This window comes from Trichomycterus rosablanca, chromosome 6 (assembly GCF_030014385.1).
Source record: "Trichomycterus rosablanca isolate fTriRos1 chromosome 6, fTriRos1.hap1, whole genome shotgun sequence".
In the NCBI taxonomy this organism is placed as follows: domain Eukaryota; kingdom Metazoa; phylum Chordata; class Actinopteri; order Siluriformes; family Trichomycteridae; genus Trichomycterus; species Trichomycterus rosablanca.
In genome coordinates this window covers 37,723,904-37,868,082 of record NC_085993.1, presented here as the reverse complement: position 1 = coordinate 37,868,082, position 144,179 = coordinate 37,723,904, and the positions used below count along the sequence as shown (strand labels likewise).

Sequence of the window (144,179 nt, the reverse complement as noted above, 5' to 3'; positions counted from 1 at the left end):
TCTTAGTTTGATGATTTTTGTTAGAACCATTACATAAATATTATTACGTTGATTTATTATTATTGATTTTTTGGGTGGGGTGGAGGGTGGTGTTTTCTAAACAAATGGAAAAAATTCCACTCAGCATTAGGTGACAGCTCCTCTTCCCAACATAGTTATGCATATTGATACAGGTGCAGTCAAACTAGGTCTATTTATATGGGCACAAAGAAATTAGCTACAGTCACTCATACTGGTGCTTTAGTACTTACACAAAATATACACTATATAGCCAAAAATGCACTATACAGTGTATTTACACTATATACACACACTATATATACACTATACAGAAAAATACACTATACAGACACTTTCTGCACAGGCACCTCGGGTCATTGCACAGTGTTTGAAGACCCCACCCACATAGTCCGGTCATTTTCCCACCCACACTGCCAACTGTACCCACTAGATGGCGCCCAGCCGACCAGTAGCAGAGGCAAGATTCGAACCGGGGTGTTCAGAATTTCGCCGCTGATGTGCTAGCGGAATATCCCGCTGCACCACCTGGGCACCCCTGGACAGTGGTGTAACTAGGAGCTCATGGGCCCCAGTGCAAAAAAAAAATGTTTGGGCCCCCTCAACAAATTTCATTTTATATATATATATATATGAAACACTTAAGACTGCCTAGCTCCAGCACCTGAACTACCTATTGGGTTCAATGTTGTGGCCATACGGAGAGTCTTATATACAAAACTAACTGCAGAACGTCCGACTGCACATGTATAAACCGGGTGCTGCATTCTGATTGGCTGAGCTGAATGTCACTCACATATCACCGCTAATATATTGTAATATAATAATAATGACCTGGCGAGTGCTGCCAATGGGGGGGCAGTGCGGTGGAGGGCCCCCTCCCGCCATGGGCTCCAGTGCGGCTGCCCCCCCTGTAGTTACACCCCTGCCACTGGAGCTCTTTTGCTGGATCCAGAGTCAGTGAGTTAGTAGGATTTTAACGTCATGTTTTACACACTGTGGTTACATCCATGACAGGATAGGTAATTACTGGTTACTTTAATGTCAAACACAGTCATGGACAATTTTGTATCTCCAATTAACCTGGAGTGTGAGATTAATCTTTGGAGTGTGAGAGGAAACCGGAGCTCCCAGAAAAAACCCACCATGCCGCCCGTCTACTTCATATATAACTTTGTTAAAAATTCTGTGCGCATTAATGTCAGATCCCTTTGATTTAGTTCACCAGTCAAATAAAAATATTATTATAATAACTATAGTATAGTTTATCTGTATGAATAAAATGTTTCACACAACATAGTTAAACAAATGGAATACACATTTTCAGTCTTTTTTTACCCTTTTGCTTTGTTTTTTTATATTTAAAATAATGAAATGAACCAGATGGGGAAACATCACTAAAATATACTGTTACCCACTGTTTTTTTACACTACTACTACTACCTATTCACAGAGCTACCATACCCCCTGACATTGATTAGATGAAATACAAAATATATGTACGAAAACCCACACCTACAAACCAATGAGAACCACATGTCAGGTGTAGATTCCATTCACGCATCAACTCAAACCAGATCCAGACCTAATATCCATTTATAATGCAATGTTTGAACACACATGGAATCCAACTGTTGGACTAACAGACATGACACTGTTACCCAACACGTTTTAGAGGTGCTTGAACCGTCCAACAACACGATTAACTATTAGTCATGGCAGTCTTGGGATTTTATAGATTTTTGTCTAATATAAATGATTGTAGATTATGTAGCATATTCTATAATGTCATATAACTATTGTTGCAATTTTTCATTAGTGATCATAAATTATTTGTATCCACCAGGGTTTTCCATGTGTCGATTTGGGTTTCCTCCAGGTTCTCCAGTTTTCTCCCACAAATCCAATGAAATGCAGTCTGGCCAACTGGAGTTAAAACTGCCCCAAGTGCAAGAGTGTGTTTGCCTTGTAATAGATTAGTGACCTATCTCAGGTGTTTTCTGCCTTTTGCCCAATATATCCATAGTGACCATAGCCAAGAAAAAGCAGTGGTAGTTGTAGCATAGTGGTTAAGGTACTGGACTAGTAACTGAAAGGTCACTGGTTCAAGCCCCACCACTGCCAGGTAGCCACCGTTTGGCCCATGAGCAAGGCCCTTAACCCTGGATTGCTTAGACAATATGCTGTCACAGCACTCACTGTAAGACACTTTGGATAAAAGCGTCTGCTAAATGCAAAAAATTTAAATGGTAAAATAAACAATGAATGAACAAACAATGCTAGCTGCTACTTATTATAGGCAGTCATTCCCTCCTGTATTTTCAGTTACGCTGGGTGCACAACAGGAGTCTGTTTGCTTATTACACCATGCGTTGTTTACGGTGCATATGTTATAATACGCTCTTTACATCTAATTAAGCAGCATTACTGACATCATCCATATGCTGTTCAACCCATTAGCTGTAAACATAAGGCATGCTTTACTGTGAATAATTTTGAATAAAGGCATCCTGCTATCATCATTGTGATGTTATGAAGTAAAAGCTTACATATGTAGACAGGATCAATAAGAGATCTGAATTTAGTTGTATTCTTTTATTGCAACTAGTTTTATCTGCACTGTGTATATTGAATTGTCTTGCACCCTGGTCCTGGAGAACCATTGTTTCATTTCAATATCTACTTGTATATTAATAAAATGATAAAACCTCTCAAACTCTTCTAGCAATAAATGAAAAGTGCAGATCTCCAAATAACTAAATGAATGAGTCAGTGCCATGTTGCTTAACAAAATAGCACTAGCTTCTGAATCCTAACCTTTCTTCTACATAAAATCACATAGTACCTTCTAAAACGTTTTTTTTTGTACTATAAATTATTAGCTTAGGACTGATAGTTACATTTAACATGACAAATGCAGTACAATTATATCCAACTTTATTTAAATAGACACAAAACAGGCAAGGCCAAAGCAGATACAGAACAGGGAACAAGGTTAACACTCAACACATACTGTGAACTACAAGAGGATACAATATCAAGATGGATGAAGGCTAATGGCTAGTATGCGAACACTTAAATGCTATCTAATTCATGGAAACCTTTAGAATAAAACCCTAAACAAGAAATACTAAATCCTGAACTAGAGCTAAGCGCTAATGAGAACATGGAGGCAAGAAACCATGAGGAATACAAAAAGACAAAGAGAAGGACAAGGACTGGAACAAGGACAGAACTGGGGCCAAAATAACACAGACTAAAGTTAACCAGCAATAAGAAACTTGGATATTTATGCCAGGCTGGAACATGGCACATGGACATCAGGGTGATACTAGAGCCAGGCTGTGACAAGGAAATAGATCTTAAGTTCAGGCTAGAACAAGGTACATAGACTAAGGCTAACTATGACAAAGAACATAGATCTCAGGGTCAGGTTACAAATAAGGATGATTGCTATGCTATGCTATGCTATGCTATGTTATGCTATGTTATGCTATGCTATGCTATGCTATGCTATGCTATGCTATGCTATGCTATGCTATGCTATGCTATGCTATTTACACCTAATTTACTCCAAAGCTCTAAATCTGAGCAGGGGGTGCATGGGTAACTTATATGCAAGACAATGAATACACAACAAGGAACAGGTGATCACAATGAAGGTGAGGGCAAATCAACAGGCAGGGGCGGAGACAAGGAAGGCATGGCTCATCAGCAATAAACAAAAGTCCATGTGCTCTGGGAGCCAGGCAAGGTTGGAACTGTAACAAGAATTTAGTGATGAAAAACCAGTCTTTAATAAATTGCAATGAATGCAATGTCAATGTGACACTAATGCCAAAAACAGCTAATTATTCTACATAAAATCATAGTTGTTCTACATTTGGCTGCTTACACTTACCCACGCTAAAGCTAAAAGACTGTGTCTGACAGCAAACTGCATATTATATAGTAAATAAGTCCTAAAGACTATTTTCATGTAATTTGAAAAAGAGGCAAAACAGCTGCACATTTCAAGCACACTCCAGTTAGGTGGGTTGGCAGGTAGATGTTTGTAGCTGCCATCAATGAATCAAAAGGAAAAAAAAGCATCTGCTGTAAAATTAGCATATTAAAGCATGATTGAAGTGATTACATAGACAACAAAAATGCAGCAGGATGGACAAGATGGGCCACATTTTATTTCTCAGCACAGTTCAACAGCTGTAGTCAACCCTAATGACTAACATGGAATTAAGAGGCAATGCAACATGCATGTAAAACATATAAACATGAAAATATCACCATTTTGGTTAAAGAAATGATGAAAATTTCTTAAGACTTTTGACTAAACTGTATATCTAAATAACTATGGTGTTTTAAATTACTTGTCTTGATATCTTTGAGATATTTTCTAAGAATAGTCATTCTATTTAAATAAATAATAAACAGTACAATCTCCATACTGTATATCTAAGCCAAAAGTACAGACTTGCATGTCCCAACACTTTTACATTTTACTCTGTGGTCATGTCTCATTCATATTTAACTTATACAGCTCCTGCCAATGCATGCTGTTTCAGTGACAGCTCAAGGTTCCTGATATTCTACCGCACAAAGTATTATAAAGAAGCATTAATGTTACAATTATTGTCTAATTATCGTCTGTTGTTTTGCTCAGATACAGTCTTTCTAACAAATCTAAGGTTTAATGTTTTAAATCACATTTAATTAATGTAATTAAATGGATTTGTCTAAGCAGATATGATTTTAACGTCATGTTTTACACACTTTGGTTACATTCATGACAGAAACTGTAGTTACTCGTTAAACAAGATTCATCAGTTCATGTCCATGGGGGGGCGGGGGTGCTGGAGCCTATCCCAGCTTTTCAATGGGCGCAAGGCACACAGTAACACCCTTTTAGGGCAATTCAGTGTCTCCAGTTAACCTGACTGCATGTTTTTGGACTGTGGGAGGAAACCGGAGCTCCCGGAGGAAACCCACGCAGACACGGGGAGAACATGCAAACTCCGCACAGAAAGGACCCAGACCGCCCTATCTGGGGATCGAACCCAGGACCTTCTTGCTGTGAGGCGACAGTGCCACCATGTAGTTGTTCCGATATAGCACTCTTTAAGTGCATTAACCATAGGTGTGAAAGCAAGTTCACTATAGTGCACTGTGGCATATTAAATATTAGTATACTTGAGTCTACTTTTTTTTACCAGGGAGTAGTGATTAAATCTACCTTTTTACCTTTTTTAAATTTAGTCTTAATTAGGAAGTAATTTAGTCATAGGTTATGTTGTTTCATGCCCCATTAGTATCCCCCAGTCACACCAGGTTTTTGTAAGCAAAGATCTGCATGCAAAGTGTCATTTATATCAGTGGGAGTAGTTAGTAGGTAGTGTTCTGTGTGAGAGACCATCAACAAACCCCCAATAAATAAAACTTTGTGGCAAATTGTCAAAGGGTCCTGGCATTGATTTAACAAATATATGTACACGTAACTGACCAGTCTGGGTGAACTGGACCCACTGCAACCCTAAATACGATAAAACAGTGGTAAAACAGACAATGAATGAATGAGTATATGAAAGTACAAGTGACTGTAAAGGAATACAGACAATTTTGTTATTGGTGACTCCAGTTTAATAAATCTAGATGAGGCATTGTAATCCCAGAAGAGACATTTAGCAGACCCCTTTATTCAAAGCGACTTACATTATAGTATACAGTCTGAGCAACTGAGGTTTAAGGGCCTTGCTCAAGGACCCAACAGCATCAACCTGGCAGAAGTGGGGCTTGAAACAGTGACCTTTTGATTACTAGTCCAGTACCTTAACCACTAGGCTACAGCTTGCCCATACAGAGACCACTTCAAACTAAATGCAAACCTCATTTCCATTACATATTACATGTCCTTTTATTGCAATTTACAGTTTTGTAGATTTTATACAATATAAATATATGCAGAGAGCATTGTTAGACATCTTTCCGTGTGTCCTGAGGAACCCATGGATTGAGGGGTAGTGTGAGGGAGTTAAAAAAAAAAAAAAAAAACTAAAGGGTGAATTGCAGTGTAGGAGGAGGATCATATACAGAGTTCATAAGGAAACTCCTCCACCACAAAAAGAAAAAGAGAGAGAGATAGAGAGAGAGAGAGAGCATTCTCAGCTGATCTCTTAGAGGCAGCAAGAATCAGATCGGCTGCATGAGGATCTCGCTGGTGAGTAAAGCTTTAAAATATGATACAATATTTTTGCTTGCTTGACATTCCTGAGACAATCTTGAGGAAATCTGCTGTGCTGGCACTCAGGCCGTCCTGAACTTAGTTACATCAGATGCAGTGTGTGCATGCTGCCTGCAGATTCCTCCAGTTATTCCTGCTGCTTCCTCTCTGTGAGGACGTGGCTTGTTCTCTACTTTTTTTTTTTTCCCTTCAGATTAACATCTGGATTTGATTAATCTCTCTCCTGCAGGTCTAAGTAGGAGACTGTACTAACTATGCTAAATAGTAGAAGTTTTAAAATGCAGCCAAAAAACTGAAAAAGTTCCAGATTTAGGGTAGATTAAAACTAACAGTAGCATAAAAACTTATTATTATTTATATTAGTATCAGGCAATATTTTACAGCTTTGCACACAAATACTCACAAACCAAAATACAACCCTAAATGCACACACCCACATAGACACACACACACACACATACATACATATACACATACACACATACATACACACATTCATACATATAGTACATACAGGTTAAATGCTTACATAAGGAGCATTTCATGCCATGACAGTCTAATTTGAGTGTGTTCATGTAATTAAACAGGATTGACTGTGGTCATTGTCACCAATGTCCCAGCTGTATTCAGTCTGTATTCAGTTCAAGAAATTAGGAGGTTATGCAATAAAGTAAACTTTCTACCTTAGCAATTACAATCCCAAAGCAGAAAATGTTGGAAACAGTATAAAAAATGCAATTGAAATAAAAATGCAGTGTTCCTTACATTTACTTTGACTTTTATTTCATTACAGACAGGATGAACCTGAGATATTTCATGTTTTGTCTGGTCAACGTCATTTCATTTGTTAATTTACATCCATTCCTGCATTTCACAACTGCAACAAATTCCAAAGAAGTTAAGATGGTAAAGAATTTACCACACTGTAATCTTGCCATTCCTTCTTACAACACTTAAAAGATGTTTTGGCACCGAGGAGACCAAGTGATTTAGTGTATCAGCTTTTATTTTGTCCCATTCTTCCTGCAAACACGTCTTAGGGTGTGCAACAGTACTGGGTTATAGTTGCCACATTTTCCGTTTAAAAATTCTCCACGCATTCTTTACTGGGGACAGGTCAGGACTGCAGGCAGGCCAGTTCAGTATCTTTACCCTTTGTAATGTGTGCAGCATGTGGTTTTGCATTGTCTTGTTGAAAAATGCATGGACGTCCCTGGAAAAGATGACGTCTTGAAGGCAGCATATGTTGCTCTAAGATCTCAATGTACTTTTCTGCATTAATGCTGCCATCACAGAAGTGTAAATTGTCTTTGCCAAGGGCACTGACACAGCCCCATACCATTACAAATCCTGGCTTTTGGACTTGTTTCTGATAACAGTTTTGATGGTCCTTTTTGATACTGATTCATCTGACCACAACACACATTTCCACTGCATGATGGTCCATCTCAGATGCGTCTAAGGACATGTTTAATATAACTTAAATTTTAAGTGGCATTTGTGCATGTAACTCTGTATTGTAGTGCTTGACAAGGTTTGCCAAAGTAATCCCTCACCCATGTGGTTATATCAGCTATTGATAAATGACGGTTCTTGATGCAGTGCCATCTGTGGAATCAGATCACAGGTTTTCAGCCTAGGCTTGCGTCCCTGCCCTCTACACACTGAAATTCCTCCAGATACCTTGAATAGCTTAATAATATTATGTACTTTAGAGGAAGAAATATACAAATCCCTTTCAATCTTTCTTTGAGGAACACTTTAATAATTTTCTCACGCATTTGTTGACAAACTGGAGATCATCTGGACATCTTTGCTCATCAAAGACTCAGCCTTTCCTGGATGCTGCTTTTGTACCAAACCATGATTACAATCACCTGTTGACATCACCTGTTTGGAATCGCATCATTATTTAGTTTTTTCACCTCATTATTAGCCTTAAATTGCCCCCGTCCCAACTTTTTTTGGAATGTGTTGCAGGCTTGAAATGCAGGAATGGAGGTATATTAATAAATGAAATAAAGTTAAGCAGACAAAACATGAAATATCTTGGGTTCAAACTGTCTGCAATCAAATACAAGTCAAAGTAAATGTAAGGAACACTGCATTTTTATTTTATTTGCATTTTCCATACTGTCCCAACATTTTCTGATTTGGGGTTGTACAAATCCCTTTCATTTTTGCTTTGATTTTAAACAAATCAGTAAAATTCCATGCCTGCACTGACATACGTCTCTTAAAAGTGTATGTAAACATTGGACTATAACTAATGCATGATTAGCTAAATTTGTTGGATTAAAAAGGGCTTATCCAGACAGGTCATTTCCATATGTAGGAAGCTATAAATCATGAAGATTTATCACAGATGAAAATGAACAGACAGAGAGAAATATGGATGGGTTCAAGGATCATAAACGGATGAGTTGCGTGGCACATAAACCTGGATCTCATTATAAAAGCAAAGTCACTGCATTAGTACCAATAAAACAAGCCTGACAAGCTTCCGGCAAAAAAAAAAAAGGAAAAATAAAGGCTGACAGTATATTTTATCATCATAAAGGAATATGCCCAAAATCTGTCACATATGAAAAATATGGGTCTAAGTCCTCTGCTTAACATTCTTATAACTCTGTGAAACACAGCATGTTTCCTTTTTCGCTCATTTTTTTTTTTGCCTACATGTGTTACAGCCACACAGTAACTGAGAACAGACAAGCCAGAAGTGCCGGGAGTGCCAGTAAAACCCCTGGTACAGGTTTAATGATCTGGTAATGTTAAGACTGTGGACTGTGTACAGCATTGTAAATCATTATTAATAGAGTGGAAAAAGAAAAGTATTCAACCACATTTATTTTTGGTATTCAATATACTGTACTTTAGTGCATATATTCACTTTAAACATGTGTTTAAAACATTATAAGACAAAAGAAAGTATTTAAACCCAACACATTAGTAACATTAGGGTAAAAATGTATTTGGCTTTAATTTCCCAAGGTCACGAGAGTTCCTTTAACAGACTCACAATTTTTAAATTCTCTATCATTGTTAAATAGGATTTAGTAACTTAAAGCCCTATCAATTTCATTTTCAAACAGATGAATGTTATGCTTAAAAATATATAATTTACATTTGGGTAATGTATAGGAATGGGTAATGACAATGTCTTGTCCTTTACAAGCAAGATGGGCCGAGGCGGCGCCCAGGTGGCGCAGCGAGATATTCTGCTAGCACACCAGCGCCGAGATTCTGGACTCCTTGGTTCGAAACTCAGCATTGCCACTGGTTGACTGGGCACCATCTTGCAAGCATAATTGGCAGTGCCTGCAGCAGAAACATTTCTGCTAGGGTGGGATGACTGGACTATGTGGGTGGGGTCTTTAAACACTGTGTAAGGACCCTGATTAGCAGATAGACAGGCGACTGTGCAGAATGCATGGGTGAAAAAGGGTGAGCAGCAATATACCCACCTGGACTGCAATCAGGGATTCCTCAGCAGCGGAAGACCAATTGACTACGCTAAATTGGGAGAAAATGGGAAAAATGTATAAATAAAATAGGAAAAAAAAGATGGCCAGAGGCCTGCCACTTTGCCAAAAATGTCTCAGTGAATAATTTAACCGTTTCAGGACAATGTTTATCTACTTATTAGCTCAGCTGTCTTTCCAGTTGATTTTTAACTTCTTGCACATGTGGTTTTAGTTTGCACACTGCAAGCAGCCATGCTTTTTCTGTCGTAATGCCAGCATGCATTTGTCACTGATGATCATAATTTGTATTCTTATGGCTTGCTTGGTAATATGCCACCCATTTTAAATCTCCAACTAGGTATACATCTAGATATAACACTAGCATGACACTATCTGATGAAAAAGCATTTATTTTGCCCAAAGTTTTTGCCAAAAATTCAGCTTATGTGTTTGTCTGCATCAGTGGATCTTAACCAGTGGGGATGCCTCAATGAGCCTAGAGGGGGGTCCCATTGCATTTAATAAAAAAATCAGAAAAAAATCAAGTGATGGGATGGGAAAATCAATAGGCTATTGACATGTGGGAGATCTCTTGTGATGTCAAGTGTAGATCTATTTTATTTTATTATGTTGGGTCTTTAATAAAGGGCAAATATTTGATTTGCCCCCTACAAAAGTGCACAGGTCAACAGACTGCAACTATAAATGATTTTAAATCAGCTGAAGTATACCAAGGTGAGGAAGCTCCATTTACCAAAAATTACATTGCATTACATTAACCAAAATAAAAAAAAATACTTCCCATAAAAATAAGAACACAATACCTTTTGTCATCCTGGCAGAAAGCGTAAGAATAATGTAGAATGACCGCTCAGGTGGTGCAGCAGTAAAAACACACACTAAACACCATAGCTGGGATCTCGAATACATTGTATCTAGTCCCCGCTTTGCCTGCCGGCTGGGCTGAGCAGCCACATGAACAACGATTATTCTGTTGTTCATACAGGGGTGGGATATTAAGCCAGATAGGGACTCTCTCATAACTAATGCAATTATTACCTCTGCTGGCTGACTGATGGCGCCAGCACAGAGACGGGAAAAGAGTGCTGTGAGAGTGTGTCTCTCCATACAGAGTGCTGATCCACATTGCACTCATGAAAGTGTAGGTGACAAAATGCATACGGCTGCTGCCACGTGTCGGAGGGGGCGTGGGTTAGCTTCATTCTCCTCAATCAGAGCAGGGATCAGCATTGGTGGAGAGGAAGCATGACGCAATTGGGGGGAAATGGGAAAAGGGGGAGAAAATGCATAAACAAAACCAAAAAAAAAATAATAATAAAAAAATAAATAAAATATATATATATATATATATATATATATATATATATATATATATATATATATATATGTATAAAATAATATGGTATATATATAAAACGAATAATATAGAATCTGTGTCAAGGGGGTCTCAAAAAATGTTTTTTTAACACAGTGGAGTCTAAGAAAATGTGGTAAATAAAAATAAGCCTACAAAATACCAAAGTATATCTGTAAATTACAAGTGCTAGATGAACATTAACTTAATTTAAAATGCATTTAAAATTTGGTCATACGTTTACTAACATAAAAATGAAATACATTTAAAAAACATACCTCCATATGCACCTGCAGATGTTTTCGAAAAGGTGAAAAAATAGTGCTGTGACAGACAAATGCTGGGGGTGGTGGGGAGGTCTGAAGGAGTGCAGCTCAGTGATAAAATAAAATTGCTGCCAAAAACTACACAACCCTACTAAAATGCTTAGACTCACTCTCTCTCTCTCTCTCTCTCTCTCTCTCTCATTGCTTTGTCTATTGTAGCTGCCAAAAGCCTGACCTCTATTTCTGCCCTTGTCAGCAGACATTACAGTCTGAATTTTATGTTTTCTTTTCTTCCCTGGCCTTTCTCATATCACCAGCACTGACCAGGCATCCTTGGGGCTCATTTAGCATGAGACAACATAGCGTTTTATTACAGGTTTGCTACATTAAACATGGTCACCAAACAAACATTATAATTCTACCTCACGTGGTGTCACTTATTTTCTTCGACACCTGGGCTGGAAATGGGGTTATGAGAGAAATGAATTACTGTAATTACTGTAATAAGAAAATTATACCAACAATTAAAGATGACGAAGTGTAAAGGTGTTGAGGTGCTTTGCTGCATCGTAGACTAAACAACTTGCTGTTATTAAGCTGTATGAATTTAATGTTTTCTGTCTATAAATTGAGGATGAGGCAATGTTCCTGATGTAAACCTAATACGCCCGCTATGGCAACACCTAAAAACCTGTCAACGTGTCTGATTTAAATCATTACTACAAAAAATAAGCTAAATTTCCTTTAAAGACTAATAATTATCAAAATACATTTGCTGCCAAAAAAAGTCAGTTAATAAAGCACAGTTACATTTTCACAAGGATTGCATGTGTGTTGGATGACTTAATAATGATAATAATAAAATTAATTTTACAAAATTAAAAATATAAAAAAATATAAAAATCAGAAAGGGGGCAATAATTTTCCACAGCTCTGTATACAGTGGTACCTTGTAACTCAGCGTCCCCTAAACTCAAAATCTTTGAAATTCAATGCCCTTCATCGAGAAATTTGTACCCTTAAACTCAATGTTTTCCTTAAACTCAATGTTTCCCTCCTGTTTCACTTGTGTTACAGCTTGGAGTTCTGAGAAATTGTAAGAATCAGCTTTTTTTTTCAGTGTTTTTATATAATATTTTTTTTCCCCCCTTTTTCTCCCACTTTAGCGCATCCAATTTCTACCCATCAATCATCCTCTCACTAATGCTAGTCCCTGCTCCTGATTGGGTAGGATGAGGCTGCTCCACGCCCCCTCCGACACGTGCACAGCAATCGAACATCACCTGCACTTGACGAGTGCAGTGCAGTACAGCACTGTGTACGGAGAGCCACACCCTCTATTGCACTCCTTTCCCATCTCCATGCAGGAGCCACCAACCAGCCAGCAGAGGTCGTAATCGCACTAGTTTGAGAGAGTCTCCATCTGGCTAAATCCCGCCCCTATCTGAACAACAGGCCAATCGTTGTTCGCGTGGCCGCTCAGCCTCAGCCGGCAGACAGAGCTAAGATTCGATACGATGTATTCGAGATCTCAGCTCTGGTGAACAGCGTGTGTTTTTACGGCTGCGCTACCTGAGCGGCTTTTATATGATATTTGTGTTATTTTCAGTGTATAAGTGTCAAAAACAACCCCATTATTTTACATTAGCCGAAAATATATGCAAGTCCATGGGACCATGGAACGCATTAACAGGTTTCCCATACATCTTTATGGGAAAAAATACCTTGAAACTTAACACCAGTCCCAGAACCAATTGATGTTGAGTTTCAAGGTACCACTGTAGTATTTTGTATTCACTCTAAAGGCTCAAACATGCCAGCAAAACACCCTCCATAGTAAAACTACTTGACTATCTATCATTTAGCTGTCTATCATAGTTCTCTTGGTGCACTTCATCTTAAAGCACATCTAATTTATGGAACACTTGTCTTTTAGTGGTTCTTGGTTCTGACCACCCTCTTCACATAAGAAAACTCAAACACTGACCTTATACTTAAATAAAACATTAGTCCAGATGATCAAAAATAATCTAAAAATCACGCAAAAGGTCTGTCATACACTAGAGGCTGTTAAAACATTGGTAACATTAGACACAGTCAAGCAAGATAGAAGACCCTGCTTTTATATTGTCACCTTAATGCTCAAGTGAAGAAATTTTACAAGAGAAACTTGATATAAATTGATATAAATCTTGCTTAAGTGTTGACAGAGTCCATTTTTCACTGAACATGCATGTTCCTTACATGCATTAACTTTGAGTCTCTTCATTAGAATTATCGACTGGCTAACAAGAGAACAGATTCTGTACTAAATGTATAACCTCTTTTAAGAGCAATAGTACAAAATGCTGTAACAGGCCACAGTGTGATGCATTAATGGTCCTTTTCTAATAAATACACACTAACCAGCATCTGGTTTAATTATTTTACACATCTCTCATCAACCACAAATGTATAGTTTTCTTTTATATGTGTTTAAGCTTTATTTTAGATTGTTTTAAGTTTTAAGTTCTGTCCATCTCTTTCATTTCTGTTGAACTCACTTCAGGTTTGGTCATGACTGGATTCTGTCTACCCGTGCTGTTGCTGCTGCCCCTGGTGGCCTCAGTCCCCTCCCCTTCTAGGGCACCACCCAAATACTGCCGCAGGTGCTGCGATCCCCTGGACCCGCCGATCACCTCGTCCCCACCTCGCCCTGTGGCCTATCAGGCACCAGAGATTCGAACATACATTAACATGACCATTCTCAAAGGTAAGACTCAGAGAGAATACAAAACTTATTCACTCATTGTCATTATAGTGTTTGGTTAGCCCAATTTATTGATTAATTAAATAATTGATTAATTGGTTGGTTAACTCATGCATTTTCGCCAACTCCTTTATCCTGGTCAGTGTTTAGTCCGGTGTCATCTGGAAAAACTAGATAGTGAAACAGTTTTGCTTTTTGCTAGACAACAGCCCACAGCTCTATCAGACATTTTATCAGAACATCATTCTGTGGTATTTTAGTTGTGGCAATCAAAGCAAAAACAGTAAAACTAAATTATATATTATAATATAGAGTGCCAATTTTAACAAAGGGGGCTGTAATAATCATAACACAATAAATAGAATACATAGCAATACAGGTAGAGAAAAAAGAAGCTACTTAGTTGTCATCAGTCTGTTAATGAAATGCATATCTTTGGTGTTTACGACTGCCAGTTTTATACATTGTACCACAATGGATGGATTTGGTGGTATTGGAAGTTCTTTAATGCCAAGTTTATGGCATAAATACAGTATAAATATATTAAAGAACCAACAAAAAGTGATCTGGCATGAATTCGAACATCACTATGGGCTTAGAACCTGCTGTGCAAGAACAAAACCTCCTATTTAATTAGCAACAACATCATTTGAGCATTTAGATTAGGTTATGTCTTTTCCTAACCCAAAATGATCTCCAATCATCAGAATCATTATATCAAAGCAGCTCACATCACAGAAACTGTCATTGTGGCTTCTCCTGAAAAGCTTTAAACTGCCAGAATAGCTAAGGCTTCAGATGTTCACCACCTGGTTCAGCTTGTCAGTAGATTGCCTATTACATGGAAAGGTGGGCATACAAAGTGTCATGGGGAATCTACATCTTTTTACTGAAGTCCCAATTGGTTCTGTTTTTTTCTTTACACCTGCTCTCTTGGTAAAGTTATGCTATCCCATGGTATCTTTTAACATTTCTATGCTTAAGTAAGTTTGGACAAAGTAAGTGGACACCATACCATAAGACTTTTGGACACCTAATTACAAAACCATGTGCATTCATATGGAGTTGGATTGATCCCCTTTGCAGCTCTAACACTCTTCACCTTGGAAGCTCAACCAGTCTCAACAGGTTCTGTTCCCGCTCTGAATGTTAAACAACCCCAACACCCCTAACCATTAACTTGGTTCTGCTTGTATATAATTCTCTTTGTTCCCAGCAGCTAAGCTTGCACATAGGCTCACATTCTCATGTACACATTATCTCCTCCATATAAACTTAATCCTCCCTGTAATAAACTTGAAGCTGAGTGTCTGTGTTACTGACACACTCAGGTTTTGCAGGGCTCTATAGTAGTAACTGTCACTGGAGTAGAAGATCAGAGCACCGAGATTTCTTTTCTTTACGCTGTTGCTACAACATTGGTAACAATTGCATTATATTACATGGTTGATACCTTTTATACCTTTTAGCAATAGCTGTATATTGTATATCCTGGGGATACAACTCCATGCCAAGATCTTATCATATCTGTCAAAATATACAAAAACATCTTGTTAAGGATAACCAGCTATCCATCTCTGCTCATGTGTCAGCCTAACCCAGCCGTGCAGGTTCTTTCTCTACACAATCTGAAAAAAATCTATTTCACTTCTTGGAAGATACCCAGATTCTTGTCCAGTCTTTTCTCCTCTAAATGCTGGACTATTGCAACTCCCTTTTTGCAGGTCTTCCCATGCCCAACATCAGCCATCTGCAACCCATTGAAAAAGCAGCTGCATGCTTGGTATTTAACCTACTCAAGTGCTGCCACATCACCCACTGCTGTGCTCTGGAGCTGCCTGCATTCATTTTAAAACAATGATGCTTGACGAATAGGTCAGAAACGGTCCATTCCCAACATACCGTAAAGCATTTTTCAAACCCTGTTCTGTGTCTTGCACTCTTCAAGCTTTAGGCTTGGCTTGTGTTGATCCACCCTTTGGGATTGGAGGAAAAGAGGCATAAGAGTTCTGCACTAGCAGGTGGTGATATGTCCTCCAGGAGCTCTGGTTTCCTCCTCCAGTCCAAAAACATGCAGTAGGTTAATTGGAGATACATAATTTGTTACATAGTTTGACATTAACTGATAAGCCTTGTGTAATGAGTAAATATCTGTCCTGTCATGAATGTAACCAAAGTGTGTAAAATATGACACTAAAATCCTACTAAATAAATAAAAGATAATAAGTACTAAAATTTACTGAGGTAATAGTTGAGTCTTCTTTCCAAGGTTGGCAGATAGACCACTGTTCCATATACTTTGTGCTTATAAAAATCATTTATGCTGACTTTATTTATACACAGAAAATACACTGATCAGCCATAACATTAACACCACCTCCTTGTTTCTACACTCACTGTCTATTTTATCAGCTCCACTTACCATACAGACGCACTTTCAGTAGTTCCACAAGTACTGACTGTAGTCCATCTCAGGTATTATTTAGGTGGTGGATCATTCTCAGCACTGCAGTGACAATGATATGGTGGTGGTGTGTTAGTGTGTGTTGGTGCTGGTATGAGTGGATCAGACACAGCAGCACTGCTGGAGTTTTTAAATACCGTGTCCACTCACTGTCCACTGTCCACACAATCGCTCATCTATTGCTGCTGTTTGAGTTGGTCATCTTCTAGACCTTCATCCGTGGTCACAGGACGCCGCCCACGGGGCACTGTTGGCTGGATATTTTTGGTTGGTGGACTATTCTCAGTCCAGCAGTGACAGTGAGGTGTTTAAAAACTCCAGCAGCATTGCTGTGTCTTATCCACTCATACCAGCACAACACACACTAACACACCACCACCATGTCAGTGTCACTGCAGTGCTGAGAATGATCCACCACCCAAAAAATACCTGCTCTGTGGTGGTCATAGGGGGGCCATTGAAGAGCAGCATAAAAGGAGGCTAACAAAGCATGCAGAGAAACAGATTAACTACAGTCAGTAATTGTAATTGTATAGTGCTTCTATATGGTAAGTGGAGCTGATAACATGGACAGTGAGTGTAGAAACAAGGAGGTGGTTTTAATGTTATGGCTGATCGTGTATCTGCTATAGACAGTCAAAAATGTAATAAGTGTTTATTAATTTAAGGGCCATGTCATATACGAAAAGGAAAGTATAGAACACTACATTACCAACAGATTTAGAAAGATCTCTGGCAGAAAAACTATGAAAATAATTGTGGGGGAGTGTTTGTTGACAATTTAAGATTAATTATAATTATTTTAACCCAGATGCAAATCATTTGCTTCTGGTTTAATGCACATATTTACATTACACATCAACCACAGACCATACATGTTCTACCACATTTGACAAATGACAACATAGGACTGTGTTTTTACAAATGTAAATACCTGTCAAATTTAATGTACTGGAAAATATGGCAAAACCAAACTCATCCCAGCAGAGAGGAAACAAAAACTCATCCTGTGAGGCAACAGCAGACTCCAGAGGCGTGCGGTCTTGGCAAGAAACTTGCTTATGTGGCAGTAATCTACAAGTGGCAACATGTGTGTCGTGTATGACTGCATTTGCAGATTAAAGCTCTGAGAGTACTAGGCTTCCCCTCATTTGTCTGTGCTGACTCAGAACCTATTTTTTTTTTTTTTTTGCTGGAGGTGAACTGGAACAGCCGGGAGTGTTAACAATACCAGAGTGTATTTAGATGTCAGTCAGATAAGACTGACAGTGGATGCACTTAAGAAAGTAAAGAGGCCATATCAAGGTCTACAATCTTTACACATGGTAGACACTAGATTTCTTATTTTACTGGCTTCTTACTTATGGTTGAATCTGAACAAGGCTGGTGAGCACCAGTAACCCCAGTAAGATAAAATCACCCATCAAGTCTCCATGTATGGGTATTGTGGTAAGTTACTGTTTATTTGCAAGTGAAAACAATTTGAAACTAGTTAAACCCATACTTTGTTCTGTTCCTACAGGAGATAAAGGAGATCGAGGTGAAAGGGGGACTCCTGGTAAGCCAGGAACAGAAGGCCCTCCAGGCTCCAGAGGTTCCATAGGTCCTAAAGGCAGCAGAGGGCAGGCTGGAGCTCCTGGAGATCCCTGCAAGATACAGCATTCGTCTTTCTCTGTGGGCCGCAAAAAAGCCCTCCACAGCGACGACTACTACCAAGCACTGATCTTCGACACCGTCTTTGTCAACCGGGATGAGCACTTTAACATGTTCAAGGGCAAATTCTATTGCTATGTGCCAGGTGTCTACTTCTTCAACATCAACATTCATACTTGGAACTTCAAGGAGACTTACCTGCACCTGATGCTGAATATGCAGGAGCAGGTGATCTTGTATGCTCAGCCCAGCGATCGGTCCATCATGCAGAGCCAGAGCGTCATGCTGTCTCTGGAGCTCAACGACGAAGTCTGGGTGCGCCTGTTCAAGCGGGAACGTGAAAACGCCATCTACAGCGATGACGTTGACGTGTACATCACTTTTAACGGCTACCTTGTGGCTCCTACTGTGTAGCAAATGCATCACAGGGATGGTTTTCCGATATCCAGAGTGGAAATCGTGGATTAACGTTTCTCTCAGGAAATTTTTTATTAACAGCGGTCTCTGAAGATGAAGAAACAATGCTAAATCTGTTTATTATGTGCATTGAGCTGATGTATTGGTGCTAAACATGGCTAAATTGCAAACAGGTGTACAGTATGTGCCTGTTCTGCTGTCGTTCCTTTAACGCTTTATTATTTTTAATTCAATATAATTTGCTGTGTTACATAGAATCAGTTTGGCTGAAGAGCGGCCTTGTAAGAAACTAGGTCACCTGTGCTGTATCTGAATTTCCAGAGATCCTTACATCCTGATTGGAAAATGATCCTTTATATGTCAGTATTTGGCCTGGTCCATACTTTTTGTTCTTTATGTGTATCTGGAACTAGTCCATTCTGAATAATGGCATGTTTGTTAAGGTTAAGACGTCTGCTGCCAGCTGGATAGGCTCCCACAGAAACATTAACACCAGTTTAGAGTGACAGGAGTAAAGGCTCAGAGAGCCACAGTGCCAGGGCAAACCACAAAGTGAATCCGTCTAATTGGCTGGCTCGAACCAAGTTAGATCTTATTCAGTTACAAAGAATCAAAGCTTTTATAAACACAGAGTCGACAGTACCAACAGGTTGCAATTAAGAAGTCTTTCATATAACAGTTTTGGACTTTCCAACGGTTGCGCCAACTGTTTTTCTAGCTGTAAATACATGTCAGACGTTATGGCTGAAAGTTAACATGCACATACAGTATGTAGAGGTGGAAAGAGTACTAAAATGCTGTACTCAAGTAAAAGTACAATTACTATGATAACTTTTACTTTGATAATATTACTTTAACTACTTTTACTTAAGTACAAGTAAAATGACGTCTAAAAATCTACTCAAGTAAAAAGTAAGCATTTAAAATGTACTCAGAGTAAACGTTACTTAGTTTCTTTTTTTAACAGAAGTAGGGACATAATTTTCCAACAGAAAATGGTTCATAGATCAATTATACAGCAGATTTCACACAGCTCACCAGCCATGCAGTGCATATCAGCAGTTAATGTGTGGATGTAGACAGACTAACATACTGCAACTGCTGTTATCAATTCAAAATAGCATTATTTCTGTTCATCCTTAATAAATCGCTGTTTAACATTAGCATTATTTTATAGCTTGTTGGACTTCACGCTAACTAACTTAGTCCAGGTCAATACTTCCAACTAACATTAGCAATGTCTTAGCAATGGCAGGTGTTGATGTCTTATGGCTAATTTAAGCAACTAAACCACGAATACTACGAATACCAATTTTAACTGCGACTGCAATGGCACAAGTGTTATTTTACTTACCTCTACATGTTTGCGCAGGTTTGATGTCGAGTTTTTATAAGCTGCTTGTTCAGTCTCTCTGGGCAAACACAGCTTACACTGCATAATAAAGCTGTTGCCTTTATTGCAGAGATGTTCACAAGTCACAAAATACGAGTCCGAGTCGAGTCATGAGTCTTTAGGCTTTAGTCAAGTCACGAGTCAATATAAGATACACAAAACATATATTGGAAATGTAGCGTAGATATAAACAAATAATATGTAAGTTCAGATAAAAAACATCAACAGATTAGCGACTGTATTTTGCCGTTTTACTTAGTGCCTTTACTTTCCTAGGTACCAGTTAAAAGCTTACACTGATGTTTTGTTTTCATTGCAAATTACGGCACAGCGGCCAAAATCCAAAACACAGCAAAAAATCCATAATCACTGCTTACCTTACCTTGTTCCAGATGCTATTAAATTTATAACCGTGTGTCCCATTTGGAATATAATCCGTTATTTTGTAAATGTGCTTATAATTAAAAATCTCCCGGTTGTGAAGTAAAACACTAACTCGTTAGAAAGCCAATCAAGCATTTCATTGACACATCATCTGTGTGACGCTGCAAACTAAATACATGCAAATAACAACATTTCTTACTTAAAAATCAGAAGGTCTGATTGGCTGAGAAAGCCAGAGCAGAAAATGACACGATCAGAATGATGTCGGATCATTCATATATATAAAATATATACATACATTTGTCTGTTGCCATCTTTTTGAGATTTTAGCACCAGTTTATGCTCCATCCCAGCATTCACTGGAGCAGTTTTCCAGTTTCCCAGTTTTTTTTTTTTTACTCAGTAACGGATGTTATTTAAAATGTAGCGAATTACAATTCTTAATACAAAAAATACTTAAGTAAAAGTAAAATTACAGGTTGTAAAATCTACTTTAAAAAGTACACAATAAAAATTACTCAATTACAGTAATGCGAGTAAATGTAATTCATTACTTTCCACCTCTGCACATATGTTAGTCCAGTGTAAAAGTAAATAACTCATCATGCCAACAGGGCAGTTTTGAGTAGAAAAAGTGAAACAGCATTGTCTCAGCATTGTCAAGTAAGCAAGTTTTGTCATGAAGCATGTCACATCCAATCAAGTGTAGTGACTATAGAGGACATTTTACTGCATCATTAAAATCTACTTAGAACAGTATTCTCTTAGCAATGTCAGTAATAAAACCCAATTTGTGACCTCACACTAAAATAAAATCTGTCCAGATGGTAGAATATAATCCAAGAACCACCAAAATAAGGTCTGTAGTGAATTAAAACCTGCTGGAACATAAGGACACTGTCTACAGATACAAGCCTTGCATCATCATTGACTAAAAGGCAGAAAAAATCTCTCTGCTCTAGAATTGGCATCTCTGGCAAGTTTGCTGGTAATCAGGTAGACAACAACTGTTTCTGGTGGTACTCTGGTGGAAATAAATCTCCACATTTGATTTAAAACTCTGTTGATTTAAACTGGTGGCACATGAAATGTAATTTTCAGACATTTGCAGCCTATTTTATGGTTACACGGGGATTGCTAAAAATTGGTAGTTTGTTTAAAATTATGCAAAGTGGAGGAAAACTTGCATGCTAAGGCATGAAAATTACAAACCCAAACCAAATAGAATACAAAATAAACACAAAACGCTACAATTTTGCAAATAAACCATCTTAGCGCACTAGTGACAAATCAGCATTGGATTTATCCTGAGCTGCTGATAATGATTGGAGCTGAAGGTAAAAGAGGCCACCTGTCCGTCAGTGAAAGGAAACCCAGCTGGGTTTGAGCTGCTATGTTTATAGAGACCAGAAACAGGAAGCCAGAGCAACTATCTATAATCAGTACCAGAGAACACAAGTAATGAAGGACAGGATCAAGAGTGGTGGTGGGGGCTGAATGGAATCTGTCCAGAAATAAACCACACATACTGCTTTAAAACTAGGTAATAAGACAAAAGCTAGAGTCACAGTCATTATAAACGTTACTAAAAAAATCCAATCTCTGGGTAGACTTACTGGCTATTAATGTCATATTTACCAACCTAAACAGGTAGTTTAGTGAAGTAAAAGCCACTCTTGGCTGGGTTGCTTTATAAAGTTAAAAGTGCTGATATTATTACTGTATAAAGACTTAAACAGAAGATTACATACAGGTCAAAGCAAGAAAACATCTACAAAAAAGCTCAGAGCATTTGGATCTCATTAAATTTGCCCCACAGTATAAAAGTGGTTTTAATGGCACTGAGGGGAACTTCAGTTTTTGCTAGTTTTGGATCAGATTAGTATCTCTTTCTCTCTCTTTCTCTCTGTGTTTAAGACTTACTGTGTTATTTTTCAATTCACGTCTTGCTGGTTTAGCATATTCAGCCTAGATTTCTTCAGAAACATTGACTAATCATTGCTGAGTAACTTCTACTGTCAAACTCAGTATTCTGTGCTACAATAAAATCCAGCATTAGCCATTACATAGTTCTGAAATTATTTTTAAGACCTAAGAATGCTGGAATGTTTGGGAGAAGAAAAAGATTGCAAGGAAAAAGAAGTGCCTTGAAAAAGAATTTTCAAAGTTTCAAAGTCTTTTTGAATATGTTGTTAACTATAATATAGATTTTATAACTAGCCACATTCACTAGGCATTGCCAAGTACACTGATCAACCATAATATTAAAACCAGCTCCTTGTTTTTACACTCACTGTCCATTTTATCATTTTACCATATGGAAGCACTTTGTAGTTCTACAATTACTGACTGCAGTCCATCTGTTTCTCTACATGCTTTGTTAGCCCCCTTTCATGCTGTTCTTCAATGGTCAGGACTCTCACAGGACCCCCACAGAGTAGGTATTATTTGGGTGGTGGATCATTCTCAGCCCTGCAGGGACACTGACATGTTGGTGTGTTAGTGTGTGTTGTGCTGGTATGAGTGGATAAGACACAGCAATGCTGATGGAGTTTTTAAACACCTTACTGTCACTGTTGGAATGAGAATAGTCCACCAATCAAAAATATCCAGCCAACAGCACCCCGTGGGCATCGTCCTGTGACCACTGATGAAGATCTCAAAGATGACCAACTGAGCGGTCATCTCTGACTTTACATCTACAAGGTGAACCAACTAGGTAGGAGTGTCTAATCGAGTGGACAGTGAGTGGACACGGTTTGTAAAAACTCCAGCAGCGCTGCTGTGTCTGATCCACTCATACCAGCACAACACACATTAACACACCACCACCATGTCAGTGTCACTGCAGTGCTGAGAATGATCCACCACCTAAATAATACCTACTCTGTGGTGGTCCTGTGGGGGTACTGACCATTGATGAACAGCATGAAAGAGGGCTAAGTATGCTGAGAAACAGATGGACTACAGTTAGTAATTGTAGAACTACAAAGTGCTTCTTTATGGTAAGTTGAGCTAATAAAATGGACAGTGAGTGTAGAAACAAGGAGCTGGTTTTAATGTTATGGCTGATCAGTGTAACCTCTACTGTCAAACTCACTATTCTGTGCTACAAGAAAATACGTTAGCCGTTACATATACTGTACTATAATATAGCTTTTTATAAATAGCCACATTGACTAGGCATTGCCAAGTAATCTCAGTACTCTGTGCTACAAGAAAATCCAACATTAGCCATTATAAAGTTCTGACATCATTTTAAGACTCAAGGATGCCGGAATGTTTGGGAGAAGAAAAAGATTGCTGGAAATTTTCAAGGCACTAAGGGGCCTTGAATCTTTTGAGGGACTGAATTGTTCAAAAGTCTTTTAGGGAACAAAATATCTCTTGAATATATTCTTAACTACAATGTAGCTTTTTATAACCGGCCACAATCCGCTATTATGGTCACTCCAACTATACTAGGGCACCACCTCTAAGTTCTATTATTAGTTCTATTATTTTCATATAATGGCATACAGTAATTTCCAGCTTAATAGTTGGCCAACCAAAAAGTCTGATTCCTTTGGTACAAACATATACAATTCAAGTGTTTGAACATGTTTCAGGGTTTCTACAAAGGTTAATGTGGAGGAATGACTCAACAGTCGAAAGTTGTACTTGGAGCCTATTGTACAAGAGTTATACATTAGGTTCAAATGAAGCTGGTACTTCCAAATGGTCTTGGGTTTAATATCATGACTATGGTTTCTGTACCATTACCGTAGTCAAATACAATCTGTTCCTGTTTTCGCATCCAATCAAGTCCCTGTAGACTTCAAGGCAGTATTACTTAATGCAAAGCTTGAACTCCTGCACTTTAGACATTTGGAATACTCAGCATTGAAAAAGGCCTAATTTTATCTATTGAAAAATATTTTAAAGAAATACTTTAAAAGACTTATGTGTCAGATGGCTTTATATGGTCACAGAGAGTAATCATAACCACGTATAGACTTTCAGAAAACCCAAAATACATTTATGAAAAAAAGTGTTCCAATCATTCAGTAAAGAAACAGAAGAGTTATACAACGCATGTCCCTTTAAATTGCTTGTACGTACTCGGCCAATGCATGTTTGGTGTACGAAGTGCTTCTTTTCTTTTGAACAGAGGCTATAAGGCTTATGGCACTAATATGTAATAGTAGTCTAACTGAAAAGTACTTTTTTAATGCATTTAGCATGTCCAATTTTCTACCCAATTGCGTTATGCTTCCTCTCTACTGATGCTGACCCCCGCCCTGATTTAGGAGAGCAAACTGACACACTCTGACACGTGAGCAGTAGCTGACTGCATCTTTTCACCTGCACGAGGCGAGTTCATATGCGGATCAGCTCTGTGCACGGAGAGCCACACCCTGATCAATGCATTATTTCTCTACTCTGTGCAGACGCCATCAATCAGCCAGCAAAGGTCGTAATTGCATCAGTTATAAGGTCCCTATCTGGCTCCCTACCCTGCATGAACAACAGCCAAACATTGTTCATGTAGAAGAAGAAGAAGAAGATATACTTTATTTGTCATTTATACGTATACAGATGTACAGTACAATGACATTCTTTCTTCACATATCCCAGCTTGTTTGGAAGCTGGGGGTCAGAGCGCAGGGTCAGCCATCTTACGGCGCCCCTGGAGCAGACAGGGTTAAGGGCCTTGCTCAAGGACCCAACAGTGGCTGCATAGCAGAGCCTGGATTTGAACTGCCAATCTTCCGGTTGATAGCCCAAAGCTCTACCCACTAGGCTACCACTGTCCCAAAGCCACCCAGCCCAAGCCAAATGGCAGAGCTGAGATTCGATACGATGTATAAAAAAATCCCAGCTCTGGTGTGCTAGTGTATTTTACCGCTGTGCCACCTGAGCGGCTGAAAAGTACTTTTTATAATCATAGAAGATCTTGTGAGAAAAGTGAAACTAAATTTTTTTCCATAGGCTTTTAAAGTTCCTGGTATAATTCTGCCCACAAAATTATTAGACTCATCACATCTTAGGCCATATAGTTGATCATAGTATGTTTTAAACCAAAATTTTGCAAGTTTTGGGTAAGATACTTTTGCAGTTTCCTTCAAACACATTTTCCCAGGTTTTTATGATGCTGGTACCTTACATTGGTGCTGACTTATGAGGTGCTACATTCTAGGTTTACCAGCTAAAGTGCACTTTGTATACATGAATAGTAATGACCAATTTTATGTAAATACTTTTGTATGTACCGTGTATGCAATAAATTTAGAACAAAAAAGTGGTTTGAAGTTGTTTTTTTCATTTTTCATTTACTTTTACTGACCACTTTATTCTGCCCAGGGACAAAAACACTGGCATAAGGCAGGAGCATATCCTGGACTTGGTGCCAATCCATTACTGGGTAACACACATTTACTTACTTAAACCTAGGGGCAATTTACATCAGCAAATATACCAACATGCAGGTTACCCATGCAAATGAAATCATTTGCAAACTCCTGACCGTTAATAAAACTAAGAATTAAACCCAAATATCCAAGAACCATGTTGCTCTGTGGCACCCATTCTACCTGGTGCTTCAGCATGCCAATCTTTGATTTAATTCATGCAATAATAATATAAAACAGGAAGTTAGAGGTCTGGCTGTGTATTCCAGCAAGACTCTGGCATATATCTCTCAGTGTCTGCATAATGTGTTCTGTTTTGGCCATAAAAATACTTTATTCCTGGCCAAAACACTTTGGCGTGCAACAGCCTCCCCTGGCGTCCTCCAAACATTCCTCAAGCTCCACTTTAACCCCCGGCATGAGCGTGCAGCCTGGGTCATAATTACAGAGAAAGAGTTGGTTTGGGACTCCACCCTGGCCACTAACGGATGCAGGGAAATAATAAACCATGTCTCCTCTTACACTATAATCAACCTGTACTCCTACATCTCCTCTCCCCAAATTCCTACACCTACCTTACCTTGTATCTGTTTAAAGATGGACTCCAGCGTTTTCTATCCATCAACTGAAGAGTGCAGTTATCATAAATATAAATTTTTTATGATTCCTGTACTGATCACTCAACTTAACAAGTCTGTATAATAAAAATCAGTTTCAATCAGCACAGTCAACACACACACATACGCACATTCGAATCTCAGCTCTGCTACCGGCAAGCCAAGCACCGATATAGACAATGATTGAGGGTGGGAATTTTTATAACTGATGCAAATAGCAGCAGTAGTGTTGGAAGTGAAATGTGATTGAGTATTGAGTATTACAGCTAGACTAAAAAGGAAATTGGAAAATACAGAGATGCAAATGCATCTTTAATTTACACACAAGTATTTTTAAATAGAACTTTTTGGCAGTAGAAATGAATAGGATTGTGTATATGATCCCAGGAACATCATACCCACAGTGGAGTGTGGAAGTGGAGGCATCATAATTCAGGGCTGCTTGTCTGGAAACAGTACTGAGGCATTGCACGTGATTAAAGAAACTGGAGTGGGGCGGCACAGTGGCTCAGTGGGTAGCACTGTCGCCTCACAGCAAGAAGGTCCTGGGTTCGAGCCCCAGGTGGGGCGGTCATGTTCTCCCCATGTCTGTGTGGGTTTCCTCCAAGAGCTCTGGTTTCCTCCCACAGTCAAGTTAATTTGGAGACACTGAATTGCCCTATAGGTGAATGGGTGTGTGTGTATGTGTGTCTGCCCTGCAATGGACTGGCGCCCCATCCAGGGTGTTACTGTGTGCCTTGCACCCATTGAAAAGCTGGGATAGGCTCCAGCACCCCCCCACCCCGACCCTGATTGGATAAGCGGTTAAGTGAGTGAGTGACTGGAATGATATTACTCACCATAGACATATAAAAGCCTTTCTTGCCTACAATGGCTTTGCAACAAAGCATTAATGTTATACTGTATAGTTATAGTCTGCTTTTTATTACATTTAAATTACATACAATATTAAACTTGTTAATGCTTATAAATTCATTTATTTTTGTCTGTTTTATCACAGCTTTATCCTATTAAGGGTTGCGGTGGGTCTGAATAACTGGGCGAAAGGCAGAAAATACCCCAGACAGGTTGCCAATTTATCACACACCAATTGGCACACACTCATATCTAGGATTTTTTTTGTATCTCCAGTTTAACTGACTGGATGTTTTTGGACTGTGGGAGAAAACCCACACAGACACAAGGAAAACATGCAAGCTCCACACAGAAAGGACTCGGACTGGTCCACCTGAGAATCAAACCCAGGACCATCTTGCTGTGAGGCGACGGTGCTACCCACTGACATTTTTTTTTTTTCATTAGGTGTAGGTAAGCGTCATACTGATAATACAGTTACATATCTGGTATAAGTACAGCACTTACATTGACTATTAAACAATAACATTAGCAATAAGATTAACAGTACTACAGAAGTGTTAGCAGATTTAAATGATGAATCATTGGAAATTTCAAGCCCTGTTACTTCCTCATACTTTGTATGCTGCAATGCATCTAGCCATTTCTCCCCTTTTCTCCTTCATCTGTATTTTCTGCACATTCTCATCTCTCCTTGTTCTATTCCTTTTCTCTGTAATTAATCTTTCATTTATTCCTAATCCTCCTTTCCACCCACTTTCCAGCCTCTTTGAATTAATTTTAATTATTTGTGGGTTTATTACGAATGTTTTTAAGCAGGCTGCCTGTTCAGTTTCTGTATTTTCATGAAGTGCAGTATTTTCTCCCAATGACTAGTCTCACCGGTCCAGACTTAACTCTCTAATTTATATTGTTAGGAAAATGATGTGAGAGGTTTTGACTTAAAGGTGGATTAAAGTCTGTTTGAGCAGGACGAATCTCTGTTTAGCTTTTATAAATTAATCTCATAAAGGAGCTTAAATAATGGTAGCAGCTGTAGTGGGCTGTGTCCTATATGTCCTATATCTAGGTACACACAATTCTGCTACATTCTAGGTTTACCAGCCAAAGTGCACTTTGTATACATGAATATTAATGACCAATTTTATGTAAATATTTTTAATGTACTGTGTATGCAATAAATTTAGCACAAAAAAGTGGTTAACAGTGGTTTATTCATTTTTCACTTACTATTACTGACCTCTTTATTCTGCCCAGGGACAACACTGTCGTAAGGCAGGAGCATATCCTGGACATGGTGCCAATCCATTACTTTGGCAACACACATTTACTCACTTACACCTAGGGGCAATTTAGATCAGCAAATACACCAACATGTGAGGCGAAACTAAAGTACACAAAAGTATTCATGCAAATGAAAACATGTGCAAACTGCTCACAGTCAATAAAAGCAAGGATTTGACTTAAAGGTGGATTAAAGTCTGTTTTAGCAGGACACATTTCTGTTTAACTTTTATAATATATTTTATTATATCTCATAAAGGAGCTTGAATAATGGTGGCAGCCGAAGTGAACTGTGTTCCATATGACAATATTTGATAACAAGAGTATGTCTAGGTACACACTCTATAGCAGCACATCTAAAGTGGTTTGGGACACCATGATTCAAGTACAATTTAAGGATCACTCTGGTCTGCATACACAATTTCATGCTGTTTTCATGCTGGATGCCCTTCCTGATGCCACCCTTATATTGATCTGGGCTTCAGACTGACAATCAGGGCAACCCCCCAGACATAACCAATCCTGTCTGTTTAGATTGCCGACTATGGTAAAAGCAATGCTGAGATTCGAACGCTGGATCTCAGCAGTAATGGGTTAGCATATTTTACCACTGCACCATTCAGGCGCCTGCAGTTACAATTCATATGATCCTTTAAAATATAAAAACAGCTGCCTGTGATTTAGCTTTGAAAAAAATAATCTTTGCATAATCATTTTTGGCAAGACAGATGGAAACAGAAATACATACATTACACTCTGTCTGTTTATACACTTACATAAACAGGAAGATTTAAGTATCAGCTCCATCTTGCTCTGTGGTAATCAAATTTAGGAAAAATAAGTGTATCAGTTTTAATGTACATTGTGGGTCATATATAATGACTAAACCCTACAGAAAGAGAAACTTTAAGCATAAACAAAGACTACATTTTTTAACAAGCTTAAATGGCACTAAGAATAGGCTGTACAAATAAAAAATATAAAACAAACAAAGGTATGTGGTATGTAATTCTAAACCTTGTTTTTCTCTAAAAGTGATGGACAATTTGTGAATATATGCCAATATTATATTTGCAAAGATGCCAAAATGCATAGCTGTGGATTTGTGGTTAGTACACAGTGGTGGGGCTCCACCCGAATACTCCGAGCACTGGCTGACCCTACCAGGCCTCAGAACAAAACACCAAAACACCAGCAACTTCAAAAAGGCTATGTATTAAAACTAGAGCTGGGTGGTTCCTGAATCACCCGGGTTCATGATTCAAATCTTTGTACTGAATCAGGACATAAAATGAACCGAATTTACCACCACTAATTAAAACACTGAATTAGAGTGTTTTATTTCCTGGCTGGAAACTAAGAACAAATTATACAAGAAGAGAAAATTGGTTTGGGCTTTAGTTTCTGTAGCACTGTTACTGTTAATCCCTCAAAACATTAAACAATGTTAAATGTCTTCCTGAGGCTTTAATATTGGAGTATTAATCACACGTTGGTTGATATACAGGGGTTGGACAAAATAACTGAAACACCTGTCATTTTAGTGTGGGAGGTTTCATGGCTAAATTGGACCAGTCTGGTGGCCAATCTTCATTAATTGCACATTGCACCAGTAAGAGCAGAGTGTGAAGGTTCAATTAGCAGGGTAAGAGCACAGTTTTGCTCAAAATATTGCAATGCACACAACATTATGGGTGACATACCAGAGTTCAAAAGAGGACAAATTGTTGGTGCACGTCTTGCTGGCGCATCTGTGACCAAGACAGCAAGTCTTTGTGATGTATCAAAAGCCACGGTATCCAGGGTAATGTCAGCATACCACCAAGAAGGACAAACCACATCCAACAGGATTAACTGTGGACGCAAGAGGAAGCTGTCTGAAAGGGATGTTCGGGTGCTAACCCGGATTGTATCCAAAAAACATAAAACCACGGCTGCCCAAATCACGGCAGAATTAAATGTGCACCTCAACTCTCCTGTTTCCACCAGAACTGTCAGTCGGGAGCTCCACAGGGTCAATATACACGGCCGGGCTGCTATAGCCAAACCTTTGGTCACTCGTGCCAATGCCAAACGTCGGTTTCAATGGTGCAAGGAGCGCAAATCTTGGGCTGTGGACAATGTGAAACATGTATTGTTCTCTGATGAGTCCACCTTTACTGTTTTCCCCACATCCGGGAGAGTTACGGTGTGGAGAAGCCCCAAAGAAGCGTACCACCCAGACTGTTGCATGCCCAGAGTGAAGCATGGGGGTGGATCAGTGATGGTTTGGGCTGCCATATCATGGCATTCCCTTGGCCCAATACTTGTGCTAGATGGGCGCGTCACCGCCAAGGACTACCGAACCATTCTGGAGGACCATGTGCATTTAATGGTTCAAACATTGTATCCTGAAGGCGGTGCCGTGTATCAGGATGACAATGCACCAATACACACAGCAAGACTGGTGAAAGATTGGTTTGATGAACATGAAAGTGAAGTTGAACATCTCTCATGGCCTGCACAGTCACCAGATCTAAATATTATTGAGCCACTTTGGGGTGTTTTGGAGAAGCGAGTCAGGAAACGTTTTCCTCCACCAGCATCACGTAGTGACCTGGCCACTATCCTGCAAGAAGAATGGCTTAAAATCCCTCTGACCACTGTGCAGGACTTGTATATGTCATTTCCAAGACGAATTGACGCTGTATTGGCCGCAAAAGGAGGCCCTACACCATACTAATAAATTATTGTGGTCTAAAACCAGGTGTTTCAGTTATTTTGTCCAACCCCTGTAGTTCCAGAGTTCCAGTAAAGAGAGCTCCAAGTAGTTACTAGCATTACTTTCAAAAAGACATCAAGAAAATTAACATTAAATTTTAACCCCTAAGTATAATCTGTTTTTATAAAAATTGATTAATTTCGGATTAAGATTGGAATTCTATTTGTTATGTAACTATGAAAATAGGTGCATGTGTGCGTTTCTTCTGTGTGCCATGAAGATTAAAAGAAGGCATTCACTATCTGCAGAACAGCACCAAAGCGCTAATACAGACAAGAAAAAAGGCTTTGTGGTAATGTCCCAGCATGTTCTCAGAAGGCCTTAAATAGTTACTTACTAATTGTGATATTACCATTTAAAATAAATCTATTTTGGCGCCCAGGTGGTGCAGCGGGATATTCCACTAGCACACCAGCGCTGAGATTGACCCCGGGTCAAATCTCGGCTCTGCTACCGGTCGACTGGCACAGGCTTAAAGAAGGGGTCCGCTAGGACTGTGCACACGTCGGAGGTCATGTGAGCACCAAAAATATCCTCCTCGAATGCAATCAGGGATCCCCAGCAGTGGAAGACAAATTGACTACTCTAAATCAGGAGAAGATGTATAATTAAATAAACAGAAAAAAGGATTTAGTAAGTACTGTTCCGTTTGGAGGCAGCACACTGGCGCAGTGGGTAGCACTGTCACCTTAAAGGCATGGGTTCAAATTCTGGGTTTGCCGTGCAGTCAGGATGCTTTCTGTGTGGAGTTTGCATGCTCTCCGTGTGTCTGTGTGGTTTCCCTACAAGTGTTCCGGTTTCCTCCCAGAAGTCCAAAAACATGCAGACAGGCCAATCGGAGCTACTAAAAATGCCCTGAGTGTGTGTGTGTGTGTCTGTCTTGTGATGGACTGGCAATGTGTCTGGGGTGTTTTCTTCCTTTCTGCCTGACAATCAATCAATCAACGTTCAGTTTGGGTTGTAGTACTTAAAACTGTAATACCAGTTTTAAGGATGCTGATATTTCTGTGTAGCAGTGTGAAGATCTACTTGTTTCTCCTAAATGTGAATAATCTTTTAATAACCCGTGCCTAAACAGCATTATTACATGCACTATATGGTTTATATTACTGCATGATTTGTTCAGCTTTATTGCTTATATCCACAATTAATCTCTCTCTAGTGGAGCCAGTATAAATGAAGGAATTGCCCTATTGCTATAGCATTACTAACAGCACAGCCTGTTGTACTATTCGAAAAAAATAAAGAGACCACTTTAGAAAATCTGCCTCAGTAAAGTCATTACACGAGTGAAAATCAATCCAATGAGGTGACATTATTGTTGGTGTTGTTAGTTATTGACTTTTGTCACAGTGTGTACTGTGAATGTGTGCTACTGAACAGTTATACTAAGTGCAACATTAGTAAATAGCTAGGCATGACTTGAAATCAAAAGATATACATATATTTGCAATGACACATATACAGTGTATCACAAAAGTGAGTACACCCCTCACATTTCTGCAAATATTTCATTATATCTTTTCATGGGACAACACTATAGACATGAAACTTGGATATAACTTAGAGTAGTCAGTGTACAGCTTGTATAGCAGTGTAGATTTACTGTCTTCTGAAAATAACTCAACACACAGCCATTAATGTCTAAATAGCTGGCAACATAAGTGAGTACACCCCACAGTGAACATGTCCAAATTGTGTCCAAATGTGTCGTTGTCCCTCCATGGTGTCATGTGTCAAGGTCCCAGGTGTAAATGGGGAGCAGGGCTGTTAAATTTGGTGTTTTGGGTACAATTCTCTCATACTGGCCACTGGATATTCAACATGGCACCTCATGGCAAAGAACTCTCTGAGGATGTGAGAAATAGAATTGTTACTCTCCACAAAGATGGCCTGGGCTATAAGAAGATTGCTAACACCCTGAAACTGAGCTACAGCATGGTGGCCAAGGTCATACAGCGGTTTTCCAGGACAGGTTCCACTCGGAACAGGCTTCGCCAGGGTCGACCAAAGAAGTTGAGTCCACGTGTTCGGCGTCATCCAGGGGTTGGCTTTAAAAAATAGACACATGAGTGCTGCCAGCATTGCTGCAGAGGTTGAAGACGTGGGAGGTCAGCCTGTCAGTGCTCAGACCATACGCCGCACACTGCATCAACTCGGTCTGCATGGTCGTCATCCCAGAAGGAAGCTGACGCACAAGAAAGCCAGCAAACAGTTTGCTGAAGACAAGCAGTCCAAGAACATGGATTACTGGAATGCCCTGTGGTCTGACGAGACCAAGATAAACTTGTTTGGCTCAGATGGTGTCCAGCATGTGTGGCGGCGCCCTGGTGAGAGGTACCAAGACAACTGTATCTTGCCTACAGTCAAGCATGGTGGTGGTAGCATCATGGTCTTGGGCTGCATGAGTGTTGCTGGCACTGGGGAGCTGCGGTTCATTGAGGGAAACATGAATTCCAACATGTACTGTGACATTCTGAAACAGAGCATGATCCCCTCCCTTCGAAAACTGGGCCTCATGGCAGTTTTCCAACAGGATAACGACCCCAAACACAACCTCCAAGATGACAACTGCCTTGCTGAGGAAGCTGAAGGTAAAGGTGATGGACTAAACCCAATTGAGCACCTGTGGCACATCCTCAAGTGGAAGGTGGAGGAGTTCAAGGTGTCTAACATCCACCAGCTCCGTGATGTCATCATGGAGGAGTGGAAGAGGATTCCAGTAGCAACCTGTGCAGCTCTGGTGAATTCCATGCCCAGGAGGGTTAAGGCAGTGCTGGATAATAATGGTGGTCACACAAAATATTGACACTTTGGGCACAATTTGGACATGTTCACTGTGGGGTGTACTCACTTATGTTGCCAGCTATTTAGACATTAATGACTGTGTGTTGAGTTATTTTCAGAAGACAGTAAATCTACACTGCTATACAAGTTGTACACTGACTACTCTAAGTTATATCCAAGTTTTAGTTCTATAGTGTTGTCCCATGAAAAGATATAATGAAATATTTGCAGAAATGTGAGGGGTGTACTCACTTTTGTGATACACTGTACACTGATCAGCCATAACATTAAAACTCACTGTCCACTCTATTAGACACTCCTACCTAGTTGATCCACCTTGTAGATATAAAGTCAGAGACGATCGCTCATCTATTGCTGCTGTTTGAGTTTGTCATCTTCTAGACCTTCATCAGTGGTCAGAGGACGCTACCCATGGGGCACTGTTGGCTGGATATTTTTGGTTGGTGGACTATTCTCAGTCCAGCAGTGACAGTGAGGTGTTTAAAAACTCCATCAGCGCTGTAGAAACAGAAGATTGATGTTCTCTGCAGAGGCAGGAGCAGGGTGGCAACCCCAGCGGCAAGAGAAAGCAGACTACATACCAAAAGGAAGCAGGGCACTGATCTCTGCGCCTTCAGGGAGCAAAGCATTGACCTCACCAAAAGAGAGCAGAGCATTGACTGGTGCCATCAGGAGCCATTTGAAAACTGAGTATTAGATTGATGCTCTGGTAGGGCTGTAGTCTCTGAGTTCCCTGTGCTAAACTGATTGGCTGCTTGGGCTTCTGTACCCCCTCCGATAATTAATTGGGCTTGACTCCACCCAGGGATCCCAAACGACTTGTTACAGCAGTCCTCCCCCGGGTTTCCCTTCTGTATCTTCTATTCATAACAATTACGACCTGATTGCAACATCTTTGACACTACAAGACTTTGAGTCACCAGATATTTGATATTTGAGTCTGTGAGCGATCGGCGAGCCACTCATATTGAGGGGTTGAACAGTTCACACTTAGCAACCGAGAGCCGATTTTTGAGCCCAGAGCGAAATCTAGCGCCAACCTTTCGGTGGGCGAAAATCAGGGCAAAAATCGTGTAGTGTGAACTAGTCATAATTAGATAAGGAAACTTGTCTGGATGGGCAGATGTAAAAAAAAATGGTGGTACTGTCTACAGTCAAGTGAATTTTACATCAACTTACATGTAGCTGCTGCACATCTACCTTATGGTAAACCTGCTTTTGGGTTTCCATAAAAAACACTTAATCCAGCTGCTCAGGTGGCGCAGCGGTAAAAAGACACACTGCAACCAGAGCTGGATTCTGAGTACCTCGTATCGAATCCAGCTCTGCCTTACCAGTTCGAGGCCGAGTGGCTGTATGAGCAACGATTGGCCGGTTGCTCAGTTGGGGGGTGGGACAAAGAACCGGATGTGGGTCTCTCTCTGTCAGAATGCGATTACGACCTCTGCCGGCTGATTAGAGGCGCCTGCACAAAGATGAGGAAGAGTGCCCTTAGGGGGTGTCTCTCCGCATGCAACGCTAGGTGGCACACCACTCATCAATGTGTGGGTGGCAAAAATGCATCCGGCTGCTGCCCATGTTTTGGAGGGGATATGGGTTAGCTTTGATCTCCTCGGTCAGGGCGGGGTTCGGCATAGACAGAGAGGAAGCACGATGCAAATTGAACAATTGGATGTGCTAAAGGGGGAGAAAAAGGGGAAGAAAAAAAACAAAACAAAAAAACACTTAATCTGATGGCAGATAATACTTTGGTTTTTTTTCGCAGGCCAGACCAATAGGCTGAACTTGATTCTGCTCAATATTAGTTGTATCTTTTTAAAAAAGGGTATACAATCAGGCAGTGAAAATGAGAAGTAGACAGAGTAAAACCTCAACATTACTTCACTATTAAAAAAGAAAACACTCCGGTTGTATTGCGTGTGTGATGTACATTTATTTTCGTCTGATTTCTAATTACCACTGACCTCATGTGGGCCGATTGGGGACAGCCAAAGGGCCAGATGTGGCCCGCGGGTTGTACAATGCCCAGGTGTGCTTCAGACTGTATTAGGAATTAGCAGGCCACACCACAAATCACACCATAAAACTCCATACACAACCAAGTTATAACAATCCTGGTTGGTTTATGGACTTGTTGACATAAAATATAGAAAACCCACAAAAAATCAAATTCTTTGGAATTATTTCAGACAATTGGCTCTAGTAATTCGATCCAACACACACACACACACACACACCACACAACAGTTGTATTATTCATTAACATTCCAAGACTATCATTACGTTCATGTTAGCTTTGATTTTTTTAAAAATTAAAACAAGTCACAGCAATTATACAATTTTAAAATTAATTTATTATAGTTTCTTTGTCATATAATTCATTTTTTATTACTTTAGGTTAACATAGAGCCATTCATATACAGAACAAAAGTCATACTTTATCATTTCCACTCTTTTATCTTACCCATACAGTGGAAACTATTCTTATTTTGTTAAAAATGTCTGCCATCTGTTGTGTAAATACATCAGTGTTTATTATTTTCTCCCACAGGCTGGGAAGGAAAACTTGAGTGGAGTGGTTTGAACCCTGAATGAGACACAATAGAATAAAATGAAGGGATGCCAAGCAACCAAAACAGACATATCCACATATCCACAACCACATTCTCTCAATAAAAACAAAGCAATAACATGACTAGACTGCTCAGTGCACTTCTCAGCTCTGGAGCAGCACTGGCGTCTAGAGGAGTTGTTGATGTGGAGTTTTTACACATCCAAAAACGTACACAAAAAAAAAGCGCAGAGAGATTGGCATGAAACACTTTGCATTTTCTGGCAACCCAGCGCTGCACAGTTAAATATATTTATAGTCGGTCAGGGTCTGTACCAGTCTCCAAGGGTCATTTAGGGTCAGCAGTAAGACAAATGCAAGGCAGAGGGCTGGAGTAACGTAAACAGATTTATGAGAGGACTATCATGCCCTCTAGTGGCAATATTTGAGTATCACGGCACATAACTGACAAAGTACATGTACATGTAGCCAGGTCATGATGATGCACTCACGAGGTGGGATGATGATTATATATACCAATGATCATTACAATAATAATAATAATAATATACATTTTAAACACAAGGTCACTTTGGAGAAAGAGCACATCAACAGAAACTAAAATACAAGGCAGAACAAAAACTCATAATAATGCATGTTTTATTTGTAACCCTTCATCATTAAACATTTTAAAAAATGTTTCCCCTTTCAAACCTGATCATTAAAAAAGAGAAATCATAAAAGAAGACCACTGAGGCAAACAATTATTATTTTCTTTGTTCTGTTACCTCTTTTTATAATCACTAGGCAAATTACATAATGTTGACTAAGATTACTAAGTCAGTTTTGGCTTAGTGTATCTACAAATCCAGTCAAGTTGTTTTGCATATTAAAATTGTGTTTCTTAATAAGGCAAATACGTTTTGACATTGGATAACAGGGCTGCACATAATAATTTACATTTTCAGCATTTAGCAGACGCTTTTCTCCAAAGCGACTTACACAATGAGCTGAACACAATGAGCAATTGAGGGTTAAGGGCCTTGCTCAGGGACCCAACAGTGGCAACTTGGTGGTGGCGGGGCTTGAACCGGCAACCTTCTGTTTACTGTTTACCTTCTGTTTACTAGTCCAGTACCTTAACCACTGAGCTATCACTGCCCTGAATGATGAATAATGAATAATTGGACTGCAAAATTCCTTGTATGTGAATAGTTACTGTGATTATTGGCTTTCTCAAATAATTGTATTAATGCCTTGTGTGTGTTTGTGTGTGATGTTGACAGACATGTCAGATCTTGCAAGTTAATAAAGAACTAAAGTTGTCTGAAGCACATCTGTTTGGCTGCATAAATGTGCAGACAAGGTAAAAAAGTATATGTCAGTACTAAGATCTTAAAATTACAGAATAGAATTATGTGGCTAGACAGCATGTATTATACACAAGATTAGATTAGCAATTAGCACCTGGTTCAACTGGATCAACTCTGCAGTTTATGTATGGTCTTGGCAACCCACATTTTGTAACAGTTAGAAAAAGTATGTTGTTTTAGAACTGTTTATCTATTGGGCTGTTACATTGTCACAGAAGTGATAATCCTGATCATAGTGACATGCACAGGCTTTGAAACCGGGTTTTTGGATCATCTGATTTAAATAAGGCCACAAATGACCACAAGAAAATATAACAGGGTTTGATTACACAGATTAAATACATGATTATTCTCACATAGTTCTGTTGCCCTAGATATGTAAATAATATCATGTTAGCCATATTCCTTATCATATAGACTTATTCCCTTTACACTGCTTGAAAAATAATAAATTATGAATTTATGATGTCTTTGTTACTAAACATGCATTTGTAATTTAGTTCTGAGCTCAGTCAGACAGCAGTTAATATTTGGTCTAGGCAGAATTTGCCTGATTAGTTACAGGCTTAGTCTTTTGGGGCCAGCTGTGATCTGTAATAAGATTACATCTGGGGAAAAGGTTTTGCAAATAAGAATTTGTTTCCATCCATGTTTAATCTTTCACATAAATCCCCACATGCCTGATCTAATCAGAGACAAAGTCTGGCCCTGATAGACTACAGCCTTAGTAAATTGATCTTTGATTTTTTGATTGATTTTTTTTGGGGGGGATCCCTGATTGCATTCGAGGTGGGTATATCTGTCCTGCATGCAGCCCTTAGCGGAACCCTTTTTCACTCATTCTCCACAGGCGCCTCTCTATCTGCTAATCAGGGTCCTTACACAGCGTTTAAAGACCCCACCCACATAGTCCGGTCATCCGGTCTGCTGCAGGCACTGCCAATTATGCTCGCTAGATGGCGCCCAGCTGACCGATGGCAACGCCGAGTTTTGAACCGAGGAGTTCAGAATCTTGGCGCTGGTGTGCTAGTGGAATATCCCGCTGCACCACCTGGGCCCCTTTGATCAGTAATTCTGAGTGCAGACTGCAGCCACATTAAAATCTACGCATCTCACCTTTATACATCTCACCCACAGTGTGTGATTAGATCTTTCTGTTTGACTAATGACCTGAATAATGATGGTTAAGGTAAGTGAACTCAAAAATGGTCATGTGTGTCTGTGTGTGTACATCTGTCATTGGTATTGCATTTGATCTGCAGCACAACATATGGGTTCCTAACCCCCCATGCCCATCTATCCAACCACACTGTCAAATTATTTGGTAGAGTAATAGTTTAGTAGCACTTTAATTTACACCATGGTCAGAACATAGTATTTGACAGGTTAAATGTAGTAATTGCAAGTAATGTCGGTACCTAGATGTAGTACTTAGTGCTGCAATGCAATAGTTACTTAGATCTTTACAGCTATGATGCTTTGGTGCATAATTTCCCAGATGGAAATGTGTAGCAAACTAGCTAATGTATATAAATGTCTTTCTTTTGGATTCACAGCTGAAGCAACAATCATGCTTTTATATTTTGAGCAACGAGAGTTAGGGGCTTAGTTCAGGGGCCCAATAATGTAATTCTGGCATTTGCAAGACTTGATCCATCAACATTTTGTTCAGTAGTTTAGTACATTATATACTGAGTCACCTCTGCACTACTACATCAGTGGAGTAGTACACGTAACCTCTATGAGCATACCATGCACATGTACTGTATCTCTGCTGTACATGTGCTGTGTCCGTTTGTGAAGTAGCTGCTCCACCCTTTTTTTGCATTTCCCCCCCAATTTTCCTCCCAATCTAGTCGTATCCAATCAGGCTATTGCATTACGCTTCCTCCCTACTAATGTTGATCTCCACCCTGATTGAGGAGAGCCGTGACTAACACACGCCCCCTCTGACTTGTGCACGTGTGCCGACTGCATCTCTTCACCTGCACGAGGCGAGTTCATATGCAAATCAGCTTTGTGTACAGAGAGTCACACCCTGATCCCCATTATCCTTCGTCTCTGTGCAGGCGCCATCAATCAGCCAGCAGAGGTCGTAAATGCATCAGTTATGAGGTCCCCTCCAGCACCCTGCCCTTGAACAACAGCCAATCATTGTTTATGTAGGCGCCCAGCCTGCAGAGCTGAGTTTCGAACCGATAAGTTTAAAATGTCAGCTCTGGTGCGCTAGTGTGTTTTACCGCTGCGCCACCTGAGCGCCCTGTGCTCCACTCTTTTTGTTCTTTAGTCACAGTACGGTTTAAAACAGGGGTCTCTAGGGCCACACTCGGTTTTGAAATTTGACAGATGGGTTGGGCCAGTAGCAAATGGGGGATTAGCTAATATAAATTATATGTGAATCTCATTACCTAATAAGTAAAGATTACCTGCATACCTAATTCAATTTCAGTGGGAACAGTTTTGTTGATCACCCTTTTTTGACAGCTTATTGACTAAGCTTTAGCAAAGGTTGGTGGTGTTTAGAATGCGTCATCTAGTGGAATCAATTGAAACGCAGGGTATTGCAGAAAAAAGGCAAAATAAATGTGGTCTCGAGGACAATTTTGTAAATATTCGACAGGCCAGATTAAACAGCCTAACAGCTATATGTGGCCCACGGGCAGACGTTTACCCACCACTAGTCTTAAACCTTGTGTGTGCAGACTTTATTACAGACTGGACTGAATAATAAAGAACTCCAATTGCTTGTTCACGTTATTAGTGTTTTTTGCTAGTTATTACTTTTAGTTTCATTTAATTTTGTAAATGTATGATTTGTATAAATCCTATTCATTCAAATTATTCTACAGTCTGGTTTCTCTCAAGGTTTCCTAGTGAGTGTAAAGGGAGTTTTTCCATGCCACTGTCGCCCTTAGCTTGCTCAACAGGGGTTTTTGGTCTGTTAGTCCTGGATCCTGTAAGTTGCTTTGAAATAATGTTTATTGTGGCGCCCAGGTGGCGTAGCGGGATATTCCGAGATTCTCGGTTCGAAACTCGACGTTGCCACCGGTCGGCTGGGCACCATCTAGTGGGCATAATTGGCAGTGCCTGCAGCAGACACGGTTCTGCTAGGGCGGGATGACCGGATTATGTGGGATGACCGGATTATGTGGGTGGGGTCTTCAAACGCTGTGTTTGTTTATTAGGATTTTAATGTCATGTTTTACACTTTGGTTACATTCATGACAGGAATGGTAGTTACTCATTACACAAGATTAATCAGTTCACGAGGTTATATCAAACACAGTCATGGACAATTTAGTGTCTCCAATTCACCTTACTTGCATGTCTTTGGACTGTGGGAGGAAACCGGAGCACCCAGAGTAAACCCAAACAGACACAGGGAGAACATGCAAACTCCACACAGAAAGGACCCGGACCGCCCCACCTGGGGGATCGAACCCAGGACCTTCTTGCTGTGAGGTGACAGTGCTACCCACTTAGCAACCGTGCCACCCAAACGCTGTGTAAGGACCCTGATTGGCAGATAGAGAGGCGCCTGTGTAAAATGCATGGGTGAAAAGGGGTTCTGAAATAATGTCTATTGTAAAAAGCGCTATACAAATAAATTTGACTTGACTTGAACTCCACCTGGTGCCTCTGAAATGAGGCACTACCCACCCCGTTACAAAATTCTAAGTAATTATTGCACTGCGTTGCCATGTACCTACTTACTTACGTAATTACTACTTACTTACAGGTGAAATACTGTATTAATTGTATTTATTGGAACATAAAGGGATGTTCTATATATATTTTTAAAAGGTTCAAACAGAAATAAATACAAAAAGCAACAAAAAAGCTGCACTGTGTAGATCCCTGAAAGATGGTGGGGTTATAATTCACAGGTAAATGAAAATACAAGTGCATATCAGATATATTTTATGACAGTTACATCAAGAGCAGGGCAAAAACAATCAGTGCTTTAAAAATCTCTTCAATTTTTGACAACTTTTTATCATTTCCTCTTTCCATAATTATTTTAAGCAGATAAACAACATAAGAATAACTTACATAATTAATGTAAACAGCAAGGAGCACATGTACAACAATAAACAGCTCATTAATCATTACATCTGACAACACAGAACAAACAAAGCCCAAAAAGATGAGGACGGGGCAAAGCCAAGACGGGAATATAGAGAGAGATTCTCAGTGCAACTCTGTTAAAATGATTTTCTAGCAGGATTGGCAAGATAAGCCACAAGTTTGAGCAACATCTGAAACACCCCCCTTTACCTCTCTCTGGATTCTTGCTAGTCTATGATTATGCTAGACAAACAAACCTAAGGCTCTGTTTCACCACCCATTATGCAAGTAGCCAAATGGAATGTGGCACTTTGATGATATAAAGAAAAATATGCAATTTTCGGAGGCAATCTGATATCTGGTAACCAACATTCATTTCCTCAAGCCACTCTTGCTTTCAGTTGTCCAGTTACCCCCATTTCTCCTCATGGTGCTAAAGGGATACAAAGAATTTTGGCCACTTCGTGCAAAACAATATATTAATAAATTAAATTAATAGACCACAATTTAATCAACGTTTGTTGTGGAACACACTTTGCATTTAACAAACCAATGTCCATCCTCCAGCTTTTTCTCCTCTAACGTCTCTTATTATCAGAATTCTAAATTCTCACTGCTGGATTAGTTCAGCTCTTGCTCCACACTTTTCTGTGGAAAACAAATTTTAATCAGATTCATTCCAATACAGAGACATCAAGACCTTCCTGTTCTTTTCCTTTGGGACTGACAACCAAATTTACTAAAAGTACTGGGAATACCTCTCGAATTGTGCTGAAAAATGAGGTCTGTCTGTATATAAGGGGAACTAAAGCCTACAATCTTTCAAAAGCCTGAACTAACACTGGTAACCACAGTGACCACAGATTCTAAACAAAGATAACGGCTTCTATAATCAAAGCTTTTTAACATTTTTATTACCTTATTTTAACCAATTCTAAGTATTGTTAGAAATTGCAAGTGAAGTACAAGTGGTGTGTCAATCACTTTTGTATATATGTCCAGCCACTAAAGACTTGGCCGGCCAGTGTCCAGGGCATATGGCTCTGAGAAAGTCGATCCACCAGTTTAAATTTCATCATATATTATTTCTTATCTTTTACTATAAACACAGTAAGTAAGGCATTCTCCAACTCTCCAACCAATGATCAGAGATAAAATACACAGATAACAACCCCCACCCACCCACCCACATCTTTAAGATGGCCTGAAGTGGAATCTAATGAGGGAGGTCCATAGCGGTCTCATTCCTTTTGAATGAGGCTCCACTCTGGAGTGTAAAAGAACTCTGCACTTGTGTTACAGTTCGGCAGTGATTCAGCTGGCTGACATGTCGCTGAGCATATTTCCAGCTGTGTGTTTGCCTCTGAAGTGTGTTAGACCTAGGATCATGGTTGTAAACAGAACACTGCTGCATTGCAGATGTGACAAGGCAGAGCGGAGCTTTGTCCCAAAAGCAGCGGCTTAGCAGGGGTTATTAAAATGGTTCTCCGTAATCCTCCAGCTTTTCGGGATTGCAAGTGCACACTGGGGGGGAATGTAAAATGTGTCAACAGAACACAATATTCTATAACATGAGATCTATCTATCATGAGATCTATATATCTACCTACCTATCTATCAGTAGACAGCCAGCCAGATACATACATACCCCCCCCCTTCTTTCTTCTCGTATCAAATGGCTCATGCTTTGCAGGCAGGTTGGCACATCTCTATAGAAACAGCAGCCCAGCCCTCAGCCTTATGAAGCAGGCAGACATTGGCATGCCCAGTCAACCGTGCTGCTCATCAGACCACATCATCCTTTGATATGAGCAAACAAAAGGGCGTAAACTCCTCACACAGGCAGCTGTAAAAAAAAAAAACCTGCTTATAAGATGCTATTTTTGGCTCTCGAGGACCGTCAGGCAAGAGGAATGCGAATGTGTTTATGTGGGTCTGAAAACTTGTGTCCAAATAAAACAGCAGTGGATCAGGGAACAAGGCTGTGACCTCGGATTTCCACTTGTATGGTTATTATACTCCAAGACAGCCCACAAAATTGTCGGAAAATTATATTTTTCATTTCTTCTATATGTTTATTCAGGGCACATTTTGTTAATCTGTCTTTTCCTGCCTTACTTCCTGCTGCACTGCTTCACATCCTACTCTGTCAAAATAAAGACAACACAGGCAGCATACATGGTGGCTTAGAACAGTATAAGGACAATAAAATGTGTGCTCAGTGATTTTCTACTATTATAAATTATTTGGCAATACATTCTGCTAGCTGTTATTAATATATCTGCTCAGGAAACAAATCTGTGGTCTCTGTGGTTGCCACATGCTCTGACAATGTGAAAAAATAATGTAAACCACCAACAAACAACCAATCAAGAAAACCGGATTGTTCTTTTTGCCTGTCAATTCATTTGCATGTCAGTTTGCAGGCTTATAAAACGTGGCTTGGAAGGGATTACTGAAGGCAGTAACTGCATACACCGACCAGACATAACATTATGACCAGTGACAGGTGAAGTGAATAACACTGACTATCTCTTCATCACGGCACCTGTTAGTGGGTGGGATATATTAGCCAGCAAGTAAACATTGTATCCTCAAAGTTGATGTGTTAGAAGCAGGAAAAATGGGCGAGCGTAAGGATTTGAGCCAGTTTGACAAGGGCCAAATTGTGATGGCTAGACGACTGGGTCTTGTGGGGTGTTCCCGGTCTGCAGTGGTCAGTATCTATCAAAAGTGGGTCGGCCAGGATTATGGGCGGCCCAAGGCTCCTTGATGCACGTGGGGGGCGAAGGCTGACCCGTGTGGTCCCATCCAACAGACGAGCTACTGTAGCTCAGATTACTGAAGTAGTTAATGCTGGTTCTGATAGAAAGGTATCAGAATACACAGTCCATCGCAGTTTGTTGTGTATGGGGCAGCAAAAGGGGGACCAACACAATATTAGAAAGGTGGTCATAATGTTATGCCTGATCGGTGTATAATTACCATACATGGCGCTTTTTCTAGATTTGTCTGCCAGAATCTTACCCAGACCTAATCCTGGCATATCCTCCAATCTTTCAGTCTGTACACAAGATCCTGACCCTGCAACATTTCCCCTCATTACTATTTATCAAATATACCTCAGGGATGGACAAACTCTGAATTTATTAGCACACTAATGCTTCAATGTGTTTCTTTACTTTGGCTGCCCAGACATTCTACAAATAATCATTCCTCCAGGATAATGGTGCTGTGTGCCATCCAGACTACCCGCTACACTGCCGTGCTACTCGTTTACAGCTAATATGACTCGTAAATATAGAAGACATTTCCTTTGCAGAAGCAGGACTGCTTGATAGATGCTGGCAGTGTATTTGTGCACCTGTTTGCAGGGCAATAACAAATAAAAATGAATAGCCTCAACAAATTATCTTGTACCAGATGCTCCAGTCAAGATTTCATCACCCCTGTATACTCACTTCATGCCCCGGGTATGAGACCACACTAGCTTTGCCAAGCATATCAAAAATATGTCAGGACAGGCACTGTGCTCACCAGACCCCTTGTTTTGCAAGTGAATCAGACCCAAATTAAATAATATTTAACACCCCTGGTACAGTCAGCCTCTTCAAAAACCTTCATTTAGACACAAAGAAGAAGGTGATATGACTCAGCAGAGCTACATTTGTATGGTTAGTTTTTGATGTGCAAGCAAATAAAAAAAGGTAGGAGTGCACAAAGGACCATGAAGGCCAGTCACACATACATACACACACACACACACACCATACATACTACAATGGTTATAACAATGGTTATGACCTATCATGAATGGCTCATCACAAATGGAGTGGGTAAATAGAGTCTTAAAGTCTTAAGTATTCTGTAAGTTCACTGGGTAAACAGCAACATAAATTTAAAAACAAACAAAATCGTTCGTCCAATGCCTTGACTGGTCCCACCCACCACAGGATGGATCTCATAACAGTGGGGTAACCTTTGGGGTCTGGTCCGAAGAGCAAGCAAGGAGGAAAATGATGTAGGCAAAGCTCCCTCCCTCCCCGATATGTCTCACTGGACCCCTTTTTACCTTCATTATCCAGATGAAGTAGATCTAAAACCCAGTCACCCTATTACCCTGCACTCAGGCTGGGCTGCTTGGCATAAGGGTTCTCCAGCAGGTAGCGATAGTGCTCAAAGTATTTGAACATGTGCTTCGGAGCATACATGTGCTCCTTAGGGTCCGACGGAGGATATTCCTGTACAGAGCCGTCAAACCAGCCGCCAGTCCGGATCAGCCCACGAATGTAGTTAAGGTCCCTCTTGTCTTCGTAGTCACCCCATCGGGGAAAGTCACCATTCTGAGCAGATACAAGTTTTAAGTGGATGCCCTCGGGGGCAAAGCACCAGGAGCAGTGCCAGCCAGCAAAATGGATCGGGCTTCCAACTGACCACTGCACCAAGATGTGGCCTGTGTCGTTCTCGTACTTGCGAAAATTAGGCATCGTGTAGTACTCCCGTCGACGCAGACGGATCCCATCGTTCTCGTAGACCTCCTTCAACATCCCCACTGTGCATCCCGAGACCACCTCAAGAGAGCCGAGCTGCTTCCAGAAAAAGCCGTACAGTGACTTGCGCATGTGGATGCCAAAGGGCTCGGTCCATCCATCAAACAGTTTGAGAAAGAGGATGCCCTCCTGGGCAGGGATCTCATCAGCATCGTTAATAAGGAATACGTCGTCACGGCGTACACCTTGCAACCTGCTCATGCCGTTCTGTGTTAGAAAAGTGCGCAGATAGTCATCGGCGATCCACCCATCCTGCCTGCCGCCCTCAGGAAAGTGATCCAGGAATACATACAGGATCTTGTGGCGTATGTAGTTGTAGGTCCCGTTGCGCAGTAGGTGCAGGAAGCTAAGTGGACGCCTCTCACCGTATGCAGTGAAGTTGGACTCGCACACTAGAAAGACGTCAACGACGTCACTTAGCTCGCGGAAGCGGGCGTGAAGTAGATCAAACTCATGGTTGACATTGATAGCATTGATGATGCGCCGTGGTTTCTCACGAGGAGTCAATCTCTCTTTGGTGGGCAGGTTTGAGTGGTAAACCATAGTAGGAACACCACAGTAGGGGCCATGCCAGCCAGATCGGCACACACACTTTACCAAGCGTTTGCCCTGTGTATGTTTTATCCGGGTAGAATTTGAGTCTTCCCCCATCTTCAATCGAGTGTTGAAGTCCTCCGCAACCTGCAGGATATTCCTCTGGTGAACACTTTTTACTGCCCAAGAATCATCTCTAGGAGGCCCCACTTCTGTCCCCTGACGGAAACATAAGGCTCCAGCTTTGGTGTGTACAAAATAGGATGTTTTGTTGTCCTGGAGCTTAAAGAAGCTCTTGTGTAAGCCTCCCAAAAACATAGTAGGGTCTGGACTTGATGTTTTCGGGGGTTTCGTATACTTTACAGCCACGTTGCGATTGGAATTTGGTCGCAGTACTGGCGTACTGGAGTTTCCCTTCTTCTCCTATTAAACAGGACAAGGAAACAAATTTCAAGTTTCAGATTTTTTTATATTCAGTTATTAATTTTAAAGTTAAATAAAAAAACATATAAGTACAAACCCAATTCCTAAAAGTTAGGACAGGTGTTTTTTGTTTTTGTATATATGCTTATGCTTCATTTAATGGCTGCAGCATGTACCAAAACAGTTAAGACAGGCATTAGGTTACCCCTATTACATGACCTTTTTTTTTTTTTTTTTTTTTTTTTTATATTTTAGTTTAATGCATTTTTTTCCCCTTTTTCTCCCTTTTTAGTGCGTCCAATTGCCCGATTGTGTCATGAACGAAGCTAACCCACGCCCCCTCCGACATGTGGGCAGCATGCCATATGCATCTTATCACCTAGACTTTGACGAGTGCAGTGCAGCTCAGCATTGTGTATGGAAAGACACACCCCAAGAGCACTCTTTTCTCATCTATGTGCAGGCGCCATCAATCATCCAGCAGAGTCATGAGAGAGAGACCCCATCCGACTTAGTCCCGCCCATATCTGAACAACAGGCCAATCGTTGTTGTTCATGTGGCCGCTCAGCCTAGCCGGCAGGCAGAGCTGAGATTCGATACGATGTATTCGAGATACCAGCTCTGGTTCCAGCGTGTGTTTTTACTGCTGCGCCACCTGAGCAGCCTTACATGACCTTTTTAACATTTGTAGGCAGAAGGTTGCTGGTTAAAACTCCACCACTGACAGGTTGTCACTGTTGGGCCCTTGAGCAAGGCCCTTAACCCTCAATTGCTTAGACTGTAAGCAACTGCTTTGGATACAAATTTTATGTATTCAGGGTTATACTATTTCTGTATGGAGAGGAGTTCATACTATTTCTGATAATAATGTGCAATAATTTATATTTGTTCCTGATAGGGATTTGTAGATGTTACAATGTACACGATCAACCAAAACATTAAAACCACCTCCTTGTTTCTGCACTCACTGTCCATTTTATCAGCTCCACTTTCCATATAGAAGCACTTTGTAGTTCTACAATTACTGACTGTAGTCCATCTGTTTCTCTGCATGCTTTGTTAGCCTCCTTTCACCATGTTCTTCAATGGTCAGAACTCTCCCAGGACCACCACAGAGCAGGTATTATTTGGGTGATGGATCATTCTCAGCACTGCAATGACACTGACATGGTGGTGGTGTGTTAGTGTGTGTTGTGCTGGTATGAGTTGATCAGACACAGCAGCGCTGCTGGAGTTTTAAAACACCTCACTGTCACAGCTGGACTGAGAATAGTCCACCAACCAAAAATATATCCAGCCAACAGTGCCCCGTGACTTTACATCTACAAGGTGGACCAACTAGGTAGGAGTGTCTTATAGAGTGGACAGTGAGTGGACACTGTATGTAAAAACTCCAGCAGCGCTGCTGTGTCTGATCCACTCATACCAGCACAACACACACTAACACACCACCACCATGTCAGTGTCACTGCAGTGCTGAGAATGATCCACCACCTAAATAATACCTACTCTGTGGTGGTCCTGAGAGAGTCCTGACTATTGAAGAACAGCATGAAAGGTATCTAACAAAGCATGCAGAGAAACTGATGGACTACAGTCAGTAATTGTAGAACTACAAAGTGCTTCTATATGGTAAGTGGAGCTGATAAAATTTTATGTTATGGCTGATCAGTGTATTCTGACCAATGTAATTTGAGTTCATTTGTTTTATAGAGTACAATATTTTATTACAGACTAATTTAGCAATACTGTCATACTGATAGTAGACGGCATAAATATTGACCTTTTGGTTCACACTGTAAGTAAGTCTGACCTATGTTTTCTACTAACGGTTCTTAAATTTGATGTTTTAGCTATTGCTTACTTTCTAGCTTGCATTCATATATGTCTTATTTCTTAAAGCTCTTGTTATCAGTAATTTCAAGCAATTTTAATTAGTTTCTGTACATCATTTGAAGGAAATGAGTGGCTCCTCCTTTTTAACTTCAAATCCATGTTCTCTGTGATTCATCAAGTGCTGCTCAGACAGCAACAAGATTAACGCAAAAAAATTTTCCCTGCAACAGCTCTGCTACGAATTCTTATTTTTTATATGTATTCATAAATCTAGCTGTTTTGATTATATGTGGACCCTTTGTTGTATATTTCCATACATTTTATTGTCATATGCTGTCTTTATTACCTCCAGTGTGTGCATTGTGGCCAGTAGTGTCTTTACTATTTTAACTGTTATGTTTGTAGGCATTATTTAATAACTATATACCAATCAGCCATAATATTAAAACCACTTCCTTGTTTCTACCCTCACTGTCCATTTTATCAGCTCCACTTACCATATAGAAGCACTTTATAGTTCTACAATTACTGACTGTAGTCCATCTGTTTCTCTACATACATTTTTAGACTGCTTTCACCCTGTTCTTCAATGGTCAGGACCCCCACAGGACCACCACAGAGCAGGTATTATTTAGGTGGTGGATGATTCTCAGCACTGCAGTGTGTGTTGTGCTTGTATGAGTGGATCAGACACAGCAGCACTGCTGGAGTTTTTAAGTACAGTGTCCACTCACTGTCCACTCTATTAGACACTCCTACCTAGTTGGTCCACCCTTGTAGATGTAAAGTCAGAGACAATCGCTCATCTATTGCTGCTGTTTGAGTTGGTTATCTTCTAGACCTTCATCAGTGGTCACAGGATGCTGCCCATGGGGCACTGTTGGCTGGATATTTTTGGCTGGTGGACTATTCTTAGTCCAGCAGTGACAGTGAGGTGTTTAAAAACTCCATCAGCATTGCTGTGTCTGATCCACTCATACCAGCACAACACACACTAACACACCACCACCATGTCATTGTCACTGCAGTGCTGAGAATGATCCAACACCTAAATAATACCTGCTCTGTAGTGGTCCTGGGAGAGTCCTGACCATTGAAGAACAGCATGAAACAGATGGTAATTGTAGAACTATGTGGTAAGTGAAGCCGATAAAATGGACAATGTGTGTAGAAACAAAGAAGGTGGTTTTAATGTTATGGCTGATCGGTGTATATTTATTATCTATTGGTTACTAAGGCCCATTGGCATCACCTGTGTAGAGCTCACCCTTAAAGAACGATGGTCTAATGTATTACAATAGTTAAAAAAAAGTCCTTGGTAGTGAGTGTCAACATAGACTTAATACATAGTCTTGCATCAAAAGATCAACTTTACCTCAGGATCTGGATCCTTGTGTGGTGGTTCCTCTTGTTTCGGCCAAGAATAGGGAGCTATTGGTTCTCTGACTGAAACTGCCATCTGGTCTCTTATTTCCTTCTGAACCTGTAGTTTGGTATTAGGTGGAGAAACACTGGACAGCGGGGTGGCCCTGTCTTTCCAGAAAAAGCCAGACACCATGATGAAGGACTTGATGTTGGGGTAGGGTGCTGACAGTTCGCGCAGCAGAGATACGTAGTGCAGGGCTTTGTAATAGTGAAGAAAAGAAATGACACAAAGCCCTACGGTGCAAAGCAAGAACACCCTGTGACGTCGCATTTTCATCCTGAAATATAAGAGCGAGAGGGGGGATTGGTTAGAAAACGAAGTTGGAGAGATTCATTCATCTATTTTCATTCATTAACTGCTTTATATTGGTTAGAAATGTGCTACGTTCAGAAACATTCAACATGGGGCAGGAATACCCTCACCCATACACCATGTTGTCACTAAAAAATATCTTAAAACCTTTGATGTGCATGTATGGGGTTTTTAAATGTTAAGCTCAACACCACTTGTTAACAAATGGGAATGACGATTCAATTAGATTCGATTAGTACACATCTGCATTTGCTGTTATTACCCTGCAGAGTGCTATGGGTGCATGCAGGTGACAACACAGTAAGCCTCAGAATGTTGTGAAATGCATCCCAGAACTATACCCAAGATACCTTGGACCATGTTCCCAAACTTTGTACCTTTAACACCTGGACTGTACACTGTTCGCTTGTAATAAAATGACCGGAGACTGATGTTAATATTAAATGTGAACAGGGCCATAAGGCCACACAATTTCTGTCCTGTAGTGAAGGTCGAATGAATTTCTCGCTGACCCTCGCATTATATTTAAGGTCACCTATCTTGCGTCTAGTCCTGCATTCATCTTTATCTCCCGTATCGATTGCAGTCCACCCTAAGCATAAAACCCAGACAGCAGCGGTGACATCCAATCTGGCTGCAATAGCATCTGATACACAACCTGAATGTCAAGTTACTGTGTCTGAGAGCTCGCGGCCCGCTAAATCTGGAGAGGTCATATTTTTCAGCGTGGGTTCTGCCGCAGGGGGATAACAGAGTTATGAACGGAGAAAGTGAGAGAGGCTCTCATGCCTTTAAAGAAGAAAATTCAACAAAAAAAGTTGAAGAAAAAGGACACTGACCCCTTGGGCTCCCATCAAAAAGCCTTCTGGCTTGCCTTCATCTGTACATGCACTGTATGTGAACAGAAAGAAGGAAAGAGGACAAAGAAGAAAAGTGACCACTGTCTTTTATCCTGGATTCCTGTTTCCTTCAGTATTTAAAATTCCTCTTGCCCATTCATTTCATGCATTCCCTTTCTTTTTCTTTCTGCCTTCCTTCCGTTCTTAGCCCCATACACAGTAACAGCAGGGAAGGTGGCTAAGTGCTGGCAGAGAGTGTGACAGGAAAGAATGAACAAGCGTGACTGGATAAATGAAAGGTCTCTTTTGCCTCTAAACATAATTACGCCTGTGAACTTAAAAAAAAAACCCTTAGCACTTGGGAAAGGTGTTCACATAAAACAATGCTGAAAAAAGAAACTACCACTGGCTGGGCGTCTACACAGACACATGGCAGAAAAGATTTGATTCAGAAATTATGCAGATTTAGGGCTGTCAGGAGATGAGGAAGAGGAGGGCTAGACTGTAGAGCTGGGAGAAGAGGAGGCCTGTTGAACCACAGCCTAATGACAAAAAATATGGGGCACTGCATTTGCCAAAAATACTGAATGCAGTACATGCATCACCATGCAGGAGAGCAGGATGCAAAAGGAAACATTTGTCAAATGTATTAAATGTGTGTTTCAAAGACAAAAAACTGCTTCCTGTTATACCATGCGTGATGCTGTAAATGCTGTGTGATGTGATCTTTATGCCAAGTTCACACTACACAACTTTCCAAGTCGTCAGGTCACTGTACAGTTCACACTACACGACCGGATCTCTTGTAATCGGGAGTTTTTCAAGTCGGCGTGTATTTCACACTACATGACTGATCGGCAATAGGGGGTTTCACACTACACCATCTATCACCAATTGGAATCGCAGGCGAGCTTCTCTGGTCTCCCAAACTACGCTCTGTCACAAAAACAAACACGAGAAGTGACGAGGGGTTTAACGATACTACGTCCAAAAATGCACGTCAACAAGTAGCGAGCGATCAAAGTTTGTGCTCTAATGTGCAGCGTAAAATCAAGGAGGAAAAATAAATGAATCTGAGTGGATTTGGCTACACGAACAGCATGGATTGTTCTATAGTAAGTTGGAGGTTAATAAATATTTTTGCAATGTAATGTTGGTGTTATGTTTTGTAGAGAACGATCAGGTCAGAAATACTGTAAAACTTGTGTGTGCCGATGTATTCTGATATAAACTACTGTATATTACGCCCCGTCCCACCTTTTTACAACTCCTCCCCTGCGTTTCCCCTCACCCCGTATCTTGCGTTCTCATGGGCTGTTCGACATAGCACTCACTGCCAGTCAGGCAACTCAGATTCAGATATCTGACATGCTAGAAATCTCGCTTCAGTCAAGCGCTCGGCGAGCCGCTCGGATCGAGTTGTCGAGTAGTTCACACATAGCGATTGAGAGCTAAGTTTCGATCACCGAGCGAACGCCGAGTTGGCAAATATAGCACCAACCAGTCGCTGAGCGAAAATCAGGGCAAAAATTGTGTAGTGTGAACTAGGTATTAGGTGACTATTTAAGTAAATGCAGTTTAAAGAAAAAGTTACCCTCTAAGATTTTAATTGAAATATATACAAAAATATTACAATAATAATACAATATTATAACATTACACCTTTACATTTTTTGATCAAACAAGACCTGATGTCCACCACAAAGGACAGATGATAAAAAACAAATAAAAAACATAGCACTATGTTTTTTTTAAGCACAATACTTAAATGATCAAAAAATGATTCAAAATATGGAGGTAACCAGGAGGTTATCTATTTTAGCATCATCTCTGTTCTCTATCCCTTGTACATACAGTTGTGTTTTTCTCCATGTTCTTTATGTTCTCGACATCTGCACAGATGTGTCCTGTTAATTCTCCTAGCATTTTGTTACACAAGGTCAGGCTCAGTTGGTTTAAGGTCTACTGAACGTTTCAGTCTGCTTCACTTATTCAAATCAGTGAACGCACTTGGCATGCATCTCAAACTTTCCTCTCTGTGTATGTGGTCAGAAAACACAGCCCAGAACACAAAGTTATAAAAAAAAAAAGACATGAAAATACTGCATTATGCCCTCTTAATGGGTCATGATTGTGCCTGACAGTACCAGGTACTTTAGAACAGTAGATAAGTCAGACATTTCAGACTGACCTACCAGGTTAAAAATTTAATTAGTATCTTAAATTCTATTTAATTAATCATTCATATAGAAGTGTATTAATGTCAAGTAAACTGGAGTAAGTGTCAAGAACTTGATTGAGATGGTGTCAGCTTTCAGCTGCAATTGCACTACAAGGTCAACCAACTGCTGTTAGACTGGCATCAGAAATAATTCACATTTCTGGCTTGACTGTGCCCCGTGCATAAAACAAGGTCCACAGAACTTTACATAGGTTTTGTATAAAAGAACTTCAGTGGTCTGTACAGAGCCCTGACCTCATCCATATTAGAATAGTGGTAGTTTAATGGTTAAGGGTCTCTACTTGTAATAAAAGGGTTTCTGGTTTAAGCTCTACCTTATGAACGCCCACTGAAACATGCTTATGGAAGGTATTCTATCTATCTATCTATCTATCTATCTATCTATCTATCTATCTATCTATCTATCTATCTATCTATCTATCTATCTATCTATCTATCTATCTTTCCATCTATCCATCTATCTATCCATCTATCTATGTACCTATCTATCTATCTATCTATCTATCTATCTATCTATCTATCCATCCATCCATCCATCCATCCATCCATCCATCCATCCATCCATCCATCTATCCATTCATCCATCCAAGTATTGAAAATAAGCCCAATTTGCTGAACACATAACCAAAGTAGGAGAAGACAGAGCTTGTTTGTGTTCTTGACAGCGTTAAGATTCCTGAACCTTTAAACCAAAGTAGAACAAAACAAAAAATTAAAGGTAAAATAAAAGCAGTGGCCAAAATAACACAAAAACATCCACAGCATGCAACTGAGAAACTGCACAGAAAAGGGATGAAGAGGGTCCAACTTGGGGCCTGATTCGCCCGAGGTAAGCAGAAAAGCGGGTTGCAATCAATGAGCTGGCATATGTGAGGAACAATATGCTACAAACACGCTAGCACACCAGAGCTGACATTTCGAACTCGTCGTTTCAAATCTCTGCTCTGCTATCCGGCAGGCTGGGAGCCTACATGAACAACAATCGGCTGTTGTTCATACATGGTGTGAGCCGGATGGGGAACTCATAACTGATACACATACGACCTCTGCTGGCTGATTGATGGCGCCTGAACAGAGTCGAGGGATAAAGCGTCTCCATACACAAAGCTGATCCGCATATGAATTCGCCCTGTGCAGGTGAAAAGATGCAGTTGGATACTTCACGTGTCGGAGGGGAGGTGTGTCAGTCTCGGCTCTCCTCAACCAGGGTTGAGATCAACTTCAGTAGAGAGGAAGCATAACGCAATTGTGTAATTGGATACGCTAAAAGTCGGAAGAAAAAGGGTGTTAAATGCATAAACAAATATATACAAATATATGAAATAAATTTAACTACAGGCCAAAGTGGATTTGCAAGTCACTGATTTAAAATCCTGAGCCTGATTTAACATGGCTTTTTTGTATGTCTTTTTACACTGTTAAATGTACTGAGTGTTGGATAAAATTACACACTGTGTGTTATATTCAGACTTTTTCTGACATTTTTCAGAATGAACAGGTTTGAAGCTTCAGGAATCGTAACGCTGCCAAGAACCCAAACAAGCTCCCTCTCCCCCTCAGCTGCGATTCACATCAAACGAGCTTCTGCATCTTCCCTCCGTGTTTGTTTTTACAGCCACCTGTTAATCCAAGCGAACACAAATCTCACAATTGGCAAGAAAACTCAGAGGCAGACCAAACTGAGAGCTTGTTAAATTAACAAACTAAATATTTGTACCATATGTTTTGACTGGGATGTAGATGATGATAAACAGAGTAAAATATAAAGTAGTGTGTGTGAGATGTTATGTCTGGATGAGATGTGAGTGGACAGTTCAAGAGTTTGATGTGATGTGATTTTTTTAATGCTTCAGTGTGTTTGGGTTACAGTGTTTCTTATGAAGCTGTTACCGCAGTGGTCCTTTAGGAAGAAATGAACAGTAATGGCATTGTGGGTAACCACAGTGCATTTTCTATGCTATTAGCTGTATCGTGTGTTGACAGTTGTGAATATGTATTACATTTATTGGACAGTTTTTAAAACGAGGGTCAAGTAGTGAGTTAACCTCTTAAATAAAGAAATGAAATAGATGAATGAAACTAAAGGGACCTTGATAGTCTGGAAGCTGCAACACAAAATGAGGGATTTAATCAGTAACTACTTTATTCTGGTAAGGGTCATAGTCTGTCCAGACCAGAGATGGGGCACGTAAATCGCACACACAGCGACTTCAGACTCGCAAGTCATGAGTCTATTTGAAACGAGTCCGAGTCGAGTCTGAAGTCGCTGTGTGTGCGATGACTCATAAACAACAAGAGTCCCTAGCGTCAGCATGTGTTAACATTAGTTACGTGTGACAATTATGTATATATATATATATACTGTATATGCAATAGGTAAATGTTACATCCAGCTTCCGGCTTAGTTAGGAAGCGTCGCTTCCTACTCCCTACACAGAATCTCACTTAAAATGGTGGAATACCCTACGTAGTGCACTTCACAGGAACAACTGGGGTGGATAAAACGCTCCTACAGAATTGCCACTAATGGTTGAAAGACCTCTTTCTGAACCAATCAGACCTTCTGATTTTAATTTTTAGTAAGAAATGCTGTTATTTGTATTTATTCAGTTTGCGCCACACGGATGATGTGTGAATGAAACGCTTGACTGGAAAAATAACGGATTATATTCCTAATGGGACAACACACGGTTATAAATTTAATAGCCTCTAGAAGAACATAAGCTAAGGTAAGCAATGGATATGATTTTTTTTGGCTGTGTTTTGGATTTTGGCCGATGTGCCGTAATTTATTGCCCGCTTTTGTTTTGTTCTGGTCCAGACTATACTAGAAACACTGGCTACAGGGCAGAAATACACCCTAAAAAAATAGAAGACTATCAATTGCAGGGCACCACACAATCACTCAAGGCAGCTGCTACTCTAAGAGTGCCTGAAGGAAATTAATGCAGACATTCTAAAAATATGCTGGGCTAAAAATAGACATACAGTAAGTTAATAAACATGACTAGCAATTTGGAATTCATAATGCCTTTATTCCTTCATTCACTGTCTGTTTTACCATCGCTTCATCCTATTTAGGGTCACAGTGGGTACAATTCACTGTGTGAAAGGTAGTAAACACATTAAACAGGTCGCTAGTCCATTACAGGCTCACACACACACTTTACGGCAATTTTGTGTATCCAATGAACCTGACTGCATGTCTCTGGACTATGGGAGGAACCCTGACAACATGCAAACTCCACACAGAAAGAACCCAGACTGCTCCACCTTTAAATTAAACCTAGGACCTTCTTGCTGTGAGGCGACAGTGCTACCCACCTAGCCACCATGCTACCCTAGTTGAATACAGTTGATTGCTTCTCCTTGCTAAAATTAATAGGGCCACGTAGAGCCTTGGAAGGAAAAAAAAGCAATGTCACTTCACAATGAGTAATCACCCGTACATACAAATACCCTTATTTAAAAAGCACTTGGAATTGTGGTCTCTGCCATCTCATGCCCAGAGTAATAACAGAACCAAAAAGCAGTTCTACAATAAATTAGAAGCTGTTGGGACACAGTTATTACTAACAGAAAACTTTTATGATGAAATACAGCACAAAAACAAAGTTATTTGGCCACAAGGACCAGAAATATGTTTGTAATTCAAATGCAACTATATTGTACCAGCTGTAAAGCGTTGTTTTGCTGAAGATGGAACTCGTACACTGCAAAAAGTAGCAGTACCACTACTAACCCCCTCTAGATACAATTGATATAGCCTTTTGGAATTCCAGACCTCAACCCTACTGAGTGCTTGTGCAAACCCCATTTTCAGAAAAGTTGGGACATTTTATAATGCTGACGTAAAATATATACACCGATCTGGCATAACATTATGACCACCTCCTTGTTTCAACAATCACTGTCCATTTCATCAGCTCCACTTACCATATAGAAGCACTTTGTAGTTCTACAATTACTGACTGTAGTCCACCTGTTTCTCTGCATGCTTTGTTAGCCCCCTTTCATGCTGTTCTTTAATAGTCAGGACCCCCACAGGACCACTACAGAGCAGGTATTATTTAGGTGTTGGATCATTCTCAGCACTGCAGTGACAATGACATGGTGGTGGTGTGTTAGTGTGTGTTGTGCTGGTATGAGTGGTTAAGACACAGCAATGCTGATGGAGTTTTTTAAACACCTCACTGTCACTGCTGGACTGAGAATAGTCCACCAACCAAAAACATCCAGCCAACATTGCCCTGTGGGCAGCGTCCTGTGCCCACTGATGAAGGTCTTGAAGATGACCAACTCAAACAGCAGCAATAGATGAGCGATCGTCTCTGACTTTACATCTACAAAATGGACCAGCAAGGTAAGAGTGTCTAATAGAGTGGACAGTGAACGGACACTGGTATTTATATTTCACAGCGGTGCTGTGTCTGATCCACTTATACCAGCACAACACACACTAACACACCACCACCATGTCATTGTAACGGCTGAGAATGATCCACCACCAAGTAAAACCTGCTCTGTGATGGTCCTGTGGGGGTACTAACCATTGAAGAACAGCATGAAAGGAGCTAACAAAGCATGCAGGGAAACAGATGGACTACAGTCATTAATTGTAGAACTACAGTACAAAGTGCTTCTATATGGTAAGTGGAGCTGATAAAATGGACAGTGAGTGTAGAAACAAGAAGGTGGTTTTAATGTTATGGCTGATCAGTGAATATACTAAAGGTACAAACATTATGCTTAAAGGTACCAATTAATGACAAGAAAAGGTATATTTTAATACTCTGATTTCTGACCTTTTTAACAGAATTTACACCTTATCATTGTCAACAACTGGCACAAAATATCACCATGTATCTGCATAGCAATTCTAACTTCTAAACAAAATGTATATTAACTGTGCTGACATATACGTAATAGCAAAATTTCTACATATATCTAATGGCACAAGCCACTCTGTGAGGGGGTAGCTTTCTGAAAAAAACTAAAACAAACTAGGCCTAATGGCATACCTAATGGAACAACCCACTCTGTGAGGGGGTAGCTTTCTGAAAAAAAATATAGCCCTTAAGACAACAGCCTCCAGTAGGTGTCGGACATTTTTGAAATAGCAGGCGTTTATGTACAGACATAAAAATGTGTGGGACACTCTGTAAAATGCATCCATCATAACCTCTCTCGATATCTGTTACATACCACTTAGACGAGTGTGTAACAGATCAGATTGTATCAGCTCACAATCTGGGTAATTTTTTTCTGACACTACAGACGAGCAGTGAGTATTGTGTCCTTGTGTCCTTCCAGCGTCTCTGTCCTACAATCACTCCATTATTCCTCCAGCTGCCAACATCCATTCCTGTTAACCTATTCAACAATAATTAGGCAAGAACAAGCTAAAAGTCATCAACATAAATTGATTTTTTTTTAATCCGCTTAGTCGAACTACTAACTCTGTTTGATTATTGGATTTAGTCATAAGCTTTGTTAAGGCTCGCTGTGTGATGCTATCTATTGTTCTCTAGACAAAAAATACAGCAGATGTGCTGACGGGCTTAACATTAAAACCACCTCCTTGTTTCTACACTCACTGTCCATTTTATCAGCTCCACTTACCATATAGATGCACATTGTAGTTCTACAATTACTGACTGTAGTCCATCTGTTTCTCTACATACCTTTTTACGCCTGCTTTCACCCTGTTCTTCAGTGATCAGGACCCTCACAGGACCACCACAGAGCAGGTATTATTTAGGTGGTGGATGATTCTCAGCACTGCAGTGACAATGACATGGTGGTGGTGTGTTAGTGTGTGTTGTGCTGGTATGAGTGGATAAGACACAGCAGCACTGCTGGAGTTTTTAAATACCGTGTCCACTCACTGTCCACTCTATTAGACACTCCTACCTAGTTAGTCCACCTTGTAGATGTAAAGTCAGAGACGATCGCTCATCTATTGCTGCAATTTGAGTTGGTCATCTTCTAGACCTTCATCAGTGGTCACAGGATGCTGCCCACGGGGCGCTGTTGGCTGGATATATTTGGTTGGTGGACTATTCTGATAGTGAGGTTTGTTTGTTTGTTTATTAGGATTTTAATGTCATGTTTTACACTTTGGTTACATTCATGACAGGAACGGTAGTTACTCATTACACAAGGTTCATCATTTCACAAGGTTATATCAAACACAGTCATGGACAATTTAGTGTCTCCAATTCACCTCACTTGCATGTCTTTGGACTGTGGGAGGAAACCGGAGCACCCGGAGGAAACCCACGCGGACACAGGGAGAACATGCAAACTCCACACAGAAAGAACCCAGACCGCCCCACCTGGGGATCAAACCCAGGACCTTCTTGCTGTGAGGCGACAGTGCTACCCACTTAGCCACCGTGCCGCCCTGACAGTGAGGTGTTTAAAAACTTCATCAGCATTGCTGTGTCTTATCCACTCATACTCACCACCACCATGTCAGTGTCACTGCAGTGCTGAGAATAATCCATCACCCAAATAATACCTGCTCTGTGGTGGTCCTGGGAGAGTCTTGACCATTGAAGAACAGCATGAAAGCAGGCTAACAAAGAATGCAGAGAAACAGATGGACTACAGTCAGTAATTGTAGAACTACAAAGTGCTTCTATATGGTAAGTGGAGCTGATGAAATGGACAGTGAGTGTAGAAACAAGGAGGTGGTTTTAATGTTATGGCTGATTGGTGTATATATAGACCAATGTAACAGTTTCTCTTTAACTGGTGTAGAACTACGAACCACTGTAAAAACACATTGGCGTTATCTTGAAATAGAATTTTTTGGCTGATAAATGGTTATCAGTACAGGTTCAGGTAAGCTTTACTGATGTAATTGTCTCAGTCTTACTTATTAAAGCATTTTATTACCTCCGTTTCTTCTCAGACCTCCAGTTTGAATCTGCCGTTTATGTGTAGCAGTTTCATTACAGCAGGGCTATTAATCAGGTGGCCCATGGGCTGGATTGAGCCTGTCTCTTTGATATATATATAGCACACCAGACTGTGACCAGTTATAATGGTTAATTATACTAAAAAATATAAAAGTTGCTTTGTAACTATATATACATAAATACTATATGGCCAAAAGTGTTTGGACACCTAATCATGAGCTTGCTGGACATGCCATTTCAAAAACAAGGCTTCTCACAAGAATTTATGTTCTTGTTTATTCCAAAGCTGTTCAGTGGGGCTGATGTCAGGGCTCTGACATCAGGTCTTTATAGACCTTGCCTTTTATATGATTGATTTATTACAATAGTTGTGGCTGAACACATAAACATAAAAGAGAAAAAAATCATACAAAGAGAAAGAATAAGGAAAGAGAAGTTCTCTTTTACAGACTCACACAATTAGTCACACTTAGTCACATCTGCTAATTCGTGTAATTCTTTAATCAGCCTATCATGTGACAGCAGCAGCATGGCCATTCACATATGGGTCAAAACCTTAGGTTAATGACGGGTCAAGAGCTTTGGTTAATGTTTACATCAAACATGAGCATCAAAAATGATTTCAGAGACTTTGACTGTGGCATGGTTGTTGTTGTCGGATAGGCAGGTTTAACAGAAAAGTGTTTTTATACACAACAATGTCTAAAGCTTACACACAATGGTGTGGGAAAGAATAAAATCTGTTTTGCAGGAGCAAACAGGAGAGGAAAATGACCAGACTGGTACAAATTAACAGAAATCTAGAGTAACTCAACAGAAAAGCATCTCTGAAGTCTACAACAGGGCTACAACAGGGGTGTCAAACTAATTTTCACCGAGGGCCACATCTGCATTATGGTGGCCCTCAAAGGGCCGATTGTAACGTATCCTCTTGTGATTGCAGTCTGCCTTTTAAGTCTTGGACAATTTGTTGTTTTTCTTGGAGGCTAAATTCTGTGTTTGGTGTCAAAATGCCACATTTATACTGTAAATTTATAATGTATATCTAAATTAATATTGTACTCCTTTACCACAGACACTTCTTGAAGCACAAACTTGTATTCACTTTCTCATCTTTCATTAAATGACTTCCTTCTGCTTCAATTTTCTCTTCTTGTACATTCTGGGATTATTTGTAAATATTTCTCAACATCACTTGTTGGAAAACCACCTCAGTTAAACGCTGATGTGGAAGCACTGCCATCTAGTGGCGGGATGCGGTCACTTTGCGGGTCACAAAATCGGCATGCATTGTGGGAGATGCAGTTTATGTACGATTTTTAAGATAATCATACGTCTTTTAAGCTCTCGCGGGTAACATAAAATGACATGAAATGAGTTTGACACATGTGGGCTACAACAACAGACCAACAAAGTGTATTTGAGGCTAAAGTAGCCACAGGCTCACCAAACTGTACTACTCAAGTTTAAAACTGGAAAACTTGGTCAGATAAATGTCAATTTTACTGTGACATGCAAATGGTAGAGTCAGAATTTGACATAAACAGAATGAATCCATTGATCCAGTCTGCTTTGCATCAACTGTTCTGGCTGCTGCTGATGGTGTAATGATATGGCGAATGGTTATTAGGCACACATCGAGCTCTCTAATACCAGTTAAGCATGGTTTGTATTCCACAGGCAGTCTTATTGTTATTGTTATTGACCATACGCATAGCATGGTAATGGTAATTCTAGCATGGTAATGCATGATATAACAAAGCACAAGTCAACTGTCCAGACTTCACTACAGACTTTATTACAGACTGGACTTTTGTAATTTAAGGGAGTTTTTTCTTGCCATTGTCGCCCTCAGCTTGCTCAACATAGGGGTCTATGGTCTGTCGGTTCTGGATTCTGTAAAGTTGCTTTGAGACGATGTCTATTGAAAAAAGCACTATACAACTAAAATTGTAAATAAAATTCAGTGGCTTGTCCAGTCACCAGATCCAGTAGAGTACATTTGCATGACACTGCAGCCATCCTGGCCCATGTGATTTTCCTAAAAGCATGCCCACAAACAAGAACGTAAATACCCCTGTATACATTACATGATGGCCAGCTCTAGTTTCTGGGTGATGATCTTCACACCTAAGTGCAAAAGCAAACAGATGGATAGTAGGCACCGGAGGTGCAAACCTGACCCTCTCTGAATAATACAACAAGATTAAAGAGGAAGATAATGAAGAACATGTCTGAGAAAAGTGAGAATAGGATACACGGATACACAGAGGTAGCCAGACGATGTGGTAGTGTCGGGGTGAGGACAAGGCCAGCCATGAAAAAAGACTCATCAATAATGGAGGGGTACTGGATAGAAGGTAGAGGATTTCTGCCAGCTGATTATTTCTTCTGTAGGTCTGTGTGAGTGAGCGAGTGAGTAAATGAGTGAGTGAGGTTACAGCAGCCTGTCTCCCGAAGGCAAACCCAACAAATCTGCTCTCCTCTGAAATAGAGTTGTACAATCCAGTGAGTCACCTTGATGCCCTCATCAATAATACAGCTAAGCTCCTTCAGGAGGAACAGATCTACCAAGCGCTTTGCACATACAATGTCTAAATGCTGCAAATACACACAGCTGTAGAGGATTCATTCACAGCTAAACGTAAACAAATACTAAACCAGGGTTTTTCTTTTTTCAAGCGACCCACATTTTGTCCATGATTTTTACAGCGACCCAGACAACACAAACAATGCATCAAAACAAAACACAAAACGAAATATAATTAACACTGTTTTGGTTTGCTCAACCATTTGGTTCTAAATACTTGGAGTCTAAAGTCTAAACTTTGGTAAAAATAAGCTGTATTTAAATCATCTTGTATGGGCCATATGTACTCCTTGGTTGACGTGTGTTAAACTCAAAAATATTGATAGATGGTTTTAAGAAAACAGACGCTCTAACCTATATGCCAACTTGAAGCTGGCAGCTGAAAAATCATCCATGAAAGCTGCATCATTTTTATGATCATCTCAATCATTTGGTAGAGGCTCATTAAAAATACTGTGTGCACTAGTAAAAATATCAAGTGTTTGTTGTTGTTAGGCACAAAAAACTAGGAAACGCAAAGAAATAATTTTTTTAACATAATTTTCTTGAGACCAATAAAGGAATACAAAATAGTGGCAATCTGGTCCCACTGTGGTCCTCCACAAGAGGTGTTCATGTACATATTATTTTTGTGTTTATGTGCCTGTCAAAGTACGTTTATTAAATTATTATTATTATTCTGTGACCCATCTTTTTGCTCCAGCTGAGATACAGAATGTGCTTCATAATTCTCGTTGTATTTAAGCATTTTCTCCCATTTTCTCCCAATTTAGCATAGTCAATTAGTCTTCCGCTGCTGGGGGATCCCTGATTGCAGTCGAGGTGGGTATATTGCTGCTCACGTCTCCTCCGACCCGCACGTGGCCTATGCACTCTATGCCTCTCTATCTGCAAATCATGGTCCTTACACAGCGTTTGACAACCTCACCCCCATAGTCTGGTCATCCCGCTCTAGAAGAACCGTGTCTGCTGCAGGCACTGGCAATTATGCCCACTAGATTGAGCCCAGCTGACCGGTGGCAACGCCGAGTTTTGAACCGAGGAGTTCAGAATCTCGGTGCTGGTGTGCTAGCAGAATATCCCGCTTTATGCTTCATAATTCTGCTGAGATAATTTCACATACCTCTCAATAAGATGGGTTACTAAGGTCATGGCAAGCTATTGATTGGTAATAATCTGTTGCCCCTTAAAATGTTACTGATATCAGTGGCAACTTTTTTAGCTCATACTTTAAGCAATATAAATGTGGCGCATTATGATAATAATGATTCTGTATTGAGGTGGCTGATATAAGCAAAATAATTTATCATGGTATATGCAATTTTAATTCATGGTATTAGTTAATTAAATATTTTGTATTTACTTTTTCCCCATATGCATTGTTTCTGGTTGGATATGTCCATATACACTGTGCACCCTGATGTTCTCTTGTGGGACAAGAAGGACCAGATAATCTGGGTCATATAGGTCAGTAGATCTAAAATACAAGCCCAATAACAAAAAAGGACAACAGGCAAATCCTTAAGACCTTAAAACAGGCATGTCCAAAGTACGGCCCTTTATACAGCCCTTTATTTTTCAGTGTTGATTGTGGGTATAAATCTCTGTCTGTCCATAGCAGCAAATATCAAAATGACCAATGAAAAGATGAATGAAACCACGCAATCTCTTTAACGAGTATCTCCATTGGCTGCTAGACCTGTCCATCAAAACCACGTATCTCCTCCTCCTTTCCCTCCGGTACTGTTTGAGAAAAAAGCAAAACTCGTTTGCTGTGTGATGTTTCATCTATACAGTTTATTCAGGTTATTCAATCACATGGTTGTAAACATGATTTATATTTGTGATGTTTGTAGTTTTTAAAAACACATTTGTATCTGATATTTATATGGACTAAGCGTTTACATGGACTGTATTAATTACCACAATTAAACTTTTTTATAGCTACAGTAAATAACTTGATTTACAAAGTAAAGATATAGTCTGGAACTTTGACTGTTTCAGGTATTTATAGATGTTTAAATGGTAATTTAGAACAGTATTTCCCAGTCATGTTTCTTCACAACACAGTATTAAAAGGTTTTCTTAATAGATCTATGAAATAATCGTATCTGTGTTTTGATGCTTTATTGATGCACAATATTAGATCAAAATATTTTGAAAGCATGCTTTCTGAGTTAGCCAGATAACTTAAGCAAAATGTCAAGGATTGTTCAGTATGACGTCTTTTTTTCTCTTGTTTTATGGTTATGTATGCCAGGAAATACTCCAAAGGTAGCCATGCATTGTTATAGTTTAACCGCAAACCATGTTTGGCACCTGAATGCTTACATTTGGTTGTTGTTCGCTGTGTGAAAATAAAATTATTAAATAACGGCGTATTATATTATTTTTATTTTATTATTATTTTATTATTTTTATTTTATTTATTTTTTATTATATCTTATATACTTCAGCTACAACTCTGAGACCTGCCACATGCAGACGTTTTCAGACGACACAGATAATGTGGGATGTGTCAGGGATGGCCAGGAAGAGGAGAACAGGAACCTGGTGAAAGACTTTGCTGTGTGGTGCAGGGTGAACCATTTGCAGCTAAATGCATCCAAGACAAAGGAGATGGTAGTGGACTTTCGTAGGTCAGGGCAACCCTCACAGCCAGTGTCAATCGAGGGGAGTGATGTGGAGGTGGTCAAGACCTACAAATTCCTTGGGGTGCATCTATCTATCTATCTATCTATCTATCTATCTATCTATCTATCTATCTATCTATCTATCTATCTATCTATCTATCTATCTATCTATCTATCTATCTATCTATATGCATATTTTATTGTTTAAAATAATGTCAACAGGGACTGTTGGCCCTCGGGCACTTTCACATTATCAAATCTAGCCCTCCTAGAAAAAAGTTTGGACATCACTGCCCTAAGACCTACATTTTGGTTGAAAACCTCACAAAGACAATCCATTTATTGTTTTAACAAATCAGCTTTTTTGTATTTACACTGATTTCCAAAGAAGGATGGGGTACTGCCATATTTACCACTTTAAATCACCTTTCCTTTTAATAACTCTTTGCAATCATTTGAGAACTGACAACACCAGCTGACGATGTCAAAGTGAATATTGCCCTATTGTGGCTTGATTAAACATAGTAACAATCTGTTTTATGAGATATCTTCTCACATATTGTGAATCATAATGTACCACACATGCAGAATGTGGCTTGGCACAGCCTTGTCTTGGTGCAGCTTCCTGCTGAAAAATTTTAACTTGCATTTGTACACACTGTGATAAACTGTTTCCTGTCAGAGTGCCTGTATAGTTATATTCATATAGAAGCAGGTCAGTTTTTACTGCCGTCTGTGAGATTAAATGTCACAGGCATCTAACATTGTAACCAGATTACAGACTACAGATGGATTTTCTGTAGCAAATCTCTAAATTGTGCAATGAGAAATATTGCTGTTGACATAAACTGTTGGTCCATATGCTCATGCAGTTTTGGCAAGGTGCTGAATTGAACTGAACTGGCTCCAAAAACTACAACTGCTCTGTATCAGACCGGTTAATGTCTCATATTGGTTTACATAATAGCCCTTAATTACCAATACCACAGTATGAACATATTTTTAACAATGTGGACAGATTCAATTAGAATTGAAAAATCATTGCAGGTTAAAAAAGCATGGAGATTGAAAGGTGAAAGGTGAACGTCTATGAGAAAAGCAAAAATAAAAAATCAAAAAGTAAAAGGAAAAATATTTTAGACTTTACCAATGCAGAGACGCCAGGAACCTTTCAATCACCATCATATTTCACTGATTCCACAATTCCTTTGAAAAGCATTAATAAAGTTTTCTTTGTTTTTTATTGCAAATGTGTCTGGTTCAGTGTAATGCAGGAGTAAACTGCTACTATGCATGTTGGAGGACACATACCCTGTTACCTTTGTCCTCAGCAGTAAAGCAGCTCACGAGTTAAATATTAAATTGCTGAACAAACCTGACGCCTAGACTCACACACATTGCACATAAATAACAACAGAGTTAGTACCCACATACGAATTATGTATAAATATGGCCATTGTTGCCATCTAGAATTGATATTGACATATAAAAAAGCCATCAAACCTCAATGAGATGGACGCTTTGCACAAAAAGAATGGGTGAAGATTCCACAAGAGAGGAATCACTTACTGAAATTGCCTATTAGAGGTTATCAGAGCAAAATTGTGTTTCATCAAGTACTGAGACTGGAGGTTGAATAGTAGTCCACATGGGCATTTGTCAAAAGAACAAGATGTTTTTATTTTAACTCATAATTATGTCGACATATGCTATCAAAATTGCTTATATGCATCAATAAATATTTATTATCTATAACTGAGAGTTGTTGTACACTGATCAGCCATAACATTAAAACCACCTCCTTGTTTCTACACTCACTGTCCATTTTATCAGCTTCACTTACCATATAGAAGCACTTTGTAGTTCTACAATTACTGACTGTAGTCCATCTGTTTCTCTACATGCTTTGTTAGCCCCCTTTCATGCTGTTCTTCAATGGTCAGAACTCTCCTAGGACCACTACAGAGCAGGTATTATTTGGGTGTTGGATCATTCTCAGCACTTCAGTGACACTGACATGGTGGTGGTGTGTAAGTGTGTGTTGTGCTGGTATGAGTTTTTAAACACCTCACTGTCACAGCTGGACTGAGAATAGTCCACCAACCAAAAATATATCCAGACAACAGCGCCCCGTGGGCAGCAGCCTGTGACCACTGATGAAGGTCTAGAAGATGACCAACTCAAACAGCAGCAATAGATGAGCGATCGTCACTGACTTTACATCTACAGGGTGGACCAACTAGGTAGGAGTGTGTAATAGAGTGGACAGATGGAGAAACTCCATCAGCGCTGCTGTGTCTGATCCACTCATACCAGCACAATGCCAGTGTCACTGCAGTGCTGAGAATGATCCACCACCTAAACAATACCTACTCTGTGGTGGTCCTGGCGGAGTCGTGACTACTGAAGAACAGGGTGAAAGCAGGCTAAAAAAAAGTATGTATAGAAACTGATGGACTACAGTCAGTAATTGTAGAACTACAAAGTGCTCATATATGGTAAGTGGAGCTGATATAATGGACAGTGAGTGTAGAAACAAGGAGGTGGTTTTAATGTTATTCCTGATCAGTGTATATTTTAAATCAATATTATACACATCACCAAAATACAGTTTAAGATGAGGGGGTTGATTGGAACCTATTGTATACTTTATTATTTGACGTAAGTCATTATTTGAGAGATATTTTTATTATTATTTTTTTTTTATTTAACCTTTAATTTTACCAGGCAAGTCATTAAGAACACGTTCTTATTTACAATAACAGCCTGGCAAGTAGAGGAGTCTACTTGAGGAAGAGGAAATACAACATCATCAACAGAAAAGATTTAAAAAAAATTTAAAATTATAATCATAATAGTAAAACGGTCAATTCATAGTAAAACAAGTACATGTATTAGTAAAAATATTCCTAATGCTGTTCTTAAATTTTGAGATCGGGATAAAAACCTGTAGTTTTAAAGTTTTCTGGAGTGTGTTCCAATGTCTAGCAGTTAGATAACTGAAATGATGAAGAGCCAAAGGCAGTGTATGTTTTGGGAATGTTTAGTTGAATGATGCTAGATGACCTGGTGTTATATGTAACAGACACTGGCTGTATCAGGTTTTGTAGATAAGGTGGTGTTTGACCAAGGAGAGTTTTGTAAATGAGTGTAAACCAGTGTATACTGCGACAAGTGTGTAAAGAAGGCCAATTAAGCAAAGTATAAAGAGAGCAATGATGAGTTCTAAAATGAGCATTTGTAAGAAAACGGAGAGCTGAATGGTACAAGGCATCAAGCTTCTGAAGGGTGTTTTTGCCTGCCACTCGGTAAACAGTATCTCCATAGTCAAACATAGGAAGTATAGTCATCTGAACAAGAGTGAGTTTAGCAGCACGAGTGAAGGAAGAACGATTTCTGTACAGGAAACCAAGTTTGGCCTTGACTTTTGATTGTAACTGAGTAATATGGTGCGAAGAGGACAATGAACTGTCTAACCAGATACCTAAATATTTGTAACTTGTTCCAAGATGGCTCCTTCTCTGGTAGTGAACTTAAAATGGGTTCAGGTAACTTGCCCTTCTGGTCAAACCACATAGTCTCTGTCTTAGAAATGTTTAATGACAATTTAAGGTTGGCAAAATAATTTTGAACCTGGAGAAAGCTATCTTGGAGCAAGGCATACAGAATTGTATCATCTGCATATACTGTAAGTGAATGAGAGCATTTCCAGCAACAAGGGGAATATTATTAATGTATACAGAAAACAATGTAGGTCCTAATATTGACCCTTGAGGGACACCATTAGTAACCCAACGAGGGAGAGAAAAGACATTTTCTAATTTCACAATCTGTGACCTTAGAGAAAGATAGTCTGTAAACCAGGCTAAGAAATGATCTGTGATCCCTATGTTGCCCAACCTTTTTATCAGGATGGTGTGGTCAACTGAATCAAAGGCTTTGGCTAAGTCAATAAATATTGCAGCACAATATTGCTTAGCATCCAGTGTAGATATAATATCATTTAAGACTTTTAAAACTGCAGTGACACACCCATAACCTGGTCGGAACTCAGACTGTACACCAGATACAATTTTCTTTTTGTTAAGATATCTCTGTATCTTTACTCCTATCTAAGAACTATACAACAGTTTTAACATGTCTGGCTTAAGGCTTTTGTATGTGTGATGACTGATATGGTATTACTGAAATAAAAAAGAGCAAACAGAAAAAATAGGATTATTTTACACTCAGCACACACAGCCTACAGACTTTCTATTGTAGTAGTTCAATCCCAGGTGTGCCATTCTCATCCAAAATGCAAAACACCCAGACTGACCAGCTGAATCAAATATCTTTCACTTGAGGATTGGTTTTTTTTTTTAGGATTTTTAAGGTTTTTTTTTAAAGGATTTTTAGTCAATATTGCATGTAATAAAATTACTACTTTAAAAGTCTGCTACACAAAATACAAATAGTTTTTTTAATATACAAAAATACAAACAGCCAGGTAAAGAAATATCCTGATTAAGTCTGGAGACAAATAATGACAAATCATATAAAAATGCTTGAAATTCACAAACATTTGTTTACATTATACAATGCACTGTAATGTTGTTATTTTTATATTATTAAAATTGCCCAACATTCTATCATGGTTTATACCATAGTATTGCCACTATACACTGATCAGCCATAACATTAAAACCACCTCTTTGTTTCTACACTCACTGTCCATTTTATCAGCTCCACTTATCATATAGAAGCACTTTGAAGTTCTACAATTACTGACTGTATTCCATCTATTTCTCTACATACCTTTTTAGCCTGCTTTCACCCTGTTCTTCATTGGTCAGGACCCCCCACAGGGCCACCACACAGCAGGTATTATTTAGGTGGTGGATCATTCTCAGCACTGCAGTGACACTGACATGGTGGTGGTGTGTTAGTGTGTGTTGTGCTGGTATGAACGGATCAGAGTTTTTAAATGATGAGCTTGTATGAGCTGGAGTTTTTAAATACCGTGTCCACTCACTGTCCACTCTATTAGACACTCCTACCTAGTTGGTCCACCTTGCAGATGTAAAGTCAGAGACGATCGCTCATCTATTGCTGCTGTTTGAGTTGCTCATCTTCTAGACCTTCATCAGTGGTCACAGGATGCTGCCCATGGAGCGCTGTTGGCTGGATATATTTTTGGTTGGTGGACTATTCTCAGTCCAGCAGTGACAGTGAGGTGTTTAAAAACTCCATCAGCGCTGCTGTGTCTATATGGAGAATGACCCACCACCCAAAGAATACCTACTCTGTAGTGGTGCTGGAAGAGTCCTGATCAATGAAGAACAGCATGAAAGAGGGCTAACAAAGCATGCAGAGAAACAGATGGACTACAGCCAGTAATTGTAGAACTACAAAGTGCTTCTATATGGTAAGTGGAGCTGAAAAAATGGACAGTGAGTGTAGAAACAAGAAGGTGGTTTTAATGTTATGGCTGATTGGTGTATATTAAACAGATGGTGCTAGTATATGTAAGTAAATGTGTATATTTTGTATTTAATGTGCATTACAACTGTGAGGGACTATGCATCTGAAAATTTTCCTCACCTTTCACATCTGTGTTAAAGACGTGTGACGTGACAATAAAAGTGTTTTGATTTCAGTCGTTAACCAGAAACAAATAACAACTTTAACCAGTTTAGTGTACACATGCTGGGATTTTTCCCCATTACTCCTCTACTGCATCCTTCAAAACACACAAGGCTAGCTTTCACATTTTCAAAGTGCTGCTCAAGCAAAGTCACTTGGGAAAGTAAACCATGCTTGGAGGAGAGCACTAATTGCTGCATTCTATGTACAATTAGAAGTCAAACGTGCATGTACCCTTGTAAAAGAAACACGCTGCAGTCAGTTCTTTTTTGTGACTGGTTGTAGTCCAAATGTAATCCAAGAACCCTAAAATTAACTGCACACTGTCCACAGTCAAGCGACCTTTATTCAACCATGGGCTTAAAGTCCATGATGGAGGCAAGTATGCTTCTTGCCCAACAGCTGCTTTAAAAGCCTCGACTTTTGCTGATCATGGTGGTCAGAAGGAAGCAGATGGCTGAATGCAGCAGTGAAAATAAGATGTTAGTGCTGAGATAAAATTAGCTGTCTGAACATGTGGGAGATGTGGAGATTTATTACAGTGTTATTGATTTAATGATCTGCGTGAACCAAGTGATCTGAAAAACGAGTGGGAGACGAGAGCTTAGAGAAGAGAGAAAGAAATCCTAGTAGGTAACAAGAGAAAACACATTCTTATTGTTTTTTCTCATCCTCATTTTTGTAGTTGCACTGTAAAAAGTATTTTTATATACAGTAAAAGGTAAAAAACAGACGTAAGAACGTGCAATTTTACCCAAAGTTTGCAGTAAAAAAGGGTAAAGTCTCAGTTCTGGGAACGTCAGGATTTATCACCTTTAATTTAATTCAATTCGATTCGGGAATGCATTACTGGAAAACAGATAATGCTCTCTTCTGTTTTCGTTCTCTCTAACGCTCTTGTGTTACCCACACTTTTATTTCTCCCTCCATCACATCACTCTGTATTTGCCTTTCTCCCAAACCTCTGCAGAAGCTGGATGATGGTGAGGACTCATTATTTCTGACATGTGAAAACTAGCTCAGGCTGAACAGTATACGTCTGAGGACTCACCCTGATCCACCCTTTGCAGATGTACGTACCTCCGCCTTCTACACCAGCCCAAGCGCTTTTGACTCACCCCCTTCCCGGTGTTTTTGTTTTTTTATTTGGGTGACAGATACTGAATGAGGACATGTCAGGGCAGACCTACATGAGTATCTCTTAGATACACAGAGGAGAAACTTTAGACTGAAAACAAACAACAATCAACGATAACATTAAAACCACCTCCTGTTTTTACACTCACTGTCCATTTTATCAGCTCCACCTACCATATAGAAGCACTTTGTAGTTCTACAATTACTGACTGTAGTCCATCTGTTTCTCTGCATACTTTGTTAGCCCCCTTTCATGCTGTTCTTCAATGGTCAGGACCCCCACAGGACAACCACAGAGCAGGTATTATTTAGGTAGTGGATCATTCTCAGCACTGCAGTGACAATGACATGGTGGTGGTGTGTTAGTGTGTGTTGGAGTTTTTAAATACCGTGTCAACTCGCTGTCCACTCTATTAGACACTCCTACCTAGTTGGTCCACCTTGTAGATGTAAAGTCAGAGACGATCGCTCATCTATTGCTGCTGTTTGAGTTGGTCATCTTCTAGACCTTCATCAGTGGTCATAGGTCGCTGCCCACGGGACGCTGTTGGCTGGATGTTTTTGGTCCATATTCTCAGTCCAGCAGTGACAGTGAGGTGTTTGAAAACTCCTTAAGCATTGCTGTGTCTTATCCACTCATACCAGCACAACACACACTAACACACCACCATCATGTCATTGTCACTGCAGTGCTGAGGATGACCCACCACCCAAATAATACCTACTCTGTTGTGGTCCTGTGGGGGTCCTGACCATTGAAGAACAGCATGAAAGGGGGCTAACAAAGCATGCAGAGAAACAGACGGACTACAGTCAGTAATTGTAGAACTACAAAGTGCTTCTATATGCTAAGTGGAGCTGATAAAATGGACAGGAGTGTACGTAGAATCAAGGAGGTGGTTTTAATGTTATGGCTGATCGGTGAACTAAATGAAACCTTTAAACTGAAAGGGTTAACCATGAGCTTCTCAGCAGCTCTACTGGATTACAGCCTCTCATATAAAAGTGCTTATGGATGAGAGCTTCTGCCAAATGAAAAATAAAAAGAAATGCCCTCAGAGACAAAAGGATTACCTATATCTCAAATTAAAGAGTCACATGATTCATCCACTTAACTATACTGTAAGAGTCTGCTGAGTGCACACTTTAGATTGAGGAAGGTTTACAGTGCCAGGTTAACATGGGTGCATTTACGTCTTACAAAACAACCATGCTGGAGGTGTTTGTTGGGTGGTGGATATGCACTACTTCTATCTTTATTCCAGCCTAAGATATTTCAAGCAACAAGGGACGGTCAACATGTGTTAATAATAAACTGCTTCCTAAACTAATCACTGGTTGTGCCATGTTAGTAATTCTGTAGGATTTTTACAATGCAGTAAAGGAGTATTAGTTCACTCTTATCTGCAGAACCCAGATAAGACCAGACACACTGCTGGATTTTCTGCCATGAACTGTTGGGGTTAGGTCTTGCCACATCATCTCTATTGGCTTAGGACTTTGAATAGACCACTTTACAGTTTCAGTTGTCTTTTTTTAGCCATCAGATGTGAACCTGCTTTTGTATTCCTCATGTGCTCCTGCATAACCCAACAACACCTTAGCTAAAATTCTTATTTCGAAGTTTGTAATAGAGCATTAAATACATAATACTATAGGCCGCTCAGGTGGCGCAGCGGTAAAATACACTAACACGCCAGAGCAGGGATTTAAAATACATCAAATCGAATCTCAGCTCTGCCATCCGGCTGGGCTGGGCGGCTATATGAACAACCTTTGGCTGTTGTTCATCCAGGGAGTTGCTCCAGTAGAGGATTAAAACTGATTAGGGTGTGGCTCTCTGTGCACAAGGCTGATCTGCATATGAACTTGCCTCGTGCAGGTAAAAAGATGCAGTCGTCTACTGCACACGTGTCGGAGGGGGCGTGGGTCTCGCTCTCCTCAAACAGGGCGGGGGTCAGCACCAGTAGAGAGGAAGCATAATGCAATTGGGTAAAAATTGGTTGCTCTAAAAAAATCGAGAGAAAAAGGGGAGAAAATGCATAAAAAATTACATATTATTCTCAGCTACATCAAGTCATCTAGGACTTGACAAAGCGTAGCAAATCCCCACACTCACATCACCGTCATCATATATGCCTGTTTAAGGTTTTTATTATGAAATGCTATATGTGCTTGTTATTCAAAATAATGAAATCTGAATTGCTAACAAAGTTTCCATTTTGATACCTTGGTCCATAGAACACTGTTCCATAAGGTTTTGCAAATATCAGCTAAGAACTGATGTTCTTCTTGGTTAGATAAGGTTTCTTTCTAAGTACACTCCCATGATTGCCATATTTGCATAGTCTCTTTTGAAATGTAAAGTCATAATCAGGACCTTAGCTAATGCTAGACACACTTCTTTATATTTTTGTGGTTCGTTGGAGTCCTAGAGTCTTAGACATGTTTTTAAAGCTGGGGGAAAAACCTTTAACATATTCCAGTAGTCAAGAAGTCCACCTTACAACTAGCCTACCAACAAAACACAAATGAACTGCTAAATCTGAGAACAAAGGCAGTAGAAAAATGCAAACAATAGTCCAGGGAGTCCCAATGACAGAGTAACAAGTTGCAAAAGAGTTTTTGTATTTGGTTACAAATTAGAGTAAGCAAACATGCTACTACAAAAGAAATTACAAGCTGCCTTGCTTTCTTACTGCCTACATATGCAGCTGCCTAAGTAGAGAGGATTCTAATAAGTCATTGACAGGTTATTCGAATGCACTACTTAGATAGTGATTCCATCAGTTTTCGCTTACTAAGCTAACACAGTTAGCCTCATGCCATTCAAACCAATGGGATAAGGAGACACAACACGCTAGCATATTTAACTAACAAAAGTTAAAAGGATTTTCAGTGTTCACACTGACTAATTTAGTGTTTTGGAATTATCAACAAATTTAGAATTTGCTGCCTGTAACACACTTGAAAAAGTTGGGACAGAGGCTTGTTTACCATTGTGTTTATTACATTTCCTATTATTTACATTTTTTTCTTTTTTATTTATGCATTTTTCTCCCATTTTCTCCCAACTTAGTGTAGTCAGTTTGTCTTCTGCTGCTGGGGGATCCCTGATTGCAGTCGAGGTGGGTGTATTGCTACTCACACCTCCTCCGACCCGCGTGCAGCCCTTTTGCGGAACCCTTTTTCACCCATTCACTAAGCACAGGAGCCTCTCTATCTGCCAATTAGGGTCCTTACACAACGTTTGAAGACCTCACCCACATAGTCCGATCATCCCGCCCTAGCAGAGCCGTGTCTGCCAATTATGCCCGTTACATGGCACCCAGCCAACCGGTGGCAACACAGAGTTTCGAACTGAGGAGTTCAGAATCTCTGCGCTGGTGTGCTAGTGGAATATCCCACTGCACCACCTTTGCATTAATTAGATTTTTTAATCTACTTAAATATTAATACTACACTTATTGTTGCCGTCTGATTTGTCTCTTCATGATACGCCATATATTTTTAATAGGAGACAGATCTGGACTGCAGGCAGGCCAGTCAAGCACTTGCACTCTGTGTCTGTGAAGCCTTGATTGTCTTGCTGACAATAACTACAGACTTCCCATCAAAGGCTTAAAACTTGTGCACATTAATAGTGGTTTTTGACCTTACACAGAAGTCTTGTTTTTACTTACTGTCTGTTGATTCTTTATGGTGTTTGTTTTTTTACTGTTACGCAGTATGAGTAGTGTAAATAGTACCAAAGTTACTGGTTTTAAAAAGCAAAAGCTCTAACTTACCAGTAGTTATTTGGAACTGATTTGTTTCTAATTCTGAGTACACATAAATATATAAGCCGAGTATGAAAACCAGTCATCATGGGGTAACGTGTTTGAATTACTGTGGTAATCCACACCTTAAATACACGATAGCTAGAGATTAGATTAAACAAGCCAGACTTTTCCCTTAGATCTTCCTCTGCAAGTAAGACATGACTCACCAACAGCTGGATGTTTGGGCACCTGACAGAATGGCAAACCTCAACCTGGCAGGGGTGGAATTATAAAAGAAAGAAAGGATGAAAAGTGGACAAACTGTGCAGAAGTGGTTCAGGCAGCAGATGTAAATCTGGTTCCATAAATCACCTACTGAGAGTAAATAACATTTGCATTCCAGGCCTTAGCAACAGAGCGACATGGAAGGATATTAAAATAATTAAGGTGTTACTTCTGAATCATTTTAAAATGCCAGTTCAGTTTGGTTCTGTAATGAGGCCTGCATAAAACGCCTGGCATTTAAGAGAGCAGAGTGGGTAAAGATGAGACTCAGATAACGCTTGTAGAATAATTGTCTGAGAAACACTGAACAGAGTGGTGGTTTAGAATCCAGCACAAATCTGTAAAATGTGATTCCACATTGACAGACTCATACTCTGACCATTCTTATACAGTGGTACCTTGTAACTCAACAGCCCCTAAACTCAAAATCGTTGAAACTCAATGGCCTTTGTCGAGAAATGTGTACCCTTAAACTGAACGTTTTCAGTTTGTTTTTTAAAAATGTATTTATTTAATTTCAAATTAACAATGAACCGTCGCTTTGTTCAGCGCTCGGCTTGAGCAGTGCTGTAATACGTCATCAAAGTGTGCATATAGGCCGAAACTGCATTTGTATGGAATAACTGTCAGATTCACTCTTAAAGCTCCACATGTATCTGTGTTTATCTGGATTTTCCTCCTGTTTCACTTTTAAACTTGTGTTACAGACCAGGGTGCTGAGAAATTGTAAGAATCAGCTTTATATTTCAATGTTTTATATTATATTTGTTTTATTTTCAGTGTATTAGTGTCAAAAACAACCACATTATTTTACATTAGCCTAAAATATATGCAAGTCCACGGGACCATGGAATGCATTAACAGGTTTCCCATACATCCTTATAGGAATAAATACCTTGAAACTCAACGCCAGACCCAGAACCAATTGAGTTTCTAGGTACCACTGTATATACATTTACATTTTTGGCATTTAGCAGATGCTTTTATCCAAAGTGACTTACAGTACTGTGACAGTATAGAGTCTAGCCAACTGAGGGTTAAGGGACTTTCTCAAGGGCCCAACAGTGGCAACCGGGCAGTGGTTTGGCTTGAACCAGTGACCTTTCGTTTACTAGTCCAGTACCTTAACCTCTAGGCTACAACTGCCAATATATATATATAATGTCATGCCCAGAAAAGCTAGCTTGGGTTAAATAGCTAGGCTAGCACATTATTTTTAAGTAGTATAAAACAACCTGGTATTTCACGGTTATGATGAAATGAACCCAATTCCCAAGGACTTTGGAAGATAAACTGCCCCACAACTTTATATACCCTCCACCATAGACAACATAAAAATTTGGGTTTTTTGTGGGTTTTTTTATTTTATTTTATGCCAACCCAACCTTGACTGTTGGTTGTCAAAAAGCTGACCTGTCACCTTCATCAAATTCCAGGTGCTTATGTTTGTGGTTAGATGACACTTAAGCCTTTCAGAGAATCCTTTGGAAATTTTTTGCCTCTCTTACCATCCTCTGCATTGCGGTGCTAGTGGCCAGTCGAGCAACTACATACAGAAATGATTGGCTATTTCTGAGGGGGGAGGGAGATTTGGGGGTTGTTGATGGCAGAGGCCTTGCAATAGATTAGCGTTTGTGTCCTGAGTGCATAAATACATCCTCTTACCATCCTCTGCATTGTGTACTGGGTAAAACAAACTTGAGGCATTGTTGAAGTAATTTTGTAATATTTGACTGGAATCTATATATATTGCTCTAATGGTTGATTTTGGGCATTTTCAGTACATTTCGAGTAATTTTTTTAATTCTTTCATTCCCTGACATATAAAAGTTAACACACTATTTTCCTTTTGAATTGTGTTCTCTTGTCTTCCCTATTTTGAATAGTGCCTTAGAGAATCTGATTTGCATCTGTCTCCTCATATACGTATTTATCCCAGTGAAACAGAAAGGAGGTTTCATGGGTCATGGGTTTAGGGGATTATTATACAGAAAACACAAGAATCAATTTATGGTCGCATTCTGGGAGTTTTTGTACTCCTCGATTATAAAAGTATAGAATCTTACATTATCCAAATGTATTAATAATCTATAATCTATTGCAATTATAATCTATAATTCATGTTCTTCTGAAAGGTTATAGTAGTTCTGTAGTGCGAGAACATGACCAGATATAGAATAATAAAAACCCAAGTGATTTATTGCTGTACAGAAAAACAACCCTGTACATTTTGGTTGTGTTTTCCAAACTGCCACAACTGCCACAAATACCAGACATCAGCCATGCCCAAATCTGCATGAACATGTATCAAATCCAAAAACCCGGCTAGTACTGACAACAACAGTTAAGGTAAATTGCAGCAGTTTCTGCTTTCTGTTGTTTTGCAAGGTTGTGTAGCACTTTTGTGTAGAGATTTACAAATAAGAACATAATAATTACTATTTTATGTGTAATACATCTACAGCATATACAGCCAGAAGCTCTTTACAACACCAGGGTTGCCCTTGTTTGTCACATTTTTCGTCTGGAAGAGTTAAGGGTGTGAGTAAAATCACTGTGTATTTGGTAGCATTGAAATATTTACTATTTTGTATCTATATATATATCTAACCAAACACATAAATTATGCGATCCCACCGTTGGGATCTAGGGTTTGAATCACCAGCAGTGCTATTGGCTGGTTGAGCTTCTACATACAGAAATGAGGGGGGTTTAGGGGTTGTTGATGGCAGAGGCTTTGCAGTGGATTAGTGTCCTGTTTGGGGTGTATAAATACATTGCGCCCAATGGTACTAAAAAAAAAAGACCCAACTGCAACCCTGACTAGGGTAAAGCTGTGTGGTAAATGCAAAATATATTTGACATTAAATTATGGATTATTATTAAGTTTTTTTCAGCATATAATGTCCACACCAAGCTAAATATGGCTTGATATCAAATAAACATCTCCATACAGATGCTCATTTTTATTCATAATAATTTTTGTATCATGATATTTTAATACTTAATAATTAAATATAGTTACCAGTGGTACCTTGTAACTAAATGTCGCCTAAACTCAACATTTTTGAAACTTGACACCCTTCGTCGAGAAATTTGTACCCTTAAACTCAACGTTTACCTTCAACTCAACATGTTCAGTTTCTTTTTTTTAACATTTATTTATTTAATTTCAAATTAACAATGAACAGGCGCTTTGTTCAGTGCTTGGTTTGAGCAGTGCAGTAAAACGTCATCAAAGTGCGCTTATGAGACAAATCCGCATTTGTGTGGAATAATCGTCAGATTCTGTCTGAAAGCTCCACATGTATCTGTGTTTATCTGGAGTTTCCTGTTTCACTTTTAAACTTGTGTCATAGCTCGGGGTTCTGAAAAATGATAAGAATCAGCTTTTTTTCAAAAGAGTCTAAAATGCTTATTGTTAAAAACCAAAAGCTTAACGTGACTTAATGAATTAAAAGAACGACATAGGAACACTAAACCCCTCTTAATTATTACTGCTCATAAGTTCTCTCCACTAATTAAATTCCTCACTCGTTGTTTCAATACAATAAGCCACGTTAAGTTTTGTGCGGCGTTACACACCATGAGAAATAACGTCACAGCCAGCGTAAAAGCTATTTTGCCGCTTCTCATGTGAATGTGCCTTTACTGAACTCGCTAAGTAATACAGTATTCCAAGATCAAGCATCTCAACGATTAAGAAGCATAAGGAAACAATAAAAATGTAAAGCTAAAGTGAAGGTTTATTTAATTTTTTATTGATTTTTAACTGTTTTCAATTGTATTTCAGTGTTTTTATATTGTGTGTTGTTTTCAGTATATACAGTGTATCACAAAAGTGAGTACACCCCTCACATTTCTGCAGATATTTAAGTATATCTTTTCATGGGACAACACTGACAAAATGACACTTTGACACAATGAAAAGTAGTCTGTGTGCAGCTTATATAACAGTGTAAATTTATTCTTCCCTCAAAATAACTCAATATACAGCCATTAATGTCTAAACCACCGGCAACAAAAGTGAGTACACCCCTAAGAGACTACACCCCTAAATGTCCAAATTGAGCACTGCTTGTCATTTTCCCTCCAAAATGTCATGTGATTTGTTAGTGTTACTAGGTCTCAGGTGTGCATAGGGAGCAGGTGTGTTCAATTTAGTAGTACAGCTCTCACACTCTCTCATACTGGTCACTGAAAGTTCCAACATGGCACCTCATGGCAAAGAACTCTCTGAGGATCTTAAAAGACGAATTGTTGCGCTACATGAAGATAGCCAAGGCTACAAGAAGATTGCCAACACCCTGAAACTGAGCTGCAGCACAGAGGCCAAGATCATCCAGCGTTTTAAAAGAGCAGGGTCCACTCAGAACAGACCTCGCGTTGGTCGTCCAAAGAAGCTGAGTGCACGTGCTCAGCGTCACATCCAACTGCTGTCTTTGAAAGATAGGCGCAGGAGTGCTGTCAGCATTGCTGCAGAGATTGAAAAGGTGGGGGGTCAGCCTGTCAGTGCTCAGACCATACGCCGCACACTACATCAAATTGGTCTGCATGGCTGTCACCCCAGAAGGAAGCCTCTTCTGAAGTCTCTACACAAGAAAGCCCGCAAACAGTTTGCTGAAGACATGTCAACAAAGGACATGGATTACTGGAACCATGTCCTATGGTCTGATGAGACCAAGATTAATTTGTTTGGTTCAGATGGTCTCAAGCATGTGTGGCAGCAATCAGGTGAGGAGTACAAAGATAAGTGTGTCATGCCTACAGTCAAGCATGGTGGTGGGAATGCCATGGTCTGGGGCTGCATGAGTGCAGCAGGTGTTGGGGAGTTACATTTCATTGAGGGACACATGAACTCCAATATGTACTGTGAAATACTGATGCAGAGCATGATCCCCTCCCTCCGGAAACTGGGTCGCAAGGCAGTGTTCCAGCCTGATAATGACCCCAAACACACCTCTAAGACGACCACTGCTTTATTGAAGAGGCTGAGGGTAAAGGTGATGGACTGGCCAAGCATGTCTCCAGACCTAAACCCAATAGAACATCTTTGGGGCATCCTCAAGCGGAAGGTGGAGGAGCGCAAAGTCTCGAATATCCGCCAGCTCTGTGATGTCGTCATGGAGGAGTGGAAAAGCATTCCAGTGGCAACCTGTGAAGCTCTGGTAAACTCCATGCCCAGGAGAGTTAAGGCAGTTCTGGGAAATAATGGTGGCCACACAAAATATTGACGCTTCAGGAACTTTCACTAAGGCGTGTACTCACTTTTGTTGCCGGTGGTTTAGACATTAATGGCTGTATATTGAGTTATTTTAAGGGAAGAATACATTTACACTGTTATATAAGCTGCACACAGACTACTTTTCATTGTGTCAGAGTGTCATTTTGTCAGTGTTGTCCCATGAAAAGATATACTTAAATATCTGCAGAAATGTGAGGGGTGTACTCACTTTTGTGATACACTGTAAGTGTCAAAAACAACCCCATTATTTTACATATGCCTAAATATATATGAAGTTCCACAGGACCATGGAACGCATTAATAGGTTTTCCATACATCCTTATGGGGAAAAAATACCTTGAAACTCAACACCTTTTAAACTCAATGACACTCCTAGAACCAATTGACATTGAGTTTCAAGGTACCACGGTAAATGTTTTAGAGTGGAGATTTTAAGCTTTAATATGATCCCTCATATGTCTGTATATGACAAAATCTCTAGATATTCAGTTATATAATAAAATATGATTTATCTTGGACCCACCAGTGACTAATGTAATTTCAGAAGCCATACCCACCTACTATTACTAGAGCTGGTAATACTTTATGATGCTATTTTTAGTTGAAAATCAAATTTGGCTGCTGCAATCCAGGACTTTATTACGCTACACAGTCACACTGTACATGCTGCACCTTTGATCAAATATTCCAGTAACATTAATCCCTGCAAAGATTACTATAGACTGTTTGATCTGGCTACATTCCTGAAATGTCTTGGTCGCTATTCTTTAAACGAACTGGCTGATTAATTTCCTCATGCATACTGCATAAAAATTACCAGGCATTCTGGGTAATATGATTTCCCGAGGGATGCACGGGATAGGTTCTTGGCAAAGAGTCTGAAAGGCAGTGCTACAAAGACCAGGATTCACACACACACACATTTGCATAGTACAATGACATGTAAAACTATTTGGACTTGCTTCAGTATAAGTATTAAAGATGTGACAGATACAAAGCCAAAAAAACACACTGACCCTGATGGCAAACCAACGAACATTTCAGAAGAGGTTTGGACGCATTTAATTCATAACCTTACAAAGTAACATTCCCACTGTCTCACCACACAAAAACAAAACAGTCTTTTACTGTTGAAAAATGTAAGCATGTACGAGGTAAAGTCTGACACTACAGCGAGCTGCTGCACCCAGCACACGAACGCTTTCCAGAGACAAATGGGACGAACAACTGTATTCGCTCTCCATTCTATACCATCCTGACACTTCATTAATCAAGTCCTGAGCAACTAAGCCCCACTGAAATTGCTAGAAGTGCCTCTTAACAATTTTCAACAATGCCTACTGACAGATCGCTACACAATGTGTGTGTTCTAATTTAGCAAGTTGTAGCAGTAAAGCCTTAATGATGTTCACAAGAACATTTTTTACTGGAGCGACTTCAGTACCCTGACTAGCATAAAAATTAAATACAGACACAGACTGCATAATAAATTGTGTAGAGCTAAAAGCATTAGATACAACCCTTCCTGCATTATATTATACACATATATGTATATATACACACATACACTGATCAGCCATAACATTAAAACCACCCCCTTGTTTCTACACTATGGAAGCACTTTGTAGTTCTACAGTTACTGACTATAGTCCATCTGTTTACTACATACACATACCTTACACATACCATAATACATACTCCACATACCTTTTTAGCCTGCTTTCACCCTGTTCTTCAATGGTCAGGACTCTCCCAGGACCGCCTCAGAGCAGGTATTTTCTGGGTGGTGAATCATTTAGAGCACTGCAGTGACACTGACATGGTGGTGGTGTGTTAGTGTGTGTTGTGCTGGTATGAGTGGATAAGACACAGCAGCGCTGCAGGAGTTTTTAAATACTGTGTCCACTCACTGTCCACTCTATAAGACACTCCTACCTAGTTGGTTTACCTTGTAGATGTAAAGTCAGAGACGATCACTCATCTATTGCTGCTGTTTGAGGTGGTCATCTTCTAGACCTGTATAAGTGGTCACAGGACGCTGCCCACTGGGTGCTTTTGGCTGGATATATTTTTGGTTGGTGGACTATTCTCAGTCCAGCAGTGACAGTGAGGTGTTTAAAAACTCCATAAGTGCTGCTGTGTCTTATCCACTCATACCAGCACAACACACACTAACACACCACCACCATGTCAGTGTCACTGCAGTGCTGAGAATGATCCACTACCTAAATAATACCTGCTCTGTAGTGGTCCTGTGGGGGTCCTGACCATTGAAGAACAAATGAAAAGGGGCTAACAAAGCATGCAGAGATGGACAGATGGACTACAGTCAGTAATTGTAGAACTACAAAGTGCTCCTATATGGTAAGTGTGGCATCATATGGCATCATATAAACTAGTACTAGTGCTGGAACACAGATGTAAAACTTCAGCTTTTATTTAAATTACATTCAAACGTCAGCATTTTATTACTAAAACCTTTTACCTCAAAAACGTCACATTTTATCCTATTTATAGTTCTGTCCTAGTTCAAGACCAGTACACATCATCATTCTACACTCACAGCTAATGTCCTTCCTCTTATTTCACCACCCACATATGACGGAACAGGAAGTGTGATCTGCTGTGAGTATGACGGGAACAAGATGCCAGAGCTGACTCGGAGAGCGGTGAAAACAAAAGTGTATGCTCTTATCAGTGAATGTGTACATACATGTATCAGTTTATCAGGTTTATCAATGTTTTAAGCATTTGGCAGTTTGTGCCAGTGCCCGTCAGACAGGGTTCCAATGCCAGATCCGCACCCAAGAGATCAGAGTAGTGCCAAGCAATGATTCCAAACACACTTGAATCAAGAGATATACAGCAGATAAAATATTTTAACCCTAGACGACACATACGTCCTCTGTTAGCAAATCTGAAACTACAAATTACTCTAGTTTACACTGACATTAGAACTGCACTGGTACACATATGTGATTTTTTTCTATTTTATTAATGCACAATTTTGCATAGCCAATTTGTCTTCCGCTGCTGGAGACCCTGATCACAGCTGAGAAGAGTATATTTGCCTGACACACGCTCCCTCTGACACGTGCGCAGTCCACCCACCCTTCAGTGGTTCCGCACATGAGGCCAGTCTTGCGCCTGGAGAGTCACGCACTGATCTCCACATTTCTCCACTTCTGTACAGGCACTTTTCCCAATTTTCTTCCCAATCTAGTCATATCCAATTACTCGATTGCATTACGCTTCCTCTGTACTGATGCTGATCTCCACATCTGATTGAGGAGAGCGAGCCTGACACACACCCCCTGCGACACGTGTGCAGTAGCCGACCAGCACGAGGCGAGTTCGTATGCGGATCAGCTTTGTGTACGGAGAGCCACACCCTGATCAACGCATTATACCTTGACTCTGAGCAGGCGGCATCAACCAGCCAGCAGAGGTCGTAATTGCATCAGTTATGAGTTCACCCTGTATTAACAACAGCCAATCGTTGTTCATGTAGCCGCACAGCCCAGACGGATGGCAGAGCTGAGAACTGATGTGTTCGAAATGTCATTTCTAATGTGCTAGCGTGTTTTACCACTGCGCCACATTAGCGGCACTAACCAGGGCCCTTACACAGCGTCCAGGACGCTGCTATGTTTCCAGTCTGGTCTTTTCCCACCCAGCAGACTTAAACTGCCAATTGTGCCCACTAGAGGGCATCCAGCCAACCGGTAGCAGAGTTGAGATTGAAACTCAGTGTAAGAAAATCTGTGTAAGGCCTTTAGTAAGACCCTAATTATGACACAAAGATTCCTAATCTAGTTCTCTAGACTAGAACTGGGAGTGGAGCCAGGTTGAAAATACACACACTGTGCATTTGGTTAAAATGTATTAACATGTTTTGCATGTTAGTACAGAAAAGAAACCAATACCCATTGTTATGTATGGTAGAAGATGTCTGAAGATTTGAGGAGAAGACCCTGGAGATCTTGATTGTACCATGAACACCAAGTACTGTACTAGAAACATTTCAATGCAAGTCTGGCTGCCTGACAGGTAGGTATGTTTGACAAACAGAGATGTAGAAAGCCATCAAAGGTTACTGAAGCATGCAAATGTGATGTGCGTTCACCCACGACGTCTGTGCACGTCACTGTGGCGATCCACGTCAGTCACGCCCCTTCACCATTTGTCATTCCCAGCATGACTGGCCAGATCCCGGACATAATCACTGTCTATGTGTGTGTGTTCGTTCCTACCGTGCTGTCTCCACAATGGATCTCATTCTCCGGGCTCTCTGAGCTAAAATATCTGGTTTAATCAGGGCTCTACTTCAAACAATAGGCTAATTTTTCTTTATTATTCAGTCTATCAACCACACACAGGTCTATTTCAGCTTCCATTCCACAGCTCTCTCAATCTGCCTGTAGTTGCTTCTGAATTTTGTTGGAAAAATATGTCTTTTTTAAATCACACTTCTCTTACTTTCCTTCCTCTTTCCCCCTTTTGCTGCTCTTTGTCCTGTACTGTGTGTGAAACTAGCCATGGGATTCACAGTGCCATGTTTCAAAAACACAAACACACCTAGGAACACTTAATATTCTCACTTAATATGCTGCATTTACTTTAACAACAGCATAAAAGTCCCAACTGCAACACACCCAGACTTCATTGTTTATGAGGATCTTACATTTCACACATTAGTGCCGGTCTGAGTTCCCATTTTCCTCAATCGACCTTCACCACAGTGACCATGCAGAACTTATTCATCCAGGTCAGGGTGCAGTAATCACACTGCTGTTAAGTAACACCTTTTGCAAAATATCAAAGGCTCATAAATGGTAAAGCTTGTACATGAAGAAAAAGCAAAATCAGGACAAAGCCCAGGCGGGGATGTACTATTATTACTCAACACACCCCAGACCCAGCTGAGATGAACAGATGATGTCTTAATAGCTCTCTGTAGTAACAGGCTCACTGGGACCATACAGGGGGAAAAAAGAAACATCAGGATGGTGCAACAGCTGGCAGAAAATAATCTCAGACTGTAGCAATTATATTTTATTATAATTATATTTCATATTTTACACAATACTGTTCATTGCACTGTTAGAACTTAACTGTCACTGGCTGAAGTTACCCAGAGGAGTATGAATTCCCCTTTTGAACCTCAAGCTTTCTATTTTTTTTATATTGAATTGCTTGCTTAGTCTTAGGCTCTTGCTCTATAAACATGTTTCAAATTAAACCTCACTGTATCAAACCAAACTGAACAAAAATAAAATGAACTGAATTAAATACAATGAAATAAACTGACTCAAACTGAACTAAATGTATTCATTAATTCATTCCCTGTCAGTGTTGCAGTGGGTCCAATTCACTGGGTAAAAGGCAGGAAACACCCTAGACAGGACACCACCCTATTCTAGGGCAAACAGAAGCAAAACTGGGTGATTTTAATATCTGAAATTAACCTGACTGCATGTGGGAAGAAACCGGAGCTCCCAGAAAAAAACCCATGTGGACATGGGGAGAATGTGCAAACTCCACACAGAAAGGATCTGGACCGTTCCACCCGAGAATTGAACCCAGGACCTAAACCAAATAAACTAAACTGTATGAGCTGAACTAAATAAACTAAACTGAACTAACTGAATGAAATAAAATCAAACAAAATGAACTAAACTGGGTGCCCAGGTGGCACAGAGAGATATTCCGCTAGCACACCAGCACCGAGATTCTGAACTCCTTGGTTCGAAACTCAGCGTTGCCACCGGTTGGCTGGGCGCTATCTAGCGGGCATAATTGGCAGTGCCTGCAGCAGAAACGGTTCTGCTAGGGCGGGATGATCGAGCTATGTGGGTGGGGTGTTCAAACGCTGTGTAAGGACCCTGCGCCTGTGCAGAATGCATTCCGCCAAGGACCTCACACGGGTTGGAGAAGGCGTAAGCAGCAATATACGCCACCTCGACTGCAATCAGGGATCCCCCAGCAGCGGAAGATATATTGACTATGCTAAATTGGGAGAAAATAGGAAGAAAATGCATAAATAAAATAAACAAATAAACGAAACTGAATGAGCTGAACTTAATAAACTAAACTGAACGACTTGAATTAAATAAACCAAATCAAACCAAACCAACTAAACTAAATGAGCTGGACTTAATTAACTACACTTAATTAATTCGACCTGAATATCTTGAAAGGTATTAAATTTTATACTTGAACTAAATTCAACTGAATTTGTTAAGGAGTGAGTCATGATGGTCAAACATTTTTCACTGAGTGCATTCATTGCAGATAAACACTTGCTCACCAATTTCCTAACTTACACGTAGGAGCAACCAATTATATTCTTTGCATGCTTTTGAAAACTGGCAGGAAACCAGATAACATAGAAAGACATGGAAAGAACATACATAACCCTTACAAACAGTGAGAGGAAGGTCCTCAGGACCCATATTGCTCTGCGACAACCATTGTACTTTCTAATGAACTATACAATAGCAGTTAAAAATGGAAAGCACAGGAAACAGACCTGCAATGTTTAAATCTCCAATAGCCTTACATTTTGCATTTGAAACTACAGGGGTTGGACAAAATAACTGAAACACCTGTCATTTTAGTGTGGGAGGTTTCATGGCTAAATTGGACCAGTCTGGTGGCCAATCTTCATTAATTGCACATTGCACCAGTAAGAGCAGAGTGTGAAGGTTCAATTAGCAGGGTAAGAGCACAGTTTTGCTCAAAATATTGCAATGCACACAACATTATGGGTGACATACCAGAGTTCAAAAGAGGACAAATTGTTGGTGCACGTCTTGCTGGCGCATCTGTGACCAAGACAGCAAGTCTTTGTGATGTATCAAGAGCCACGGTATCCAGGGTAATGTCAGCATACCACCAAGAAGGACAAACCACATCCAACAGGATTAACTGTGGACGCAAGAGGAAGCTGTCTGAAAGGGATGTTCGGGTGCTAACCCGGATTGTATCCAAAAAACATAAAACCACGGCTGCCCAAATCACGGCAGAATTAAATGTGCACCTCAACTCTCCTGTTTCCACCAGAACTGTCCGTCGGGAGCTCCACAGGGTCGATATACACGGCCGGGCTGCTATAGCCAAACCTTTGGTCACTCGTGCCAATGCCAAACGTCGGTTTCAATGGTGCAAGGAGCACAAATCTTGGGCTGTGGACAATGTGAAACATGTATTGTTCTCTGATGAGTCCACCTTTACTGTTTTCCCCACATCCGGGAGAGTTACGGTGTGGAGAAGCCCCAAAGAAGCGTACCACCCAGACTGTTGCATGCCCAGAGTGAAGCATGGGGGTGGATCAGTGATGGTTTGGGCTGCCATATCATGGCATTCCCTTGGCCCAATACTTGTGCTAGATGGGCGCGTCACTGCCAAGGACTACCGAACCATTCTGGAGGACCATGTGCATCCAATGGCGGTGCCGTGTATCAGGATGACAATGCACCAATACACACAGCAAGACTGGTGAAAGATTGGTTTGATGAACATGAAAGTGAAGTTGAACATCTCCCATGGCCTGCACAGTCACCAGATCTAAATATTATTGAGCCACTTTGGGGTGTTTTGGAGAAGCGAGTCAGGAAACGTTTTCCTCCACCAGCATCACGTAGTGACCTGGCCACTATCCTGCAAGAAGAATGACTTAAAATCCCTCTGACCACTGTGCAGGACTTGTATATGTCATTTCCAAGATGAATTGACGCTGTATTGGCCGCAAAAGGAGGCCCTACACCATACTAATAAATTATTGTGGTCTAAAACCAGGTGTTTCAGTTATTTTGTCCAACCCCTGTATATACTGATGACCATCTAAAATGGGCACACATGCATATGAACTGAACATGGACACGAAAGAAGGTCAACTGGTTGGACGAGTCCTGTTTTGTACAAAATTATGTTCGTGGCTGGGCATCATTTACCCGTGGAAGAGATGGCACAAAGATACCATGTAACATGATATACCTTACATAGAGTATGGATTCCCCTTTTGAACCTCAAGCTTTTATCTTTTTTTTTTTTTTTTTTAATATTGAATTTCTTGAAAGTCTTAGGCTCTTGCTATATAAATATGATTCAAATTAATTCTCACTGAACTGAACCAAACTGAACTAAACTAGTCCTGTTTTGTACAATGATACACCTTACACCATACAAGATACTAGATACCACATGACTCCTTCAGATGTCTGGTGGAGTCTGTGTCTTGAAGGGTCAGAGCTGTTTTGACAGAATATTAGGCAGATTTCCTAAATCTTTAGCTAATAAATGTAAACATTTGTACTGGAAGCAAACGTAATCAATGATTTCTTCATTGCTTATTTATATTTGTTTTTTTTCTAATTTAATCAATATAATAAAAAATGATTAAACACAGTGAGTAATCATTTACAGGCTGGAAAAATGTGAAACCTCTTCAAAAGTCATTATAGTTCTGATCAAGACTTTAGTCTGACTCTGGTCCTCTGAAGTAAAATCTGCTATTATAAACCTAGGAAATTCAGTACTGTTGCTATACACCAAAAAAGTGCACATCCTGCAAAGATTACTTACAGCAAACATAAAGAAAGAAGATAAATAACCCAAAGTTAGCTTTCTGCCAGATGCAACAAAAACTAAACTTTGAAGGGATGATTTTCTGCAGAAATGCATCATGTGGTTTTTGAAGACTAAAAAGGAGACACCAACATTAAAACATTATTCTAAATGTAAAGCATGGTGGTGGGTGCATAATGGCTTTAGTCATAAAAATAACAATGAAATAATAATTATAATTATATGGAGAAATTTTAAAAGGAGAAAGTTAGGTTATGTCTAAGGCCTTACCTAATTCACAGGGCGGCACAGTGGCTAAGTGGGTAGCACTGTCGCCTCAAAGCAAGAAGGTCCTGGGTTCAATCCCCAGGTGGGGCAGTCCGGGTCCTTTCTGTGTGGAGTTCTGCTCCGTGTCTGCATGGGTTTCCTCCGAGAGCTTCAGTTTCCTCCCACAGTCCAAAGACATGCAAGTGAGGTGAATTGGAGATACTAAATTGTCCCCGACTGTGTTCGATATAACCTTGTGAACTGATGAATCTTGTAACGAGTAACTACTGTGTCTGTCATGAATGTAACCAAAGAGTGTAAAACATGACGTTAAATCGCATCACAGACCATGAAATGAACCGTTTCCTGTGTAATATGCAGGTTTGTGTTTAGCAATTTAACTTTTTTTTATTTGCGTAGCATTCAAGTGCCTCACGCTTAGTGGTTAATCTGCACTATGAGGCAGTCCTAGCACTCCTATGGCAATTCAGTTAGCAATCGCTTAGTCAAAATGATCAAGATGTTAAAGTGTAAATCAACTAAAAACACTACACATTAGGGCTGGGCGATATGGATCAAAAATTATATCTCGATATTTTTTTCTGAATGGCGATATACGATATATATCTCGATATTTTTTTATCCCATAAGGTAATAACAAAAAGACACTTCTGAGACAAAGCTACATGTTCCAATCTTTTTTACAGGCACTTTTATTAATATTCATGCTGGGGAAGCTTCACACAAGAATTATTTTTCCTTAAAAAAAAAAAAAAAAAGCTATTCTAAGAAAAAAAAAAGTTGTTTTCTAAGGCATCTCCTGTCATGTAATGTGAATTACAAATATATTGTCTGGCCCTTTAAGAATGTTAAGTGTACTATAGGGCGCAGAAAGCGAGTGTGTAGGGAACATGTTGGAATGACACGGTTTCCGGCTGAGCTTGTGTGACATTAAAAGTAAAACCCCGTTAAAGTAAACCCCTCGTTAACCCCCCCCCCCGTTTGGACTTTATACATTATTTTATGTATATGTCACCACAACATTAACATTTACATTAATATTTTCTTTTACTGTATAGAACTCAGTTCTGTAATACAGGCAGAACTAATCGTTCATGTTACTGTGTAACTATTACAACATTTAATGCATTTTAATCAGCGTTCTGCTTCATGCACTTTATTATTATTTAACAGCTTTATTTGTTGTTTAATTGCTGTTTGCTCCTTGTTTACTGCAGAGTTAGTTCATGCAATTTAATAATGTTTGGTTGTTTATTGGCCGACAACAAGAAATACTATAATAGAAGATAAATAAATAAATGACGTGTCGGACGTCGGGCGATCGTCCAGTATAAACTACCACGACCACGTACAACATCCAGTACAGAAATCACTCCCATAATGTTTGTTTTTTACAGATAGAGCAAATACATGCACATCACATATACAAACACAAGAGTCAGAACAACAGGAGACGCACCGCTACGTTATTATTACTTTCTCAACACTTAATGTGAAGTAAATACGTGCATGTCAGCGCGTGCATGCGCTTGTGTTGGTTTTTGAAACGAATAACGACTCGTTTTCTTGTTTTTTAACTTTGGGATTTGAAGTGAAAAACGAATGAAGGTACACGGAGCTGGAACCTTTTGTCTGGACTTGTTTTCGGCGTTCTCTACAGAATACATTATTCTGCTGCTCATCTGACACTTTGAATTCGAACCATCTCCAAATAATTACAAAATTAGTCATTATTTTTCTTTTTAGTAAGCAGCTCCTCTTCGATAGCTTCTGTCATGTCTTTATGCGTCTCCATGCTATCGCTGCCTGCAGGAATTACTGGTGAAGCGGTGGGAGGGGCGAGTTGTGTTCAGTGAGGGAGAGAGACGGGGCAGGTGAACATGTGCAGAGACAAACTGGGAGAAGAGAAAGACGAACTGTCGGATCTCACTGGAACGCAACATCTATATCGATACACGCGATATTGTCTTATCTTATATCGCGTATGAAAATATATCGATATTTTATAAAATCTCGATATATCGCCCAGCCCTACTACACATGCAGGGTGGGGGGTGTCATTAGATGATTTAACAGGGAAATAACCAACAATAATAGTTTGAGGAAAGAAAATGTGTGTTATTCTGTGTTATAAGTCCAAACCTTTACCTATATAAGATGATGTCATGACCTTAATGGGGCTGTTTCTTAAAAGTACCCCATTCAAGCTACAAGAAACAATCATGCTACTAAGGGAGGTTTTACAAGTGACTTAATATAAAGATAAATACAACTATACGTTCTCCAGCCTGGACTGTGTGGACCTAGTGGTATCAGGTTAAACAGAAGGTGTTTCACGACTATTACAACCTGGATTAAGATCAGATAATGTTTTATAATTAACCAACAACTGTATTCAGAAATATCTAGACTGTTTACTTCCCACCATTACACATTACATCACATTTTGTTGCTTATCTTTACTATTTATATTTCCCTTGGGACTATGATGGATAAGTCATTGTTAGATCATTGTACTCTCAGATTGCTTGATAATTCAGAGCATTAGAACAAAACAGTTCTCACTAAAAGTAAAAAAAAAACAGATGTACAACATCTAGCTTTTCACATCTAGGGTTTCACTTCCTTGTGTTTCGGCAGATCAGAAAAAAAAAGCAAGCATTTCATTTTTCTTGATGAGACCAATGCGATTGTTTAGCTTGAATGTTTGAACAGGCACACCGATGTGAGCCAGGTTAGAAGTGAAAAGATTAAATTGCTGGTTTATAAATCAATGAAGCACACCAAACAAACTCGTTTCTGTCTACCAATACATTTAATTAAATTTCAGCAGGACTCACCTGAAGTTCGCTTTTGTGCTGCACCGAATCTGCCAGGGACACCCTCAGAGGAATAAACCCTCCACTACTATTTATACAGCATTCAAACACTGATCTGAACTCAGCTTGCTCCCTTTTCCTCATGTAACAAAACCCTCTGTTGCATAATAACAGCTAATGCTGTTACTGTTATATATAAACCTTCTAAAGCCATAATTATGCAAGAAGACGCAAAATATGCACTTCATAACAAAGATGTAGACCAAGTGCTGCCACCCTTTTAGACAGCGGTAATGAAAAACAGTAAATAAATGATGAATTTCGTGTATGGTGATGGACAAAGCATGTATTTAAGGTGTGTTCAGTAATCTTCAAGTAAGGTTTTTTTGTCCTACAGCCCAACAATGAAATAAATACATTTTATGTTAAGAGGAAACTCTTGTAGGCAACCTAGGCTCTTTAAACTAAAGAAAACAGGCGCCCAGGTGGCGCAGTGGGATATTCCGCTAGCACACCAGCGCTGAGATTCTAAACTCATTGGTTCGAAACTCGGCGTTGCCTCCAGTCGGCTGTGCACCATCTAGCAGGCATAATCGGCAGTGCCTGCAGCAGATACTAATTGGCCACCGTATCTGCAGGGTGGGGGCCGGACTATGTGTGGGTGGGTGGTTCTTCAAACGCTGTGTATGGACCCTGATTGGCAGAAGAGACGCCTGTGCAGAATGCAGGGGTGAGAAGAGGAGGGCTGTGCACGTGTTAGAAGAGGTATGTACAGCGATGTGCTCTCCTCGGATGCAATCGGGTATCCCTCAGCAGCGGAAGACAAATTGAGTGCACTAAATCGGGAGGAAAATGGGGAAAAAAGTAAAGAAAACAACAACTAATAATGTGTACCAATAAAGGAAGTGCTAAGGGTGCAATGAGATGTTTTTTTTTTTTTTAAATACAGGACTAGGCTAGCCACTTGCAAAGATGATTTTATTTTCCATCTTTCTTGAATATAATAAATGTTTTATTATCACATAATCAGCATAACAATTGAGTGAAAAGTTTAATCTCCAAACAATTAAGACCACATTAAGAAAACATGTTCGTGCTTGGAATGTCCCTATTTTGCAGTAATGGCATCATGTAAGTCATGTTATCTCAGCAGAATTATTACAATATGTAAATGCTTGCTTTTCTTCAAGTGGTTTAGGTCATGTCAAGAAAAGTCAGTGGGTCACTCCTTGATCTCCTTTGGTCTTAAAGCAGCTGTTGCAAAGCTTTTTTTTCTATTTTATTTATTTACAGCAGTGGACAGGGGTCAGCATGGGCACCCTGACTGGTCTGCAGCTATGCAGCCCCATACGCAACAAACTGTGATGCACTGTGTATTCTGACACCTTTCTATCAGAACCAGCATTAACTTCTTCAACAATCTGAGCTACAGTGGCTCGTCTGTTGGATCACTTGAACCACTTTTGATAGATACTGACCACTGCAGACCGGGAACACCCCACAAGAGCTGCAGTTTTGGAGATGCTCTGACCCAGTCGTCTAGCCATCACAATTTGGCCCTTGTCAAACTCGCTCAAATCCTTATGCTCATTTTTTCCTGCTTCTAACACATCAACTTTGAGGATAAGATGTTCACTTGCTGCCTAATATATCCCACCTACTAACAGGTGCCGTGATGAAGAGATAATCAGTGTTATTCACTTCACCTGTCAGTTATGCCTAGTTGGTATATATATATATATATATATATATATATATATATATATATATATATATATATATATATATATATATATATATATATATTGATAGATAGATATATATGCATATAAATATTTATATTAAACACACTACATAAAATTGTATATATAAAACTGAATTTATATTGTGTTTAAACGTTTCTGTTATCAGGCTGAAAGAGAACCACAATGCAGTTGGTTCAGTTACACAAGCCAACAGTGTAGTGCAGGGTATCGAATTAAACCTCACACACAGCTGAATGCCGACCAACACAGTGGTTTCACTGTGCCCCCTTGGTAATGGCCCGCCGGCAACAGCGCCGGGTCTGTTTGTAAATAAAAGACGTGTCACATTCGACTCACCCTCACACATGTTAGTGTGTGGTGGTGGTGTTCAGGGTGTTTCGATAATGCCATGCAGACCCGTCATTTCACCACAACTGCTTCTTTTTGGCTCTCAGTCGGTTCTGTTTGTGTGAAAATGTGTCTGTGTTTGCAAAGCTAAGCTAAGCTGGGTTATGAAGGTTATGTGGACTTGCTGCTCTGGTGCACGTCCTGAGACTTGAGGTGTCTGCAGTGATAGGGTAGCACATTATTTTTTTGCTGTTGTATTAAGCTCTAAGGCATTTTCATTTCCAAGTTCTTTTTGTTTGAAGCACTATCCTTCAATTATTTAGAGGACTGCCAATTTCCAAATCCACATTTTACGTCTGGTTGTCAATTTTGAAACTGAAAGGGATGAAGCACAAGGTCATTATTTAATTTAGAGAGAAAACTTGTCAGAAAAGTGGAACAGCTCTCTGTGGTCGGAATTGAAAGATAAAGTGCAGTTGTAGTTAGGGAGTTAAGGTTTAATTCTAGTTACTGGAGAGTTGTGAGTATAAATCCCGGAACTGCCAAGAAGTGACTGTTCTGTCATAAACCAAAGGCATCACCTGCCCAGTTCTATGTATTGTGAAATCATTATTTCCTACATTCAGTGGTTTCAATGCTATAACAGTTACCGAGACATCGAGCCATACTTTTCGTTTAGGTGTGATTGACAGTGTATAAAAAATATCTGACACTAAGCTCTCACTTTGGAAATTTATTAATAACAAATCAAAATGAACTTCTTTTGCTTTTTCCATTGCTTGTTTAGACTCTTGTCAGCAACAGACAGCTGCCTGGCACCAAAGCTCCAACAGCTGCCCTCCAGTTCCGTTCCTCTTTGCCTCTAGTCATCGCACTGAGGGTCGGTATTACCACCGACATGCAACAGTAAAGAATAATAGCTAAAATTAAAGTTTACTCTGACTTTGCTGTACATTTATGCAACATTGTTGGGTGACAGGTACTAACTGCCCTCTTATACACTGATCAGCCATAACATTAAAACCACCTCCTTGTTTCTACACTCACTGTCCATTTTATCAGCTCCACTTACCATATAGAAGCACTTTAAAGTTCTACAATTACTGACAGTAGTCCATCTGATTCTCTATATACTATTCTAGCCTGCTTTTAATGGTCAGGACCCCCACAGGACCACTACATAGTTGGTATTATTTGGGTGGTGGATCACTCAGCACTGCAGTGACACTGACATGCTGGTGTCGTGTTAGTGTGTGTTGTGCTGGTATGAACGGATCAGAGTTTTTAAATGATGAGCTTGTATGAGCTGGAGTTTTTAAATACTGTGTCCACTGTTGTGGGAATTCAAAATAACCCTTAAAGATTGACACAGACAACCGGGATAATGATAAAAGCAAATAATCAATTTATTACTCAGCTGAGGGCCAACCTCAATGCAAACCGCTCACACAGCTTTACAGAGAGAGAGGGCGACTCCTGTCTGCCCTATCACAGTATTTATACCCCACTTTACTGCCCCTTCAGGCTAACTCTTCTCAGTGACCCAACTCAAGGTCAACTTTCCACATCAAACTTGCTTATCATCCTACAAGAATAGTTAGTTTGTTAGAAACATGGCGTACCTCCACAAGAATGCACCCGTATCAAAACTGCGCGTGCACCCCCGCACACACCATCCTGACACCCATGCATTCCCACGGAAGCAAGAAGCCCATGCCAAGGTCAACATATCTCTGCCCCTAAGTAACCTTCCAAAAGTCTCTTCTACCTCTGCTAATTGAACTAAGAAAGCAGAAACGTATAAGTTTGATGCAAATAACTAATAAAATATAACATTTCCATTCACACCACTCACTGTCCACTATATTAGACACTCCTACCTAGTTGGTCCACCTTGTAGATGTAAAGTCAGAGACGATCGCTCATCTATTGCTGCTGTTTGAGTTGGTCATCTTCTAGACCTTCATCAATGGTCACAGGACGCTGCCCATGGGGTGCTGTTGGCTGGATATATTGGTGGACTATTCTCAATCCAGCAGTGACAGTGAGGTGTTTAAAAACTCCATCAGCATTCTGTGTCTAATCCACTCATACCAGCACAACACACACGAACACACCACCACCACGTCAGTGTCTCTGCAGTGCTGAGAATGATCCACCACCTAAACAATACCTGCTCTGTAGTGGTCCTGGGAGAGTCCTGACCATTGAAGAACAGCATGAAAGAGAGCTAACAAAGCATGCAGAGAAACAGATGGACTACAGTCAGTAATTGTAGAACTACAAAGTGATCGGTGTATAAAGACGTTTTAGTCATGCGCATTACTAACAGGTATATAAAATCACATATAAAAGAAATAATGTGCTTCTAATCTGTTGATGCATGCTTAATAATCCAGGTACACAAATCCACAAAGTTTGTTGTAGAGATACGTTTCGTCACTCAATCCGAATGACTTCTTCAGTCTGAGCTGGTGTCTTCAGCTCAGACTGGATTTGTGTACCTGGATTATTGAGCATGCATCAACAGATTCTGACTCACTTCGGCAAGGATTGCGATTTAACATAGAGCCTGCAACTCAGATCTTCTGTCAAAGGTCACCGAGCTAGCAAGATCATTCAGAAGGCACAGAACCAGCTATTGAATGAACGGGTGAGACAAACTAACTTCACAATCGATGTCTTAAAAACTAGAGAGGAGCAGATTGTACAAAGACTTACATCACTTCTAGATGAGCCCACTCTCCAACTGGTGATTAACTTCACGCAGAAGGCTCATCTAGGACAACATGAAAAGTCAAAAACCAGGCAGCGAAAAAAGTTTGACTTGCTTGCTGCAGGACAGAAACACCAACAGACCATGGATGGTTGAAAGAGGAATGAAGGGCAAACACACGCTGGTGATGTGGACAAATGGGTGAAGAACTTGTCGGACAGACAACTCACACAAGCGGAGAAAGACATCTTGGCTAAGGGGTTGAATTTCGCTGTTACACCAAAGCAAGTCCCACTAGTGGAACTGATCACAGCCACAGAATCAGCAATCCGCAACAACAACATCTACGACCTGGAAGCGGAACAGTTGCGGATGAAAGTGTCAGCTTGCCTGAGTAATGCAAAGCCACCGCCATCCAACATCAGCAGAGACGAGAGGTATGCACTTACTACACTTAGTAAGGACAATAACATCATCATACTTCCTGCTGACAAAGGTAGATGTACTGTTCTATTAAACCACATAGACTATCATGAGAAAGTGATGTTGTTACTTAGTGACACTAACACTTATGAGCTGCTGAAACGAGACCCAGGAAGTAGCTACAAGAAAAAGGTGATAGATTGTCTGAACAGAACAATGCTATTGACAGGGCTTTGTACTACAAATTATATCCGGGGGAGGCTACAACTAGTCTGTATGGGTTACCTAAGATACACAAACAGGATGTACCTTTACGACCCATTGTTTGTATGATTAACTCTGTGACATAACATTTCTAAGTTTCTAGCATCGATTCTCAACCCGTTGGTAGGTAGCACGGAACACCCCATTCAGAACACCATGGATTTTGTAGACAAGGTGAAGGGCGTCATCATTGAGACGGAGGAAACAATGGTCTCGTATGATGTTACATCCCTCTTCACATGCATTCCGGTTGCTGAGGCAGTGGAGGTGGTCCGTAGGAAACTACAAGGCGACCCCACCCGGAGCACGAGGACCACCCTTACCACGGACCAGGTGTGCACACTCCTAGAACTGTGTCTTCAGTCCACCTACTTCTCGTACAGAGGACAGTTCTACAAACAGAAACATGGGTGTGCTATGGGGTCCCCAGTCTCACCTATTGTTGCAAACCTGTACATGGAGGAAGTGGAAAAGAACTCGGTGGACAAACACATCAAGTTCACAAGGGAGTATGCAAGCAACAACAGTTAAATTTCGCATTGATTACAAAATACTTTTACTAACTTATAAAGCGCTACATGGTCTGGCTCCACAGTATCTGAGTGAACTTATTAATCACTACAGCCCAGCGCGTCCACTTCGTTCACAAGATGCAGGGTTACTTATAGTTCCTAAAATTAAAAAGATCACGGCTGGTGGAAGAGCGTTTTCCTACAAAGCTCCACAACTCTGGAATAATCTTCCTGCCTCTATTCGGGATTCGGACACAGTCTCAATGTTTAAGTCTAGACTGAAAACATATTTATTTTCTCAGGCTTTTGATTAGTATAGACAAAGGCGCAGAGCTTGGGGGTTCTTGGTCATAGAAACTTGTGGTGATCAGGGATGTTGGGTTGCTGTCGTTCTGCCTCTCTTGTCCGATCACTCAGGTTTGGTGACGGTGGGGAGATGGGCGCTGATGTCCTGTGAAAGCCTTCATGACCTTGTTACCTGCTCGCTCTCCCTTTTAGTTATGCTGTAATAATTAGGGCTGCCGGAGTCTAAAACTCTCTGTAAAACTGTTTGTCAACCAGCATTGTACATTATTGACTACATTCTCTGTTGTTTTACCCCGAGGGCATTCTGATGGAAACCTGTTTACCCGCCGAGGTTAAGGATTAAAGTCGAGACTGCCGGGACAACGATGCTGCTCCTGTCAGATGTGACGGATCTGGAGTAATTGCAACGACAAGAACTCACTACAGACTTTATTGAAGACTAGAGCGGATAACAACTCTATTATTATTTAATTGTTTATTTATCTATTTATTACCAGTTATGACTTTTAGATCATTTAATTCTGTGTTTGTATGATTTGTGTAAATCGTGTATTTATTTAAAGTATCCTCCAGGCCACCCATGAAGGATGGGCCCTGCTGAGTCTGGTTCCTCTCAAGGTTTCTTCCTGTAATTTTCAGGGAGTTTTTCCTTGCCACAGTCGCCCTCGGCTTGCTCAACAGGGGTTTTTGTATCTGTTGGTCCTGGATTTTGTAAAGTTGCTTTGAGACAATGTCTATTGTAAAAAGCGCTATATAAATAAAGTTGACTTGACTTGACAACGTTTTAGCCTTCTTAGACTGTGAAATTGCTAGTAAAGATGGGGGACGGTTGAAAGTAAATGTTTATCGCAAACCAACGCACACGGACCAGTACTTAAGGTTTGACTCCCATCATCCTTTGGAGCACAAACTAGGAGTCATCAGGACGCTGCACCACCGGGCGAACAGCATCCCCACAGACACTACGGCCAAGGATAGAGAGAAATCTCATGTCAAGAAGGCCCTGGGTGAAGATGCACATGACCATTGTAATTAATGGTCATTGTGAATTTCATATGGACCTGATCACCAGTTCCATTGTTGTGCAATGGGTGGTGATCGGTCGTTATGCAAATCAGCTGCATATAAGGTTGGGGTATTCAACACCAGCTCAGACTGAAGAAGTCATTCGGATTGAGTGACGAAACGTATCTCTACAACAAACTTGTGTCCAGATGAACTGATTCAGCTTTGTGAATGTGCTTCTAATGTTGTGGGAACAGTGTGAGTGTGACCTTTTCCTGTTTTTAACTGTGTCCTTGTGCACAAAGTGACAACCCTGCTCTGGTCACTATACCCAGACTTGCATTTCTTAATTTCCTTTTCCTTTAGTGTTTTCTCCTGGTTCTGTTCTTTTGTCGCATCTCCCAAAACATGCAGGAGGTCGATTTGGTGCTATAAACTGCACCAAACGTGAATCAATGCCCTGTGAAGTCTTGTATTCCCTCCTCGCTGGATCCTAACCAAAATAAATCAGTTGTTAAAGATAAATGAACAAACGAGTCGATTCCAAAATGAGCCGATTCTTGATTCCTGGCATTGAGAATAATGAGTTTATTTTAGAGCTTGGAATTAAATGGAGCTTTCAGGGAAAATTATTAAAAGTATTTTAACAAAAAAAAAAAAAAATAATTCCGTCATTAAATCAAAGTGACTTGGCAAAAGCAGAGGAAGGAAGGAGGGAACACTGGTGGGGGTTATTCACCATCCAAACTGTGTGTATGAATAAAGCTTTTATTCTCTTTAAAGTAAACCACCACACACTACATTTCTAAAATGCTCTGGAAACACTTTGACCAGTGCTCATTAATCTTACTGCTAACACCCAGAAATGTCAGTTTGCCTTTCTAATAATCATTGTTTCTTTGAATGCTCATTTGTATGCCACTCCTGCATATGTCCACTATAGCCAAAAGTATGCAGACAGCCCTCCTAATTGTTAAGTTTAGACAATATAAATATATATATATATATATATATATATATTTATAAATATATAAATATATATATATTAGGGCTGTCAAAGTTAACGCGATAATAACGCATTAACGCGATCTCAATTTAACGCGATTAAAAAAAAGTGCCGTTAACGCAAATTCTATACAGGAAAAATGTACCTATACAGGCAGTGAGTGCCATGTAGAATTACATCACGAAGACCCGCATTGTTATGTTTTGTACTTAACCACGAAATACAAATGACACTAGTTATGTGGAGAACAAGTTTGTCTTTATTGCTTAATCTACAACTTGGAGCATCACACTTAAACATAACACGCCGTTACCCGCTGGTCACCTGATACACATATCAGCTCAGTGACGTACAGTGGTAACGTGATACGCAGATCACGTAAATGATATATATCTAGGGCTGTCGCGCTAACCGCAATTTTGAAATATCGCGGTATAGACCAGCCAACCGCAGGGCATGCCAAGCAACCGCAACACCGCGGTGTTCACGTTTTTTCTTTCTTTCTTCTATTTTTTTTTGTTTATATTGTTGCAGGGTCCATCTTGTTTTACGCTTACATTCGGGCGTAATAAATGTTAAATGAATTCATAATGAAAATGAGCTAGGAGCGTAATTTTCCCGCAACCTGTTCTCATGCGTTGCTGCTGAGTGTCAGGCTTTGTGTTTTAAAATGTAAACAATCGCAACAGGAATTATAGGCAAGTTTATTAATGATCAAATTGAGTTCACACTCAATAAATACTTGTAATTTAGACTATATTCAAACAGCCTTGGTGAACTAAAACACTTAATGACGGTTAATATGGCATTGCAGCCTGCAAATATTCTCTTTCTGGTCTTGCTGGAATGATTTAAATGTATTTTTTCGATGAATAAAAATGTATTGAAACGAATAATAACTTGAAATGTAGTATATATTGTTATGTTAATTATACCTACTAAATAGATAGTTTGTCGCATTGTAAAGTCGCATGCAGGTACAGTACACGTGTATTAGTGTAACGAGCCCCATCAGAGAGAGTTTTAGTACCGAGGGGAACATCGCTACCCCACTCAGATCCTCTCTAAACCACATCAGATGAACGTGTTGGTTCTTCTAGCGCGCATAATAACGCAGGTTTAAACTCTTACAGACTTTATTATATTTCTTTTTTACCATATTTTGATTAGATGTGTATTTACAATATTTAGCCTAAACACTTTTTTTTTTCGTTTCACAGTGCATATCTAGCCTAGGAGCTAAATTTAAACCTTTTTTTAATAGAGAAAAGACGCGCATCCCTGCTCTGTTCTGTATTTAACATTAAACTGTCTCATCTTTGTCATTATAAAGCAATAATATACCGAATCATAGCCTAACAATAAAGCTTGTTTATATAGCTCTAAAATGCAGATTAATTAAGTAATTTTCAAAAACAAAAAAAAATGGCGATATTACCGCGTACCGCGATATTGAGACAGGTTGAATATCGCAAGGGGAAATTCTTTCACCGCGACAGCCCTATATACAGTGTATCACAAAAGTGAGTACACCCCTCACATTTCTGCAGATATTTAAGTATATCTTTTCATGGGACAACACTGACAAAATGACACTTTGACACAATGAAAAGTAGTCTGTGTGCAGCTTATATAACAGTGTAAATTTATTCTTCCCTCAAAATAACTCAATATACAGCCATTAATGTCTAAACCACCGGCAACAAAAGTGAGTACACCCCTTAGTGAAAGTTCCTGAAGTGTCAATATTTTGTGTGGCCACCATTATTTCCCAGAACTGCCTTAACTCTCCTGGGCATGGAGTTTACCAGAGCTTCACAGGTTGCCACTGGAATGCTTTTCCACTCCTCCATGACGACATCACGGAGCTGGCGGATATTCGAGACTTTGCGCTCCTCCACCTTCCGCTTGAGGATGCCCCAAAGATGTTCTATTGGGTTTAGCTCTGGAGACATGCTTGGCCAGTCCATCACCTTTACCCTCAGCCTCTTCAATAAAGCAGTGGTCGTCTTAGAGGTGTGTTTGGGGTCATTATCATGCTGGAACACTGCCCTGCGACCCAGTTTCCGGAGGGAGGGGATCATGCTCTGCTTCAGTATTTCACAGTACATATTGGAGTTCATGTGTCCCTCAATGAAATGTAACTCCCCAACACCTGCTGCACTCATGCAGCCCCAGACCATGGCATTCCCACCACCATGCTTGACTGTAGGCATGACACACTTATCTTTGTACTCCTCACCTGATTGCCGCCACACATGCTTGAGACCATCTGAACCAAACAAATTAATCTTGGTCTCATCAGACCATAGGACATGGTTCCAGTAATCCATGTCCTTTGTTGACATGTCTTCAGCAAACTGTTTGCGGGCTTTCTTGTGTAGAGACTTCAGAAGAGGCTTCCTTCTGGGGTGACAGCCATGCAGACCAATTTGATGTAGTGTGCGGCGTATGGTCTGAGCACTGACAGGCTGACTCCCCACCTTTTCAATCTCTGCAGCAATGCTGACAGCACTCCTGCGCCTATCTTTCAAAGACAGCAGTTGGATGTGACGCTGAGCACGTGCACTCAGCTTCTTTGGACGACCAACGCGAGGTCTGTTCTGAGTGGACCCTGCTCTTTTAAAACGCTGGATGATCTTGGCCACTGTGCTGCAGCTTAGTTTCAGGTTGTTGGCAATCTTCTTGTAGCCTTGGCCATCTTCATGTAGCGCAACAATTCGTCTTTTAAGATCCTCAGAGAGTTCTTTGCCATGAGGTGCCATGTTGGAACTTTCAGTGACCAGTATGAGAGAGTGTGAGAGCTGTACTACTAAATTGAACACACCTGCTCCCTATGCACACCTGAGACCTAGTAACACTAACAAATCACATGACATTTTGGAGGGAAAATGACAAGCAGTGCTCAATTTGGACATTTAGGGGTGTAGTCTCTTAGGGGTGTACTCACTTTTGTTGCCGGTGGTTTAGACATTAATGGCTGTATATTGAGTTATTTTGAGGGAAGAATAAATTTACACTGTTATATAAGCTGCACACAGACTACTTTTCATTGTGTCAAAGTGTCATTTTGTCAGTGTTGTCCCATGAAAAGATATACTTAAATATCTGCAGAAATGTGAGGGGTGTACTCACTTTTGTGATACACTGTATATCACACGCATGATAATAATAATAAGCTTTTTTCTCTCTTAATTTTCCCTGACAAGTGAAGAACCAAAATATAGCAACCTTAACATTATGAGGAAGAATTTCAAAGATATTCCTTTGCAATACTTTATCATTTCAAGAATATGATACAGACTGACCAACACTATTAAGCCAAATCAGCATTGAAAATTGACTTTACTTTTAATATTCTTTTACAATGCTGGTGCTTCTTAAAACTGAATATTTCTTTTAAACAGAAGTGTTATTTAAATGCTATTAAATTGTTTTCCAACAAAATCCGCCCAATTTGGCGGATAACCGCCCAATCTGGCAACACTGGAACGCGTTATTATTATCGCGTTAACTTTGACAGCCCTAATAAAAACGTATTCTGATACCCAGTTAGCAGCGTAGGGTTTATATAGCAGCAGGTAGAATAAGGTGAGAATAAGGTGCAAAAACATGCAATATTGTGCAAAGATGCAAGTAATATAGTCACTAGTATGAGTTGTCAGAACCCAGGGAACAAGACTGTGTTGATTGTGAATTAGTTTTTGTGTATGTTAGTGTATGTACACCAATCAGCCATAACATTAAAACCACCTCCTTTAAAAAAAAAAAAAAGCGATTAATCACGATTAACTATATGAAATTCTGAGATTAATCGCGATGAAAAATTTTAATCGTTTGACAGCCCTAATATATATATATGAAGGATTGATTGGACATATATTATAATACATACCTAACTAATCCCATTCTTATTCATATGATTATTATTATTATACAGGGCAGTTGTAGTCTAGCGGTTAAGTTACTGGACTAAAAATCAAAGAGTCCAGGTTTAAGCCACTGTTGGGCCCTTGAGCAAGGCCCTTAACCCTCAATTGCTTGAACAGTATACTGTCACAGTACTGCAAGTCGTTTTGGACAAAAGCATCTGCTAAATGCCGTAAATGTAAATATTATTAATAATATTATGTATATCGTACTATGTACATAATACCATATATGTAAATAGCTATAGTTATAATTATATATTAATCATAGATATATCAGTTTATGGATGTTCTCTGTTGTTTGCACAATGCTACTATTTGCACTTCTGGTAGATGCTAACTGCATTTCATTGCCCTGTACCTGTACTAAGCAATATCAATAAAGTTGAATCTATCTATGTATCTATGTACCTATCTACTGTATGTACCTATCTATCTATCTATCTATCTATCTATCTATCTATCTATCTATCTATCTATCTATCTATCTATCTATCTATCTATCTATCTATCTATCTATCTATCTATCTCCTACCTACCTACCTACCTACCTACGTAATATTAAAGTAATATTCATCAGACACAATACACATTAGACAACATTCGTAGAGCTTCTGAAAACTGTTGTAAAAGTCTTTTATTTAATCACCTTTAGAGTTGCAGTCACATGAGTCTGAATTTCTGAGACGTACGCAAACCTTGATCCCTTTATGACCTTCTTAAGGCGACAAAGTTTTTCTCATATAAAACACATTTTAATGTTCTGTCTTTGCTCCATTCCTGTTTGACACCAACTTTTCAACAAACTGCGTTCAAATGTCTGTGCCCACCACATGCTATATGATGCTTCTAGACATGTCCCTCAATGTCTGTGCACATTCTCAAACTTGACATGTGTTCATTCGAGATACCTGACTATTCACCGAACTTTTCGCCCACACCTCGTATACGCATTTAACTTTGTAACAACAGTGGGTCGGGGGTATTCCTGTTTCAGCAGGACTAGGTCCATCTTTAGGATAAATTGTAATGCTGACTGCAAACCAGACCTCCTTGTTTAACAATGTCTAACCTCACAAGTGGTATTTTAGCTGAATAATCACAAAACTCCCAGTTCACACCTTAAATTTGTGCAGAATGCCTTTTCAAAAGAGTTGAGAGCCTCAAGAGCTGCAAGGCAAAGAGGAACTTCATATTTTTGCCAATGGTTTTAAAATACAGTATTATGTCCAGTCAGCTAATGCTCAGGTGTCTATTGAGCAATGACAGTACAATTGACCTTAATGAAAAGTGAAGCTAGTTTTAAAATAGAATTATCATAGCAGTTTACTCTCCGATACGCACCAATAAGGTAATCAAAGCAGGGCTTTATTTTTTGTTCAAAGCCCATTGCAAAGTCCTTTCAAAGTGTATGTAAACTTCTGACTTCGGATGTATTCAATACTGTCCATAATACTATCTATAATACCACCGGATTCTTAAAATGTGTCTGTGTAGGGGTCATGTATATGCAGTTCCTACAGTATTCATTGTAGCTTTATAATAACAGCCCTACCTAATTCACGGCTGTAAAAACTGAACATTTTGCCTTTACATAGCATTCAAGTGTCTTACGTTTACTGGTTAATTTGAACTATGCGGTCCAAGCAATCCTATGGCAATTCAGTTAGCAATCGGTTAGTCAAAATGTCCAAGATTTCAAAGTGTAAGGCAGCTAGACCACCGTAGCCCTGTGATGGATTGACATCCTGTTTAAGTTGTTACTGCATTGTGCCCATTGATTCTGGAGAAACCGGACAAAGCACGATCCTGACCACAGTAAAGTGATGGTAAAACATGAAACAAATTTGAACTATGTGGTCCAAGCAATCCTACGGCAATTCTAGGGCTGAAACGATTCCTCGAGTAACTCGAGTAAATCGATTACTAAAAATCATCGATTCAAATTTTTTGCATCGAGGAATCGTTGAATCCGCACAACCATATACAGCTCACGGTGTTTTACACGGATGACTTTCACTTTAGCGCAGCGTGTTTAACGCTGTGTGCAGGTGACGTGAAGAATCTGAGGGCTGCGTCCCAAATATCTTAAACATAAACAGAACTTAACAGGACTTGATCCGGGTTCTTTTTGCGGACAGTTTAATGAACACTACGTATTTGGACACGTTCGCCGCTCCTGCGAACTGAACGTATCAGTTTAGGACGCAGCCGAGATTTGATAGCGCGGACTGCAAAATATAGAGAGAAAATAGCGAACAGGAGGAGACTGGACAGAGAAAACCACAGAAAGTTTGAAATCATTTTAAGCTGATAAAACTAAAACTCAGTATAACATCCACACCATCAGAGCGTCGTGTTTACTTTACTCATGTTTACTGACTTTACTTCGTTTCAACCACCACAGGCTTTTATGAAGATTTAGGCAAACACACACATACACACACACACACACACACACCAGATCTACCTCATCTAGAGACACAATCCTGACAGATTTTTATCCCCCTACAAACACCACAAAACCGCCCAACAAAATATTAAAGCTTTATGTTCTGTGTGAGCTGTAGCTGAAAATTAGAGGCTTATGTTCATGTATTTTTGTTTATTATTATTTATGACTTGATGACCTGATGTTTCAGGTTGCCTGTTTACATTTTAAAAGTAAATTGATTTATTTTTGATTTATTTATTTTTGCATTTAAAAAATGTTAAACTGTCCTGTATGCAAGGAATACAAATGTACAGTTTGGTTTAAGAAACATGTCTTATTTAATCTAATATGTATTTGTTTTTGCTCTTTGTTAAAGCAAAAGTATTTCTTATCCGATTACTCGATTAATCGCTGGAATAATCGATAGAATACTCGATTACAAAAATAATCGATAGTTGCAGCCCTAGGCAATTCAGTTAGCAATCGGTTAGTGAAAATGTCCAAGATGTCGAAGTGTAAGGCAGCTAAACCACAACAGTAAATAAGTTTGAATGCGGGGGGGGGGGGTGTCAAAACACAGACGAGGCATTTTTTTTATATTTGAGACAGAGCCTCGCACCATCGCTGAATGTTCTAGGTTTACATTTAACCATTAAGGTAAACTGCGCTGTATATTGTAGCTTTCATTTATTCTATCATTCAATGTATGTAATGTAATTTTATGACTGCCGTGAAATTAAGCACATTCTCCTATGAAATTGCTAGGCCCCTATATATTACAGTTCCCTCGCTAGGCTGTATTTACAAGTCCCCCCTCTAGCAGGACGAAAATGTAACATTCCACCATCCGTCTCAGTGTCTTCACCACAGCAGAGGTCAAAAACTGGTCAGCACCATTTTCCCTGAAGTAGCTGTGTAGCTCAGTAAGGTGACACAGTCGGGACAAAAGGCAGAACTGCTGCTATTCTGGTTCTGGCTCCTATTGTATTTTGGACTCATGACAAAACGCCTGTGTGTGTTCGCACTGTTTTCTTATATACGCTGAAAGGAAACAAGTCCTCAACCACTGTTGCTTGTATTTAATATATTCCCAGTAAATACGTCCAAATTCAATTAAGAGACTTAATGTCACATGACTTTTTACTTATGACTAGAGATGGACCGATCGGGGTTTTTGGCACCGATTCCGATCTCCGATCTCCTTTCAGGGACATCGGCCGATGGCCGATAGCTGATTCCGATCGGGGGGGATTAGCAGTAAATAAACTTAAAAAGAGCCTCACAGTAAAGATAAACCGGAGCAGCGCGCGCGCGTGCGTGTGTGTGTGTGTGTGTGTGTGTTTGTACCTTTAGAAGAGACGCTTTGTTCACAGTATCGCTATAAGTGATTCATTGATTCATGAGTTGATTCGTTTTTATGTGAAGCGTAAGTTTCTCTTCTCAGTTATCTCTCCGTGTATACTGTTATTAATTAAATGTCGTGGTTTTAAATAAACACCAGCTACTACAGAACATTTTGTGTGACTCTCTTACATTAAAAAGCTTGATTAAAAAGCTTAATTAAACTGCTATTACCACAGATCTGTAACCAAGTTCAGCAGATGATCCTGAACTAACGAATTTGGTAATGAATAAACTTTTGCCTCGGATTGGCTCTGTAACGTCTTCTGTTCTCATCTACATCACAAGTAAGAACCGCTTACGATTTACCAAAGTGAACCAGGAGTTTATATAACGTGCTGATAGAATCGACTCAGACGTGACCGGGTTGAATTATCTTTTTAAAGTAAATATTACAATCAGCAAAATTACATCGTAAGAGCTTTCACGATGGTTTCTGTACGATTGTTGATGAATGGTGATGTGATGGTTGGTGCTTCGTAGCTCAAAGTCTGGATCAATCCACTGAGCTGTTAACTTAACATGGTCTTTATATATCACACGATCAGATCGGCTACTTTTAGGAAATATCGCCGATCGCCGATAGCATATTTTGATAAAAAATCGTCCGATACCGATTCGTAGCCGATCGATCGTCCCATCTCTACTTATGACTATAACTTACGATATCTATTAGCATAATGCAAACTGTAAAAAGGTATTTAGACGGCACAAAGATAACAAGAGTCTCTCTGATGGACTTGTTTTGAATGAGATGCAAATCGGCTCTATGTTGAAGACGTGGCCTTGTTAAAACATCCAGATTTAGTTTTAGAAGAGAAGCAGGACGTCACTGTGTTTAGCTAAATTAAAAACCATTTGTCTAACAGTCTAAAAACCTGTGTGGAAATTTCAGACATGTCTGCATCATAATATTTTTATAGAAGAGTTTTATGTGGGCTGTAAATACAGAGATGATTGCAGTACCCTTGTTTATGTAACTGCTGTTATGTTAGGTCAACCAGCAACAGCTATTGAGTCTGTTAGCTTCTCTCAAATCCTACTTAAGTATGAAAGCATGTTGTGTGATCCTATATTGTTAAAATGGTACACCTGTCTGAAGATAATCATTTGCGGTTCTATGAACGTTCCACTTTTGGATAATCCAACCTATTGTGCTTACAAGAATGTTTAAGGTCTTTGTGAAGACTGTGCAACTATTTTGTCCATGAGAACTAGGAATGTCCCGATCACGTTTTTTTGTTCCCGATACCGATCCCGATTGTTAATTTTGATCCCGATCCGATACCGATACTCAAACCGATACTTGTATTTTCTAGATATTGTCTAGATAAGAACTGGATAATACTGTTCACACAGTGCACACTTCAAGTACATTACAATTATTTACATTAATCCAATGTATATGTTTAACAACTAAATAGCTCTGCAGTGCTGAAGGGAAAAATGCTGCATTCAAGCTATTGCTTAATGTTTTTGTATTTTTACAAAATCAATCAAAATAAGTGAGATAATCAGTTTTACTTTAAACTTTACATTCGAAGAAAAAAATCTGTTTAATGCAGTGATGCACTAAAAATGAACAGAAATCTGTGTAGCAGCTTAACTTGAATATAAGAAAATAAGTTACTTAAAAGCATTACAGTAAAACCTGAATACCCAAATAAAATGGAAAGGCTCTTTTGTTATGAAGGAAAGCCAGTTCTTAAAGTGCTTGTATTGTGACAAGGGTTTTATGGACGTTTGTACACTGCGAGTGTGTTTTGACCCTTTAGGCCTTCCATAGAACATGAAATAGCGCACTTCACTCTAGCTCTCCGCTATTCGGTACTAACAGAGGAAGTTAATGAAGTGTTCTGCTCCCGACTATTCTGAAATATACTGTAGCGTCACCGCTAGGGGGCCGCCACGGGCTTTACCCAGAAGCCCTTGCGGCCATGCTGTCCGTACTTACCGTGGCCGTGTAGCCCAGTGTTGGGGCTGGGGTGGCTACGGTGAGGGCTGGATAGGCAGCCTTTATGTTTGTCTGTTGTATGAATGTCTGTGTGCATGAATGAGTGTCTGTCCTAATCCACTGAGTGAACTGCCAAGGGCAGCTCACTCGCAGCCCCGACGCTCGCCTTCCTACTCGCTGGCGCCACATTGGTGTCAGAAGTGGGATTGTGGCATTTGGGTGGCTCTGGTGGTACAGTGGGCCAATATGTCCGGTCTGTTTGAGTGCGCTAGCCCAGGTGGCTGTAGGGGCAGGGTGCCCGGTCCAGCAGTGGGTGGAAGAGCGGCTCGGCAGTGTAATGGGGTGCGGTCCGGACATGGAGCCACCCAGTGGACGCTGGTGAGTGGGTCACCGGGACGGTTGACCATTAGGGAGGGGGCAGTGTAGCGTCGCCACTGGGGGGGCCGGCACAGGCTTTACCCAGAAAGCCTTGCGGCAGTGGTGTCTAAGCTCACCGTAGCCGTGTATCCCGTTGTTGGGAGTGGGGTGGCTGCGGTGAGGGTTGGGTAAGTAGCTTATATGTTTGTCTGTTGTATGATTGTATGTGTGTATGAATGGGTGTCTGTTCCTAAACCACTGAATGAACTGCCAAAGGCAGCCCCGACACTCTCCTTCCTACTCGCCGGCGCCACATTGGTGTCAGAAGTGGGATTGTGGCATTTGGGTGGCTCTGGTGGTACAGTGGGCCAATATGTCCGGTCTGTTTGAGTGCGCTAGCCCAGGTGGCTGTAGGGGCAGGGTGCCCGGTCCAGCAGTGGGTGGAAGAGCGGCTCGGCAGTGTAATGGGGTGCGGTCTGGCCGAGGAGCCACCCAGTGGACGCTGGCGAGTTGGTCACCGGGTCGGTTGACCATTAGGGAGGGGGCAATGTAGCGTCACCGCTAGGGGTCCGCCACGGGCTTTACCCAGAAGCCCTTGCGGCCATGCTGTCCGTACTTACCGTGGCCGTGTAGCCCAGTGTTGGGGCTGGGGTGGCTACGGTGAGGGCTGGATAGGCAGCCTTTATGTTTGTCTGTTGTATGAATGTCTGTGTGTATGAATGAGTGTCTGTCCTAATCCACTGAGTGAACTGCCAAGGGCAGCTCACTCGCAGCCCCGACGCTCGCCTTCCTACTCGCCGGCGCCACAATACCGTGTTTTTATTTCTTTATTAAACGAGTGCATCACTAGGTTGTTTTGTAAACCGGAGTGATCCTTCACTCACACACCATATAAACAGTAAAATTCTACAGTAATGAACGCAGCTCTGCTACTACCGCATCATGAAGCGCTCACATTGAACTTGTTTTAATTTCCACTTGAAACTATTTCCACACAGCGGACATGCTGACGTAGAACAAAAGATCGGGATTAAGATCGGGTTTAGTAAAGCCGATTCCGATCAATTAAAAAATGCCTTGATCGGGACATCCCTACTAAGAACTGCAAGTGTTTTCACTTACAGAATGTCATTGCATTTGATGTTTTACCAGCTCTTTATCCTGGTCAGAGTAACACAGCGCTTTCCACCAAAAGAACCATGGTTCTTGAACCGGTTCTGTTCAGGTTTCTGCGAACCGTGGTGTTTTGTAGAGAACCGACCTGCGTTTCCACCAGTTTTTGGTAACCAAGCCTGCGTCATCAACGGTGGGCATTACTTAAAGAAAGTAAAGCGTATTATTATGATGGCGGAGCGTGTAGATTATGTGCGGGCATTTGTGCTGTTGTTACAGATGTTCGTTTTTATGCAAAAAGCATCACTCAGCTGTTGGTGATAAGATGTTGATGTGTTTGTCGCAGTTGTTGTTTTCTTTAGTTCACTGACGTGTGAAGCGTGTTGTGCTTCGCTCTCACCGCGACCCTCCAAATAGCCGATTTGCTCAGCGCTCGGCTTAAACGATAAAACATCACTAGTTCCATGACACGAACATCCATGTGTGAAATAAGCATCAAATCCAGTCTAAAAGCTCCACATGTAACTGTGTTTAGCTGTATTAACTTCTCGTGTGGTGTTTATGCAGCTCAGTGTTCTGAATTGGCAAAAAGCTTCACCTAAATAAAGCGTAATGTGGCTTAATGTACTAAAAGTATTACACAGAAACACTAAACTTCTCTCTGTTATTACTGGTTATAAGAGCTCTGTACTGCTGACATTTATTGGTCGTTGTTTTAGTACAACAAGCCACGTAACGCTTTATTTTTCATGTTAAGTGTTTATACTAGTGATCGACGGGCCGATTTTTGGCATTTTTTAGATAATCGGCATCGGCCGATATATGTGCGCACAAGGCCGATATTTAAACATTGCCTCCGTCAGCTCAGTGACTGTATACAGTCATTGGTCTGGCTGTTGTTAGAGCGCCCCGTGTGTCCATTTTGCCACTCTCCAGGCAGACATCAGTGAATGCACAAGAACGAGAATTTTTAGTGAGATTGGGACCATTTATGAGAAGAAAAGGAACAGGCTCACTAGAGAAAATGCAGAGAAACTTTGTTTCCTGCATTACAACTTGCTGCTTTTAGACTGGGATTACTAAAAAAGAGAGGCTGAGAAAACATTCAGTGAGGATATTGCCATTTTATTTCAAGACTGGAAACTGTTTCCTACAATTTGCTGCTCTTGACTTGGACAGGGTTTACAACCTTTTTTTTTCCCAAATATTTCACTTTAACTTTAACTTCATTATTTTTTATTCACAAATATTTTTGTTAATATTTTATTTATATTTTGATTACTTATCTAAATGCTCAAACACAATGCACACACAGTTTGGTGCTTAAATAATGGCTCCTTAAAAGAAGTTCTTCTATGTGCAACTGTCTTCACTAAGCATGTTTGTTCATTCTTAAAAACAAAAAGATACTGCTATCTGCTTGTGTATGTTAAGTGCACTGAAACCTTTGAAATAATTTGTATTTTATTTAAAGTTTTTATTTTTTTTATTACATTTTTTGAATGGCCAAAAGAGCAAACAAGAATATACAGTGATAAATAAATGTTTATGTTCTATATAATGTTATAATGTCTCATGTAAAAGCACCCAAACCTCTACACTCTGACACGCCCACAGGTGATGCCACGGTTCGCGCTGAGTATTCTGTGGTGCCAGATTAGAACGCTAGTTTGCTGTCTGGAACCTCTTTTTTTTTTTTTGGTGAAAACACACAGAACCAGTTCAAAATCAAGTTCGCGAACCGGAATGAAGCCGGATTCGCGTTGATGGAAAAGGGGTAACAGTGGTCTGGTTTTCCTGGAATCACTGGGTGCAAAGCAGTAACACACCCTGGACAGGACACCAATACCTCACCAAGCCTCTGCCATCCTCTTTAGACAAAGCAAATCAAGTCTGTATGTAGAATCCTGACCGACCGATAGCACCAGCTAGGGATTCAGACACTGGATCCCAGCATTAGTGGAATAGAGTATTTACCACTGCGTCCCCCAAGAGCCTTCATATGCAAAATTAATATCTAAAAATGTTTGTGTTTAAAAGGTTTAATAAGGTAACTAAAACTTTTTTTAACCATAGATACGTTCTTCATATCAGCAACAACAAACATACATCAACAACAAACAAAATGAAAATAAAAAGTAAATGAACACGTTCCCAACATTGTACGAACTGAAACTTACTGGCATCCTTCTTATATTTTGAATCATTGTATTCCTCCACTGTAGAGAAACAACAGAGACAATGGTTGGACAGTGGTCTGTAATGGACAGTGGTAGCCTAGTGGGTAGAGCTTTGGGCTATCAATTGAAAGGTTGACAGTTCAAATCCCAGCTCTGCCATGCAGCCACTGTTGGGCCCTCGAGCAAGGCCCTTAACCTTCTCTGCGGCGTCATATAATTTGACCCTGCGCTCTGACCCCAGCTTCCAAACAAGATGGGATATGCAAAGAAAGAGTTTTGTTGTACTTGTACCTGTATCTGTATATATGACAAATAAAGGCCTTCTATTCTATTATTTTCTATTCCATTCCATCTTAAAATGCTAAAGCTGCTGCATTAATACAAGACTGCTCGGGAAATCACATCACACCAGGAATGATGCTATAAAACATTACTAAACTGTGTACTTTCACCAGCGCTCACCTTAATAAAGCAATCCTTTAATGCCTTTTATCTAATCTTCATCTCCTGTGTCTGTAGCATTCACTCTCTCTAACACTAACCTTACTGCCTGTTGCCTCCTTCAGTGGTGTGGAAAAGTAATTACCCCCTTTCTGATTGCCTGTTTTTGAAGATTCATGAAAGGACACAAATGAAAACACAACACATTTTATGAAATACAGTCGAATCCGGTTAATTGGACCACCGGTTAATCGGACCAGCCGCTTATTCGGACCGAATCCTAAAGTACCGAAGCAAATCCTATTATGTACGTGTAATGTTATTCGCTTATTTGGACCAAAATTCCGTTTAATCGGACCAAAGAACGTGAGAGCAAATAAGAAAAAGAAGCCACAAGTCGCCACTTAGAGCGGATGCAAAGCGGGTCAGCGAGATATGGGAGGATTTCTGGGCTCCCCGGGAGAATTTATGCTTTTATCAAAGGTCAGGAAATCCGAAAAGTTGTGTTGACAAGAGCAAAACCAGCGGGAGGTGAACACGCCCACCACTTTCTTTCCCACAACGAAGCACCCAGTAGCCAGCAGCGTGGTTATTGGATCCATCTGCATCTTTAGTAAGAACTTTTTTTTTTATCATGCTTCGCATGCTGAGTACCTATACATTGTGTTGTAGATCGTTTCGAAAAACTTGTTTGCAAATGTATTTTTCAATGAACAAAGTTCGTAAGCAACAGTAGTTCTTGTTTGTACGTTCGCTATACGTGTACAGTATATCGCACAATAAAGGTTTAATAAACATTTAATATGTTACATAAATTATAGCACGTCCCGTCTTGTAACATAGGGCATGTTCGTGTAATCGGACCAGCCGGTTATTAGGACCAAAACGATCGCATCCCGATGTGGTCCGATGAACCGGATTCGACTGTATTACTTTCTTTAGTAGCTAGCATGGTGAGATCCAGGGTTCGAATCCCCAGCATTGATGACAAACGGTTCGTTTTTTGCATACAGACGTGATTGCCTATGTCTGTGTGAAGGGGTGGTCAAAGCCCTGTGATGGATTGGCGTCCTGTTCAAGTTGTGTTACTGCATTGTGCCCATTGATTCTGGAGAAACCGGACCAACCATGACCCAGGTAAAGTGATGGTAAAACATGAACCAAATTTAGCAAACAAATGTATCCACAGTGCATATTACCCCTATGAAAGAAATGGCAACTTGGTTACTCAAGCAACTACATTTTATTAGGATCTTCAAAAAGTTTCCACACTTTTATATTTTGGTTGGAAACTGTGATGGGGAGGAGTAGTAATTGGTCGTGTCTGAGAGACTAAGAGAGAGCTTATAGTCCGGATTTAGCGCCATCTGGTTTCCACCTTTTTGGACGCTCAAAGAAGCTTTAAGGGGAAGAAGATTTTCATGTGATGATCAAGTTGGTACGACGCTGGGAAAAAGGCATCGGAAAGTGACTATGGAAGGTTTTTTAAAGAACCCTCATACTATAAATCCTGTGAACAAATTTGCCTTCTTTTAAAAAGCCATTTAGAATATGCTAAACTTACACTAAACCTCACCTTACAAGTCAAGCAATCACTATAAAGTAACTAACAGAATTCCAAAAGACAAGGTTTTCAAAACATAGTAGTCTAGAGAGTCTAAGGCCCCAGGACTCCACACCCATTCATAGTATTGATGAACACATGGAACAGTGATGAATCTACCTAAGAGTGGCCGTTATGCAAAAGAATTCTCCAGGGGCTCAGCGACAGCTCATTCACGAAATTACAAAACACCCCGTGCCTCAGCTTAGCTGTATTTATGAGTCAGCAATATGAAAAAGACCAGTAAAAGAGTTATATTTGAAGGACTGGCGAAATGAACACTGGGAAGAATTCTTGTAATATTTTACAAGGATGATATTTGGGTTGGATAACTTTGTATCCTAATAAAATGTAGTTCTTGATTTATTTAAAAATAGAAAAATCATTCATTGTGACAATCATTTATAAAGACAAAGAGACATTTTAATCTTCCACAGCTCTTCAGTTGGGTTTACATCTAGTGACTGTGATGATTATAGCACAGGATTTATATAATTTATATAAATAAGTGAATGGAAACAATGCCATTCATATTAATAATGTTATCAGTCAGTTCAAGTTTGTAATAATATGCAGTGAGCCTAATTTCATTTTAATTTGAAGGGGAAAACAAAAAAGGCTAGCAAAATGTTCCATACAGTATAAAAGAGCCTTCAGATTCTCCACACCTGAAGGGTCAAACTATTAGGTTTGCAGCGTTCACTTAGTGTACACATCACATGGATGAATAGCACAGACATGAGCTAGTGAGTGCATGCCACTGCCTTACTACTGAAAAATGTAGTCAAACTAATTGCCTGTTTACTTGTAGCAACATTGCTGTCATACATTTCACAAGGGATCTTCAAAAGGTTTCTGCACTTATATTTTGGTTGGCAACGGTGAGGGTGGGAGGAGCAGCAATTGGTCACGTCTGAGCAGAGATGTTCACAAATCACAGAATACGAGTCAGAGTCAAATCACGAGTCTTTAGGCTAGAGTCCAAGTCAAGTTACGAGTCAATATAATATACACAAAACATATATTGGAAATGTAGCTTAGAAATAAATAAATAATATGTAAGTTCAGATAAAAAACAACAACAGATTAACAACTGTATTTAGCCATTTTACTTAGTGCCTTTACTTTCCTAGTCATTGTGCAAATGAATGTAATTTCCGTAACAAGAAGGTACAGTTAAAAGCTTAAACTGATACGTTTTATTTGTATTGCAAAACAAAAGCGCACGATAAATGCGCCAAAATCCAAAACACAGCAAAAAAAAATCATAACCACTGCTTACCTTAGCTTATGTTCTTCCAGGTGCTATTAAATGTATAATCGTGTGTTGTCTTATTAGGAATATAATACATTATTTTTTAAATGTGTGCTTAGAATTAAAAACCTCCAAACTTTTCCCGGTTGTGAAGTAAAACACGAACTCGTTAGAAAGCCAGTCAAGCGTTTTATTGACACACCATCTGTGACACAAACCGAATAAAATCAAAAACAGCATTTCTTCCTAAAAATTCAAATCAGAAGGTCTGACTGGTTCCGAAAGCGGTCTTTCAACCATTAGCGCCAATTCTGTAGGAGTGTTCCATTCACCCCAGTTGTTCCTGTGAAGTGCACTACGTAGGGTATTCCCCCATGTATGTGACATTCCAATCCAAAGGTAACAAAAATGTTCAAATGAAGTGACCTTCAAATATAATGGTCACTCGTAACTAATGTTAACACATGCTGACGCTAGGGACTCTTGTTGTTCACGAGTAATTTTTTTGCGAGTCATGAGTCGAGTCCGAGTCATTTGAAACGAGTCCGAGTCGAGTCTGAAGTCGCTGTGACTTATGAGCAACTTGGAGACTAACACACGCCCCAGCCAACACGTGTGCAGAAGCCGACTGCATCTTTTCCCCTGCACGAGGCGAGTTCATATGCGGATCAGCTTTGTGTTCGGAGAGCCACACCCTGATCAACGCATTATCCCTCGGCCCTGTGCAGGCGCCATCAATCAGCCAGCAGTGGTTGGAATTGCATCAGTTACGAGGCCCTCCTCGGCACTGAATGCCAATCGTTGTTCGTGCAGGTGCCTAGCCTGCTGGATGGCAGAGCTGAGTTTCGAAGCAACAAGTTCGCCCACCAGAGCGCCCTACATAAGCATATATTAGTGTTCGTAGCTGCTTTAAGTTTTGTTTAAGTTAAACTCCTTCCCTCCTTCTTCTTCCAGTAATGAATGGTTACATTAATACTCCATTCAAAGACTTTTAGTACTCTTGGTGCTAAAATAAAAAACAGGACCATTTATTGTGTAGCAACTTGTCAGTTAAAAAGCACTAGAGAAGTACGATTAGTCTTGGTTTTAGACAACCAGCAATCAATTAGCACAAACCTTGAAAAGCTAATCCTAGATAAGTGCTATTATTCTCAGTGACTTAACACAATCACAGTCATAGCTCATTGTCTAAGCGGGGGTACATATGGATCTGGTTGGACAGGTATTACCACCATTCACTTCGAATCATCAGACCTCTTGCTGATAGCATTAACGAGTATTCAGAGTCTTCTCTCTCAGCAGGGGGGAGCGCTCTCATCTCTTCTTTCACCTTTGCCATCTCCTCATTATCGCTCTAGTTACTTTCTGAGAATGAGGCATGGTTGCATCACATACTGTCATTCACAAAGAACATAGACTGAGGCCAAGGAAAAACGTAGACGCCAGGGTAGAAGGAGAGCCAGTTTTTGCTCGAAGTCCCTGAGATGACAAACGTCACATGAGGACACACACAATGTGTGGTTGCTGCCAATCCAACTGTTGCTCAAAAGGCTTTTACTGAATCAGGTTTGAAGCCAAGACCTTGAGCCACAAAGATGAAATTGCAATCTGTAGTCAGTATCGGATGATAAATAACACAACTGGGTTTGGCAACTTTAAACAAACATCATTGTGAGCATGGTGTCTGTGACTTAAAAATTAAAGCTATAGCTCTTTTTTTTTGTATTTTTTCTGTTCTACAGACCTACAGAGTCTTTATTTGCATTAGTATATTTTAAGTGATTCCTTTAATGGAAACCAAATGCCAAATATTCCTCATTTGTCTAAGCCTTGGTTTATGGGTGTAACTGATCAGCCATAACATTAAAACCACCTCCTTGTTTCTACACACATTGACCTTTTTATTAGCTTTACCATATAGAAGCACTTTGTAGTTCTACAATTACTGACTGTAGTCCATCTGTTTCTCTGCATGCTTTGTTAGCCCCCTTTCACCATGTTCTTCAATGGTCAGGACTCTCCCAGAACCACTACAGAGCAGGTATTATTTGGGTGATGGATCATTCTCAGCACTGCAGTGACACTGACATGGTGGTGGTGTGTTAGTGTGTGTTGTGCTGGTATGAGTGGATAAGACACAGCAATGCTGATGGAGGTTAAAACACCTCACTGTCACTGCTGGACTGAGAATAGTCCACCAACCAAAAATATCCAGCCTACAGCGCCCTGGAGTTTGCTCGCCAACCCTGTAGTGACGTCAACCAGGCGAGGTGAATAGCACCAGTGCCCTCTGCTGTTTAAAGTGAATATATTTTAAATGTCTTGTGGTGCATCGTTACATCCCTACAAGATCTGATGAAATTTTGTTTAAAAATTTTGAATATCAGGTTGATTCACATAAATGATCCTCCATCAGAACTTTTCACCAGACTATTAGCAGCAACAATAACAGCAGAATGAGAAGGTGGCTATTTAGATATTACCAGAGCAATTTTGTGATTTCCTTTTCCTTGTTATTTTGTTAAAAGTGTACTTAGTGATTGGACAAAGTGACTTTTACCCTTTTATAATATGGGCTGTAAAAAATTATATAAAAAAGTAGTTTTCTAGCTGGGTTTCATGGAATAGGTCAAGAAAAAAGACATTAGACCCATTTGGAGTTTGCTTATAGGCATGTTGGAGACTTTCTAGATGAATAAGGCTTAAATAAAACAGTTTGACCTTGCTGCAAAGCGCTACATTTGGCAGGTACACAACACAGATCATTGCCTAGATGAACAGCCCCAAATACAGAGCAATCCTATAACAAAATCTGTTAAACTATTCCTGGACTGGAGACTGGGGTGGATGTTCCAGCAGGACAAGAACCGTAAACATACTGCCAAATCTACAAAACTACACTGGGGCGGCACGGTGGCTAAGTGAGTAGCACTTTCGCCTCACAGCAAGAAGGTCCTGGGTTCGATCCTTTGTTTCCTTTTTATGTTTATGTTTATGTTTCCTTTATGTTTCCTCCGGGTGCTCCGGTTTCCTCCCACTGTCCGATGACAAGTGAAGATAAATTGGAGATACTAAATTATCCATGACTGTGTTTGATATGACCTTGTGTGAACTAATGAACCTTGTATAATGAGTAACTACCGTTCTTGTCATGAATGTAACCAAAGTGTACAACATGATGTTTAAATCATAATAAACAAACAAACAAAACTACACTGAAGTAAACCAAGTGTTAAAACCAATGACCAAATTAAAGCCCAGATTTCAATCCATGTGATAATCTGTGAAGAGACTTGTGAAAGTCACAGCAATCCGTGAAAAATGCTGTTTACAAAGTATCTCCATCCAATCTAAGAGCCTGAACAATCTTGCCACAAAAAATACACCAATAATTATCCCACATAGGTCGTATTATTTAGCTGAAGAGCTAATTGTTGATGTTAAATAAGGTGGAATGCTTTTTACTTGAGCTGCAATGTTAATCAGGCTAAAAAGTAGGAAAAACCTAAGGGTCAAACACAAGTTAACACTTCACTTTGATATTTCTGTTTTAACCCTTGACTGTTTTTCTACATAAATACACTAAAGCATTGGTTGTCAGTGCCAAACTGGATGTCACAGTCCTGTAGGAATATTTGGACATTCCTGTTTGGACATTGCTCATTTACAAACCTCTATTTACAAACCCTGGGCTAGATACTGTTTATAAAAGCATTCAGGTGTTACACAGCTGTTTCTACAAGACTTCTCCAGATGTATACAAGTGTGTATACAAGCAAATTTCCAATGAATACAAATAAAAAACTTGCTACATAATGATGACTGTTTTATCTTAATATGTACACCGATCAGCCATAACATTAAAACCACCTCCTTGTTTCTACAATCACTGTCCATGTTATCAGCTCCACTTACCATATAGAAGCACTTTGTAGTTCTACAAATACTGACTGTAGTCCATCTGTTTCTCTGCATGCTTTGTTAGCCCCCTTTCATGCTGTTCTTCAATGGTCAGGACTCTCCCAGGACCCCCACAGAGCAGGTATTATTTGAGTGGTGGATTATTTTCAGCACTGCAGTGACAATGACATGGTGGTGGTGTGTTAGTGTGTGTTGTGCTGGTATGAGTGGATAAGACACAGCAATGCTGATGGAGTTTTTAAACACCTCACTGTCACTGCTGGGCTGAGAATAGTCCACCAACCAAAAATATATCCAGCCAACAGCGCCCCGTAGGCAGCGTCCTGTGACCACTGATGAAGGTCTAGAAGATGACCAACTCAAACAGCAGCAATAGATGAGCGATCGTCTCTGACTTTATGTCTACAGGGTGGACCAACTAGGTAGGAGTGTCTAATAGAGTGGACAGTAAGTGGACACAGTATTTAAAAACTCCAGCAGCGCTGCTGTGTCTGATCCACTCATACTAGCACAACACACACTAACACACCACCACCATGTCATTGTCACTGCAGTGCTGAAAATCATCCACCACCTAAATAAAACCTGCTCTGTGGTGGTCCTGTGGGCCAAAAAAAGCAGGCTAAAAAAGTATGTAGAGAAACAGATGGACTACAGTCAGTAATTGTAGCATTACAAAGTGCTTCTATATGGTAAGTGGAGCTGATAAAATGGACAGTGAGTGTAGAAACAAGAAGGTGGAACGGGGTCTCACTGTATGGGGTACAAATACAAAAACAAGCTACAAAATGAGTTTGACAAGCTACAGTAGAAATATCTCAGATATGAACACTGTGATTATTATCCTACCAGGAATGAACTGGAACATTTTCAAACATTTGACGCAATAAGACCGAGCACTAATCCTTAAGAGGTTTACAAATGTCAAACATGATTAAAGTGCAGAACAATTTGGTTATTGGCTCTACACAGCTTTTAAGGCCTCAAGTGGTTCTACAGAATCCTACAGGGTTATTGATGATGCAAATTTAAAACTAGTTCCTCTCAGATCTTTAAAAGTTTAAACCTCAAAACACTTTACTGCCATATTTTATGTAAAAATTGAGGATTTTATCAGTTGAAATAAGAGGCTTGATGGAAATGTATAACCAACACTGAATAGCATTATGGAATAACTTAAGTTTGGGAGATAAGGGCACAGCTGAAACTCCTCTCAACTCCCAACTGAACACCAATATACAGTTAAGTCTTTAAGTTTACATACATCTTAGCCATATCACAATTACTAACATTGAATCCTAGTCCACATTCCATCTCTTAGGTTAGTTAGGATCATTGCTATATTTCAGTAATGTAAAATGTCCAAATAATTCTAGGACATTTATTTCATAACGTTCCCAGTGGCTCAGAAATGTACACACTTGGTAAGTATTTGGTAGCATTGAGTGTAAATTGTTTAACTTGGGTCAAACGTCAAGCTTCTCACAATAAGTTGCTTGAATTTTGGTCCATTCCTACTTACACACTTTCCTCACTCACACACACTTATTCAGTTCTGTCCATAAACTTTCTATAGGATTGAGGTCAGAGCTGTGTGATGACCACTCCATTACCTTCATTTTGTTGCCCTTATGCCATTTTGCCACAACTGTGGAAGTATGCTTGGGGTCATTGTCCATTTGGAAGACCCACTTGCTCCCAAGCTTTAACTTTCTGGCTGATGTCTTAAGACATGATGTTGCTTTAACATCTGCACATAATTTCGTCTTCATAAATCCATCTCTTTTGTGAACTGCACCTGTCCCTTCTAGAGCAAAGCACCCCACAATACGATGCCGCCATCCCCGTGCTTCTTGGATAGAATTGTGTTCTTTGGCTTGCGAACCTCGTCCTGTTTCTTCTAAACCTTACAATGGTCATCATGGCCAGACAGTTCCATTTTTGTTTCATAAGACCAGATGACATGTCTCTAAAAAGTAAAATCTTTCTCCCCATGTGCAGTTTTAAACTGTAACCTGGCTTTTTTATGGTGTGTTTTTCTTCCTTGCCAAACGGCCTTTCAGATCCTCTTGATATAGGACATGTCAACAGGACACTGTTGGTACAGATCCTTCTGCACCTGTTTCCACCAGCATCTTTACAATGTCGCTTGCTGTTGTTCTTGGACTGATTTGTATTTTTCTCACCATCATCTCAAGGAGAAAGAATGTGTCTCCTTCCTGATTGGCATGATGGCTACAATGTCCCATGGTGTTTAAACGGGCATATTATTGTTTGAACAGACGAATGTTTTACCTTCAGGCATTTGGAAATTGCTCCCAAGGATGTACCAGACTAGTGGAGGCCCACATTTCTTTTTCTGTTGTCTTGGCTGATTTCCCATGATGTCAAATAAAGAGCCAAGTAGGCCTTGAAGTTAGGACCTAAAATACTGCCAAGGTTACACAGCACATTATGTCAATTAGCCCTTTAGAGGCTTCTAAAGCCATCATATCATTTTCTGGAATTTTTCAAGCTATTTAAGAGCATAGTTAACTTAATTAAGTTAATTGTGCCTAGGTGCATTTTTTCACCCACTGGAATTGTGATATAGTGAAATATAAGTGAAATTATTTTGAAAGAATTGCTTATGTCACATACAGTACATAGTAGATATCCTAAACAGCTTGCTGAACCAATAATTGTCTAATGACATCAAGTGTGACTTTAATTGTATTTACACAGCATTTTCTTCTCTCCTCCTTGATGAATCTTCACACCCACATCCTCCCCATTTCCCCCACAGCTTTTAAAAATTTTTTATAAGTAAAACGGGGAAAGGGGGTTGGCTGCCCAGCTCAACGAGGAAGCCACTTTGACTATCTAGCTCAATATTCTCAGAGTTCTCCTCCCTCCCCTTAGAGTCTCATAATCACTCTTCATTTACTATAGCGGAAGATGTGGCCTGCTCTTCTAAACTTGAAAATATTGTTCCTCAAAGGTTATTTTAATGGTTTATGTTTTTAGACTTTAACTAAAAGCTATAATAAAGATATGGACACCTTCATTTAGTGGGACAAACTGACAACACTTTAGAATGCTAAAAGGAACGAAAGTTTTATGTGGAACCCTTTGCACCCACTTGAGGTACACCTCATTATAAGGGTTCTGTGCGGCCCCAAAGGGTCGTGTAGTGGGTTCCAACAATATTCTATTCTGTTGTAGGGATCTACATAGATCAATAAGGATGCTCTCAATGGGATATCCTGGGGAAACCTTTAGAAAGCAAGACCCAAAAATGACAATCCTAGAATCCCAAGAAAATGCTTTGGAAGCGTATGAAAGACAGAAGTTATTTGCTCTTTATAATGGTTTTCTAAAGAGGTTCCTCACTGGAATATGTTTCTCGCTGTATGTATGTGCGTAAAACTTTAAGGGATGCATCTAACCCTAACCCTAACCCTAACCTAATCACAGTAGCCCTAAAGGTTCTTTCAGTTTTAGCCCTTGAATAAATACTCCAACCAGGGTAAATTTGACATATTTATAGCATGGAGACTATTGGTACCTAACAAGAGAGCACAGACAGACAGGCTCACCACACACAACAAGCCGCAGTGTGAAATGACAGGAGTCCAGGACAAGGTCCCGTTTACTCACCCATCGCCCGGTTTGGGGGTCTCCAGAGATTCACTGCGGGTAAAAAGAGGTTCGGACTGCGCCTTTGTTTTGCCTCGATGTCCGTTACACCAGTATACGGTTACAGATGAGAAGGACTGGCATGCTTTCTGTTCTAGAGATACAGTGCAGGGCAGGAAGAGACAGGGCCTGGCTCAGATCCGCGGCGCTGGAAGCGGCAGGTTCCGATTCGGTTCACTGGCAGCCGCGCGTCAGATTCCTGCCCGGGTGAGAACGTGTACCGGAGCCGCACAAGCAGCGATGCTCCGTCTGACGGACCGGTGATGAAGACGCGGCCATCCCGACCTGCTCCTGCTGCAGTGAATGATGATGGTGGTGATGCAGGAAAGAAACGGAAAGCTACTCCTTTCTGAGCGATTTCCCCCGATCTTACTCCTCGTTATGTGCCGCACTTCGCGTGACTCCTATACAGACTAAAATGACGCCTTTCCGCAGTCAGAGCTCCGCTCCGCTCCCCCCGCACCCGCTCCCTTCTTTTCATTTAAGAACGCGAAGGAGGGAGAGGGAGCGCACGAGTCAGTGGCTCCTCCTCTCAGATCTGTCGCGTAAACACACGCGTGGGGGGGGGGGGGGCGTGTGCGCGTGCGAGGGAGGGGACCAAACCAAAATAAATCAGTAAACAAACCCGAGACCTGAGAGCCGGAGAGGTGAACAAGGTCAGGGGAAATAAAACCTCAGTGATCAGGACAGAAATCTTTGCATGTATATGCACAGTGGTGTAGAGGAAAGTTATCCAACACCTACTGTATATCAGCCCTGTGAAAAACACACTGACCACTGATTATTTAACTGACCGGTTCATTAGTTAATTTTAGTCAGAAGTGCAGAATATACACCCATCAGCCATAACATTAAAACCACCTCCTTGTTTCTACACACATTGTCCATTTTATCGCTTTACTTACCATATAGAAGCACTTTGTAGTTCCACAATTACTAGGGTGGCCACATTCATAGTCGGGTGATTCTTCAAATGGGGGAACTTTTACGTCCCTAGGTTATAAATTTGTGTTAAAAATACTTTATTACAAAACAAATATTTTAGGTATTAAAAAGATCATTCATTGCATCACTAAAAAAAATTACATACCAAAATAATTATGATTTCCATTTTTTATGATGATTTAAACACCAATATTTTGCTACTTTGGACTTGTCCCCAACCCAGACTTTAAAACTTCTCTGCTGTAATAAAAAGCTAAAAAATGATCAATTCATTATAAAAATCACAATATGAGTTTTATAATAACTTAAAAAGAAACAAAATGTAATTTTTTTTTTACATATTTGTACAACCTATGCATATTTTCGAGCAATATATTACTGTCCCCAGCATTATCGTCATTACCGCAACAGTGTATGGTTTCTGTAGGGAATCATTTGAAGGTAACACTTGTTTATGTTGTAACCATGGAAACAAAGACTCACAAGGAAGCACATGCCAGCCATGACAGAAGATTGACATTTTAATGTCTGGAAATGTGAGTAATTTAATCATGTATTCCTCCTGATCACAGAGTATATTTATTCAGCGTCATTACCATTTACATCAATATGGCAGTACTTTACCAAAAAAATTTATATGTATTTAAAGTGCATCTTGTACTAGCTGTTGACTAGCTTTAGCAAATCCATGGCCTAGCTAGCTTTTTTCTTAAAAAAAGTAAAAATTGTCATTACCGCAACACGTCATTACCAACACATAATGACATTTTGCTATGCCACTTCGCAAATAAATATGAAATATTAAAATTCTATATAAGCTCAATTGTAGCCATCATTAAGTCTTTGCTCTAAAGCATGTAAGCATTATCTTGACATAATTCAAACTAAATTATTACTAATTTTATTTTTCAAAAGTTAAGATGGTATAAAGAGCCCGCAATTGAAGAATCACCCAGTCAAAAAAGGAGGACATTACACCCCAAAAGGAGGACGTCATACCAGGAACAGGGGGACATGATACTGCAACACACAGAATGAAAGTTTTTGACCAATTTAAGCAAGAATTCTAAAACAAATGACTGTTTTACTCACCAAATGCTGTATCTACTTTTGATATTTAAGTCTGTTCCTCGCTGCCTCCAAAAGTTTACTATTGGCCACATCACGTCACATAATGTCTACATCGGCATAGTGTGCAGAAAGCATGAAATTCATCTTTCCTGCTCTTCGAAATGAGAGGATGTTGTGCTGACCACTCAGAACTGTACCTCGTTTTTCTTTTTGGCATTTTCCCAGCATTCCTGAGCATGAGCGCTGACTAATTGACTCAATTAGAGGTGTATGCAGAACAGAGCGAGCGGGCGAAATTCAACCACCCAATCACAGACTAGCATTTAGAGGGCGGACCTTCTGCGATTGGCCAGTGGTGGTGGGCGAGCCACGATAGGTAGCACTATTAAACCAATAAAATACAAAGCATTTGTTTTGACATGTACCTGAGCCAATGACAGGTAATACTGTTAAAAAATGTAACCAGTTCACTCCAAAAGGAGGATTTTAAAGTGTCCGTCCTGGCGTTGTATGGGCGGAGGACTGGCAGCTGAAAAAGCGGACTGGCCACCGTAACAATTACTGACTGTAGTCCATCTGTTTCTCTGCATGCTTTGTTAGCCCCCTTACATGCTGTTCTTTAATGGTCAGGACTCTCCCAGGACAACCACAGAGCAGGTATTATTTACGTGGTGGGTCATTCTCAGCACTGCAGTGATAATGACATGATGGTGGTGTGTTAGTGAGTGGATCAGACACAGCTGTGCTGATGGAGTTTTTAAACACCTCACTGTCACTGCTGGACTGAGAATAGTCCACCAACCAAAAATATCCACCCAACAGCACCCCGTGAGCAGCGTCCTGTGACCACTGATGAAGGTCTACAACAGGGGTGGGGAACCTCCGGCCCGCGGGCCGTATACGGCCCCCCGCTCAATCAAATGTGGCCCGCCATATATTTCCTACATGTTATTGTTTTTAATTTACTAATTTATTAATCATCATAATCATCTGTTCCGCATAATCCGTTTCAGTGTCGCGTAGCAACAAGGTAAACAAAGCCGCCCAGGTGTCTCTGTCTCCGCAATTAATGATGACGCGTATATCAAATTAACCAATGAGCTGCGACAACCGTGACTGTAGGTTCGTCCAGTTCGCTGCGTCTTTCTGGTTTAAGTTTGTAAAAATGTCGAAGCGCAGGAAAGTTGATGATGAATGTCGCGTCTTTCAAGAAAAAAGGACAACGGATTTCTTTTTTGTAGAAGTGAAAGGAAAACCAGTATGTTTAATTTGTGGAGAATCTCTCGCACCGCGGTCACGCCATCTGCACTTTAAAAAAGCTCGGTCGCGCTATCTGCACTTAAAGTTTTACTGCGCGTTTAAACAGTATTTTACGGTAGCCGAAGCGTTACTGAGAGTAGAGCTGCTGTTTACAGATTAATAAACATAATCTACCGTATTCTGATACATGAAATCCACTACATTAAACACAAGCATTTATTCTGTTATTAATGAAATACATTACATATGTTTTTACTGTGAGTAAAGTGTCTATTTGGTTGTATACAGACCGCTCTTTGAAGACTAATAAAATGAACAAATCAAATTGTTATCAAGTGCCACCTATACTGTCATGAAGAACACTTAGTCTAGTACACATAGTGTAATTTTGGGACAATTTTACTGTAGAAATTTGGAGTAATGTCATAACAAACTTCAGTAAAGTGTCTATTTGGTTGAATACAGACCCCATTTTGAAGATCAATACCATTACCAAATCAAATTGTTCTCAAGTGCCACCAATACAATCATGAAGAACACTTACTCTAGTACACATGGTGTGATTTTGGGACATTTTTACTGTAGAAATTTGGAGTAATGTGATAACAAACTTGAGTAATGTGTCTATTTGGTTGAATACAGACCCCATTTTGAAGATCAATAACATTAACAAATCAAATTGTTATCAAGTGCCACCTATACTGTCATGAAGAACACTTACTCTAGTACACATGGTGTTATTTTGGGACAATTTTACTGTAGGAATTTGAAATAATGGCATGGCAAACTTATGTAAAGCGTCAATTCAGTTCAGTTTACACCACATTTAAAGTCCAATAAAATTAACAAATCAAATTGTTATCAAGTGCCACCTACACTGTCATAAAGAACACTTACTCTAGTACACATGGTGTTATTTTGGGACAATTTTACTGTAGGAATTTGGAATAATGGCATGGCAAACTTATGTAAAATCTAAATTTGGTTGTGTTTACACTACATTTAAAGTCAAATAAAATTAACAAATCAAATTGTTATCAAGTGCCACCTATACTGGCATGAAGAACACTTACTCTAGTACTCATGGTGTGATTTTGGGACATTTTTACTGTACAAATTTGAAATAATGGCATTGCAAACTTTTGTAAAATTTCAATTCGGTTGAGTTTACACTATAATTAAAGTTCAATAAAATTAACAAATCAAATTGTTATCAAGTTCCACCTATACTGTCATGAAGAACACTTACTCTAGTACTCATGGTTTCATTTTGGGAGAATTTTACTGTAGAAATTTGGAGTAATGTCATAACAAACTTGAGTAAAGTGTCTATTTGGTAGTGTGCAGACCACTTTTTGAAGATTAATAAAATTAACAAATCAAATTGTTATCAAGTGCCACCTATACTGTCACGAAGAACACTTAATCTAGTACTTATGGTGTGATTTTGGGACATTTTACTGTAGGAATTTGAAATAATGGCATGGCAAACTTATGTAAAATGTCAATTTGGTTCAGTTTACACCACATTTAAAGTACAATAAAATTAACAAATCAATATGTTATCAAGTGCCACCCATACACTCATGAAGAACACTTACTCTAGTACTCATGGTTTCATTTTGGGAGAATTTTACTGTAGAAATTTGGAGTAATGTCATAACAAACTTGAGTAAAGTGTCTATTTGGTAGTGTACAGACCACTTTTTGAAGATTAATAAAATTAACAAATCAAACTGTTATCAATTTCCACCCATACCGTCATAAAGAACACTTAGTCTAGTACTTATGGTGTGATTTTGGGACAATTTTACTGTAGGAATTTGAAATAATGGCATGGCAAACTTATGTAAAGCGTCAATTCAGTTCAGTTTACACCACATTTAAAGTACAATAAAATTAACAAATCAATATGTTATCAAGTGCCACCCATACTGTCATGAAGAACACTTACTCTAGTACTCATAGTGTGATTTTGGGACATTTTTACTGTAGAAATTTGGATTAATGTGCTGATATACTTGAGTAAAGTGTCGATTTGGTTGTGTACAGACCACTCTTTGAAGTATCAATAAAATTAACAAATCAAATTGTTATCAAGTGCCACCTATACTGTCATGAAGAACACTTACTCTAGTACTTATGGTGTGATTTTGGGACAATTTTACTGTAGAAATTTAAAATAATGGCATGGCAAACTTATGTAAAGTGTCAATTCAGTTCAGTTTACACCACATTTAAAGTCCAATACAATTAACAAATCAAATTGTTATCAAGTTCCACCCATACTGTCATAAAGAACACTTACTCTAGTACTCATGGTGTGATTTTGGGACATTTTCACAGTAGAAACTTAAAATAATGGAATGGAAAACTTATGTAAAATGTCAATTCGGTTGTGTTTAGACAATTTTTAAAGTCCAATAAAATGTGCAAATTAAATTATTATTAAATGCAACCCATATAGCTATGAAGAACATATATTTTTGTACTCACCACGTTATTCTGGGACAATTTTACTGTAGAAATTTGCAGTAATGTGATGATAAACTTGTGTAAAGTGTTTATTCGGTTGTGTTAAGACCACATTTTGAAGTCCAATAAAATAATGTAATCAAATTGTTATCAAATGGCACTACTATGGTAATAAAGAGTAATTACTCTAGTACACAGGTTGTAATTGTGAGACAATTTAACTGTAGGAATTTGGAGTAATGGAATGGCAAACTTGTAAATGTCTATTCAGTTGTGCTAAGACCATTATTTGAAGATCAATACATTTAGCAAATCCACTCTAATCATGAAGAACACTTACTCTTGTACTATTATTATATTTATGAGACAATTTTACTGTAGGAATTTGGAGTAAAGTGTCTATTTGGTCTTCAAAAATTGGTCTGTACACAACCAAATAGACACTTTACTCAAGTTTGTTATTACATTACTCCAAATTCCTACAGTAAAATTGTTCCAAAATCACACCATGAGTACTAGAGTAAGTGTTCTTCATGACTGTATGGGTGGAACTTGATAAAAATTTGATTTGTTAATTGTATTGTACTTTAAATGTGGTGTAAACTGAACTGAATTGACACTTTACATAAGTTTGCCATGCCATTATTTCAAATTCCTACAGTAAAAATGTCCCAAAATCACACCATGAGTACTAGAGTAAGTGTTCTTCATGACAGTATAGGTGGCACTTGAGAACAATTTGATTTGTTAATGTTATTGATCTTCAAAGAATGGTCTGTACACTACCAAATAGACACTTTCCTCAAGTTTGCAATGCCATTATTTCAAATTCCTAGAGTAAAATGTCCACAAATCACACCATGAGTACTAGAGTAAGTGTTCTTCATGACTGTATGAGTGGTACTTGATAACAATTTGATTTGTTTATTTTATTGGACTTTAAATGTAGTGTAAACACAACCAAATCAACAATTTTCTTAAGTTTGCCATGCCATTATTTTAAATTCCTACAGTAAAATTGTTCCAAAATCACACCATGGGTACTAGAGTAAGTGTACTTAATGCCAGTATGGGTGAAACCTGATAACAATTTGATTTGTTAATTTTATTGATCTTCAAATAGTGATCTAAACACAACCAAATTGACATTTGACCTAAGTTTGACATCCCATTATTTTTCAATTCCTACAGTAAAATTGTCCCAAAATCACACTATGTGTACTATTGTAAGTGTACTTAATGCCAGCATGGGTAAAACCTGATAACAATTTGATTTGTTGATTTTATTGATTCTCAAATAATGGTCTAATCACAACCGAATGGACATTTTTCTTAAGTTTGCCATGCCATTATTTCAAATTCCTACAGTAAAAATGTCCCAGAATCACACCATAAGTACTAGAGTAAGTGTTCTTCATGACAGTATAGATGGAAGTTGATAATTTGTTTTGTTAATTTTATTGGACTTTAAATATTGTGTAAACACAACCAAATCAACATTTCTCTTAAGTTTGCCATGCCATTATTTTAAATTCCTACAGTAAAATTGTCCCAAAATCACACCATGGGTACTAGAGTAAGTGTACTTAATGGCAGTATGGGTGGAACTTGATAACAATTTGAATTGTTAATTTTATTGGACTTTAAATGTAGTGTAAACACAACCCAATTGACATTTTTCTTAAGTTTGACATCCCATTATTTTAAATTCCTACAGTAAAATTGTCCCAAAATGACGCCATGTGTACTAGAGTAAGTGTACTTAATGCCAGTATGGGTGAAACCTGATAACAATTTGATTTGTTTATTTTATTGATCTTCAAATAATGGTTTAATCACAACCGAATTGACATTTCACATAAGTTTGACATCCCATTATTTTAAATTCCTACAGTATAATTGTCCCAAAATCACACTATGTGTACTATATTAAGTGTACTTAATGCCAGTATGGGTAAAACCTGATAACAATTTGATTTGTTGATTTTATTGATCTTTATTTCTCACAGTAAAACATTTGTAATTTATTCCATTAATAACAGAATGAATGCTCTTGTTTAATGTAGTGGTTTTTGTGTATTATAATACAGTACATTATGTTTATTAAGCTATAAAAAGCAGGTTCAGTCTGTTCGACGCTTTGATTACCGTATAACACGGTTTAAACGCGCAGTAAAACTTTAAGTGCAGATAGCGCGACCAAGCTTTTTTAAAGTGCAGATGGCGTGACCGCGGTTCTCTCGCTGTTCTAAAGAAAAATAATATTGAAAGACATCATACCACCAAACACGCAAAGTATAGCACTCTGCAGGGATCGGAACGAGCGGAGAAAATAAAGGTGCTCAAACATAATTTGATTGCACAGCAAACTTCCTTCACACGACCCAGAAAGGAACTGGACAGTGTGACTGAGGTGAGTTATGTGGTGAGTTCACTACCGTCACATTGAAATGATGATAAGGTAAGTCTGAGATCAAATATAAGCACTACATGCCATCAGCATAATTTATAAAGCCTGTATTATTTGGCTGTGTGTTGCATCATTGTAGTATGTGGCCCGTGACCAGACATATAATTATTAATCTGGCCCTCGGTGGATAAAAGGTTCCCCACCCCTGGTCTACAAGATGACCAATTCAAACAGCCGCAATAGATGAGCGATCGTCTCTGACTTTACATCTACAAGGTGGACCAACTAACAAGGTAGGAGTGTCTAATAAAGTGGACAGTGAGTGGACACAGTATTTGAAAACTCCAGCAGCGCTGCTGTGTCTGATCCACTTATACCAGCACAACACACACTAACACACCACCACCATGACATTGTCAGTGCAGTGCTGAGAATGATCCACCACCTAAATAATACCTGCTCTGTGGTGGTCCTGTGGGGGTCCTGACCATTGAAGAACAGGGTGAAAACAGGTTAAAAAAGTATGTAGAGAAATAAATGGACTACAGTCAGTAATTGTAGAACTACAAAGTGCTTCTATGTGGTAAGTGGAGCTGATAAAATGGACTTCTTGGTTTCTCCTTGTGTGTAGAAACAAGGAGGTGGTTTTAATGTTATGGCTGATCAATGTGTATATTGTTGGAGGTACTAGTCTTGGGTGGAACCTTACAGTAGTAAAATTTTAAGTGCTTTAACACACAACTTATTGTCACTTCAAAAGTTCCAGGTAGTTGAGCTGATTCATTATCTTCACATCTCAAAGTAAAAATTCAAACACAGAACTACTAAAACTAAAAGTTAAACACAAGGTACTAAACACAGTTTATTGATGAACAGGATATTTCTGTACTTTCGGTTTTACAGAGCGTACAGCTGGTGTGAACGGTTTGTGTGAAACATCCTGTTCTGAATCAAGCTTTGTGAACTGCATAAGCTTTGTTTAGCACGTACATTTATTTACCAAATTCACGGGAAAATGTGCTTAATTTCACTGACCTCATTTCAGTGCCACATTTCACGACAGTCATTAAATAAGACTCATAAATTGAATTATAGAATAAATAGAAGCTACAATACACAGCACAGCCTACCTTAAAATTCTCGTCCATGTTTTGACACCCCCCTCCCTCTGCGTCCACAGAAACGGTTGGGAGTTTTCCAAACTCAGTTACCCGAGTAGTGTTTTTAGCTGCTTTAGACTTCGACATCTTGGACACTTTGACTAACTGATTGTAGCTCAGTGGCTAACAGTAGTAGCTCAGTGGTTAAGGTGCGGGACTAGTTATTAGTAGGTTGCTGGTTCAAGCCCCACCACCACCGATGCCAAGATACCACTGTGTTGCCCCTGAGCAGGGCCCTAACCCTACCCCGAATTGTATTCAATTATAATTGTAAGTCACTTTAGATAAAACTGTCTGCTAAATAAGATAAGATAATCCTTTATTGTAGGGCAGTTGTAGCCTAGTGGTTGAGGTACTGGACTAGTAAGCAGAAGGTCGCTGGTTTAAACCCCACCACTGCCAGGTAGCCACTGTTGGGCCCTTGAGCAAGACCCTTAACCCTCAACTGCTTAGACTGTACAGTATATACTTATATACTGTAAGTCACTTGGTCCTAAGTAAATGATTGCTAACTGAATTTCCGTAGGATTGCTATTGTAACAGGCTTTTCTATGGTATAGGGCCAGTGATAGCTCAGTGGTTAAGGTCCTGGACTAGTAAACAGAAGGTTGCCGGTTCAAGCCCCGCCACCACCAAGTTGCCACTGTTGGGTCCCTGAGCAAGGCCCTTAACCCTCAATTGCTCATCGTGTTCTGCTCATTGTGTAAGTCGCTTTGGATAAAAGAGTCTGCTAAATGCTGAAAATGTAAATGTATAGTGTGCTGACCGTGTTTATGTATTAAGTGCATCTTGTCCCTTTGGGAGTTCCATAACTAATGTAAGTGTGCTTCTCTACACATGTGATCATCTCTCTGTAGTCTGTGCTGTGCCTCATAAGGACAAGCCAGTAAAGTATTAGCTCCTGATAGTTTGTCTATGTACAGTTTATTCTTTTTTTTTTTTTTTTCAATTTTCCCCCAATTTTTCTCTCCTAATCTAGTCGTGTCCAATTACCCTGAATGCGTCCTCTATACTGATTCGACCCTTCACCGCTGACTGAGGATGCCTCTCAACTGACATACACTCCCTCCGGCACGTACAGTCAGTACAGACTGCATTTTTCACCTGTCGAGTTCATACACTGACGAGCACTTTGTATGGAGGGCCACACCCCCATCAGCATTATTCCTCAGCCCTGTGCAGGCGCCATCAGTCAGCCAGCAGGGGCCGCAGTTGCACCAGTTATGAGGACCTATGATCCGACTTTCTTACCCTCTAACCCTGAACAACAGCCAATCGTTGTTCATGTTGCCGCCCAGCCCAGTCGGAAAGGCAGAGCTGAGATTGGATACGATGTATTCGAAACCCCAACTCTGGTGCGCTAGCGTACTTTACCGCTGTGCCACCTGAGCGGCCTGTACAGTTTATTCTTACTTTATAAACCCAGCAAACTCTAAAAATGCTCGGTTACACTAGGACCGCCTTGTAGTACAATTTAACCAGTTAATGTGAGGCACTTGAATGCTACACGAATGAAAAATTTTAAATCGCTAAACACAAACCTTACATTTTGGATTTTATAGCAAATTGCATATTACACAGGGAATGGCTTATTTTAGGGTCCCTAAAATCGACCTAAAATGGGCATTATTTTTAACCAATGTAGTATTGTCAATATACAGTAATTGTAAAAGAAAGACTTTACATATGAATATTTTTACTATTGTTAGACTATTGTTTTTACCTAATGAATTGTGATACACAGCACAATCTACAGCCACTTTATTAGAAACACCAGCGCACCTCTTCAGTTAGGTTATTATCTGATCAGCCTACATAAGACAGGTCAGTAGCTTCAGTTATTGCTCACAATGATGGGAAAATGTGATCTAATTTACTTTACCCATAGCATGGTTAGAGGTGGTGTTCAAATGGTGCAGCGATATGCACCCATAAGGCATAACATTATGACCACCTTCCTAATATTGTGTTGGTCCCCCCTTTGCTGCCAAAACAGCCCTGACCCATTGAGGCATAGCCTCCACTAGACCCCTGAAGGTGTGCTGTGATATCTGGCACCAAGATGTTAGCAGCAGATCCATTAACTCCTGTAAGGTGCGAGGTGGGGCCTCCATGGATCAGACTTGTTTGTCCAGCACAGTTGCTCGACTGGATTGAGATCTGGGGAATTTGCAGGCCAAGTCAACACCCTGTCGCTGGTTTACCACTGTTCCTTCCTTGGACCACTTTTGGTAGATACTGACCACTGCAGACCGGGAACACCCCACAAGAGCTGCAGTTTTGGAGATGCTCTGACCCAGTCGTCTAGCCATCACAATTTGGCTCTTGTCAAACTCTCTCAATTCCTTACTCTTGCCCATTTTTCCTGCTTCTAACACATCATCTAATATATCCCACCCACTAACAGGTGCCGTGATGAAGAGATAATCAGTGTTATTCACTTCACCTGTCAGTGGTCATAATGTTATGCCTCGTATAGAGTTGAAGTTGAGTATACCTCATCAAAGAGCAGGTGGCATTACCACGTATAAACATTTGCATTGGAAAAGAGAGCATCCTAGTTCTTCCTATTTTACATGCAAATACAGTATATACAAGAACAGGGGCATTTAGAACACAGTAGGTCAAATTCAGGACTTCTTATGTTCATGCAACACATACAATGTTTAAACCCTTAAGTTTTGTTTTTCCCTGTATTATTACTAGTGATGGATTGGCGGTCTGTACAGGGTATTCCTGCCTTGTGACCAGTGTTTTCTTGGTAAAACCACATCTGTTGTGGCCCTGACCAGGAGAAAATGTTATTGAAAGTTTGGGGGATTTTCACTTTACAATACAGCAAGCAGAAAGAAGAACTTATGAGAAACAGAAGTAAAACTCCAGCCTTTTACAGAAATACCCGCAGACTATCAAGCTACAGTTCAGTACGAGCGGAAACTTTACAACTAACCATGAATGTTAAAATGCAACCCAGATTAAGTGACCGTAACAGGGCGGCACGGTGGCTTAGTGGGTAGCACTGTCGTCTCACAGCAAGAAGGTCCTGGGTTCGATCCCCAGGTGGGGCGGTCCGGGTCCTTTCTGTGCGGAGTTTGCATGTTCTCCCCGTGTCCGCGTGGGTTTCCTCCGGGCGCTCCGGTTTCCTCCCACAGTCCAAAAACATGCCACCAGGCTAATTGGAAACATTGAATTGTCCAATAGATACCTAGCCGCTAGATGCACAAACCAGTGCATTGTAGTGCCGGTCCCAAGCCCGGATATAAAAGGGAGGGTTGTGACCAGTGAAGGTCAGTAACGCGTTACTTAGTAGCATTTTTCAGTAACGAGTAATCTAACGCGTTACTATTTCCAATCCAGTAATCAGATTAAAGTTACTTATCCAAGTTACTGTGCGTTACTATTTTTGTCATTTTCCTTAGTAAAAATATATACATTTGCTTTCTTCTTGCGTCTCGGGGAGTGACGTCTGGCCTATGCGACAGTTAAGTCACGGGCTGCGTCCGGAATCGGTTACTTACAGAGTGTGCACTAGATTGGAGGAAGTGTGCACTACTCGGCCAACGCCGAGTGATGACGTGGGGACGTGATGACGTAATATCACCATGGTTACAGACTCATTACAAATCCCACTCGCCAAAATGTAGGATATTTATCGTCTTTTTGTTATTTATTTGTCTTTAAAAATGTTATTTTATTTATCTTACTTACACTTGTGAACAGAGGACTCCGTTTTCCGCGTCTTTCTTGTTTCTTATTCCGCTTCAATCGCAGCTCCAGTTGCATTATGGGATACATTAGCGGACCGCATTATATAACTAATAAAGTAACTTGTAATCTAACTTAGTTACTTTTGAAATCAAGTAATCCATAAAGTAACTAAGTTACTTTTTAAAGGAGTAATCAGTAATCAGATACATTTTTCAAGGTAACTATGCCATCACTGGTTGTGACAGGAAGGGCATCCGGCGTAAAAAACGTGCCAAATCAATGCGGATCAAGATCCGCCGAGAGCCGACACCATAACCGAACGGGGCAGAGGAAGAAGAAGATTAAGTGACCATAACATTCCTCATTCTAGCTTAAGCAAATAGATCTTCACAGAGCTTCACAAACACATGACGCAGGAAAACAAACATGACCTCATACATAACCCCTTTTATATTGTGTACAATAGGTAGAGTAACATAGACGCCTTCGGTTATCAACACCCACTCCCTTACTTACTTTTGTTGTTTATGGAGACACTTTAGTCAGAAATGACTGTAATAAGCAAAACCTTTATGCTGCTGTACGCAAAGAAATAGTCTTCACTTAAAACTCCTTATCCTTATGTACCGTATATGTAGTGTGAGCGATTACCACAGACAATAATTTTTACATGTTCTGAGAAAACACTTCATTCTTCAGCCAAAAATAACTGACACTTTGCCGCTCAGGTGGCGCAGCGGTAAAAACACACGCTGGAACCAGAGCTGGTATCTCGAATACATCGTATCGAATCTCAGCTCTGCTTTGCCGGCTGAGCGGCCTGAACAGTTGTTCAGATGGGCGTCTGAACAACTGTTGTTCAGATGGGCGGGACTAAGCCGGATAGGGTCTCTCTCTCTCATGACTGGTGCAATTACGACCTCTGCTGGCTGATTGATGAGAAAAGAGTGCTCTTAGGGTGTGTCCCTCCATACACGCAGCTAGGCTGCACTGCACTTGTCAATGTGTAGGTGATAAGATGCATACGGCATGCTCCCCTAGTGTCGGAGGGGGCGTGGGTTAGCTTCGTTCTCCTCAATCAGAGCAGAGATCGGCTCTGGAGAGGAAGCATGATGCAATGGGGCAATTGGACGCTCTAAAAAGGGAGAAAAAGGGGAGAAAATGCATAAAGAAAATAGTATCTAATAGTTCTACACAAATAACTCTGACAGAGAAGTTTAACATGCCATAGCTTTATTAGTTAGGGTTATTTATTTATTCAAACATTCTGTGGAATATACAACCCCAAATCAGAAAAAGTTGGGACAGCATGGAAAATGCAAATAATAATAATAATAATAATAATAATAATAAAAACACAGAGTTTCTTACATGTATTATGACTTTTATTTGATTGCAGACAGGATGAACCTGAGATATTTCATGTTTTGCCTGGTCAACTTAATTTCATTTATTAATAACCATCCATTCCTGCATTTCAGGCCTGCAACACATTCCAAAAAAGTTGGGACAGTAAAGCATTCACACATGGTTAACATAAGGCTTCTTTTTTGCACAGTAAAGTTTTAAGTGGCATTTGTGCATGTAACTCTGTATTGTAGTGCTTGACAAAGGTTTGCCAAAGTAATCCCTCACCCATGTGGTTATATCAGCTATTGTTGAGTGGCAGAGAAATATGCAAATCCCTTCCAATCTTTCTTTGAGGTACATTGTTTTTAAACATTTCAATCATTTTCTCACGCATTTGTTGACAAACTGGAGATCCTCTGATCATCTTTGCTCATCAAAGACTCAGCCTTTTCTGGATGCTGCTTTCGAACCAAACCATGATTACAATCACCTGTTGACATCACCTGTTTGGAATCACATCATTATTTATTTTTTTCACCTCATTACTAGCCCTAAATTGCCCCCGTCCCAACTTTTTTTGAATGGGTTGGAGGTATATTAACAAATAAAATAAAGCTGAGCAGACAAACATGAAATATCTTGGGTTCAAACTTAATTGTACTGTATTGTGTAATAATAAAAAAGAATAAAATGTGACACCTGCAACTCACTTAAAAAAAGTTTGGTCCAAGGCAAAATTAGACTAAGGTTATACAAGTAAAACTGTTGTGGAAGGTTCCACAATTACCAGTTTATTGAGTATAAATGGAGGATCCACCAAAGGCTTAGACCTAACAAGCAGAGCTAGGTTGTGGCTCACCACATTGTGGTTAACTTCATGAGAGAATTATCAGTCAGGTCAAAGACAATGTTTCTCAGCCCAAGATTGCAAAGAAGCCATGCCAAGCCTCATTCTGCACAAGTTACAACAGCCTGGCTTCTAAGACAGAGTGTGTGTGCCTGACTGGCCTGCCTGCAGTACAGATCTGTTTCCTCATCGTGTAAAGCAGCTCAAGGCTTGTATATTCCACTTGCAAAACTGCAACAATTAGAATCTTCAGTTCCCAAATGTGTAAAAAAGTATAATTAAAAGAAAATATAACGTGACCCAGTGGTAAACACGCCCCAGTCCCAGTTTTTGAGGATGTTGCAGGCATTAATTTTTTAAATGTGTTTGTATTTAACAAATAGAATTGAGTTTTTTATAAGTGATTTAACAAATTACAGATTTTAGTTTTACTGCATTTCTAGAAAGTTCCCAACATTTCTGGAAATTGAGTTTGTAGTTTATAAATAAGGGCACAAAAACAGGGCAGTGCAAAATCCATTAATTTAATGCTTAAAGCATGATATAATGAACCTGAACATCATTTCCAGAATAAAGATTATGTGCAATCTTGTACAAACACTATGTGGCCAAAAGTATGTGAACACCCCTGCTAATAATTATTTTTTAATGTTTTTAATGTTGAGCAAGCAGTTTGAGGCCCTTTCCTGATCCAGTCAAGTGAGCTTAACAAAGCTATTGTTTAAGGAGTTTGGTGTGAAGGAACTTTGGTGACTTGCATAAAGCCCTGATCAAAAAAATCATTTGTAAGCCAAATCTTTCTGTCCTGCCATGACCTCACAGATGCTCTTAACCCATGGGCACAAATTTCTACAGCACAGCACACTTACGCCCATAGTTTTGGAATAGGGTCCCCTAACTAGCTCTTGACTATGTGTCCCATATTTGTCTATATAAGATTATGGAGCCTGGAGACAAAAGCTGATGAAATTTGCAGGAAAGATGTAATGTATTGTAATGAATTATGTCTAGCTTACCCAAACAGCTGCAGCTCCAAAACTTTAGGCATCCTTTGTCAAGAAAGGCAAACAAAATTAGAGACATTTTTATAAGATCAAAATATGTTTAGATGAGCAACATTTAGTCTTTAAATCGACACCACCTTAATGCAAAAAACTTTTACCCCCAATTTAGTTGTATTAAATTTCCCGATTGCATTAAGCTTCCTCTCTACTGATGCTGATTTCCACTTCTGACTGAGGGTGTGTGCAGTATCCGACTGCATCTTTTCACCTGCACGAGGCGAGTTCATATGCTGATCAGCTTTGTGTACAGAGAGCCACACCCTGATCAACTCATTATGCCTTGGCTCTGTGCAGGCGCCATCAATCAGCCAGCAGAGGTCGTAATTGCATCAGTTATGAGGTCCCTATCCGGCTCCTCACCCTGTATTAACGACAGCCATTCGTTGTTCATGTACAGTAGCTGCCCAGCATAGCCGAATGGCAAAGCCTAGTTTTGCAATAAACTATTTAAAATAAATTTTCACTTGGGATGAACTTTGACTGAAAGTGGATAACATTAAAACTTGATTTTATGGCATTAAGAATGAGTTTAAAATAAATTAAGAATTTTGTCATACAGAAAATTATCTGTAATAATTTGGGGGCTTATTGCTCCCAAAAACCATGGGAATCTTGTCATCATATACAGTACAATGGTACCTTGAAACTCAACATTAAATGGTTCTGGGAGTGGCGTCGAGTTTAACAGCCGTTGAGTTTCAAAGTATTTTTCCCCATAACGATGTTTGGGAAACCTGTTAATGCGTTTCATGGTCCTGTGGAACTGCAAATATTTTAGTCTATGTAAAAAAGGTAGTTTTTGACACTTTTTACTGAAAATAACACAAATATAATATAAAAAAAAAACTAAAATACAATTGAAAACAGATAAAAATCAATAAAAATACAATAAAACCTGCTCTTTAGCTTTAATTCTTTATTGTTTCCTTACGCTTCTTAATCGTGGAGATGCTTGATCTTGAAATACCGTATTTCGTTCAGTAAAGGCGCATTCACATGAGAAGCTTTTGCGCTGATATACCGTTATTTCCTATGGAGTGTGGGGATGCACAAAACTTAACGTGAATTATTGTACTAAAACGAGTGAGGAATTTCATTAGTGGACAGAACTTATGAGGAGTAATAATTAA

General features: G+C 39.8%; 2 protein-coding genes across 2 annotated transcripts; one reads left to right on the top strand and one right to left on the bottom strand.

The window, feature by feature from the left end:
• The first annotated feature begins 6,155 nt into the window (after window positions 1–6,155).
• c1qtnf6b (C1q and TNF related 6b) lies at window positions 6,156–18,641 on the top strand. The gene is made up of 3 exons (XM_062996917.1): window positions 6,156–6,229; window positions 13,910–14,113; window positions 18,097–18,641. The coding sequence occupies exons 2-3, from the start codon at window positions 13,918–13,920 to the stop codon at window positions 18,639–18,641; spliced, it is 741 nt and encodes a 246-aa protein (XP_062852987.1). The 5' UTR covers window positions 6,156–6,229; window positions 13,910–13,917.
• A 27,583-nt stretch (window positions 18,642–46,224) lies between these two features.
• mgat3b (beta-1,4-mannosyl-glycoprotein 4-beta-N-acetylglucosaminyltransferase b) lies at window positions 46,225–127,127 on the bottom strand. The gene is made up of 3 exons (XM_062996916.1): window positions 126,721–127,127; window positions 50,848–51,175; window positions 46,225–47,635 (listed from the first exon to the last, which is right to left on the bottom strand). The coding sequence occupies exons 2-3, from the start codon at window positions 51,172–51,174 to the stop codon at window positions 46,244–46,246; spliced, it is 1,719 nt and encodes a 572-aa protein (XP_062852986.1). The 5' UTR covers window position 51,175; window positions 126,721–127,127; the 3' UTR covers window positions 46,225–46,243.
• Between the last annotated feature and the right edge of the window lie 17,052 nt (window positions 127,128–144,179).

What these genes read in the sequence shown, in the direction of transcription:
- mgat3b (XM_062996916.1), bottom strand. Translation starts at nt 51,174, where the DNA reads ATGAAAATGCGACGTCACAGGGTGTTCTTGCTTTGCACCGTAGGGCTT. An exon ending in ACAAGGATCCAGATCCTGAG is followed by an intron (nt 47,636 to 50,847) that starts GTAAAGTTGATC and finishes CCTGTTTAATAG; the next exon opens with GAGAAGAAGGGAAACTCCAG.
- c1qtnf6b (XM_062996917.1), top strand. Translation starts at nt 13,918, where the DNA reads ATGACTGGATTCTGTCTACCCGTGCTGTTGCTGCTGCCCCTGGTGGCC. An exon ending in TAACATGACCATTCTCAAAG is followed by an intron (nt 14,114 to 18,096) that starts GTAAGACTCAGA and finishes CTGTTCCTACAG; the next exon opens with GAGATAAAGGAGATCGAGGT.